This window comes from Mobula birostris, chromosome X (assembly GCF_030028105.1).
Source record: "Mobula birostris isolate sMobBir1 chromosome X, sMobBir1.hap1, whole genome shotgun sequence".
In the NCBI taxonomy this organism is placed as follows: domain Eukaryota; kingdom Metazoa; phylum Chordata; class Chondrichthyes; order Myliobatiformes; family Myliobatidae; genus Mobula; species Mobula birostris.
This window is the reverse complement of record NC_092402.1, coordinates 48,024,684-48,148,588: the sequence shown is the minus strand read 5'-3', so window position 1 is coordinate 48,148,588 and position 123,905 is coordinate 48,024,684. Positions and strand designations below refer to the sequence as shown.

Below are 123,905 nucleotides of genomic sequence, written 5' to 3'. Positions count from 1 at the left end.
GGGGAAATATTGACATCATAGCCATTGAAAACAATGGGTGGTAGAAGAAGGAAGTGGAACCATGAGGGAGCTGGGGGAGGGGGAAGAGTGAAATAGAGATAGAGGAAGGGAGGGGGAGGGAATTACCGGAAGTTGGAGAATTCTATGTTCATACCAAGGAGCTGGAGACTACCTAGGTGGTATATGAGGTGTTACTCCTCCAACCTGAGTTTAGCCTCATCATGGCAGTAGAGGAGGCCACGTATGGACATATCTGAATGGGAGTGGGAAGCAGAGTTGAAGTGGGTGGCCACCGGGAGATCCTGTCTGTTGTGGCAGACGGAGTGGAGGTGCTCGACGAAGCAGTCCCCCAATTTGCATCAGGTTTCACCGATGTAGAGGAGGCTGCACCGGGAGCACCGGATGCAATAGATGACCCCAACAGACTCACAAGTGAAGTGTTGTCTCACCTGGAAGGACTGTTTGGGGCCCTGACTGGTGGCAAGAGATGAGGTGTAGGGACAGGTGTAGCACTTAAGCTTACAGGGGTAAGTACCGGGTGGGAGATCAGTGGGGATGGACGTGCGGATAAGGGAGTGGCGGAGGGACCGATCCCTGCGGAAAGCGGAGAGGGAAAGATGTGCTTAGTGGGTTACATGGTCGGCACAACATTGTGGGCTGAACGGTGCTGTAGATTTCTATGTTTTATGTAATACTGAAGCGTTATAAAGCATTAGTCAGACTGTGTTTGCAGTAGTGTGAGCAGTTTTGGGCCCCTTATCTAAGGAAGGATGTGCTGGCATTGGAGAGGGATCAGAGACAAGAATGATCACAGGAATGAAAGGGTTAACACATGAGGAGTGTTTGATGGCCCTGGGCCTGTACTCACTACGGCTAAGGAGGATGGGGGGGTGGGGGTGGTTTCTCATTGAGACCTATCAAATATTGAAAGGCCTAGATAGTGGACATGGAGAGGAAGTTTCGTAGAGGAAAGAGATTGTGAACTTCTGGAAGGTTCAGAATCCTTAATAGTTAATAATAATATTGTATTATGATATTGTAAATAGCATAATATTATATATTATTATATAATCAATATTATTTTAATTTGCAGTGTTTTCTTTTGCACATTGGTGTTTGTCAGTCTTTATTTACTTCTAGTTTCTTTGTAAAATTCTATTGTATTTCTTTTTTCCTGTAAATGCCTGCAAAAAAATGAATCTCAAGATAATAGATACAGACTTCAATAATAAATTGACTTTTGAACTTCAAACTTCCTTTCATCTCATCTGCTTCAATCACCTGTGCTCCTCTAAAACTTGCAAATTTCCTGAACTGAATTGACTTTATTTCTTACATCCTTCACATACATGAGTAAAAATCTTTATGTTACATCTCTATCCAAATGTGTAAGGTGCAATCATAGTAATATATAATAAATAGAACAGTCAATGTAACATAGAAATACACTCAGATCGGCGTGAGTTAATCAGTCTGACGCCCTGGTGGAAGAAGCTGTCCGGGAGCCTGTTGGTCCTGGCTTTTATGCTGTGGTACCATTTCCTAGATGGTAGCAGATGGAATAGATTGTGGTTGGGGTGACTCGGGTCCCCAGTGATCCTACGGGCCCTTTTTACACACCTGTCTTTGTAAATGTCCTGAATAGTGGGAAGTTCACATCTACAGATGCACTGGGCTGTCCGCACCACTCTCTGCAGAGTCCTGCGATTGAGGGAAGTACAGTCCCCATAGCGGGCAGTGATGCAGCCAGTCAGGATGCTCTCAATTGTGCCCAACACCACCAAAGTCCCGAAAGAGCCAGATTGATGGAGATTTTTTTGTAGTGCGATCACTTGACCTGAATGTGAGGGTTGTCTATTTGTGGGTCTTTAGGTGGCTGCAGCGGCTAACCTTGTCAGGAAATGTAGAGGAGGCTTGACCCAAAAGCAGAGCCATGAAGACTATTCAGCAGTAAATGGTACTTTACTAATAAACTGCAAAATAACAAGCCACAAGGGGCTACAAAACTGGAGAGAACAGATATTTAACATGACAAACAACAAGTTAACCAAAGGCTAGGAGCAACTGGATGAGGCTGGCTTGTTCAATGGTTGAACAAAGGGCTGTGGATGAGAGCTGGGTTTAAAGAGGCTGCAGGTGATGAGTTGGAAATGAGTGGCAGGCAACTCCTATTGGAGACAGGAAAGTGCCTGCCTGTGCAGGCCTGAGAGATCTGGGATCCACATCTTCTGGGATGTTTGGATGGATTCCCTCAAAGGAGAACGCCTGTGTGTGACTTTGTTTAACGTGGAGAGGCTGATGCACAGGAAGCTACCACGTGGTCCTTGACAGATCAGGGTCAGGGTCCAGTGGGATGGAATTCAAGACAAGTGGGGACCCTTCCCTGCTGCAGCTTTCCTCAGTCTTCATTGCCGTTGTGATGTGTCATCATCTTCTGCCAGCTCCACTGTTGAGGTCTTGGTTTGATTGCTGTTTATCTGGAACCTCCCTCTTGATCTTATCGCCACAACTGAACTTACCAGGAGCTAAAGACCAGATGGTGTCGCTCGAGGGATGGCAGGAACTCACAAGCCTCTCTGCCATGAAGATGATCCTAGGAGGAGAAAGCTTTATTGTTCTTCAAATACACAAAGAGAGACCTCAGGAGGAAGTTCCTGTTGAGGTCTGTAAAGGAATGACAAGCAGGTTTCGACCATTCGAATCAATAAGTGAGAAGAAACACTCCAAAGTTGCTACAGATATTTTATTAGAGTATAGTAAGTGAGAACAAAAAAAAGAACCACAGAGATAGATAAAACACTAAGTTTAAAACAATGTGTAAAACAGTTGATAAAAGAACAAGTCCCATACCCTTCTACCAAGTGATGCAAAGGATTAACAAAATAACAAGTCTAAAACAGAGTACAGAATAATTGATACAGTAGCAAATCTCATGCCCTTCTGCTCATCAAGGACTCCGATTAAATGTCCTTGGCACTCATCGCAATTCCAGTCCGAGAACAGAAGTCCGATGAGCTAGCGCATTGTTCATACTTACTCATGTATATAATCGAGAAAGCCTGTGTTTGTTTTCTAACCTCCACATACAGTCATCTACTATTCTAAAACAATTTCTTAATGATAGATAGGGAGGATTTTACATTTCCATTGACCTAGTCTCACTTGTTTCTGAAAATCTAGTCAGTCAAAACTATGCAAACTGAGAAAGGAAACAAGTTGTTATGTTCCTTAATAGTTTACTCTATATACTTCAAGGCCTCATTGACCTCATGAACCAAGACATAATGTCTTATTCATCTGTCTAACTTGCTCATTATAAGTACTGTGAGCAGAAAACTCCATTCCAAGTAAAAAAAAAATCTGTTTTTAACCCTCCCATTGCAAGGTCACAGAAAAATGAAAGGAAGAGGGTGCGTTCTCCAAAGGGAAAATGTCGGGAAAGGACCATGCAGATAGGTGTAAATCACATCACGATTGTTTAGGCAGATAAAATACAGAGAGCAAACAGAGCAGCAAAGAGGGGAAGTATGCTTTTCTGTCTACGGCCATCAATGGCTGAAACTGAAGAGCTTTCCCTATCCATTTGAAATCCATATCCATCCAAAATCTGCTGGGTTATTTCAAATTCCTCGTCCGTCAGCTGAGCTATCAGAGTCTTCTCCGGATCCTCCACAGCTTCCACCGGCAGGCATCCAAATCTAGGCTTCAGGTTCCTTTTGTCATCAATTATTCTGACCTGCAGAACCAATTAGGATCAAAGAGTTATAAAATTCTAACAGTCCAGGGAGCCTTTACCTGAAATTTTATTTCTTTACCTGCTGTATGGATTTTAATTCTTACCAGATCTCGTTGTTTGGATATAATCTTTGCCTCAACACAGTATGCCAACAGAATTAAAGTTTCAGGATCTATTTCTGAAAAGGAAGCAGAAATTAGAGGTGGCACGGTAGTGTGGTAATTAGCATAACGCTTTATAGCACCAGTGATCAGGGTTCAATTCCCACCACTGTCTGTAAGGGGTTTGTGAATTCCCTTGCGACTGCACAGGGCATCCATAAGAGATAGGAGCAGAATTAGACCATTCAGCCCATCGAGTCTGCTCCATCATTCCATCATGGCTGATTTATTATCCCTCTCAACACTCTTTTCCACCTTCTCCCTGCAACCTTTGACAGCCTGACTAATCAAATACATATCAACCTCCACTTTAAATATACCCATGACTTGGCCTCCACAGCCGTCTGTGACAATTAATAGTAGAAACTGTTACACCGAAAGCTCATGAGGTCATGAACGTTCAGCTACGAAAAATATTTATGTATGATTCAGAAACTGGAGTTATCCGTTTGTATTGTCGTGATACGAAAGCTGCTGGAGAATTTGCGAGTGGAAAGAACTGGGATGATATTTGGAAACTTGACTTTTTGAAGCATCATTTGGCAAGTAAATTGCCTTTGGACTGTGTACAAAAGCTCAGGCAACAGAACCCGTCATTACCCGTTACAGGAGTGCTACGCATGTTACGGTTGAGTGCAGATGAGCGAGAGCGAAAATGATCAAACCCAGACGAGATCAAAGTTGAGGTACAAGAATGGTCAGCTTTTGATTTCTCTGCAATTGCAGATTGTGACTTCACATTTGGCAATGAAGAAGTTAATGCCTTATGTCTAAAATATCATGAGTTTCTAGCTGAAAATATTGTAATAGTTAGACAGTTTAATGATTTCAAATTTTCCATGCAAGAAAAAATTAAATCCAAACTGATTTCAAACTTTGCTCAAATGCTGGCATTTGTACTTCAAAATGAACAGTTTTGCGACCTTGCACAGTTGATGGACATTGGGGGAAACTTTCTTGCGTCTAGTGTGGACTGTGAGCGAGGTTTTAGCCTAATGAATCAACTCAAAAACAAGCTGAGAAACCGTTTAGATGAATGTCATTTGGATATGTTAATGAGAATGAAAAGCTATCAATGGGGTGGAAGTTGTATTAGGCAAAATAGAGTTTACGAAAAATGGGTAAATGCCAAAGACAGGAGAGAAACAAAAATAACTGAGTGACTTAAATACGATAAAAATTAAATCTCTCCAAACCGATGGCATGAACATTGACTTCTCTAACCCGTTAATGCCCCTCCTCCCCTTCGTACCCCATCCCTTATTTATTTATTTACTTATTTATTATTATGTTTTTTTTCTTTCCCCTTTGTTTCTCTCTTTTTTTCTCCCTCTGTTCCTCTCACTATAACTCCTTGCCCATCCTCTGGGCTCCCCTCCCCCTTTCTTTCTCCCTAGGCCTCCCGTCCCATGATCCTCTCCCTTCTCCAGCCTCGTATCCCTTTTGCCAATCAACTTTCCAGCTCTTGGCTCCATCCCTCCCCCTCCTGTCTTCTCTTATCATTTCGGATCTCCCCCTCCCCCTCCCACTTTCAAATCTCTTACTATCCCTTCTTTCAGTTAGTCCTGACGAAGGGTCTCAGCCCGAGACGTCGACTGTACCTCTTCTTATAGATGCTGTCTGGCCTGCTGTGTTCACCAGCATTTTGTGTATGTGTGACTTAAATATGTAGTTTTTTTGTTCTTATTCTGTGCAGTTTTATGTCAAATATTTTGTAAACCTACATAAACTGTCCCATGTGTGCATTCAATGTGCACATACTTTTGTCACAGGAAAAAAATTTGCACAACATAAGATTTTTGCGCACACTGAAAACAAAAAATTAGAGGGAACATTGCCTGTGAAGCATTATTTGTCATCAGAACCCCTTTATCCCCACTCTTTGCCTCCTCCCAGTCAGCCAATCTTCTGTCCATGCTAGTACCTTTCCCGTAATACCATGGGCTCTTACCTTGTTAAGCAACATCATGTGTAGCACCTTGTCAAAGGCCTTCTGAAAATCCAAGTAAACAAGTATACAACATCCACTGACTCTCTTTTGTCTCTCCTGCCTGTTATTTCCTCAAAGGATTCCAACAGATTTGTCAGCAACTCCCTGGGTACAGTCAGGGTGACCCCCAAACACACATGCGAATAACTGTCCTTTGTTATTCAAAGAACAAGCCATGGGTGGCAAAGGACATCCTGATCACTAAAAAGAGGGCGTTTAGAGATGGAAATAGGGAGGAGCTGAGGGCAATACAGAGGGACCTGAAAGCCAGGATCAGGGAGGCTAAAGACAGGTACAGGAGGAAGCTTGAGTGGAAACTCCAGCAGATCAACATGAGAGAGGTCTGGAGGGGGATGAGGACCATCACTGGGTTCCGGCAAACTAGCAACAGAGGAGCTGAAGACAGTGTGGACAGGGCCAATGAACTTAACCTGTTCTTTAACAGATTTGACATTGTGGCCCCTGCCCATCCCCCACATGAGCCATCTGTTGTCGGCCCCCAACCAACACATATTCCACTCTCCCCTCCTACCCCTCCTCACAGTCCCCCACCCTGCTCTCATGACTATACACCTTCCCCACACGAAACCACCACGGTGGGCTTCACAGCTGAACAGGTGAGAAGACAGCTGAAATGTCTCAACCCAAGCAAGGCTGCAGGACCGGATGGTGTCAGTACCAGGGTGCTCAAAGCCTGTGCCCCTCAGCTATGTGGAGTACTTTGTCATGTATTCAACCTGAGCCTGAGGCTCCGGAGGGTTCCTGTGCTATGGAAAACATCCTGCCTCGTCCCTGTGCCGAAGACGCCGCGCCCCAGCGGCCTCAATGACTACAGACCGGTGGCATTGACCTCCCACATCATGAAGACCCTGGAGAGACTTGTTCTGGAGCTGCTCTGGCCTATGGTCAGGCCACACTTAGATCCCCTCCAGTTCGCCTACCAGCCCCGACTAGGAGTTGAGGATGCCATCATCTACCTGCTGAACCGTGTCTATGCCCACCTGGACAAGCCAGCGAGCACTGTGAGGGTCATGTTTTTTGACTTCTCCAGTGCGTTCAATGCCATCCGCCCTGCTCTGCTGGGGGAGAAGCTGACAGTGATGCAGGTGGATGCTTCCCTGGTGTCATGGATTCTTGATTACCTGACTGGCAGACCACAGTACGTGTGCTTGCAACACTGTGTGTCCGACAGAGTGATCAGCAGCACTGGGGCTCCACAGGGGACTGTCTTGTCTCCCTTTCTCTTCACCATTTACACCTTGGACTTCAACTACTGCACAGAGTCCTGTCATCTTCAGAAGTTTTCGGATGACTCTGCCATAGTTGGATGCATCAGCAAGGGAGATGAGGCTGAGTACGGGGCTACGGTAGGAAACTTTGTCACATGGTGTGAGCAGAATTATCTGCAGCTTAATGTGAAAAAGACTAAGGAGCTGGTGGTAGACCTGAGGAGAGCTAAGGTACCGGTGACCCCTGTTTCCATCCAGGGGGTCAGCGTGGACATGGTGGAGGATTACAAATACCTGGGGATACGAATTGACAATAAACTGGACTGGTCAAAGAACACTGAGGCTGTCTACAAGAAGGGTCAGAGCTGTCTCTATTTCCTGAGCAGACTGAGGTCCTTTAACACCTGCCGGACGATGCTGAGGATGTTCTACGAGTCTGTGGTGGCCAGTGCTGTCATGTTTGCTGTTGTGTGCTGGGGCAGCAGGCTGAGGGTAGCAGACACCAACAGGATCAACAAACTCATTCATAGGGCCAACAAAGTTGTGGGGATGGAACTGGACTCTCTGACGGTGGTGTCTGAAAAGAGGATGCTGTCCAAGTTGCATGCCATCTTGGTCAATGTCTCCCATCCACTACATAATATACTGGGTGGGCACAGGAGTACATTCAGCCAGAGACTCATTCCACCGAGATGCAACACAGAGCGTCATAGGAAGTCATTCCTGCCTGTGGCCATCAAACTTTACAACTCCTCCCTTGGAGGGTCAGACACCCTGAGCCGATAGGCTGGTCCTGGACTTATTTCATAATTTACTGGCATAATTTACATATTACTATTTAACTATTTATGGTTCTATTACTATTTATTATTTATGGTGCAACTGTAACAAAAACCAAAATCCCCCGGGATCAATAAAGTATGACTATGATTATAACTGTGTAACCCAAGCTAAAATGTAACAATAAGTGAACTTGTACATACCACACGAAAGCATTTAAGCACAAGAACAATAAATAGCACTGGTCATTAGGAATGCTGGGACAGGCTGTCAACAGTCCCACCCCCCCCCCCCCCCATCCGAGTGCACAATATGATCTCTCTTTATGGCTTTTCAGTTGCCTACTGCTGAGTTTTAAAGGTTCGCAATCCTCTAACTTCCCACTAATCTTTTGCTATATAATATGCCCTCTCTTTTCCTGTTTTCCTGTCTTTGACTTCCCTTGTCAGCCATGGTTGCCTCATCCTCCCTTTAGAATACCCTTTCTTCCTTGGGTTGCATCCTTCCTGTCCTTCCAAATTTCCCCCAGAAACTCCAGCCATTGCTGTTCTGCCATCATCCCTGCTTGTGTCTCCTTCCAATCAACTCCCTCTCAAACTGCATGGTGAATCCTATCATATTATGATCACCGTCTCTTAAAGGTTCCTTTACCATAAGCTCCTTAATCAAATCTGGTTCATTGCATAACACCGAATCCAGAGTTGCCTTTCCCCTGGTGGGTTCAACCACAAGCTGCTCTAAAAAGCCATTCATAGACATTCAACAAATTCACTCTCTGGGGATCCGGCACCAACCTGATTTTTGCAATCTACCTGCGTATTGAAATTCACCATGACTATCCTACCATTGTCCTCTTTACATGTCTCTTTTATTTCTTGTTGAAATTCATATCTCAAATCCTGGCTATTGTTCAGAGGCCTGTAAATAACTCTCATCAAGGTCTTTTTAATCTTGCAGTTTCTTAACTCAACTCACAAGGATTCTACATCTTCCAATCCTATGTCACCTCATTCTAATGATTTGATTTCAACTTTTACCAATCGAGCCATCCACTCCCTCTGCCTACCTGCCTGTCCTTTTGATACAATGTACATCCTTTGATCTTCAGCTCCCAGCTATAATCTTCTTTCAGCCACAACGCAGTGATGCCCACGACATCATACCTGCCAATCTCCAGCTGCAATACGAGGTCATCTACCTTATTCCATATACTGCGTGCATTGAAATATGACACCTTCAGTCCTGTATTCATCACTCTTTTCCATTTTGCCCCCATGTTACACTTTAACTCTTCTCGCGAACTGCAATTTTGCTCTATCATTTGCCTGTCCTTCCTCACAGTCTCACTACACATTGCATTGGCTTGTATACCAACTGCACCAGCCTTAGCCCTATCACTCTCATTCCCATTCCCTCTGCCAACTTTGTTTGAACCCTCCCCAACAGCAAACTTTCTCGCTAGGATATTGGTCCCCCTTCGGTTCAGGTGTAACCCATCCTTTCTGTACATGTCATACCTTCCCCAGAAGAGATCCCAAAGATCCAGAAATCTGAAACATTGCCCCGTGCACCACTTCCTCAGCCACTCTATCATCTGTACCATCATCCTATTCCTGTCCTGACTGGCACATGGTACTGGGAGTAATCCAGAGATCACTACCTTGGAAGTCCTGTTCTTCAGCCTCTTCTCTAATTCCCCATATTCACTGTGCAGGACCTCTTCCCCCTTTCTACCCATTTCAGTGGTGCCAATGTGCACCAGGAAATTTGGTTGTTCGCCCTCCCTCTTGAGAATCTTCTGCAGCTGCTCTGAGACATCCTGGACCCTAACACTTCAGAGACATCACACCATCCTGACTTCTCTTTCGTGGCACAGGGGAATAGCCACGGGGGAATCCTGTACTAACTGCTTACTCCCCTTACTTTTCCTGGTAGTTACCCACCTACTACCTGAAGCCTGCACTCTGGGTGTGAGCACCTCAGTAAAAGTCTCATCTGTGAGGCTCTCAGCCTCCCGGATGGTCCTGTGTACGTCCAGCTCCAGTTCCAGCTCCTAGACTTTGTTAGAGGGAGTTAGATATGGCCCTTGTGGCTAAAGGGATCAGGGGGTATGGAGGGAAGGCAGGTACAGGGTTCTGAGTTGGATGATCAGCCATGATCATACTGAATGGCGGTGCAGGCTTGAAGGGCCGAATGGCCTACTCCTGCACCTATTTTCTATGTTTCAATCCTGAGCTGAGGTTAGGTGTACTTCCAACAGATGTGGTCATTAGGGAAACCATTATGTACCCTGCAATCCCACATTTTACAGGAAGAGCATTCCACTTTCCTTCGGGTGCACTGGTTTGCTCCCACATTTCAAAGTTTTACAGGTTAGTTAGTTAATTGATCAAATGGGTGTAATTGGGTTTCAAATGCTCATTGGGGATGGAAGGGCCTGTCACTGTGTTGTACCTCTAAATTTAAAAAAAATTACAATTCAGACTGCCCTACAATGTGCTATCCCTCACCTCTCAAGGAGAATTCCTCAAATTCAGGCCATTCTACCAACACTTTTCTGCACTACAATGGCTTTCACTTAAAGTGTAGTGACCAACATCAGAGGCAACTCTCGAATTAAAATTGAGCTGGTACTTACAGAGATTTACCTTGAATTCCTTACACCAAAAATCACTCTTAACATTTCTACTTTCTGTGTCCAATATTAAAGCTCTGGATCCAATTTCCTTTTTAATCACTTACTCAGTATATCCCATTGGTAAACACACATACACAGTCTTCTGTCAATGGTCAGGAACAGGAAAAGGACTGAAATTCAAAGATTCACAACCATCCAGACAAAGACATTTCTTCTCATATGTCCTGAATGACTAATATTTTATCTGGAGACTGTGACCCTCATGCCAGGGAAAACAATGATCCGGCCAAGCCCCAGAAGAATTTTCTCTGTTTCAAAGAGATGCCCTCCCATTTCCATAAACTCCAGAGTACAGACTCTGTCTGCTTAATCCTATGAACACATCAAACGGATGATATCTTGTCCTGGGTCTGAACAACAGAGTGTTTATTATGCTCTGGCAATGAATCATGTTGCCATTCACTCCAGGTCAGGTGGAGGTCTCCTGGTACAATATGGAAATCCCTCTCTGACATTGCACACTGAGAGGTTTAGGTCTATAATCATGCTGTGACACAACACCACTGCACCACAAGACAAATGAAATAGTGGAGTCAGTAATCTGTCCTTAATTGGAATGGACATCCCATATTTATTCAGTCAATTTTCCAGTTTCCCTGCTATGTCCATTTCCCTGGCTTACTAACATTTGACAAGGGGATTCAAAGAGACAAGAGATTCTGCAGATGCTGGAAATCCAGAGCAACACACACAAATTGTTGGAGGAACTCAGCAGGTCAGGAATAAATAATTGACATTTCTGGCCAAGACCCTTCATCAGGAATTGGCCCCATTTAGGGATATGTATTCAAACACCAATAAGTGTCGACTGTTTTACCAGTCTATACGGAATGATTGTTTCTGCGATGCTGCACTCCCTCGCATCAGATATCAGATACTATGTACCCGTGATACTCCTGCAAGTCAGTTCTTCATTGCACCTGTACAAACGTTTGTACTTATGCATGCGACAATAAACTTGACTTTGGCATTTTTTTGGATACACCACAGGGTAAGAGGCCCTTCCAGGCCAATGAGCCTGTACAGCTCAGTTACACCCATGTGGCCTCTGGTTATGGTGCAAATCAATACAGAGGCAACCGTCAGCTATTTCACAGTGCAACCAGGTGCATTTACATAGCACCTTAATGTGACAGATCCCCCAAGATAATTTACAGGTTTGCTGTCAAAATGTATTGACATTTAGACAATGAGGAAATATTGGGACAAGTGAACATGTTCATGGAAGTGTTAAAGGACACAGAGAATATAGACACAGTAACAGGCCCTTCAGCTTATCTTGTCTATACTGCCCTGATCTGCTGCCTAGTTTAATCCAACTCTAACTGAACTGTATCCCTCCATAAGACCATGAGACATAGGAGCAGATTACACTATTAAGGTCCCCTTGATTCTCACTCATTGCCTCCTGCCAGTTGGCCAATCTTCTCTCCATGCTAGTATGTTTCCTGTAATACCATGGGCTCTTATTCTGCTAAGCAGCCTCATGTGCCGCACCATGTCAAAGACCTTCAAACCCCTCCCATTCAGTTACCTATGCAAACTTATCTTAGAAGTTACATTTGAACCCCCATCTACCACTTCCACTGGCATCACTTGTCTTCAGAGTCCTCGAGGGAGATCAGTGAGGTAGTGAGGGGGACAGGTTGAAGGAGGGACTTTCACAGATCAGTGCTGAGACTGCTGAAGGCAAGGGTTGATACTTTTTGCTGAGTGGGATTAAACTTGACCTCAAAACTTACCACTGAGTGACTGGATGAGAAAGCTTACTGCTTGGATGATACTGTTCTGATCCTGAGTTAAGGTGAGGGGCTGTCCAGGTGGATCAGCCTTCTTAATTCCCAACAGATTCAGCACCTTCTCCACACTGGCTCTGCTCCTTCCCTCCATCGCATCCAGCATTTGAAGATCAGGTTGCAGCCCTTCACGCATCTGGTCAAGCTGCAAACATGTGACAAGGTCAGGACAACAGAATAATTTCCAAGTCTTCTATTCATTACAGAAATGGAATTCATGCTAAGCAGTAGAACATTTTCCCTTTTCTGATCTACCCTCAGTGGCCATTTTATTAGGTACATCTGTACCTCAATGAAAATATCTAATCAGCCAATCATGTCACAGCAACTCAATGCATAAAAGCATGCAGACATGGTCAAGGTGTTGTTCAGACCAAACATCAGAATGGGGAAGAAATGTGATCTAAGTGACTTTGACCGTGGAATGATTGTTGGTGTCACACAGGGTAATTTGAGTGTCTCAGAGATTCTGCATACAAAACACATCGAACCTTGAAGTGGATGGGCTACAACAGCAGATGACCAGAAACGTACGCTCAGTGGCCGTTGTATTAGGTAGTGGAGCTATCTAATAAAGTAGCCACTGAGTGTACAATGCAGGGATCTAGTATATTCTTCTGAGCTGTTCAGTGGCTGAAAGTGAACACAAATTCCCATTCTGCATCAGTGAAGAATTCCACTCTCACCATAGCTGTTCTTGTTAATACACCTCCTCTCTGCTAACAGCAAGAAGTCTATGTGATATTAATTTGGCCTTGTCATTTGTATGTGAGACAATGTGACACAGTTATTACGCACAGACCTTGTGCTGAGCAATGGAACATTTTCCCTCTTCTGAGCTGTTAACAGCAAGGGGTCTTTGTGATATTAATTTGGCTTTAACTTTAAACAAACAACAAAAATTACCTCCTTTAATCTTGCTATAACACCGGGCCAGGTGGATGGAAGAGCAAACCTCCGCTGATGTTAGGGGCCTTCTTTTGAAATTGATTTAGAAGATGAAACACACCCAAAATGCCAGAGGAACTCAGCAGGCCAGGCAGCATCTATAGTTTCTCCAGCATTTTATGTTTCCAAAGATGCTGCCTGGCCTGCTGAGTTGCTCCAGCATTTTGCATGTTGCTTGGATGTCCAGCATCTGCTGGCCACTTTATTAGGTACATCTGCTTGTTAATTCAAATATCTAATCAGCCAATCATGTGGCCACAACTCAATGCATTAAAGTGGTTCAATTATCAAGAGGTTCAGTTGTTGTTCAGACCAAACATCAGAATGAGGAAGAAAATCGGTTGGCAGACAGGAAACAGAGAGTAGGGATGAACGGGTCCCTTTCAGAATGGCAGGCAGTGACTAGTGGGGTACCGCAAGGCTCAGTGCTGGGACCTCAGCTATTTACAATATACATTAATGATTTAGATGAAGGGATTAAAAGTAACTTTAGCAAGTTTGCAGATGACACAAAGCTGGATGGCAGTGTGAAATGTGAGGAGGATGTTATGAGAATGCAGGGTGAATTGGACAGGTTGGGTGAGTGGGCAGATGCAGTTTAATGTGGATAAATGTGAGGTTATCCACTTTGGTGGCAAGAACAGGAAGGCAGATTAGGAGAAGGGAAAGTACATTGAGATCTGAGTGTCCTTGTTCATCAGTCACTGAAGTAAGCTTGCAGGTACAGCAGACAGTGAAGAAAGCTAATGGCATGTTGGCCTTCATAGTAGTCATAGACATAGTCATACTTTATTGATCCTGGGGGAAATTGGTTTTTGTTCCAGTTGCACCATAAATAATAAATAGTAATAGAACCATAAATAGTTAAATAGTAATATGTAAATTATGCCAGTAAATTATGAAATAAGTCCAGGACCAGCCTATCGGCACAGGGTGTCTGACTCTCCAGGGGAGGAGTTGTAAAGTTTGATGACCACAGGCAGGAATGACTTCCTATGACGCTCTGTGTTGCATCTCGGTGGGATGAGTCTCTGGCTGAATGTACTCCTGCGCCCAACCAGTACATTATGTAGTGGATGGGAAACATTGACCAAGATGGCATGCAACTTAGACAGCATCCTCTTTTCAGACGCCACCATGAGAGAGTCCAGTTCCATCCCTACAACATCACTGGCCTTACGAATGAGTTTGTTGATTCTGTTGGTGTCTGCTACCCTCAGCCTGCTGCCCCAGCACACAACAGCAAACATGACAGCACTGGCCACCACAGACTCGTAGAACATCCTCAGCATCGTCCTGCAGATGTTAAAGGACCTCGGTCTCCTCAGGAAATAGAGACGACTCTGACCCTTCTTGTAGACAGCCTCAGTGTTCTTTGACCAGTCCAGTTTATTGTCAATTCGTATCCCCAGGTATTTGTAATCCTCCACCATGTCCACACTGACCCCCTGGTTGGAAACAGGGGTCACCGGTACCTTAGCTCTCCTCAGGTCTACCACCAGCTCCTTAGTCTTTTTCAGATTAAGCTGCAGATAATTCTGCTCACACCATGTGACAAAGTTTCCTTCATAACAAGGGGAGTTGAGTATAGGAGCAAAGACGTCTTTCTGCAGTTGTACAGGGCCTTGGTGAGACCACACCTGGAGTATTGTGTGCAGTTTTGGTCTCCAAATTTGAGGAAGAACACTCTTGCTATTGAGGGAGTGCAGCGTGGGTTCACGAGGTTAATTCCCAGGATGGCGAGACTGTCATATGTTGAAAGACTGGAGCAACTGGGTTTGTATACACTGGAACTTAGAAGGATGAGAGGGGATCTGATTGAAACGTATAAGATTATTAAGGGATTGGACACGCTAGAGGCAGGAAGCATGTTCCCGATGTTGGGGGAGTTCAGAACTAGAGGCCACGGTTTAAGAATAAGGGGTAGACCATTTAGAACGGAGTTGAGGAAAAACTTTTTCACCCAGAGAGTTGTGGATCTGTGGAATGCTCTGCCTCAGAAGGCAGTGGAGGCCAATTCTCTGGATGCTTTCAAGAAAGAGTTAGGTAGAGCTCTTAAAGATAGCAGAGTGAAGACATATGGGGAGAAGGCAGGAACAGGGTACTGATTGTGGATGATCAGCCATGATCACAGTGAATGGCGGTGCTGGCTCGAAGGGTCGAATGGCCTACTCCTGCACCTATTGTCTATGGTTCCAAGTAGCTGTTTGCATGCTACAGTGGCCACACCCCGGTACACCGCTTCAACAGATGGGCTAAACCAGGTGAGGGTAGCTGGTAACCTCATACCCTGGTGAGATAGGGACACACTTGTCTGAGTTTGCAAAAGTCAGCTCCAGTCGACTGGACAGATGAGATCTACAGTGAGATCCGACGGCCAGGAAGGCAGTCCTGCAACGCTCAGTGGGGAGCAAAGGGCAGGACAGGGCACAGAGCATGTCATGGTTATCCACTGCAACCAAGGAAGACCACAGTTTATGACGCTTGTTCGTCCCACTGGACCTGGACTTCTGAGTTCAAGAGAATGGAGCTGCCCAAGTGCAACGGCTTTTACACTTTAAAAACTCTCCCGCACAGGTTTCCTTCCATTGTCGGACACAATGGACAACCACCAATAAAGTGGCCACTGAGTGTACATCACAGTGCTCCTGGGGTCTCTCGACACCAAGGGGCAGCTGGAATTGCAGGATTATTCAAGACCAATGTCACTGAGTTCACAAGGTTAGAAGGAATATTATTGACCAATTTTGCTACTTCCATATTCCACATTATTTCCAAAGCAATGAAGAAGAATTCTTTGAATTCCGTATTAATGGAATTCATTGCCACAGACGGCAGTGGGGGCCAAACCATTGGGTATATTTAAAGTGGAGGTTGATAGATTCTTGATTAGTAAGGGTGCCCATGGTTATTGGGAGAAGGCAGGGAATGAGATGGAGAGGGACAATAAATCAGCCATGATGAAATGGGGGAGCAGACTTGATGGGCCGAATGGCCCAATTTTGCTCTATGTCTTATAGTCTTATGGTCTATTGGAGTACAATAGGGAGAGCAAGCTGTTGCCCATGCAGTAGGCCCCCCTCTCCATGCACCTGATGAATGCAAAGGAATGGAAGAACATAGAACATAGAACGTAGAATAGTACAGCACAGTACAGGCCCTTCGGCCCACAATGTTGTGCCGACCCTCAAACCCTGCCTCCCATATAAGCCCCCACCTTAAATTCCTCCATATACCTGTCTAGTAGTCTCTTAAACTTCACGAGTGTATCTGCCTCCACCACTGACTCAGGCAGTGCATTCCACGCACCAACCACTCTCTGAGTAAAAAACCTTCCGCTAATATCCCCCTTGAACTTTCCACCCCTTACCTTAAAGCCATGTCCTCTTGTATTGAGCAGTGGTGCCCTGGGGAAGAGGCGCTGGCTATCCACTCTATCTATTCCTCTTATTATCTTGTACACCTCTATCATGTCTCCTCTCATCCTCCTTCTCTCCAAAGAGTAAAGCCCTAGCTCCCTTAATCTCTGATCATAATGCATACTTTCTAAACCAGGCAGCATCCTGGTAAATCTCCTCTGCACCCTTTCCAATGCTTCCATATCCTTCCTATAGTGAGGTGACCAGAACTGGACACAATACTCCAAGTGTGGCCTAACCAGAGTTTTATAGAGCTGCATCATTACATCGCGACTCTTAAACTCCATCCCTCGACTTATGAAAGCTAACACCCCATAAGCTTTCTTAACTACCCTATCCACCTGTGAGGCAACTTTCAGGGATTTGTGGAAATGTACCCCGAGATCCCTCTGCTCCTCCACACTACCAAGTATCCTGCCATTTACTTTGTACTCTGCCTTGGAGTTTGTCCTTCCAAAGTGTACCACCTCACACTTCTCCGGGTTGAACTCCATCTGCCACTTCTCAGCCCACTTCTGCATCCTATCAATGTCTCTCTGCAATCTTCGACAATCCTCTACACTATGCACAACACCACCAACCTTTGTGTCGTCTGCAAACTTGCCAACCCACACACCTACCCCCACATCCAGGTCGTTAATAAAAATCACGAAAAGTAGAGGTCCCAGAACAGATCCTTGTGGGACACCACTAGTCACAATCCTCCAATCTGAATGTACTCCCTCCACCACCACCCTCTGCCTTCTGCAGGCAAGCCAATTCTGAATCCACCTGGCCAAACTTCCCTGGATCCCATGCCTTCTATCTTTGTGAATAAGCCTACCGTGTGGAACCTTGTCAAATGCCTTACTAAAATCCATATAGATCACATCCACTGCACTACCTTCATCTATATGCCTGGTCACCTCCTCAAAGAACTCTATCATGCTTGTTAGACATGATCTGCCCTTCACAAAGCCATGCTGACTGTCCCTGATCAGACCATGATTCTCTAAATGCCTAAAGATCCTATCTCTAAGAATCTTTTCCAACAGCTTTCCTACCACAGACGTAAGGCTCACTGGTCTATGATTACCCGGACTATCCCTACTACCTTTTTTGAACAAGGGAACAACATTCGCCTCCCTCCAATCTTCCGGTACCATTCCCGTGGACAACGAGGACATAAAGATCCTAGCCAGAGGCTCAGCAATCTCTTCTCTCTCCTCGTGGAGCAGTCTGGGGAATATTCCATCAGGCCCCGAGGACTTATCTGTCCGAATGTATTTTAATAACTCCAACACCTCCTCTCCCTTAATATCAGCGTGCTCCAGAACATCAACCTCACTCATATTGTCCTCACCATCATCAAGTTCCCTCTCATTGGTGAATACTGAAGAGAAGTATTCATTGAGAACCTCGCTCACTTCCACAGCCTCCAGGTACATCTTCCCACCTTTATCCCTAATCGGTCCTACCTTCACTCCTGTCATCCTTTTGTTCTTCACATAATTGAAGAATGCCTTGGGGTTTTCCTTTACCTTACTCGCCAAGGCCTTCTCATGCCCCCTTCTTGCTCTTCTCAGCCCCTTCTTAAGCTCCTTTCTTTCTTCCCTATATTCTTCAATAGACCCATCTGATCCTTGCTTCCTAAACCTCATGTATGCTGCCTTCTTCCTCCTGACTAGATTTTCCACCTCACTTGTCACCCATGGTTCCTTCACCCTACCATTCTTTATCTTCCTCACCGGGACAAATTTATCCCTAACATCCCACAAGAGATCTCTAAACATCGACCACATGTCCATAGTACATTTCCCTGCAAAAACATCATCCCAATTCACACCCGCAAGTTCTAGCCTTATAGCCTCATAATTTGCCTTTCCCCAATTAAAAATTTTCCTGTCCTCTTTGATTCTATCCTTTTCCATGATAATTATAAAGGCCAGGGAGTGGTGGTCACTGTCCCCCAGATGCTCACCCACTGAGAGATCTGAGACCTGACCTGGTTCATTACCTAGTACTAGATCTAGTATGGTATTCCCCCTGGTCGGCCTGTCCACATACTGTGACAGGAATCCGTCCTGGACACACTTAACAAACTCTGCTCCATCTAAACCTTTGGAACTAATCAGGTGCCAATCAATATCAGAGAAGTTAAAGTCACCCATGATAACAACCCTGTTATTTTTGCACCTTTCCAAAATCTGCCTCCCAATCTGCTCCTCTGTATCTCTGCTGCTACCAGGGGGCCTATAGAATATCCCCAGTAGAGTAACTGCTCCCTTCCTGTTCCTGACTTCCACCCATATTGACTCAAAAGCGGATCCTGCTACATTTCCCACCCTTTCTGTAGCTGTAATAGTATCCCTGACCAGTAATGCCACCCCTCCTCCCCTTTTTCCGTCCTCTCTATCCCTTTTAAAGCACTGAAATCCAGGAATATTGAGAATCCATTCCTGCCCTGGTGCCAGCCAAGTCTCTGTAATGGCCACTACATCATAATTCCATGTATGTATCCAAGCTCTCAGTTCATCACCTTTGTTCTTGATGCTTCTTGCATTGAGGTACACACATTTCAGCCCTTCTACCTTACTGTCTTTACACCATTTATTCTGCTTCTCTTGAAACCCTCTGAAACCCTCTCTGTATGTTAGATCTGGCTTTACTCCATGCACTTCTTTCACTGCTCTATCGCTCCGGGTCCCATTCCCCTTGCAAATTAGTTTAAACCCTCCCGAACCATGCTAGCAAACCTATCTGCAAGGATATTGCTCCCCCTCGAGTTCCGGTGCAACCCATCCAATCTGTACAGGTCCCACCTTCCCCTGAAGAGATCCCAATGATCTAAAAATCTAACACCCTGTTCCCTGCACCAACACCTCAGCCACACATTCAACTGCCATCTCCTCCAATCCTTACCATCTCTGTCACGTAGCACTGGCAGCAATCCTGAGAACATCACCCTTGAGGTCCTGTTCTTCAGCCTTCTGCCTAATTCCCGAAACTCACACTTCAGGACCTCATCCCTCTTCCTACCTATGTCGTTGGTCCCAACATGTATCACGACTTCTGGTTGCTTTCCCTCTCGTACCAGGATGTTGTGCACCCGGTCAGAGACATCCCGGACCCTGGCACCCGGGGGACAACAAACCATGCGGGTGTCCTTCTCGCGTCCACAAAATCTCCTGTCTGCTCCCCTGCCTATAGAGTTTCCAATGACGACAGCTCTCCTCTTCTCTGTCCCACCCTTCTGCACCACAGGGTCAGACTCAGTGCCGGAGGCCCTGCCACCGTGGCTCACACCTGGTTGGTCATCCCCGCCAACAGTATCCAGGACGGTAAACTTATTATTCAGGGGAATGATTACAGGGGTGCTCTGCACTACCTGTCTGCTCACCTTCGCTTTCCCCCCTCTGACTGTCACCCAACGACCTGCTTCCGACAGCCTAGGTGTGACTACCTCCCTGTAGCTCTCATCTATGACTGCCTCATTCTCCCTTATGAGTCGAAGAGACCAATACAGTTTGACACCAGCACAGTCATAGGAGTTACGAGTCAATGTGGAGCTCAACATAGGACTGCCAGCTCTGGATTTACCCCTGCAGCCTTCCCCATGCTTTGCTTTACTCCTATTTCTCCACTCCTTATATTTTTAAGAACCATTCAATAATGTTCCCTAGAAAATTATCTAGTATTGCAATGAATTCCAAGGTTTTGAAAGCCTAGCATAATGCAGAGCTAGGACAATAGTGCTGCAGTCCTACCCAGGATAAATTTCATGCAACTTCTTGTTTGAGATGAGATGCCAAAACACCGTGGCTGCCACCTTGGGCGCTATTTTAGAAATAACAATCTTAGGACTATTGAAACCAGAACTTCACTCCATCCCAAAGTTTCTTTCCCCTGGCAGTTAATCTGATCAACCATTCTAAATACCAACCCCCGCCCCCCCCCCACCGCATCAGTGCACAGTAAACACTTCAAATCTCTTTTTATAATGCTGTTTACATTGTAAATATATGCACATTTTACGCACATTTATGGACATTTTATTCCATATCTATACTTATAACTTTATTTGGTATATAATTATTTATCTTTATTTTTTACAATTGTCAAATATTGCTGTTTTGTGTTGCATGTCGCACTTTGACCAACACACCACAGCAAATTCCTAATACATGTAAATGTGTATGGTGAATAAAGTTGATCCTAATTCTTGATAGGTATAAAAATGCTTTGAGAAATAGTCTTTAAGTGTGGCCTCACTCACACTTGAGGATCTGTAGTGTCTTAAGAGCTTTTGGTATTGGTTTTAACGTCAAACAACAGTGCAAAGATTCAGTAAAGATTTAATACCACATCCTGCATAGTTTCCATGCACAAAGCCAAGATCCCTTGCAATGTAGAGAGAAGGTGCTTGGTACAAACCATTGCATCAAGAACTGGGAGATTTTCACTGCTGCCAAGAATATCGAGGACCATGTTGAGGAGCGACAGCCTCTGCTCTGCAGACAACTTTGTCAGCCCATCTACCGAAGAAGCAATTGTGAATTTCTCATCTGTAACTGACACTGCACCTGAGATGGAAAAGGCAGAATCTTTAATACAATTTTAAGCACTTTATTTTTTGCTAGTAATTTAATCCAAAATCTAATATTCAGAGCAAAAGGAAAGGTAAATAATGTTCTAAGATGTTTCATCAATCAGAGAATCATACAGCACTGAAACAAACCCGTTGGGTTCAGCCCATGTATGACAACTGTAATGATTATCTACACTAACTCTACTTGTCTACATTAGGACTGAATCTCTCAAAATTCAAGATTCAGGATTGTTTATTGTCATTCTTCAGTACACGAGTGTAAAGGAAAATGAAATGATTGTTACTCCTGATCTGATGCAGCATAAAAAAAACCACAATAAGCATTAAAACACAGAAAATAAAAATATAAAATCAATCCTGTAAAACACAATGTACAACTGCTGAGTGTAGATCTAGATACATGAGATTCTCTTCTATACGTACATGAGCTGATTGTATGAACTTCATGTGATGCTAGTTGCAGGAGTATCTGAACATAAGGTGACTCAGAAAGGAAATGATAAATTGGCTGTTGTAGATGTGGTAGTGGTGTTGGGGGCTGAGGTGCTGTGGGTTAGTGGTTGGAGCTATTGATCAGCCTGACAGCTTGGGGGCAGTAATGATTTTTGAGTCTGGTTGTCCTTGTGTGAATGCTACGTAGCCTCTTCCCTAATGGGAGTGGGCAAACAGTCGAAGAGCGGCATGGATGGGATCCTTCATGATAATGCTGGACTTTTTCTGGTACCTTTCTGTATATAGATCCTTGATGGTGGGTAGGTTGCTGCCTGTCCCAATACCTTTGAAACTTGGTAGCAGTGTCTGACTCTTTCATTTGCTCTGTGGCTAGGCACAACTGAAATGCCATCTATAAATTTGCCGATGACACAACTATTGTTGGCGGAACTTCAGATGGTGATGAGGGGTATACAGGAATAAGACAGGTTAGCTGGTTGAGTGGTGTCGCAACAAGAAATTGTCAGTAAGACCAAGGAATTCCTTGTGGACTTCAGGAAGGGGAAGTTGAGGGAACACACATCAGTCCTCATTGAGGGATCAGAAGTGGAAAGGGTGAGCAGCTTCAAATTCCTGGGTGTCAACATATGTGAAGATCTATCTTGGGCCCAAAATATTGATGTAATTACAAAGAAGAAATGACAGCAGCTATATTTCGTTAGGAGTTTGAGGAGATTTTATAGGTCATGAAAGACTCTAGCAAATTTCTACAGATGTACCATGGACAGCATTCGAACTGGTTGCCTCACCGTCTGCTATGGAGGGGCCACTGCACAGGATCAGGAAAAGCTGTAGAGGTTGCAAACTCAGCCAGCTCCATCATGGGCACTGGCACCCCCTGTATCCAGGACATCTTCAAAAGGCAATGCTTCAAAAACTTACACCACACATCTCCTTTGAACTTTCCCCCTCTCATCTTAAATAAATGCCTTCTAAAAGTTGACATTTCAACCCTGGGAAAAAGATACCAGCTGTCTACTATCAGTGTCTCTCATAATTTTATAAACATTTATCAAGTCTCCTCTCTGCCCCTACCACTCCAGTGAAAACAACTAAAGTTTGTTGAACCTATCCATGCCCTCTAATCCTGTAGACCTCTTCTGAACCCTCTCCACATCCTTCCTATAATGGAGTGACCAAAATTGATGCAGCAATACCAGGGTTTTATAAAGCTGCAAAATAACCTCCGGACTTTTAAACTCAATCCCTGACTAATAAAGGCAAACATGATATATGCCTCCTTTAACACTCTGTCAACTTTTGAGGCCATTCTCAGGGAGCTAAAGACTTGGACCCCAAAGATCCCACTATACATCAATGCTATTAAGGGTCCTGCCACTAACTGCTTACTTCCCTTTTATTTTTGATCTCCCAAAGTGCAAAACCTCACACTTGCCTGGACTAAACTCCATCTGCCATTTCTCCACCCATATTTACAACTGATCTATATCCCACTGTATCTTCTGACGATCTTCAGCACTATCCCCAACTATACCAATCTTTTAAAAGGTAAGACAAACACAACATCCAGTTGTAATTAGCACCACCCTGCTTCACTCCGCTGCAATATGCAGGACCTATCCCCAATCATCTAATCTAAATTTCTCCTAAATTAAGGGAACAGGATCACGTGGAGATTTTTGGGAGAACCAATAATCTGCTTTCCAGGATGCACAAACCATGGGAGCCCTGAGGTATCAATCTGACACAGTGAGAAGTTTTAGGTGTCACCAAACTTAAAGTGCGAAAGACGGACACTGAGTGAAATGTAGATACATTAGAGTCATACTGCATGGAAACCGGCCCTTTGGTCCAACTGATCCATGCTGACCAAGATTCCCATCGATGGAAGTCCCACCTGCCCTCCTTTGGCCCATATCTCTCTAAGCATCTCCTAACTGTGTACCTGTCCAAGTGTAATTTTTAACGTTGTTGATGTACCTGCCGTAACCACTTCCTCTGGCAGCTTATTCCAGTATGGAACAGCCTTGTGGATGAAAAATTTGCCTGCATGAACCCTGTTAAACCTCTTCCCTCTCACCTAAACTTGTGTGCATAGATCCTATTTATGCCCAATGTGATTTTAAACACCCCATTAATAAATGCATGTTTAAAGTGAATGAACATGAGAAAGTCTGCAGCTGCTGGAAATCCAAGCAACACACACAAAATGCTGGAGAAACTCAGCAAGCCAGGCAGCATCTACGGAAAAGAGCACAGTCAATGTTTCAGGCCGAGACCCTTTGACAGGACTGGAGAAAAAATAGATGAGGAGTAGAGTTAAAGGTGGGGGGAGGTGAGAGAGAAACATGAGGTGATAGGTGAACCCAGGAGGGGGGAGGGGGGATGTAAAGAGCTGGGAAGTTGATTGGTGAGAGAGACACAGGGCTGGAGAAGGGGGAATCTGATAGCAGAGGACAGAAGGCCATGGAAGAAAGAAAAGTGGGGGGGGTGGAGAGCACCAGAGAGAGGCGATGGGCAAGCAAGGAGATAGGTGAGAGAAAGGGAAAAGGGAATGGGGAATGGTGAAGTGGGGGGAGAGAGGGATTCAAAGGTTACAGGGAGAAGGCAGGAAAATAAGGTTGAGAGGGAAATGGATGGAATGGCAGAGCAGACTCGATGGGCTGAATGGCCTAATTCTGCTCCTGTGTCTTATGGTCTTATAGTTTATACAAAATGACACATTTCACTGTATGCTTCGATGTACATGTGACAAATAATGCTATTCTTGAACTGTATCTTTCAATTCCTCCACCAAGATGTCTTTTTAGATTAAGTAACCTGATTCCCTACGTTGACCACCTAAAGTATGAGACACACTGATTGATTTTAGCTATCCGGGGAATCACGGGATATGGAGCTTTTGTAGGAAAGTGATGCTGAATGAAAGATCAGACATGATCTTATTTAATGTTTGAGAGAATATGAGGGGTGAATGGAAACAGAAATTGTTGGAAACACACAGCAGGTCAGGCAACATCTGTGCAAAGAGACTATAAGACATAGGAGCAGAACTAGGCCAGAATTAGGTTGTTTAAAATGAGAGAAAGTCAACATGATTTGAGAGGAACATATATATTTCAAAAACAAAGGAAAAGAACAAATGTAAAAAATGATTGGATTTCAGTCAGAGGGGTGAATCTATGGAACAGTTGTAGTGAGAATTTAAAAACATGCCTCACACTTAACAAGTTTAAAAAATTATTTAAAAATAATTTAATGAACAAATATAAAATACACGATTTAAAATGAATGGGAGTATTGTAAATAAATGATACTTGGAATTGGATTTTGTGTTAAAGGATTATGAAATGTTTTGATTTGATGTGACGATTGATGCCACATATGTAGTTGTATAAGTAAGAGGGGTAGGCGTAATAAACTGGAGTTTCAGCCTACACCCCTTCAGTCTGTTTTTAAAGAATATCTATGTTTTTGTTGTAATTTTGTCTTATGAAATCATTGTTATGAAATTATTGTTGAAAATGATGTTTTTTGTTATGTTTGTACTGACCGAAATAAAAATTTCATTCATTCATTCATTCAAAAATTAGGCCATTCAGCCCATTGTGTCTTTTCCGCCATTCAATCAAGGCTGATTTATTAACACTCTCAACCCCATTTTCCTGCCTTCTTCCCATAAACTTGGATGCCCTTTCCAATCAAGAACCTATCCACCTCCGTTTTAAATATACCCAATGACAGTCTCCACAGCTGTTTGTGGAGCAAAAACAGAGTTAACATTTCTCAGACAAGCAGGCTTGTTAGTTCTCAAATTCTTAATGCAAGTAGGCTTTTTCCATTGAGGTTGGGTGAGACAGGAACTAGAGGTCATGGGTTAAGGGTGAAAGGTGAAAACATTAAGGGGAACACGAGGGGGAATGTCTTCACTCAGAGCGTGGTGACAGTGTGGAACGAGCTGCCAGCGCAAGTGGTGGATGCGGGATCCATTTGAACATTTCGGAGAAATTCGGATAAGTACATCAATGGGAGGAGAATAGAAGGTTCTGGACCGGGTGTAGGTTGATGTGACCAGGCAGATTAATACATAGTTTGGCATGGACCAGATAGGCCAAAGGGGCGGTTTCTATGATTCTATCACTCTAAGACCCTTTTATCAAAACTCCTTCATCAAAAGGGGCTGAATGGCAAAATCTTATTTCTAGTGCTGGTGTTTAATGAAGGCAATAGTGAAAACTTCCCCTCTGTATAAAGAGTCGTGAAAGCTCTATTCTTTGTGATGATATAGAGAAGTTTCTTCATGCTGAAATCTTGAGCCAATTAATGTAGCAACATTCTCACAATTTGTGTTAATATTAACATTTTAAGAAGATGTTGAGGTATATTGTAACAGTGGGCAAGGATTACCCCTGTGCTTTAAGCCAAGGAACTTGGAGAGAACACTCAGTCTTTCCAACAGTCCCATTTGATTCCTTGGGGCCATGACAGTGTGTTTGGAGTAGAGATAGTTTCAAACTAAGACACAATAAGGAAAGTGAAACAACTTACAAGAACGCAACTCACAATGCCAACCAAATTCTGAAAAAAACCCAGAAAAATTGTGTCACATATTTGGACAGTTGGCGTGTTCTAAGTTATCATTGAAGAAAGTTAAACGGTTTATCAATCAGACTCACATTCAAGTAATCACTTTCTATTATTATCCCTTTACATACCTATGGTGTCATCTGAAGTAATCCTCAGTTTAGAGACCCTGTACGCAATTGTTGTTCCGGCTGGAAAAGTTATCTTCTGCTCTGAATATTTACAGAATCCAGTTTTAACCTAAGGCAACAAAGAAGACTACAATATTTAACTGTGAAAGTCAATCGTACAAAAGTTAATTTTGCAGGGAAGTCAGGAATTACATAGCTGGACTATAACCTAACTTCAGTGATGCAGAGTGATTAAGACAAATTTAATCAAAACTTAAATGGACCCTACAAACCACAGGGATAAAGGAGAAAAAAATAAACCATTGAATACTCTGCCACCACCAAGGTCATGTCACTAGGACAGTGAGCTGTTTACTGTTTCCTGCACTGTTGAGTGTTTGCTGTTTACCTGTATTCCATTATATGAATTATATTTATTAACTTATTTGTCATAATATTTTGTTTTATGTGCTGTGTATGATATACGTTTTGTAGGTGCACCATGTTTCATTTGGTTTTATCTGTGTTCAGTCAGATGACAATAAATTTGAACTTGAACTTGAGAAAATTAAAAGGACAGTGTTACACCATGTTTCACAAATATAATGCCTGAGAGAAGCTGCAAAATTGGATCGGGGAAATCTTGGAAATGCACATTGGGTCAGGCAGCATCTGTGGAGAGAGAAACAAGGTCATGGTTGCGTATCAATAACCTTTCTTCAGAAAGGTTTTGATGGTAAAGCAAAAAAAAGAGTCGATAAACAATCGCCAATGCAACAGACTCTGAATGAATCAAATCTTTAAATTGTTTCTCAGACAAACCTAACTGCAAATGGTTAGAAAACAATAAAGAGACATTACCTCATCCTTACAAAGGGACAGAAAAAGGCCATTCGCTCCACTGGGTGAATGCCAGCTCCCAAGAGAGCAATCCCATTTGCCTCTTTATCCCTCTCCTGATTTCCCTGCACCCTTTTAACTTATTCTTTCAGATAGTTCCATCAAATCCTGATTGGTTCTTTTTCCACTAAGTGATTCAGAAGTCAAATGACCTGGATCTGCGCAACTATGAGACAGCATTGAATACTATGTCGCCAAGGATAAGTGCTGAGATATCTCAGAGAGCTCCAAGGTTCTCATGAGGTCTCGATGCAGAGCATAGCCAGGACATGACCTGGGTACCTCAGTCAGTAAGCTCAGGATTGCCGTATTTGCACGTGAGCCCCAAACATACCCACACTTATCCTGAGAAATATGAAAATGCCAGCAAAAGACAATCCCAGCTTCCGAGCAACACACACAAAATGCTGAAATTCGTTTTCTTTTAATGCCCTCCATGGGTTGGGATCAACCAAGGATGTAGCGTCCTAGCCGGCTACATGATACACAAGCCAGGGCAGTACAACCTGGTGAGCAAGCTGTTGCCATGCAGCAGGTTCCCCGTCTCCACACAGTTGACGAATGCAAAGGAACAGCAGAGACTTACAGTTTGGCACCATTGTCAGTGCAGGAATTGCCAGTCAGTGTTGATCTCAATGTAGGGCTGCCTCAGGGACTTCAGCTCCAGACTTTTCCTTGGAGTTTACTCCCGAAGCCTTCCCCATGAGTGGGTACAGCCGCAAGACAGTGGAGGTTTGAGATCAGAGCTTTCCTTCTCCTAGATGAGTTGCCAACTACAGCTGACGAGCCCCATCTGCCCGAAGCGACTAGTTTTAAGGGGTCAGTAACCCATGCCAGTAAACATATGAGATTCTGTAGGTGCTGGAAACCCAAACTAACACACACCAAACGCTGGTGGAACTTAGCAGGTCAGGCAATGTCTATGGAGAGGAATAAAGAGTCAATGCTTCAGGCTGAGACCCTTCATCAGGATTCGGGTCACGACCCAAAACATCGACTATTTATTCTTCTTCATTGATGCCACCTGACCTGCTGAGTTCTTTGATTTTGTGTGTGAATTCTTGAGCACACACACAAGTCGCTGGATTTCCCTATTTCTTTATGTATCGGTTGCTCAGGTTTTCCAGCATCTGCAGAATCTCTTGTGTCCAGGTTTCTAAGGATCTATTGGCTGACTTGGATCTTTATCACTGTTTCAGTGTTTCAAGATCCAAGATGTTTCTTCAGTACACAGGTGTAAAGGAGAATGAAATGATTGTTATTCCAGATCAGATGCCGCATAAAAAAACACAATAAGGATAAAAATCTGATATAAAAACAATAATTATAAATATAAAAACAAGGATAATGATAATGAAATTTTAAGGATTATGAAATGAATAAGTTTTACTCACCTTCAGAATATGAAAAAATGCACTTAGTCCTGATGCTATATGAGCTGTCCCATTTACAGTACATGTCTTTTCCGTCTCTATCACTTCTGACACTATATAAACATCATCCGACACATTTTGCTTCACAAAGCTGTGTTCTCTGTTCACCTTCCTGAAGAGATAAAACAAACAAAAATGGTACTTATTATTTATAAAAGACTGACTGAGGAAGGAGGAGGTGATGGTGAAATTAGACAACAGTTTATTCAAACTACCTTTCACCTTACTCATGAATCTTTTCAGAGTTTGTTTTCCTTCTCCAAGGTTCACCACCTGTTTGGTGCAGAGACGTGTAAGTTCCTGAAATCTCAAGAATGATGCTGTCTGGAGTTAGGTCATTTGGTGCTTAACTCCTGCTAGGGTCACCCACGTCGGTAAGGTCAGGGGCAGTGGGGGGGGGGGGGTTCCAGACAAAGAGTGATCCAACCAAGACCTCAGCGGTGGAGCTGGCGGGAAATGGTGACACATCACAATGCCAGTGAAGCTGGAGGAAGGCTACAGCAGTGAAGGATGCCCAGTCACTGGACCCTGACCCCGATCTGTCAAGGACTGTGTGATGGCTATCTGTGCATCAGCCTCCCAATGTTAAACAAAGTCACACGCTAGCGTTCTCCGTTAAAGGAATCTCCAACTCCATCTCCATCAGAGTTTTTATCAAAAACAATAATAGGAATTACTCTGTGCAATAATCCAGTGTATTTTAATCTACTGCTGATATAGTTTTGTTGGAAATAAAAGTGTACCATTGGCAAGCCTATTGCATTCTCCATTGACCCACACACTAAATCCGCACTGACCTGCAGTTGATCACTGTGATTGATGCTACATGCAAGACCCTGTGTGATGCGGGACCGTGTGGTTATCAATCCCATATCACATACAAGAGGCTGAAGCAAGTCTCGCCTGGCAAATTTTTGAAAATTACGTGTACAGCCAGTTGGTCAGATATTTTGCCTCAGCCAATTGTCAAGTGTTTCTTATATTTGGAAACATTGAAAATTTATTAAAATACATAATCCAGTACTGTCATAGAGCACTGCAGCACGGAAGCAGGCCCTTCAGCCCTTCTAGTCCATACTGAACTATTATTTTACTTAGTTCCATTGAGCTGCACCGGGACCATAGGCCTCCATAACCCTCTCATTCATGTACCTATCCAAACTTTCCTTAAATGTTGAAATTGAACCCTAATGCACCACTTTCGTTGGCAGCTCGTTCCACACTCTGAGTGAAGAAGTCCCCCTCATATTCCCCTTAAACATTTCACCTTTCACCCTTAACCATGACCTCTAGTTCTAGTCTCACTCTGCTTGCACTTACCCTATCTATACCACTCATAATTTTATATACGCAATCAAATCTCCTCTCATATTCTAGGCTTCAGGGAATAAAGTCCTAGCCAATTCAACATTTCTCTATAATGCAGGTCTTCAAGTCCTGGCAATATCCTTGTAATTTTTTTCTGCATTCTTTCAATCCTATAAATATCGTTCCTGTAGGCAGGTGACCAGAAGTGCACATAATGCTCCAAATTACGCCTCGCCATCATCTTATACAACTTCAACATAGGTTAAAAGTTTGATAATTTTTTTAAAGCAGAGTTGAGTCTGAAAGGATATGCCATTGGTTTTCACACTGTAATACCAAGCGAAGTAGAACAAGCCGGCTAACTCCAGACCACAGTGAAAAATACACTTTGTCAGCTTACAGTCAGTGGCCACTTTATTGGGTAACTCCTATACCTAATAAAGTGGCCACTGCGTGCATATCTGTGGCCTTCTGCTGCTGTAGCCCATCCCCTTCAATGTATGACATGTTGTGCATCCAGAGATGCTCCTCTCCACACAACTGTTGTAACGTGTGTTACTCTTACCTTCCTGTCAGTTTGAACCAATCTGACCATTCTCCTCTGACCTCTCTTTAACATGGTGTTAAAGCCCATAGAACTGCCACTCATTGGATGTTCTTTTTACACCATTCTCTGTAAACTCTAGAGACTGTTGTGCGTGAAAATCCCATGAGATCAGCAGTTTCTGATGTACTCAATCCACCCCATCTGGCACCAATAATCACTCCATGGTCAAAGTCATTTAGATCACATTTCTTCCCCATTCTGAACAACGACTGAACCCCTGCATGCTTTTATGCGTTCAGTTGCTGCCACATGATTGGCTGTTTAGATATTTGCATTATCAAATAGGTATACCGGTGTATCTAATAAAGTAGTCACAATGTGTACCTTGGCTTATTAGCCTAACCTGGTGAGGTATGATTACCTGCTTCCAATAACATCCAGTAATTTACTTATATCTATTTTTCGTTTTCTCATTTCCATGACAGATATGGAATCCGAAGTATTTCCTGACACTCCTATTCCTGGCTCAGTATTACAGACTTTCACATCGGCCTCCCCGCTGACTGAGCTGCTCTGCTTCCCAAGGTAACTGGCAAGGCTCGAGCTGGTCAATCCTAGAGAAAGAAAATAAATCCATTATTAGCTTTTACAGGTTATTTACTGTTGTAACATCAGAGAACAAACTAGTGTTTATTAACGATAAACTAATAACAATGTCCGTTAACCACCAGGAATTTGCTGTCAGTGATAATGGAGACTTCCGAAGAGTGCATTGTTTTAATCTTCACAAACCTCCGTCCTTGGATAATTTATGGTATAAAATATTAAAATACATCTGTAGGCCCATCTCCTCGTAACATAACCTCAAAAACTGCTCAACTTTAATCCCATTTGTGTGCATAAATCTTTACTTTCAGTAAAATGTTGTTAAAAATAATTGATTTTTACATTGTAATTCATTGTCTTTTGCTGGAGAACTCTTCACCATAATTGACTGGCCAACCTTCACGAAGATAACAGAGTTCCTGATTCTCACAGTTCCTTACGGATGGTCTACACTGTAAAGTGTGTCACAGCGGACAAGACTAAAGCCACAGTGCCTTCTACAATTCGGTGAGAAGCTTTCTTTAACTGCCCATCACTTCCCTCTAGTTTTACTCCTCCTTCCCTTTCTTCCATGGTCTACTGTCCACTGTCTTCTTCCTCAGCCCTTTACTTCTTCCACCTATCCCCACCCAGCATCTTACTTTATCCCCACCCTGTCACCCACTGGCCTTCCCACGTGCCTGGCCTCAGTTATCACCTGATAGCTTGTACTCTTTCCTCTCCACCTTATTCTGACTTCTTCCTCCCTTCCTTTCCAGCAAAAAATGAAGGGGCTCGGCCTGAAACATCAACTGTTTATTCCCCGAATAGATGCCACATTGTGTTCCCCCAGCATCTTGTGTGTTTTGCTCTGGATTTCCAGCATCTGCAGGATCTACTGTGTTTTCAGTGGTGACTAAGCCCTTTCATTTTGAACTGGAAGGTCAGGTTGTTAATACATTCACTTGCACTTTCTCTTTGTTTTACTCTCTCTCTATTTTCTAAAATTGAAGACATTGGCTTTCACAATTTTCACATGTGGGCTTTTATAACAAACTGAAGTTTCTCGTACATTTGTACTGATTGCAGCTTTTTATTCTGACTAAATTTAATTACTTGTATTGAAATTCTTCTGTTGTCACAGTGTGACAAGGAAATGGCTGTTATTCTGGGTAATTGCCACTGAGCAAACATCTCCTTTTTACAACATTACTGCACATTTGTAACCACTTAAGATTACAATGTAGATTTGAATTCTCAGAAATTATTTTAAAAATGGCAGATATTACCAAAATCTAAATCTTGGCCATCTTTCAATATATCAGTCAGTGTGATTAATTTGGACTTATATTTGTCTCTCCCGGGAAAGAAGGGTTTCTTTGGCTTGCTGAGGAAATAAAGAGGCTTGAAGTGATCGGAAAAAAATGGGCTTTCCACAGGGATCAATGTCTTGCCACCAGGGTCCATCTCCTCCACAATTTTCTTGGTTGTGTCTCGAAACATGGTTCTAAAAATCAACAAACATTAAATGGAAAATTAATGATGGAAATACTTAGCAAGTTAGGAAGCAACTCTAAAGAGGGAAACAGCTAGTCAGTTATAAACAAGAGAAAATCTGCCGATGCTGGAAATCTTGAGCAACACGCACAAAATGCTGGAGGAATTCAGCAGGTCAGGCAGCATCTGTGGAAAGTTGGGAAGAGGGGAACCAGGCTCGCTGCAAGGTGATAGGTGTAGCCAGGTTGGTGGGAAAGGTCAAGGGATGGAGAAGAAAGAATCTGACTGGAGAGGAGAGTGGACCATAGGAGAAAGGGAAAGAGGAGGGGGCCCAGGTAGGTGAGAAGAAGTGAAAGATCAGAGTGGGGAATAGCGGGGCGGGGGGGTAAATTTGTTCACCGGAAGGAGAGATCGATATTCATGTCATCAGGTTGGAGGCTACCCAGACAGAATATAAGGTGTTGTTCCTCCACCCTGAGGGTGGCCTCCTCTTGGCACAAGAGGAGGCTATAGATCAACATATCGGAACAGGAATGGGAATGGGAATTAAAATGATTGGCTGCTGGGAGGTTCTGCTTTTGGCGGATGGAGTGGAAGTGCTCGACAAAGTGGTCCCCCAATTTATGATGGATCTCACCAGTGTAGAGGAGGCTACATCGGAACACCGGACACAGTAGACAACATCAGCAGATTCACAGGTGAAGTGTTGCCTCACCTGGAAGGACTGTTTGGAGCCCATAGATGCTGCCTGACACACAAAGTTCCTCCAGCGTTTTATCTGTGTTGCTTTGAAACAGAGCATTGAATTGATCACTTTCCACAAACATGTTATAATCAAGAAGTGACTTGCGGAAGAAATCAACAGATCAAACAGCATTTGTGGGAGAACAGCAACTGCTGACATTTTGGTCAAAACCGTGCATCAGGCCCTGAACTGGAGAAACGTTTTGGCTTAAAGATCACATCATTTACACCAGATTCTGAATGTAGGAGCAATGAAAAGTAAGTCAATGTTCATTGAACTAGTCACTTGTGGAAAGTTACCGCAAATAGATGTTTAAAATGATACCACATAATTTTACTCTTAATGTAAAGAGCATAGTGCTAATGAAAGCAACTGAAAATTGCTCATTAAATTTGATTGCATTAGTCATAGTCATACTTTATTGATCCCGGGGGAAAGTGTCCACGGCGGGGGTGATTGATAAGTTCGTAGCCTAAGGTAGAAGGAGATGAGTTATTATCTTCAAACTTCCTGCATAATCACACAAAGAGTTGAACTGCAAGTGCATGTAACAAGAGCTGTATAACTCATCTCCTTCTACCTTAGGCCACGAACTTATCAATCACCCCTGCCGTGGACACTTTCTGGAGGTCGAAGATCCGTATGCTCCAAGACCACTGGACTAAAGCCTGATTTATACTTCTGTTTCAACTGGATGCCATGGATACGGCATCGCAGCAAACCCTACGCAGAGCCTACGCGGATCCCTACGCCATAGCCTGACATGCGCCTCTCCCAAAATGTAACTACGTGTTGTGGCAATGCAGAACGCAACAACTGTGATTGGTCCACTTGGTAGCATCGCATTTCATCCTACGCTGCAATAGCTTCCCATTGGGCGACTGAAGGGCAGGGAAGGAACTCTGGCTGCAATGATTTCCATAAAGCTTTACAGACCTCCGAAATTATGGAGGACACATTTCACTTTTATGAAGAAAGACGCTAGCTTCTTGTTTACCCTGAGAAAGACTACCATGACCATGAAGCCTTGTGCAGGCAGGTGAGTGCGCATGCGTGATGTGCGCGAATTGCAGAGCGGCGCAGACACACCAACGCACAAGTATAAATGCTCACAACCCGCGTAGGTCACTTGCGTAGGTTACCACGTCGAGTTAACGTAGAAGTGTTTAGTGTGTAAATGTAGGAGGGGACTATGGTGAAAAATAAATGTGCTAGGTTTTCTAAAATTGACTCCTTCTACCTTAGGCCATGAACTTATCAATCACGCCTCGTATATGCTGAGTAGTTTTAATTCTATGTGGCATAGTCCTTTACTCAAGATTTAAGATTCTTTCTTTCTTTATTAATCTTCTTATTGATTTAAAAAAAACATAGATACAATCAAATACAATCAAGAGGAGAATTAGTTCAAATACATATATCAGTAACCAAATCAAAATCATAGATATTGTTAAACTAGTATAAAATATATGATTAAAAAAAGAAAATAACAATTCTCCTCTTACCAGTTAAAAGGAGAAAGGAAAAAAAATTAGGTTTTAAATAGAGGGGGAAAAAAACCACTACACTATTAAAAAAAAAGTACAAACAAAACAAAACAAGGGACTGGGCAGTCCATTTTGAGGATACAACCAAAAAAAAAGAGAAAAACTTTCTGATCAAATCGAAATCCTCGAAAAAAAAACTTAAAAGAGTAATAAATCAAATTAAGTGAAAATATTGGATAAAAGGTCGCCATATTTTTTCAAATTTGAAGGATGTATCAAATGTCCAACTTCTTATTTTCTCTAAATTTAAACAGGACATAATGGAGGAGAGCCAGTAAAAGACCGTAGGTGGATTAGAATCCTTCCACTTCAATAAAATGGCTCTCCTAGCCAGTAAGGTCGAAAAGACTATCATATGTTGAGCAGAAACAGGAATATGTCCTGCTTCTGATTGGATAATCCCAAAAATTGCTGTAAACAAGTGAGGTTGGAGATCCAAATCCAAAACTCTTGTTAGTGTTTTAAAAACATCTCTCCAAAAGTTATCTAGCTTTATACAAGACCTATACATATGAGTTAAAGTGGCCAGCTCAGTATTACATCTGTCACAAATAGGATTAATATTGAGAAAATACACGCTAGTTTATCCTTTGACGTATAGGCCCGATGCCCTACCTTGAACTGTATCAAGGAATGACGGGCACAGATAGATGAGTTGTTAACCAAATGAAAAATTTTACTCCGTTGATTATCTGAAAATGATTCTTGAAGTTCCAATTCCCAAGCGCGTTTAATTTTATCGTTAGATATCGTTAGATTGGGAGAAGATGGTGGTGCGATGACAGCGCGCGCGGCCTCTCCGGTGATGATATCTGTTATCTGTCAAGTAGGGGACCGTGCACAATCCTGATTTGATGGAGACAGACGTGAGTGCACAGCGGAACATCTGGAAAACTTCTGAAATGTCTGCTTTGCTACCGCTGCTACTGTATGGTAACCGGAATCTCTGGAGCTGTAGGTCTTGAAATCCTCGGCTTTGTGTGTTTCAGCGGCCGGGGGAGAGGTCGAAGGTGCTCGGCAGAGGATGGCGCTCGGGAGGTTGTATCGGAGAGGCTGCTCGGAAGCTCGGAGTTTTCGGACAGATGGACTTAGGGTCAGCTGCTTCCAAGGTATCGGCAAGTTGACGGTGCCTGGAGGTTTATGGCAGGGAGTTTCTCCCTTTTGCCGCCGCTATCAGGGACTCGGGGACTTTGAGACTTTTTTTTTACTGTGCTTATGGACTGTTCTTCATCAAAATATGGTATTGCTTTGCACTGCTGTAACTATATAGTATAATTATGTGGTTTTGTCAATGTTAGTCTTTGGTCTGTCCTGTTTTCTGTGATATCACTCCGGAGAAACATTGTATCATTTCTTAATGCATGTATGCATTTCTAAATGACAATAAAAGAGGACTGAGTGTTCTAATAATCTAACCTAAACTCAATAACTGTTTATAGATTATAGCTAATAGCCCTTTTTGAAATGGTTTAAACTGAAAGAGAACATCTATCATATTAGGTGGATAAGCAGAAGTGTAATTTGGTAACAAACCACGTAAAAAATTCCTAATTTGACAATATCTTAAAAAGTGTACATTAGATAAATCATATTTATCCACTAACTGAGAAAAAGACATTAAACAGTCCCCTAAAAACAAATCTGAAAAATTTTAATCTGGTTTACCAAATTAAAAAGGCCTTATCCAAGATTGATGGTTTAAAAAAAATTAAGATAAATATTACTAGAAAGAATAAAATTATTAAACTCAAAAAATCTACGAAACTGGAATGAAATTCTTAATGTATGTTTAATAATGGGATTAAATTCTTGTCTGCTAATCTTAGAAAACAATAAGGGAAGAGGAGCTCCCAGCAAAGAGGCCAAAGAGAATCCTTTCACCGAGTTTACCTCTAGATCCAACCATGAAGGACATTCACGTATATTTAAATAGTGAATCCATAAAGTAATATATCGAATATTAATTGCCCAATAGTACATTCTAAAATCAGGCAAAACCATACCACCATCCTTTTTAAATTTCTGCAATAAGGGTTTACTCAATCTAGGTTTTTTATTGTTCCAAATGTAAGATGAAATTATAGAATCTATTCTGTCAAAGAACTTTTTAGGAACAAAAGAGGGAACTGCCTGAAATATATATAAAAATTAACAGTAAAACTATCGTCTTAATAGCATTAATTCGACCTATTAATGAAAATGAATAGGAGACCATTTAGAGAGCATTTGTTTGGTGTAGCCAATTAATGGAAAAAAATTATATGTGTATAGATCCTTAAAAGTTTTAGTAATTTTAATACCAAGATAGGTAAAGTAATTTTTAACAATAGTAAAAGGTACTTGATGATTTGGATCTGAGTAATTATTAATAGGAAATAACTCACTTTTATGTAAATTTTATTTATAGCCAGAAAAACTACTAAATTCAGAAAATACAGATAGCATAGAAGGAATAGATTTCCTAGGATCTGAAATACAAACTAACATGTCATTTGCATATAACGAAACCTTGTGTATTTTATCCCCTCTCTTAATACCCTGAACAGTGTTAGAATCTCTAAGAGCAATAGCAAGGGATTCTAAAGCCAAGTTAAATAATAAAGGGCTAAGAGGACATCCCTGTCGAGTACCTCTGTATAATCTAAAGTAAGGAGACTTTTGATTATTAGTTGTAACAACAGCCATGGGAGCATGGTAGATCAGTTTGATCCAGGAAATAAATCCCGGGCCAAGATTAAATCTTTCCAAAATCTCAAATAAGTAAGACCACTCCACCCTATCGAAAGCTTTCTCTGCATCAAGAGAAACAACACATTCAGATTCTTTAGATGGTGAAGAGTGAATAATATTTAATAATCTTCAAATATTAAAATGTGAATATCTATTTTTAATAAATCCAGTTTGGCCATTGGAAATAACACTAGGTAAGATATTCTCAAGTCTATTAGCCAAAATCTCAGAGAGAATTTTAAAATCCACATTCAACAGAGAAATTGGTCTATAAGAGGCGCATTCAGATAAATCTTTATCTTTTTTCGGAATTAATGATATTGAAGCTTCATAGAAAGTTTTCAGGACAGTCCCAGAGGACCTAGAGTCAGTGAAAATTTGACATAAATAAGGTATATCAGTAAAAGTCTTATAAAATTCCACTGTATATCCATCCGGTCCCAGAGCTTTAACTGATTGAAGAGAGGATATAGCCCTTGCTATTTCCTCTTGTTTAATAGGTGCATGTAATGTATTCATATCTTGAATAGAAATTTTAGGTACATTTACTTTTTGCAAAAAACTATTCATAAAAGTAATGTTATCTGAAAATTCAGACTCATAAAGATTAGAGTAGAAATCCATAAATGTCTTATCAATTTCATGAGGATCTACCGTTGTGGTTCTGTCAGGTCTTCTTGTTTTCAAGATCTGTCTTCTAGCTATACTTGCTTTTAACTGACCAGCTAATAATGAGCCTGGTTTGTCTCCGTGTATATAAAATTGGCTTTTGGATTTAAAAAGTTGCTGTTCAATAGGAAAAGTCAAAAGCAAATCATGCTGTAATGGAGTTCCACCCTTTCCTGAAAGAAATCTTCACTAGGCGTTACTGAATAGATTTAAGATTCAAGATTGTTTAACGACATTTGCGGTACACAAGTGTAAAGGAGAATGAAATAATTGTTACTCCAAACAATTAACAGTGTAAGTGTGCTGTGGAAAAGTTAGTAAGTACGAAGTGAGTGGTGTTTCCAGTGTTCAACATTAAGAAATAATTAAGCCGCACTACATGGCACCCGGACTGGATTTACCACATCTGGAAGGAATTATCTTAATTCACGCAGTGATAAATATTATGAAGAAAATATTAAAATCCCTGTAGTTCAACCAAAGATTCCAAGATGCTTACCTTTTCAAACAGGCAGGCTGGTGTACTGGCAGATGGTGAAAGGTCCCCAGAGACAGGAGGTAACTTCAGTGCTGCAGCTGTCACGAATAGAGAGCAGCAAATACCACAGATCATAAACTGAGCTCCCCTTTTTTCACAATCACACAGTTTAATCATCGCAGACATTGCAAAACAATGAAACAAAGAAGAACTCTAACAAGCAATGACCAATGACAGAAATTAATCATATTTTGTGAGAAGATGGAAGGGGCCATTTGACCTATTGAGTATATACTGGCTGTCAGAGCAATCCCATCAATCAAATTTCCCTAATATTTCCCTGCAAACTCTGCTCTTGCACCAGTCCATCAAATTCCCCTGAATTTCCTGCAACGCACCCACATTGGGGAAAGTTAAAGCAGCTAGTTAACCTACCTCCATGTTTTTGGGACGTGAGAGGACATTAGAACTCCTGTGGTCACAGGAGGAATGTCAAAACTTCACATAAACTGCGCTGATTTCAGGATCAAACCTGGGTGATCCTGAAACCTTGTGTTTATATTTATTCCAGGGAATCAAGCTTCACATTTTATATTTAGTGATCATAAAGACTAGCTTTATTTGTCGCATGTACATTGAAACATTGAAACTGATTCAAAGATTCTAGATTGTTTAATAACATTTCCAGTACACAAGTGTAAAGGAGAATTAAATAATTGTTACTCCGGATCCGATGCAGCACAAAATAAAACCATTAAGACAAAGAACACAATAATATTATTAAAAAATCACAATAAATATAAATACATAAGATGTCCGCAACATTCAACGCAGAGATATGCGGTTCAGAGCATGAAAATATTAGAATAGATTAGATTCAACTTTATTGACATTGTGCCAAGTACAGATACAAAGCCAATGAAATGTAGTTAGCATCTGACCAGAAATGCAAAGAATAGTGTTATTTACAAAATAACTGCGAATAAAAAGTAAGTGCTACAGCACACAAATATAAAAGTACTGAGACAGTCCAATATGGGTGCAATACTGCTTAGCGCTGTGATGTGAGGTTCAGCAGGGTCACAGCCTCAGGGAAGAAGCTCTTCCTGTGCCTGCTGGTGCGGGAGCGGAGGCTCCTGTAGCGCCTACCAGATGGGAGGAGAGTAAAAAGTCCATGGTTAGGGTGAGATGCATCCTTGATAATGCTTTTCGCACTGCCCAGGCAGCGTTTATGGTAGATGCTCTCAATGGTGGGCAATTAGGTGCCGATAATCCGCTGGGCAGTTTTCACCACACGCTGAAGTGCTTTGCTGTCTAATACGGGACAATTGCCATACCACACTGAGATGCAGTTGGTGAGTATGCACTCAAGGGTACAGCGGTAAAAGTCTGTCAGTATCCTGGGACAGAAGTGAGCTTTCTTGATGCTCCGCAGGAAATAAAGATGCTATTGCACCTTTTTGATCAGGATGGAGGAGTTCAGGGACCAAGTGAGATCCTCGGAAATGTGGACACCGAGGAATTTGAAGCTTGATACACGCTCCATTACAGCTCCTTTGATGTAGATGGGGACGTGAGTGTGGCTCCTAGTATGCCTGAAGTCCACAATGATCTCCTTGGTCTTCTGGGTCTTAAGGGCCAGGTTGTTGTTGGCATGCCCCGTGGCCAGGTGCTGGACCCCGTCCCTGTAGGCCGTCTCGTCACCCCCTCTGATCAGGCCAACCACCGTGGTGTCGTCTGCGAACTTGATTATGGAGTTAGAACCATGTACAGGAACACAGTCATAGGTGAAAAGGGAATACAGAAGAGGGCTCAGCACACAGCCTTGAGGCACGCCGGTGTTCAGGGTGAGAGTGGAGGAGGAGAGGTTGTCTCAGTTAACTGTTTGGGGTCTGTTAGTCAGAAAGTCCAAGTTCCAATTGCAGAGGGATGAACTGATACCAAGCTGGTGAAGTTTGGCGATCAGCTTGGAGGGGATCACAGTATTGAATGCCGAACTGAAGTCAATGAACAGCATTCTGATGTAAGAGTTGGGGCTATCCAGGTGGGTCAGGGCAGAGTGAAGTGCCGTGGAGATGGCATCCTCTGTTGACCTGTTGGTGCGATAGGCAAATTGATGGGGTCCAGGGTAGTGGGCAGACAGGATTTCAGATGTGATAGAACCAGTCTCTCAAAGCACTTTGCAATGATGGGGGTGAGTGCAACTGGACAGAAGTCATTCAGGCCCGTGGCAGTGGAATGCTTCGGCACTGACACGATGGTGGCGATCTTGAAGCTTGTGGGGACAACTGCCTGGGACAGGGACAGATTGAAAATGTCTGTGAAGACCCCGGCCAACTGCCCTGCATAGACTCTGAGCACACGGCCAGGTACTTGATCCGGACCAGCTGCCTTCCGTACATTCACCCTGCTCAGGATGGCACAAACATCGGAGGTGGAAAGTGAGAGAGGCGGTTCACCAGGTGGGAGATCCGCTTTGAGGGTGACCACCTTGTTCTCTCGGTCAAAGTGAGCGTAGAAGTAATTGAGCTCATCAGGGAGGGAAGCAGAGCTGGAAGGGGGCACAGTACTAGGAGGTTTGAAGTCTGTAATGACCTGTATGACATGCCACATGTGCTGGGGGTCCGAGGAGTTGAAATGCTCCTCGATCCTCTGTTTGTATATGTGTTTAGTCTGAGAGATTCCCCTCCTCAGGTTGGCCCTGGCTGAGCTGTAAGCCTCCCGGTCTCCAGACCTGAAGACTGAATCTCTGGCTTTGAGCAGAAGGGGAACTTCTCTGTTCATCCATGGTTTCTGATTGGGGAAAATTTTTATTTGTTTTTGTGATGTCACTCTATCTACACACTTGTTGATGTGCTCAAGGACAGAGTTGGTATATAAATCAATGTTAATCTGAGAGTCTGTGGTGGCACGGGCAGCAAACGTGCTCCATTCTGTGTGCTGGAATTGGTGCTGAAGAGCAGAGTCAGCACCCTCCAACCAGATCTTAATAGTCTTCATTGTGGGTTTCACATGTTTAATGACCGAGCTATACTGGGGAAACAGAAACAATGAAAGAAATTCCTCCATTTTTCCAATCCCTTTTCCAACTCACAGTTGTTCTGATTGAGTGCTTCTACTTGTTGTTGGAGTTCTTCACATTTACCCTGGGTTTCAACCATGTTTCTTGTATACATAAAATCTGAGGTTTTTCCTTAAATCCTGATACATATTTCTTAAATTCTTGACCATTTGCGATAAGACTCCTTGCATTCCCTTGTAATATATATATATACTGCCATTAATTTCCCGTCTCCCCTGCCTGTGAACGGTTTGATCCTCCATTCAGCGTTTCTTTGACTACTTTTCACCTAAGCTCTGTAATACCAAGATATTTTTCTGCAGACTTGACTATAATTTTAATTTTATCAGTTGTTTTGTTTGTTTGTGCTGAACAGTTAATTGTATCTACCATAAACAGTACGAAATCCTTTCTACTCATTATTAGTGTATCCTTATTTATCATATTACAGCCCTCACAATTCACCGGTTTATTATTCCCTGTATTTGTTTGCTTGATAGCCTTCTCCTTTCCAGCAAATTCTTTCACTGCCTCTGCGTAATCGATCCCTTGAGTTATTTTCACAATTGTATCTCAGCTGCCTTCTTGCTATAAATGCACCCTCGATAAGCTGCGTTGTGTTCCTCACCACAATTGCAGCATTTCAGCCTAGCTCCCACTTCACATTTCCCATATTCATGTTCTCCAGCGCATCTCCCACATCTTTGTTTTCCTCTGCAGACCGCCGCAATGTGCCCGAATTTCTGACATTTATAGCATCTTAAAGGCAGTGGTATATATATTCTAACCTCATAACACATATACTCTAAATAAACTTTAGTTGGCAATCTCTCTTCATCAAAGTTAATCATAACCGATAAACTGTCACACTTTTTTCCATTTCTTGTAACTTTCAAATGTTTGGCCTCAATAATTTTTGCTCCTTTTACGTTCTGTTTAATCTCATCCATAGCAACTTTTGTTGGTATCCCTGAAATAGCTCCCTTAGTCCACTTTCTGTTGTTGGGTATTGAGCATTGTATTTCTTTGCTGTCTATTTTATTTAATCTTATCACTTTGCCTTGCTGAGCACTATCCGACAAATCACTAATAGCAATCCATTTCATAAAATCTTTGCTGTTTTGACCTCGCCTATAAGTTTGTTGATTATCTTCGTCAAATGAATGGGTTCCAATCACCAAAAGACGTCCCGTCTTCGTTCAGTTTTATAATTGCTTTAATCTCATCTTCTTTCCATTGTTTTGCTGTCCTGTTTTGATCATCCCCTGACTCCTCAGAGCTTGACATCTCATACCTCTGTTTTCTTTTCTTACTCTTTCCACTCCATTCCTCTTTCCCGCCAACCTCCATCTCTAACTCACTTCCACTATCCGGTTCACCTCCGACCAAAACTCTCCGCGCTGCCTTACTCATCTTCATCACACACTTCCCCAAGTCAGCAGTTGGACCTTCCAAATACAGGTGTATTCCCGTGAGTAACGTTGTTGTCCCACTGAAATTCCTCAATCCACCTCGTTATAGTTCCTGCACTTTATTTGTTTACCTGCACTTCACATTCTCTGTAACTACAATCTGTGTTTCTCTTTACTGTTTCAAAGTGCTGACAATCAGTAGCCACTTAATTAGGTACACCTGCTCGTTAATGCAAATATCTAGTCAGCCAATCATGTGGCAGCCACTCAATGCATAAAATCATGCAGACATTGTCAACAGGTTCAGTTGAATTGCGGCCAGGCTGGATTTGGCTGAGGAACTGGAGAGAGGCGGAGTGCTCTGCAGGAACTGCTGGGCCTTGATGCGTGAATGTGGCTTGGAACTTGTTCAGGGAAAGAGAGTGGGGAAGGAACGGGAATTGCTGGGAGGGGGTTTGTGTGGGTCTGGTAATGGCGGACAAGATGCGGGGGGGGTGGGGGTTGAGGGAAAGAAAGTGGAGAAGGAGTGGGATAGGGATTCGGGATCAGAAGTAGGCAGCTGGGGAGAGATGGATTATTGTGAAGGGAGAAATAAAGGGAGTGAGGGGATGAATGAATAAAAACCAAGACAAAGGGAATAAAAGAATAAGAAATAACAGTAGAGAGAGCTCTGAAAGTGAGGAAGATGAACAAGTTCAGAGAGAAGGTGTCATAATTAGCTTTCATGAGAAGGCTCAGGGACAAATGAAGAAAATTAACCCATTTATGCTAACAACAACTCTGGCAAATAAGATAGAGGAAATAGTATTTGGAAAAGTCCTTAATGATGGCTACTTATTGGTAAGATGTGTGAATGAGGAACAACTTGAGAAAGCACTCAAGCTAAAAGAGATAGGAAAATGCAAGGTGGAATACACAGGGAGGGTGGGAGCACAAAATAGTGGTTGTAAAGGAGTGATCACGGGGGTACCAATGAGTATAAATATGGAGGAGTTAAAGAGGAATATCAAAGGAGGGAAAGTAATGAATGTTCAAAGACTGAAAACAAAGGAGGGAGTGAAAAAGGAAAGTGAATCTGTATTGATTGAATTTGCAGAAGAAAGAGTGCCAAGGAGAGTGTTCCTGGGTTTCATGAGTTACCCAGTAAGGGTGTATGTGCCAAAGCCACTGAGGTGCTATACTTGTCAAAGGTTTGGACACGTGGCTAAAAACTGTAAAAGGCAGAGGAGATGTGCTAGATGTGGGGGTGATCATGAATATGGGAAGTGTGGAACAGGAGTGCAGCCAAAATGCTGCAATTGTGGAGGAGCTCATAATATGGCATATAGTGGGTGTGAGGTTACGAGACGGGAGAATAAAATTCAAGAAATAAGAGTGAAAAGAAAGATCACTTATGCAGAAGCTGTAAGAATGTCAAGAGAACAGAATAATGCTCCTAATGAACAGGAAGCAATAGGGATATGAGAGATGCAACAAAGAACAAATGACAGGATTTATGTAGACAAAAAGGCTCTAGTAACATTCATTGCAGGAGTGATTAATAGTACGGCTGAGGTAAAGTCAAAAAGTGACAAAATTCAGCTGGTGGTAAAAGCAGCAGTAAACCATTTAGGGTTAGTAGGACTGACATGGGAGGAAGTGAGGGAGAACCTCAGTAATCAGTCAAGCCAGGAAGTGTCATGTGTTGGTTAATACTAATTATGGTGATTCTTTTACAATGGAATGCAAGGAGCTTACTGGCCAATAGCCAGGAATTCAAGCACTTCATTAAAGAAGTGGTTGTAAAACCGGATGTAGTGTGTATTCAGGAAACTTGGTTGAGACCAACTTTAGACTTTGTATATGGGTATACAATGATAAGGAAAGATAGAAATCTAGGGGGAGGAGGGGGTTATGCTATGTTAATCAAGCAAGGTATACCATATAGGGTACTGGAAAAAGGAGATGATCAGGAATACATAGTGGTGGAAGTGTGGGAGAGAGGGGAGGGAGTGGTTATAATTAACTACTACAGTCCATGTAAAAGTTTGGATTTGGACAGCCTATTAAAGATACAAGGACAAAACAGACATAAAGTAGTGTGGTGTGCAGATTTCAATGCTCATAGCACAATATGGGGGGATCAGATTACAGATCCAAATGGGAAGGTAATTGAAGATTTGATGGAAGAAAGGGATTTGGTGTGTATGAATGATGGTAGCGGCACAAGGATAGATATAACAACAGGAACTGAGTCAGTGTTAGATATTACGTTAGTGTCTAATACCTTGGCTGGCATTAGTAACTGGGGAGTTTGGACTGCTTCAACAGTAGGCAGTGATCACTACCCAGTTTTGTGTTCAGTGGGTGAAAGAGTTGAAGTAAGACCAGGTGGCGGAACCCCAAAGTGGGTGTTTGAAAAAGCTGATTGGGGTAAGTTCCAGAAATTCAGTGAAGAAGGGTTGACAAAGATTGATATTTCTGGAAATGTAGATGAATTAAACAGTCAGGTGACTTCAGCAATTATCATGGCAGCAGAAGGATCTATACCTAGGAGTAAAAATAGGATGAATAGAAAACTGGTACCATGGTGGACAGAGGAATGTTGTCAGGCTGTAAAAAAACAGAAATAGAGCATTCAGGCTTGTTAAAAGAACACATAATATGCAGCATTTGGTTCAATATAAGAAAGCACAGGCAGTGGTGAGAAGAACTATACGTCAAGCTAAAAGGGCAAGTTGGAGGAGTTTTTGTGACAAGGTAGGAAGAACAACACCTGTGGGAGGGATATGGGGAATGATTAAGAGGATGGGAGGAGATAGAAGGGAATGGGAATATCCAGTAATGATATCTGAGGAGGAAACTGCAGTCTCCAGTAGGGATAAGGCTGAGGTCATGGCCAAGTCATTTGTACTGATACACAGTTCAGAAAATTTGTCTGAAGAAGGGAGAAGAAGAAGGGAAAGAATAATGAGCCAACACCCAGGTGTGTTAAGCAGGAGGGAAGGAACAGATGATATAATTGATGATCCATTTACATTAGTAGAAATGGTGAGAGCAATAAAGAGATCGAGACCAACCTCCCCAGGGAAAGATCTGATATGCTCTGTGATGCTAAAGAATCTAGGAGAAGGAGCGCTCTTGAAGTTGCTGCATTTTTATAACAGAGTGTGGGAGGAGCGAAGATTACCAAGTGCATGGAAAGAAGCAGTAGTAATTCCAATAAGGAAGCCTGGCAAGGATCTGTCAAAACCCACTAGCTACAGACCAATTGCATTAACATCAAGTATATGTAAGATAATGGAAAGGATGATAACAGAAAGGTTATCGTATGAGCTTGAGAAAAGGGGAATGCTGGCAAGTTATCAGAGTGGTTTTAGAAAGGGAAGGAATTCCATGGACTCAGTGATTATGTTAGAGACTGAAATAAGGAAGGCCCAGGCAAATAGAGAGTCAGTAGTGGCAGTGTTCTTTGACATTGAAAAAGCCTATGATATGATGTGGAAGGAAGGATTATTAATAAACTGCACAAGATGGGGGTTGGTGGGAGAGTTTTTAATTGGATTAAAGATTTTTTGTTTGGTAGAAAAATTCAAGTTCAGATTGGATCAGAATTATCAAAACAGTACATAGTGGGAAATGGCACACCTCAAGGTAGAGTGATTAGCCCGTTACTTTTCGTCATTATGATCAATGATGTCTTCACAAAGGTACCAGTGGATATAGGTAGGTCACTGTTTGTGGATGATAGGGCCTTGTGGAAAAGAGGCAGGACAATGGAGCATATAATCAGAAAACTACAAGAAGCAATTGTTGAAGTGGTAGAGTGGGGTTATGATTGAGGATATAGATTTTCAGTAGATAAAACTCAAACTGTATTTTTTTACCAGGAAAAGAACTGAGGTAGGAAGAAGTTAAGGATGTATGGGGTTGAATTAGAAAGAGTTGCATCATTTAATTTTCTGGGAGTTATATTTGATTCACGATTAACATGGGCAGACCATATCAGGAAAGTTGAGGAGAAATGTAAAAAAGTAATAAATGTGATGAGATGTTTGACTGGTGGGGAATGGGGAGCAAGTCGTTCAGCGTTGAAGAGAATGTATGTGGCTTTAGTGAGATCTGTGTTGGACTATGGGAATACAGTATATGGATCAGCAGCTAGGTCTCTTATAAGGAAACTGGATGTGATTCAGGCTCAGGCTTTGAGAGTGTGCAGTGGGGCTTTTAAAGCGTCACCAGTGTCAGCCCTACAGGTATAAATGGGAGTAATGCCTTTGGAACTAAGAAGGATGCAACTGATGGCAAACTACTGGGCTAACTTGCAGGGGCACAATGATTCTCACCCTACTAAAGGAGTGTTGCAGGAGTGCTGGGAAAATGGGAGGTTTCAGAGGGATACCTTTAGTCGGGTAGGGAATGATATTGTGAAAGAATGTGGAGTGTTTGATCTGAGGATAAGTCCTTCAGTAGTTTATCCGGTTGTAGCTCCATGGAAGCTCGTATGGCCTGACATAGACTGGCATTTGTTAGAGGTAAAAAGGAAAGAAAGATATAAAACTGATTTGGTAAATGCATTTAACTGTCATGTGATGGAAAAGTATAGTGATTATACTCACATTTATACAGATGGTGCGAAGGAACCTGAAACAGGAGTGACAGGGTTTGGGGTGGTAATACCAGCAAATGAAATTGGAATCAGCAGAAGAACATCTAATAAGTTAGGGGTGTTTACAGTGGAGATGCTGGCAGTGTTGGTTGTGTTGCAATGGGTGCAGAAAGCCAGACAAGTCAAAGCATTGATATGCTCAGATTCATCCTCAGTTCTAGCAAGTTTAAGGTCTTTTCACACAAACAGTCGGCAAGATGTACTTTATGAAGTTCTTCAGTTAGTTGCAAGAATTGCAAATCAGGGAGATCAGGTAAAATTTCTGAGTTCCAGCACATGTAGGGGTGAAGGGGAATGAGAGGGTGGATGAGTTGGCAAAGAGGGCATTAAAGAAAGAAAATGTGGAAATGCACATTAGTATCAGTAAAGCAGAGGTTAAGTGTGTAATCTGGGAAAAAATCAACCAAATGTGGCAAGAAAGATGGGACAGGGAGGGGAAAGGGAGGCATTTATATCAAATACAAAAAAGTGTCGCAGGTACTAGGGTAGATAATGGATACAGAAGAGAGGAAACTGTGTGGACTAGGTTAAAGCTGGGACACTGTGCATTAAACAAAACATTGAAAATGATAGGGAAACACAAGACGATTGTGTGAGGAATGTCAGGAAAAGGAGTCAGTAGAACATGTAGTTCTGAGTTGCAGCAAGTATGGGATACAGAGAGAGATGATGAGAATTAAACTAAGGGAATTGGGGGTGCAGGAATTCACATTAAAAGGGTTGCTGGGCATGGGTGAGAGAGCACAAGTCAGGGTATTTTTAGCTTTCTTAAGGGGTACAGGGGTTTTTTTTATAGGATATGATGGATAAACAGGAATAGGGTACTAGGATGGCCAAAGATGGGAGGATAAAGTGTAGGTTAGTGTGTGTGTGTGTGTGTGTGTGTGTGTGTGTGTGTGTGTGTGTGTGTGTGTGTGTGTGAAGGGGTTTAGAATGTATGTCTAGTGCACGTTCCGGAGCAGAGGGTGGTGATAATGCACCACTAAGCTGTGTGTCAACCGCCGTAAAACAAGATACAGACAGACAGACAGAACAGGTTCAGTTGTTATTCAAACTAAGCATCAGAATGGGGAAGAAATGTGATCTAAGTGACTTTGATCATGGAATGATTTTTGGTGCTAGACAAGGTGGTTTGAGTATCTCAGAAACTGCTGATCTCCTGGGATTTTCGTGCACAACAGTCTCTAGAGTTTTCAGAGAGTGGAGTGAAAAGCAAAAAAGCATCCAGTGAGGGGCAGTTCTGTGGGTGAAAGTGCCTTGTTAATGAGAGAGGTCAGAGGAGAATGGCCAGACCGGTTCAAGCTGACAGGAGGGTGACAGTAACTCAAATTACAACATTACAACAGTGGTGTGCAGAAGAGCACTTCTTAATGCATGACAGTTCGAACCTTGAAGTGGATGGGCTACAGCAGCAGAAGACCACAAACACACACTCAGTGACCACTTTATTAGGTACAACAGGTATCTGATAAAGTGGCCAGTAGCGTATGTATGGAATAACCTAGCTGGCATGCAGACAAAAGCTTTTCACTGTATCTCAGTACACTGATATCAATAAACCAATCAATCAATAGACAGTGGTGTCAGATTAATCACACTTATTTCCTGACTGTTTACTCCCTCCTTTCAAAAATCAGCTCATCAATTAGATTGGAGCTGTTTGTTATTGTTTGGGGTGTGTTTTGAGGGAAGGGTGCAGAATTATGGCTCACTTATGTAGATTAAGGTATTCACATTTGCAAGTGGTCAAAGATCAAAGAATATCGATATAAAACTCTGGGGAAACAGCGAGTAGAACATTTTTGTGTGGGTTTGTCATGTGTGGAACTCTTTCAAACTTGACAAGTTCTGCCTACAAGCTCTTTCAAAACTTACTGAATATTAAAAGGTCTCCCTAGATATAGCAGACATTGAGAGCATGTTTCCAAAAGTGGGGGAAGTCTAGGACCAGAGGGCACTGCCTCAGAATACAAGGACATCCCTTTAAAATAGATTTGAGGAGGAATTTCTTTATCCAGAGAGTTGTTAATCTGTGAAATTCATTGCCATAGACAGCTGTGGGGCCCAAGTGTTTGGGTATATTTAAAGCAGAGGTTAATAGTTTTTTTTTGATTATTAAAGGTGTCAAATGTTATGGGGAGAAGGCAGGAGAATGGGTTGACAGGGATAATAAATCAGCTATGAAAGAATGACAGAGCAGACTGGATAGGCAGAGTGGCCTAATTCTGCTCCTGTATCATACCATTTTCCACCAGTGAATAGTTCAATGAGTCCTGCCTTATTTCTTCTGCATTCCTGGCCTGGTGTACAACTTGCTTACAAAGATATGATCTTCAAGACAAAATGAATTATTAAGATTCCCCAATGACTCTTACCAACTTTTAGAGGCATCATAGAAAGCATCCTATCCAGAGGCATCACAACTTGGCATGGCAGCATCTCTGCCAAAGATCACAAGAAGTTGCAGAAAGTTGTGGACACAGTCCAGTCCATCACGTAAAAAGCAGACTCCCCTCCATTGAGTCCATCTACACTTCCTACTGCCTCAAGGATGAATGGGGTTGAGAGGGGGAAAAACAGCCATGATGGAATGGTAGAGCAGACTTGATGGACTGAATGGCCTAATTCTGCTTTTACCTCTTGTGGTCTTATGATCTTATATGATCCAGATCCCTCCAGATCGTATGCCTGCCTAAATGCCTCATAAATGCCCTTGTTGCGTATACTCCCACCACAGCACGGTCCATGTACCCATTGCTCTCTGTGTAAAAAAAAATCATAACCCACATATCTTCAAGCTTGAAACATTTGAAGATTTTCCAGAAAATTGGCTGTACTTCCTATTAATACCCCACAACTATGTTAATTCCTTTTTCAAAGATGTTTTATGACAGCACAATAAATTTTCAGTGAACCCAGCAAGTTTAGAGGGAGTAAAAGAGAAAATGCAGGAAATACAAAAACATTAACTCAGCTTCTTTTCCACAGATGCATCCTGACCTGCTGCACATTTCCAGAAATTTCTGTTTTTATTTTAGATTTCCAGCCAAGGTAGTTTTTTTTCCTCATTTTCACAACTTTCAAGGAAGTGTAGGAAGCTGGTGGGACCGATGTTGAAACATTGAGTTTTCCAAAAAATCATATGGTGGATTATTGGAGATTTATTGCATTATACTTCAATACTACTATCGTAGCTATGTGGAATTATAGTCTCAGGTCCCAGGGTGACTGTGTCATGGTCCAAGCCAAGCAATAATAAAAGTAATAATTCTTTTTTGGAAAGGTAGTCTATCCAACCTTAGCTCTGTTTGTCTCTTCAGAAATTAATAATTCCATCATTAATTTTATACTTAATGTTTATTGATTTTTAGAGCCATGTTAAAAGTGCAACTAAGAAAATTGTGAAGGAGATTGACCACATTGATTGCTCTGATAGTCACATGTTATTCTCAAGGCTGCAGGCCCCTTTATCTCCTCTGGAAAATGAAGAGAATTATTTTTCCAAAGGAAACAATTATGCTCCAAAAGAATTCATGCTGATTGATATATTGAAATATTTAGATTTTGGCACTAATTTTCCTAAGCAGCCTAGTCTGCTTTGCACTCATTAAGTTGGTTGTAAATGTAATTAGTAACTGGTTTATTATTGCCGCATACAGTGCATTGAAGATCAGTGAAAATCTTTGTTTTGACTACCATCCACACCGATTATCTCATCACATCAGTTCATTGAGGTGGTATAAGGGAAAAACAACACAATGTGGAATGTGGTGTTAGAATTACCAAGAAAGTGCAGTTCCGAGAGACAATACGGTGCATGACATGGCAAGGTAGATTGTGAGGTCACAAATCCATTTATCATACAAGGGATCTACCCAATAGTCTTATAGCACAGGACAGAAGCTGTCCTTGAAACTAGTGGCGCATGCTTTCAGGCCTTGTATCTTTTGTTCAGCGGGATAGGGATTGAAAGTGAATATCTGAGGTGGGAGAGATCTTTGATTATGCTGGCTGTTTTATCAAGAAGCAATGTTGTTAACAGGAGATGCTTTCTTTGTGTTAAGTTACCCCTTCATCAGGACTGGAAAGGAAGCAGGAAGAAGCTAGGATAAGAAGGTGGAGGGGTAGGAAGGACCACGAGCTAAGAAGGTGATTTTCTTTCCAGTCCTGATGGCCTGAAACCTCAACTGTTTATTCCTCTCCATAGATGTTGTCTGACCCTCTGAGTTCCTCCAACATTTTGTGTACATTACTCTGGATTTCCAGCATCTACAGCATCTTTTATGTTTATTCTTTCAGACTCAGCATTGCTTCGTTTCCTCGTAAAATAATATTAAGAAGTTTTAATAGATTGGGTATTATTTATAGGTTTTGATATTCAGCACTTTAGAAATCTTTGACAATTGGCTGAGGCAGAATATCTGGTTATATACTGTATAGTATGTTTCCTTTCAACAGTTTTCTAGTTGGGACTTGTTCCAATCTTCTTCAGGAAATGGGATTGACAACCACAAAATCGCACCGCAGTTCACTCACTATTGGTTTCAAGGCTTTAATTATATCATTTACTTACTTATTGCCTGTTATACCGCTGGCATTTAGAGCAACAATGAAAGTCCTCCACCTCTGTCACACACAGCGATAGAGGGATTCTTCGTGGCTGTTTCTGTAACAATTTTATTTTACCAGTCAAGAGTTGTTAGCCCCGAGATGAACCCCCGAAGCTGGAGGACCAGTGGACCACTCCTAATCTGGTCTCTACCCTTTTTACATGTTTGGCATGGGTGACCCTACCAAGGGTCAAAGCACAAAGCCCTGACTCCAGCCAACATAGCTCTCCGGGTTTTCTAAGCAGACAAGCCTCCAAACCACAACAAGGTTGTGGCTCTCTTGGAACTTAATTGTATCAGTAGCAGATTAAAAGTACATTTAGGTTATTACATACAGAATACTTTTAATTGCTGTTATTTTGATCAGTCCTTGATAAGATTCATGCATAAGGTGCACAGTCGTGTAGCGGTTAATGTAAAGCTTTACAGCCCAGCAATCGTGTTTGGGGTTCAATTCCCACAACTACCTGTAAGGAGTCCATACTTTCTCTCTATGACCTCATGGGTTCCCTACCACATCCCAAAAGAACATACAGTTATGGGTTAGGGTTACTAACTTGTGGGAGCCGGAAGCAATGGTGACACCAGCACATCCTCGGAATGTGTTAGCTATTGGCTCAAACGCCTCATTTTACTGTATGTTTCAATGTACATGTGACAAATAATGCTAATCTTTAATCCTTTTAACTTGAATTGCTTGAACTGTTGTCTAATTTTGCCATCATCCCCATCTTTGTCAATAGGTTTGTAAGACATTTTTCTTCCTTTTATCTTTTCAGGAAGGGGGACAGAGAACACAGCTTTTTGAAGAAGCTGATGGATAATATCATTTATTTGTTATCAGATATCAGATAATATTGTTTATTTGATATCAGAGTGATAGACACAGGAACAGCCACTGGCTGTAAATAAAACATCTAATTGAAATTGGAATCTGGATTGAAAGCACGAGTGAATATTGTGAAGGGGAGTGTAACTTCTACTTGGCTATAAGTAACACATTTGCAATATTAAGCTGTAGGCAACTCACTAACCTTTTTGAATTTATTATCCTTATGCATTGAGAAAAAGATAAAAACATTCCCAATGATTTACCAAGTAAGGAAATAAATCCTCAGGAAGCGTGAGTAAGTTTTGGGGATCACAAGCAAACGCGGGGCGCCTGAATTTACTGGCTCTGTTTTACAAGAACACAAGAAAATAGGAGCTGAGCTGGGCCATTGGTCTTTTCAAACCAGCCCCACCATTTAATATGATTAACGCTTATCCTTGCTGGCCTCAACGCCTTTACCAAATGATGTAGCCACCCCTCGCTATTCCTTAATTTATTAAATATTTCTGCATGGAGTCCTCACTAAAATCCTATAAGAGAACAGGAGCTAGTTGGGATAGCTCACAGTGACACAGTGTTGCATAAACACAAGAGGTTCTGCACATGCAAATGTTGGAGGAATTCAGCAGGTCAGGCTCCATCTGTGGAGGGAAATAAAACAGTTGATGCTTTGGACCGGAAAAGAAGAGGGAAGAAACTGGAATAGGAAGGTGTGGGAAAAGGGAAGGAGTACAAGTTAGCAGGTGATGGGTGAAGCCAAGTGAGGTGGAAGGTGGGTGGGTGGGTGGGGGGGGGGTGAAGTGAGAAGCAGGGAGGGGATTTGCAGAAGAGGTAAAGGGTTGAAGAAGAAGGAATCTGTTAGGAGAGGAAAGTGGACCATCAAAAAAGTGGAAAGACGAGGGAACTAGCGGGAGGTAGTGGGCAGGTTGAGAGAAGAAAAGGGGAAGATGCTATTCCTTTCTCTTAGTTCCTCTGTCTCTTCTGCATCGGTTCTCAGGATGAGGCTTTCCATTCTCGAACATCTGACATGTCCTCTTTTTTTTCAAAGAATGAAGTTTTGCATCCACCAATACTGCCCTCACCTGCATCTCCTTCGTATTCCATACATCTGCCCTTACTCCATCCTCCTGCATTGTAGCAGTGATAGGGTTCTCTTTGTCCTTACCTACCACCCCACAAGCCTCCGTATCTACAACATCATTCCCTGCATCCTCCACCATCTCCAACATGATCCTACCACGAGGCACATCTTGCCCTCCTTCCCCCCTCCACTTTCCGCAGGGATCGTTCTCTACGTGACTCCCTTGTCCACTCATCCCTCCCCATTCATCTCCTTCCTGGCACTTATCCCTGCAAGTGTGGCAAGGATAACACCTGCTCCTATACCTCCCCCCTCACTACCATTCAGTGCCCCAAATAGTCATTCAGGATGAGGCAGCACATCACCTGTGAGTGAGACACAATGTAGATTGAGGGACTGCTTTGCTGAGCACCTTTGCTCTGTCTGCTGCAAAAGGCAGGATCTCCCAGTGGCTACCCATTTTAATTTACTTCCCTTTCCCATTCTGACATGTCAGTCCATGGCCTCTTCTGCCATGAGGAGGCCACACTCTGGTTAGATGAACAACAACTTATATTCCAACTGGCTAGCCTCCAACCTGATGGCATGAACTTTAATTTCTCCAATGTGTGCTAATTTCTCTCCCCCCTCTCTTTTTCCATTCCCATTCTGGTTACTTCTCACCTCTTCACCTACCCATCACCACCTCCAGTCCCCTCTTTCTTCCCTTCTTCCATGGTCCATTGTCCTCTCCTATGAAAGTCCTACAGCCCTTTACCTCTTTCACCTATTGTCTCCAAGATGCTTACTTCATTACCCCACCCCTATTCACCTACTCACCATTCCCCCTTACCTAGTTGCACCTGTCATCTGTCAGCTTGTACTCTTTCCCCTTCCCCACCCCCCACCTTATTCTGGCTTCTGCCCCCTTCATTTCCAGTCCTGACAAAGGGTTTCAGTCCCAAAAAGTCACTCTTTATTCCTCTCCGTAGATGCTGCCTGACCAGCTGAGTTCCTCCAGAACATTGTGTGTGTTGACAGAGTGATGCAGCAATATTTAATGTTGCTGGAAGGATGGAAGGATTCCAATTTGATTCTGACCTTGGTGCTGTCTATGTGGAGCTTGTGTGTTCCCTCTGCATGTGTGTGTGTGTGTGTGTGTGTGTGTGTGTGTGTGTGTGTGTGTGTGTGTGTGTGTGTGAGAGAGAGAGAGAGAGAGAGTGTGTGTCTGTGTGTGTGAGACAGTGAAACAGAGGTGGGAAGGATATTGGAAAGCTGAATGTGTGAACATGGGATGTCCATTTTCAGCGAAAGACACATTATTGACTCTACCCTTTTGGTTGTCTTGTGCTACAGTGGCATTGTGTCACAGTGTCTCACATACAAATGACAGGTGTCACCACGACATCATTATAAATCCAAATCACTCAATGTGCAAGGTCAGGGAGGTATTTCGATATTCTAACAGCAGATCTCCACTTGAACAGATCCTGGAGTGAATTGCGATGATATTTAGGAGAGAAGGATGATAAACACTCATCGGCCTCCTCAGGACAGCGTCAAACCGACTTTGTGATGTGTTCAGAGAATTCTGTAGCCAGGTGTTTAAGCAGACAGAGCACAGCAAACATGAGGGGCAGGAATTATAATCCTGATTCTATTTCTCGTATTCTGATTTCATATGTTCCAACTTCAAAATTCTTCAATCACTGTGAGCAGCTACAGAACTCTAATTCTCTCCTTTCCATTCTTATTCTTTAACAGAGAGTAGATTAAGAAAACAATGAAAAGCAAATACACTCAGTGGTTGCTTTATTAGATATGCAAGAGGAACCTGTTTTGGTATTCTGCTGCTGTAGCCCATCCACTTCAAGGTTCGACAAACTGTGCATTCAGAGATGCTCTTCTGCACATCACTGTTGTAACATGTGGTTATTTGAGTTACTGTCACCTTCCTGTCAGTTTGAACCAGTCTGGCCATTCTCCTCTGATCCCTCTCATTAACAAGGCACTTTCATCCACAGAACTGCTACTCACTGGATTTTTTGTGGGCTTTTCACTCCACTCTCTGAAAACTCTAGAGACTGTTGTGCACAAAAATCCCAGGAGATCAGCAGTTTCTGGGATACTCAAACCACCCTCTGGCACCAACAATCATTCCACGGTCAAAGTCACTTAGATCACATTTCCTCCCCATTCTGATGCTTAGTTTGAATAACAACTGAACCTGTTGACAATGTCTGCATGATTTTATGCATTGAGTGGCTGCCACATGATTGGCTGACTAGATATTTGCATTAACGAGCAGGTGTACCTAATTAAGTGGCTACTGATTGTCAGCACTTTGAAACAGTAAAGAGAAACAGGATTTCAGTGGGACAACAACATTAGTCACGGGAATACACCTGTATTTGTAAGGTCTAACTGCTGACTCGGGGAAGTGTGTGATGAGGATGAGTCAGGCAGCGCGGAGAGTTTTGGTTGGAGGTGAACCGGATAGATAGAATAGATAGATAGAAAAGTACAGCACAGTACAGGCCCTTCGGCCCACATTGTTGTGCCGACCCTCAAACCCTGCCTCCCATAAAACCCCCCCACCTTAAATTCCTCCATATACCTGTCTGGTAGTCTCTTAAACTTCCCTAGTGTATCTGCCTCCACCACTGACTCAGGCAGTGCATTCCACACACCAACCACTCCCTGAGTAAAAAACCTTCCTCTAATATCCCCCTGAACTTCCCACCCCTTACCTTAAAGCCACGTCCCCTTGTATTGAGCAGTGGTGCCCTGGGGAAGAGGCGCTGGCTATCCACTCTATCTATTCCTTTTATTATCTTGTATACCTCTATCATGTCTCCTCTCATCCTCCTTCTCTCCAAAGAGTAAAGCCCTAGCTCCCTTAATCTCTGATCATAATCCATATTCTCTAAACCAGGCAGTATCCTGGTAAATCTCCTCTGTACCCTTCCAATGTTTCCACATCCTTCCTATAGTGAGGTGACCAGAACTGGACACAGTACTCCAAGTGTGGCCTAACCAGAGTTTTATAGAGCTGCATTATTACCTCGCGACTCTTAAACTCTATCCCTCGACTTATGAAAGCTAACACCCCATAAGCTTTCTTAACTACCCTATCTACCTGTGAGGCAACTTTCAGGGATCTGTGAACATGTACCCCCAGATCCCTCTGCTCCTCCACACTACCAAGTATCCTGCCATTTACTTTGTACTCTGCCTTGGAGTTTGTCCTTCCAAGGTGTACCACCTCACACTTCTCCGGGTTGAACTCCATCTGCCACTTCTCAGCCCACTTCTGCAACCTATCAATGTCTCTCTGCAATCTTCAACAATCCTCTACACTATCTACAACACCACCAACCTTTGTGTCGTCTGCAAACTTACCAACCCACCCTTCTACCCCCACATGCAGGTCGTTAATAAAAATCACGAAAAGTAGAGGTCCCAGAAGCGATCCTTGTGGGACACCACTAGTCACAACCCTCCAATCTGAATATACTCCCTCCACCACGACCCTCTGCCTTCTGCAGGCAAGCCAATTCTGAATCCACTGGCCAAACTTCCTTGGATCCCATGCCTTCTGACTTTCTCAATAAGCCTACTGTGTGGAACCTTGTCAAATGCCTTACTAAAATCCATATAGATCACATCCACTACACTACCCTCATCTATATGCTTGGTCACCTCCTCAAAGAACTCTATCATGCTTGTTAGACACAATCTGCCCTTCACAAAGCCATGCTGACTATCCCTGATCAGACCATGATTCTCTAAATGCCTACAGATCCTATCTCTAAGAATCTTTTCCCACAGCTTTCCCACCACAGACGTAAGGCTCACTGGTCTATAATTACCCGGACTATCTCTACTACCTTTTTTGAACAAGGGGACAACATTCGCCTCCCTCCAATCCACCGGTACCATTCCCATGGACAACAAGGACATAAAGATCCTAGCCAGAGGCTCAGCAGTCTCTTCCCTCGCCTTGTGGAGCAGCGTGGGGAATATTCCGTCAGGCTCCAGGGACTAATCCGTCCTAATGTATTTTAACAATTCCAACACCTCCTCTGCCTTAATATCAACATGCTCCAGAACATCAACCTCACTCATATTGTCCTCACCATCATCAAGTTCCCTCTCATTGGTGAATACCGAAGAGAAGCATCCATTGAGGACCTCGCTCACTTCCATAGTCATAGTCATACTTTATTGATCCCAGGGGAAATTGGTTTTCATTACAGTTGCACCATAAATAATTAAATAGTAATATGTAAATTATGCCAGGAAATAAGTCCAGGACCAGCCTATTGGCTCAGGGTGTCTGACCCTCCAAGGGAGGAGTTGTAAAGTTTGATGGCCACAGACAGGAATGAATTCCTATGACGCTCTGTGTTGCATCTCGGTGGAATGAGTCTCTGGCTGAATGTACTCCTGTGCCCACCCAGTACATTATGTAGTGGATGGGAGACATTGTCCAAGATGGCATGCAACTTGGACAGCATCCTCTTTTCAGACACCACCGTCAGAGAGTCCAGTTCCATCCCCACAACATCACTGGCCTTACGAATGAGTTTGTTGCTTCTGTTGGTGTCTGCTACCCTCAGCCTGCTGCCCCAGCACACAACAGCAAACATGATCGCACTGGCCACCACGGACTCGTAGAACATCCTCAGCATCGTCCGGCAGATGTTAAAGGACCTCAGTCTGCTCAGGAAATAGAGACGGCTCTGACCCTTCTTGTAGACAGCCTCAGTGTTCTTTGACCAGTCCAGTTTATTGTCAATTCATATCCCCAGGTATTTGTAATCCTCCACCATGTCCACACTGACCCCCTGGATGGAAACAGGGGTCACCGGTACCTTAGCTCTCCTCAGGTCTACCACCAGCTCCTTAGTCTTTTTCAGATTAAGCTGCAGATAATTCTGCTCACATCATGTGACAAAGTTTCCTACCGTAGCCCTGTACTCAGCCTCATCTCCCTTGCTGATGCATCCAACTATGGCAGAGTCATCAGAAAACTTCTGAAGATGACAAGCCTCTGTGCAGTAGTTGAAGTCCGAGGTGTAAATGGTGAAGAGAAAGGGAGACAAGGCAGTCCCCTGTGGAGCCCCAGTGCTGCTGATCACTCTGTCGGACACACAGTGTTGCAAGCACACGTACTATGGTCTGCCAGTCAGGTAATCAAGAATCCATGACACTAGGAAAGCATCCACTTGCATCGCTGTCAGCTTCTCCCCCAGCAGAGCAGGGCGGATGGCATTGAACGCACTGGAGAAGTCAAAAAACATGACCCTCACAGTGCTCGCTGGCTTGTCCAGGTGGGCGTAGACACGGTTCAGCAGGTAGACGATGGCATCCTCAACTCCTAGTCGGGGCTGGTAGGCAAACTGGAGGGGATCTAAGTGTGGCCTGACCATAGGCCGGAGCAGCTCCAAAACAAGTTTCTCCAGGGTCTTCATGATGTGGGAGGTTAATGCCACTGGTCTGTAGTCATTGAGGCCGCTGGGGCGTGGCGTTTTCAGCACAGGGACAAGGCAGGACGTCTTCCACAGCACAGGAACCCTCCGGAGCTTCAGGCTCAGGTTGAATACATGGCGAAGTACTCCACATAGCTGAGGGGCACAGGCTTTGATCACCCTGGTACTGACACCATCCAGTCCTGCAGCCTTGCTTGGGTTGAGACGTTTCAGCTGTCTTCTCACCTGTTCAGCTGTGAAGCCCACTGTGGTGGTTTCATGTGGGGAAGGTGTATAGTCATGAGAGCAGGGTGGGGGATTGTGAGGAGGGGTAGGAGGGGAGAGTGGAATATGTGTTTGTTGGGGGCCGACAACAGATGACTCATGTCGGCCTCCACAGCCTCCAGGTACATCTTCCCATCTTTATCTCTAATAGGTCCCGCATTCACTCCTGTCATCCTTTTGTTCTTCACATAATTGAAGAATGCCTTGGGGTTTTCCTTTACCCTACTCGCCAAGGCCTTCTCATGTCCCCTTCTTGCTCTTCTCAGCCCCTTCTTAAGCTCCTTTCTTGCTACCCTATACTCCTCAATAGACCCATCTGGTCCTTGCTTCCTAAACCTCATGTACGCTGCCTTCTTCTACCTGACTAGATTTTCCACCTCACTTGTCACCCATGGTTCCTTCGCCCTACCATTCTTTATCTTCCTCACCGGGACAAATTTATCCCTAACATTCTGCAAGAGATCTCTAAACATCGACCACATGTCCATAGTACATTTCCCTGCAAAAACATCATCCCAATTCACACCCGCAAGTTCTAGCCTTATAGCCTCATAATTTGCCCTTCTCCAATTAAAAATTTTCCTGTCCTCTCTGATTCTATCCTTTTCCATGATAATGCTGAAGGCCAGGGAGCGGTGGTTACTGTCCCCCAGATGCTCACCCACTGAGAGATCTGTGACCTGACCCGGTTCGTTACCTAATACTAGATCTAGTATGGCATTCCCTCGAGTCCCCCTGTCAACATACTGTGTCAGGAATCCGTCCTGGACACACTTAACAAATTCAGCCCCGTCTAAACCCTTGGAACTAATCAGGTGCCAATCAATATCAGGGAAGTTAAAGTCACCCATGATAACAACCCTGTTATTTTTGCACCCTTCCAAAATCTGCCTCCCAATCTGCTCCTCGGTATCTCTGCTGCTACCAGGGGGCCTATAAAATACCCCCAATAGAGTAACTGCTCCCTTCCTGTTCCTGACTTCCACCCATACTGACCCAAAAGAGGATCCTGCTACATTACCCACCCTTTCTGTAGCTGTAATAGTATCCCTGACCAGTAATGCCACCCCTCCTCCCCTTTTTCCGCCCTCTCTATCCCTTTTAAAGCACTGAAATCCAGGAATATTGAGAATCCATTCCTGCCCTGGTGCCAGCCAAGTCTCTGTAATGGCCACTACATCATAATTCCATGTATGTATCCAAGCTCTCAGTTCATCACCTTTGTTCTTGATGCTTCTTTCATTGAGGTACACACATTTCAGCCCTTCTACCTTATTGTCTTTACACTGTTTATTCTGCTTCTCTTTCCTCAAAGCCTCTCTATATGTTAGAACTGGCTTTACTCCATGCACTTCTTTCACTGCTCTATCGCTCTGGGTCCCATCCCCCTTGCAAATTAGTTTAAACCCTCCCGAACCATGCTAGCAAACCTACCTGCAAGGATAGTGGAAGTGAGTTACCGATGGAGGTTGGCAGGAAAGAGGAATGGAGTGGAAAGAGTAAGAAAAGAAAACAGAGGTATGGGATGTCAAGCTCCGAGGAGTCAGGGGATGATCAAAACAGGACAGCAAAACAATGGAAAGAAGATGAGATTAAAGCAATTATAAAACTGAACGAAGACGGGACGTCTTTTGGTGATTGGAACCCGATTCATTTGATGAAGATAATCAACAAACTTATAGGCGAGGTCAAAACAGCAAAGATTTCACGAAATGGATTGCTATTAGTGATTTGTCGGGATAGTGCTCAACAAGGCAAAGTGATAAGATTAAATAAAATAGACAGCAAAGAAATACAATGCTCAATACCCAACAACAGAAAGTGGACTAGAGGAGCTATTTCAGGGATACCAACAAAAGTTGCTATTGATGAGATTAAACAGAACGTGAAAGGAGCAAAAATTATTGAGGCCAAACATTTGAAAGTTACAAGAAACGGAAAAAAGTGTGACAGTTTATCGGTTATGATTAACTTTGATGAAGAGAGATTGCCAACTAAAGTTTATTTAGGGTATATGTGTTATGAGGACAGAATATATATACCACCACCTTTAAGATGCTATAAATGTCAGAAATTCGGGCACATTGCGGCGGTCTGCAGAGGAAAACAAAGATGTGGGAGATGCGCTGGAGAACATGAATATGGGAAATGTGAAGTGGGAGCTAGGCTGAAATGCTGCAATTGTGGTGAGGAACACAACGCAGCTTATCGAGGGTGCATTTATAGCAAGAAGGCAGCTGAGATACAATTGTGAAAATAACTCAAGGGATCGATTACGCAGAGGCAGTGAAAGAATTTGCTGAAAAGGAAAAGGCTATCAAGCAAACAAATACAGGGAATAATAAACCGGTGAATTGTGAGGGCTGTAATATGATAAATAAGGATACACTAATAATGAGTAGAAAGGATTTCGTACTGTTTATGGTAGATACAATTAACTGTTCAGCACAAACAAACAAAACAACTGATAAAATTAAAATTATAGTCAAGTCTGCAGAAAAATATCTTGGTATTACAGAGCTTAGGTGAAAAGTAGTCAAAGAAACGCTGAATGGAGGATCAAACAGTTCACAGGCAGGGGAGACGGGAAATTAATGGCAGTATATATATATATTACAAGGGAATGCAAGGAGTCTTATCGCAAATGGTCAAGAATTTAAGAAATATGTATCAGGATTTAAGGAAAAACCTCAGATTTTATGTATACAAGAAACATGGTTGAAACCCAGGGTAAATGTGAAGAACTCCAACAACAAGTAGAAGCACTCAATCAGAACAACTGTGAGTTGGAAAAGGGATTGGAAAAATGGAGGAATTTCTTTCATTGTTTCTGTTTCCCCAGTATAGCTCGGTCATTAAACATGTGAAACCCACAATGAAGACTATTAAGATCTGGTTGGAGGGTGCTGACTCTGCTCTTCAGCACCAATTCCAGCACACAGAATGGAGCGTATTTGCTGCCCATGCCACCACAGACTCTCAGATTAACTTTGATTTATATACCAACTCTGTCCTTGAGCACATCAACAAGTGTGTAGATAGAGTGACATCACAAAAACAAATAAAAATTTTCCCCAATCAGAAACCATGGATGAACAGAGAAGTTCCCCTTCTGCTCAAAGCCAGAGATTCAGTCTTCAGGTCTGGAGACCGGGAGGCTTACAGCTCAGCCAGGGCCAACCTGAGGAGGGGAATCTCTCAGACTAAACACATATACAAACAGAGGATCGAGGAGCATTTCAACTCCTCGGACCCCCAGCACATGTGGCATGTCATACAGGTCATTACAGACTTCAAACCTCCTAGTACTGTGCCCCCTTCCAGCTCTGCTTCCCTCCCTGATGAGCTCAATTACTTCTACGCTCACTTTGACCGAGAGAACAAGGTGGTCACCCTCAAAGCGGATCTCCCACCTGGTGAACCGCCTCTCTCACTTTCCACCTCCGATGTTTGTGCCATCCTGAGCAGGGTGAATGTACGGAAGGCAGCTGGTCCGGATCAAGTACCTGGCCGTGTGCTCAGAGTCTATGCAGGGCAGTTGGCCGGGGTCTTCATGGACACTTTTCATCTGTCCCTGTCCCAGGCAGTTGTCCCCACAAGCTTCAAGATCGCCACCATCGTGCCAGTGCCGAAGCATTCCACTGCCACGGGCCTGAATGACTTTTGCCCAGTTGCACTCACCCCCATCATTGCAAAGTGCTTTGAGAGACTGGTTCTATCACATCTGAAATCCTGTCTGCCCTCTACCCTGGACCCCATCAATTTGCCTATCGCACCAACAGGTCAACAGAGGATGCCATCTCCACGGCACTTCACTCTGCCCTGACCCACCTGGATAGCCCCAACTCTTACATCAGAATGCTGTTCATTGACTTCAGTTCGGCATTCAATACTGTGATCCCCTCCAAGCTGATCGCCAAACTTCACCAGCTTGGTATCAGTTCATCCCTCTGCAATTGGAACTTGGACTTTCTGACTGACAGACCCCAAACAGTTAACTGAGACAACCTCTCCTCCTCCACTCTCACCCTGAACACCGGCGTGCCTCAAGGCTGTGTACTGAGCCCTCTTCTGTATTCCCTTTTCACCTATGACTGTGTTCCTGTACATGGTTCTAACTCCATAATCAAGTTCGCAGACAACACCACGGTGGTTGGCCTGATCAGAGCGGATGACGAGACGGCCTACAGGGACAGGGTCCAGCACCTGGCTGCGTGGTGTGCCGACAACAACCTGGCCTTTAACACCCAGAAGACCAAGGAAATCATTGTAGACTTCAGGCATGCTAGGAGCCACACTCACGTCCCCACCTACATCAACGGAGCTGTAGTGGAGCATGTATCAGGCTTCAAGTTCCTTGGTGTCCACATTTCCAAGGATCTCACCTGGTCCCTGAACTCCTCCATCCTGATCATAAATGCACAACAGCCCCTTTATTTCCTGCGGAGCATCAAGAAAGCTCACCTCTGACCCAGGATACAAACCAATCTACCGTCTTTGGACTCACTTTACACCGCACGCTGTCGGAGCAGTGCTGCCAGGATAATCAAGGACACAACACACCCAGCCAACACACTTTTCGCTGTATTATGGACTTTTACTGCTGTACCATTGAGAGCATACTCACCAACTGCATCTCAGTGTGGTATACAATTGTCCCGTATCGGACTGCAAAGCAGTCCAGCGTGTGGTGAAAACTGCCCAGCGGATTATCGGCACCCAGTTGCCCACCATTGAGAACATCTACCATAAACGCTGCCTGGGCAGTGCGAAAAGCATTATCAAGGATGCATCTCACCCTAACCATGGACTTTTTACTCTCCTCCCATCCGGTGGGCGCTACAGGAGCCTCTGCTCCCGCACCAGCAGGCACAGGAAGAGTTTCTTCCCTGAGGCTGTGACCCTGCTGAACCTCACATCACAGCGCTAAGCAGTATTGCACCCATATTGTACTGTCTCAGTACTTTTATATTTGTGTGCTGTAGCACTTACTTTTTATTCGCAGTTATTTTGTAAATAACACTATTCTTTGCATTTCTGGTTAGATGCTAATTGCATTTCATTGGCTTTGTATCTGTGCTCGGCACAATGACAATTAAATTGAACCTAATCTAATCTAATCTAATCGAAGTTACAAAAGGAAAATGAATTGTTGCAAAGTGAATTATCTACATTCAGATTGTAAAATGAAACCATGGAAACAAATGAAGAAGAACTTCGAGATCTCAGTAAACAACTACAGGTTATGATTCAAGAAAAGGAAAACTTGGAAATAGCAGATAGACTTGAAAAACAGCAATTTTAAAAGTTAAGCATGCGATAATTAATATTCTTAAGCAAGAAGATTTTAGTCTTACAAATGATGCAGATGGAATCAATGTAATTAAGGTAATGGAATTACTTGAAAACCATGTGACAAAAATTAGGGAAGAAAAGCAGTTTGCGACATTGTTATCTCATGGGTGCATACAGCATTCGCAAGAGGAATTGCAATAGAGAGTGATGTAAATAGAGATCTGCAGGCTGAACTAAGTTCTCTAAAGTAGAGTACTGCAGGACATATTTAGTTAAAATTGGAACACCACAAGTCTAGCAGGTGGTGGTAATGCATCTTAAAGCTGGTTTGCCAACGGCCATAAAACAAAAGAAGAAGAAGAAGAAGAGGTAGATTGAGATAACAAGAGTTCAAAAGTTTATCTATCAGCACATGAGTCTAAGAACAGAAACTGTCCTTGAGTCTGATGGTTACGTGCTTTCAATTTTTTGTTCCTTCTGCCCAACAGGAGAGAAGATAGGAGTGAATATCTGACATGGGAAGCATCCTTGATTATGTCGGCTGCTTTCCTGAGGCAGTGGGAAGTGTAAGCAGACTCAGTGGAGGGGAGTCTGCTTTTTACGTGATGGACTGGACTGTGTCCACAACTTTCTGCAACTTCTTGTGATCTCTGGCAGAGCAGTTGCTATGCCAAGTTGTGATGCATTTGGATAGGATGTTTTCTATGGTGCCCCTAAAAATTTATAAAAGTCATCGGGGTATGCTGATTTGTCAATGTTTTGGTTTGAAGATCACATCTTTTTAAGAATACTGCACAGGCCAGGAACACTTAAGAAACTAAAAATAAGTCACTGGTGGAAAATTATATGAATAGATTTGTATTTGGATTTTACCACATAATTTTAGACCATAAGACATAGGAGCAGAATTAGGCCATTCATCTCATCGAGTCTGCTCCACCATTCCATCATGACTGATTTATTATCAACCCCATTCTCCTGCCTTCTCCCCATAGCCTTTGATACCCTTACTAATCAAGAACCCATCAACCTCCACTTTAAATATACCCAATGACTTGGCCTCTGTAGCCGTCTGCGGCAATGAATTCCACAGATTCACCAGCTGCTGGCTAAAGAAATTCCTCCTCATCTCTGCTCTAAAGTGATATCCTTGTATTCTGAGATTGTGCCCTCTGGTCTGAGACTCTGCCACTATTTTTTCCCTACTGCCCTATTCATATGACTCTAATTTTAACAATGTTAAATCACTATAGTTCAAAAAAGATACTTACCTCCTCAGGCAGACAGGCATGAGTAATGAGAGGCGGAGGCAATGTTTAAAAGTAGAGGAAGGGATGCCAACATTGTATCCTCTTTACTTTTTTTCCAATTGCACGGTTTAATTATAATTGGATATTAAGAGTAGTGCGATCATAAGACCATAAGACAAAGGAGCAGAAGTCGGCCATTCGGCCCATCGAGTCTGCTCCGCCATTTTTTCATGAGCTGATCCATTCTCCTGTTTAGTCCCACTCCCCCGCCTTCTCACCATAACCTTTGATGCCTTGGCTACTCAGATACCTATCAATCTCTGCCTTAAATACACCCAATGACTTGGCCTCCACTGCCACCCGTGGCAACAAATTCCATAGATTCACCACCCTCTGGCTAAAAAAATTTCTTCGCATCTCTGTTCTGAATGGGCGCCCTTCAATCCTTAAGTCATGTCCTCTCGTACTAGACTCCCCCACCATGGGAAACAACTTTGCCACATCCACTCTGTCCATGCCTTTCAACATTCGAAATGTTTCTATGAGGTCCCCCCTCATTCTCCTAAACTCCAAGGAATACAGTCCAAGAGCGGACAAACGTTGCTCATATGTTAACCCTCTCATTCCCGGAATCATTCTAGTGAATTTTCTCTGTACCCTCTCCAACGTCAGCACATCCTTTCTTAAATAAGGAGACCAAAGAAATCAGTTGTAGCCTGTCTGAATGATTACCGTCCTGTTGCCCTGACCCCCATAGTGATGAAACGTTTTGAACAGCTTGTCAAGCCTCATATCACAGCCAGCCTCCCCTCATCGCTGGATCCTCTACAGTTTGCTTACTGTCCAAATCGCTCTACGGTTGAGGCAATATCCACCACACTGCACACAGTTCTCTCTCACTTGGACAACAAAGGCTCTTATGCCAGAATCCTGTACATTGATTTCAGTTCAGCGTTCAATACCATCATCCCGCAGAGACTAGTGGAGAAACTGTCGCTGCTTGGCCTTAGCACTGCCATGTGTCGCTGGATTCTGGATTTCTTGACAGAGAGACCACAGTCAGTCCGTGTTGGCAGGAACATCTCTGATTCCATCACGCTGAGCACTGGATCCCCACAAGGCTGTGTGCTTAGCCCATTGCTGTTTACACTGCTAACACATGACTGTGCAGCCAGATTCAAGGAGAACCTGATCATTAAATTTGCTGATGATACCACAGTGGTGGGGGTCATCAGCAAAAATGATGAAACAATGTACAGGGAGGAGGTCAAACACCTAGAAAGCTGGTGCAGTGATAACAACTTGATGCTTAATGTCAACAAAGCCAAGGAGATGATCGTCGATTTCAGACAGTCTCAGTCTGAGCACACACCCCTCAGCATCAGTGGCTCCACAGTGGAGAGAGTGGAAAACATCAAGCTCCTTGGGGTGCAGATCTCGGACAATCTCACCTGGTCCAGGAACACCACTGGGATTGTGAAACGGGCTCAGCAGGGATTGCACTTTCTGAGGAAGCTTAAACAAGCATCACTCCCCACTAACATCTTAACTACATTATTCTACAGAGGCGTGGTTGAGAGTGTGCTGACCTTTTGCATCACAACCTGGTACTCCAGCTGCAGTGCTGTTGACAAAAAAGCCTTGCAGAGGGTGGTTAGGGGAGCAGAGAAGGTTATTGGGGTCTCCCTACCTTCTGTCCAAGACCTCTTTCAGAGTCGATGCCTCCAGAAGACACGGTACATCATTAAAGACCCCTCACACCCTCTCCATGAACTGTTTGTTCTTCTGCCATCAGGCAAACGTTACAGGAACATCAAAACTAAAACCACAAGACTACTAAACAGCTTCCTCCCACAGGCAGTCAGACTGCTAAATAGCTGCTCTACCTGACTCTGCTTTGGACACTTTTAACTTGCACTGAACACTTCCTATTTATTGTTATGTTTATTATTTAGTGTTGCGTTTGTTATGTTATGATTGCACTGCTCCTGGGAAACGCTGTCTCATTCTGCCCTGCAGAGCTGATGTACAGTTAGAATGACAATAAAGTTTTTTGAATCTTGAATCTTGAATCAAAACTGCCCACAGTACTCCAAGTGAGGTCTCACCAGCGCCTTATAGAGCCTCAACATCACATCCCTGCTCCTATACTCTATTCTTCTAGAAATAAATGCCAACATTGCATTCACCTTCTTCACCACCGACTCAACCCGGAGGTTAACCTTAAGGGTATCCTGTACAAGGACTCCCAAGTCCCGTTGCATCTCAGAACTTTGGATTCTCTCCCCATTTAAATAATAGTCTGCCCATTTATTTCTTCTGCCAAAGTGCAGAACCATACACTTTCCAACATTGTATTTCATTTGCCACTTCTTTGCCCATTCTTCCAATCTATCCAAGTCCGTCTGCAGACTCTCTGTTTCCTCAGCACTGCCAGCCCCTCCACCTATCTTTGTATCATCAGCAAACCCAGCCACAAAGCCATCTATTCTATAATACAAATTATTGATGTACAACGTAAAAAGCGGCCCCAACACGGACCCTGTGGAACACCACTGGTAACCGACAGCCAACCAGAATAAGATCCCTTTATTCCCACTCTCTGTTTCCTGCCAATCAGCCAATGCTCTATCCACGTATGTAACTTTCCCATAATTCCATGGGCTCTTATCTTGTTAAGTAGCCTCATGTGTGGCACCTTGTCAAAGGCCTTCTGAAAATCCAAATATACAACATCCACTGCATCTCCCTTGTCTAGCCTACTGGTAATTTCCTCAAAAAATTGTAATAGGTTTGTCAGGCAGGATTTTCCTTTAAGGAATCCATGCTGAGTTCTGCCTATCTTGTCATATGCCTCCAGGTACTCCGTAACCTCATCCTTGTCAATCGACTCCAACATCTTCCCAACCACCGATGTCAAGCTAACAGGTCTATAATTTCCTTTTTGCTTCCTTGCCCCCTTCTTAAATAGCGGAGTGACATTTGCAACCTTCCAGTCCTCCGGAACCATGCCAGAATCTATTGACTTTTGAAAGATCATCGCTAATGCCTCCACAATCTCCACAGCTACTTCCTTCAGAACACGCGGGTGCATTCCATCTGGTCCAGGAGATTTATCGACCTTTAGCCTATTCAGCTTCCTGAGTACTTTCTCTGTCGTAATTGTGACTGCGCACACTTCTCTTCCCTGCCACCCTTGAGTGTCCGGTATACTGCTGATGTCTTCCTCAGTGAAGACTGATGCAAAATACTCGTTCAGTTCCTCTGCAATCTCCTTATCTCCCATTACAATTTCTCCAGCATCATTTTCTATCGGTCCTATATCTACTCTCACCTGTCTTTTATTCTTTATGTACTTGAAAAAGCTTTTTGTATCCTCTTTGATATTATTTGCTAGCTTCCTTTCATAGTTAACCCTTTCCCTCTTAATGACCTTCTTGGTTTCCTTTTGTAAGGTTTGAAAACTTCCCAATCCTCTGTCTTCCCACTAATTTTTGCTTCCTTGTATGCCCTCTCCTTTGCTTTAACTTTGGCTTTGACTTCTCTTGTCAGCCACAGTTGCATCCTTTTTCCATTCGAAAATTTCTTCTTTTTTGGAATATGCCTGTCTTGCACCTTCCTCACTTCTTGCATAAACTCCAGCCACTGCTGCTCTGCTGTCTTTCCCGCCAGTGTCCCTTTCCAGTCAACTTTGGCCAGTTCCTCTCTCATGCCACTGTAATTTCCTTTACTCCACTGAAATATGGACGCATCAGATTTTGGCTTCTCTTCTTCAAATTTCACAGTGAACTCAATCATGTTATGATCACTGTCTCCTAAGGGTTCCTTCACCTCAATCTCTCTAATCACCTCCGGTTCATTACACAATACCCAATCCAGTACAGCCAATCCCCTAGTGGGCTCAACAACAAGTTGTTCTAAAAAGCCATCTCGCAGACATTCTACAAATTCTCTCTCTTGAGATCCAGTGCCGACCTGATTTTCCCAATCCACTCGCATGTTAAAATCCCCCACAATTATCATAACACTGCCCTTCTGACAAGTCTTTTCTATTTTCTGTTGTAATTTGCACTCCACATCACTACAGCTGTTTGGAGGCCTATAAATAACTGCCATCAGGGTCCTTTTACCCCTGCTATTTCTTAGCTCAACCCATAAAGATTCTGCATCTTCCGATCCTCTATCACCTCTTTCTAATGATTTAATATAATTACTTACCAATAAAGTCACGCCTCCCCCTCTGCCTACCTTCCTATCCTTCCGATACACCGTGTATCCTTGGACGTTCAGCTCCCAGAGACATGCATCCTTCAGCCACGTCTCAGTGATGGCCACAATATCATACCTGCCAATCTGTAGCTGTACGACAAGATCATCCACCTTATTCCTTATGCTGCGTGTACTTAAGTACAACACCTTAAGACCAGTATTAGGTACTTTTCGCTTTGATTTCACTGTAACTTTATTGCACTCGAGTCAATTATGATGTTCTCCTAGGGAGTTGTCTATTGGTGGGTCCACAGCTGTTTGTAAAGGGTTTCACTTGTCCAGGATGTCAGGGTGAAGTCCTTTAATGCAGAACGTCTGTGTGCGACTTTGTTTAATGTGGGGAGGCTGATGCATGGGCAGCTACCACGTGGTCCTTGACAGGTTGGAGTCAGGGACCAATTGCATAGAATGCAATACGATCGGGGACCCTTCAATGTTGCAGCCTTCCTCCACTTTCACTGCCACCCTTCCACCAGCTCCATCACTGATGTTTGTCTGGATCGCTCTTTGTCTTCAGCTAAGTGCCAGATGGCTGAACTCCAGATGGAGTTGCTCAGGAACTCACAAGCCTCTCCACCACAACATGATGATGATCCTTGGAGAAGTCTTGGGTTCTCGGTTGAATTCTTTTTGTTCTCGATGTGTACACTTTTCTTGGAACGCAGGCTGTACGTCCAAAGGTCTTAAAACTCTTTAAAGCCACTTTGGATGTCCAGATGTTGTGGAAGATTTTTTGTTTTTTTTAAAGATTACCTTTATTTGTTACATACACATCCAAACTTACAGTGAAATGTGCCGTTTGTACCAAATCAAATCAGCGAGGGTTGTGCTGGGCCAACATTGCATTCCTGACCTGCAGTATTCCCCTAGTAGCTTTGCTGTTGTATATCCACTACTGGTCCAAGTTCAGGCTTCGCATTCTGCCCATGAGAAGACCCCAAGGGCAGAAGACTGCAAAGAGGCTGAATGTCTCCAAGCTGAAAAGCAGCAGGGTTGCAGAAGAACTCGTCGATGACCTTGAAGGCAGACTGCCAGACACACCACAGGATGACGGAACCAGCGTTGAGGAACAGTGGACGGTCTTCAGAGACGCTGTCTACACTACCACGCTCAAACATCTCGGACCAGCAACCCGAAGAAACCAAAACTGGTTCGATAAGAATGATGAAGAAATACAGGCACTACTAACGGAGAAGCATCAACATTACAGAGCGCATCAGAACGACCCCACGTCACTAGCCAAGAAAGATGCCTTTACCAACGCAAAAAGAAAGGTGCAGAAAAAACTTTGCGAGATGCAGGACAGCTGGTTCAGCAAGAAGGCCGATGAAATCCAGGGCTACGCAGACAGCCACGACATAAAGCGCTTCTACGATGTGCTTAAGGCTGTATACGGACCCCAGTCCTCCGGCTCCTCACCCCTCAATGCAGATGAGATGCAGCTGCTGACAGAGAAGAAGCAGATTCTGGATCGGTGGGCTGAGCACTTTAACAACGTCCTTAACCGCCCTGCCGACATCAACGACGAGGCCATTACCCGCCTGCCCCAGGTAGAGATCAACAAGAACCTCGACACCCTGCCCACAGTAGATGAAGTCAGGAAGGCAGTGAAGCAACTCTCCTGTGGCAAAGTGCCAGGACCCGATGCAATCCCTGCTGAGGTATACAAAGCAGGAGGCCCTGTCATGATGCAAAAGCTGACTGTACTCTTCCAGTCCATGTGGAAAAAGGGACAGGTCCCGCAACAGCTGAAAGATGCCAGCATAGTCCACATCTACAAGAGGAAAGGCAACCGCCAGTCTTGCGACAACCACCGAGGCATCTCCCTCTTGTCCATTGTGGGGAAGATTCTGGCCCGCGTCCTGCTCAACCGCCTTCTCCAACATCTTGAGCAAGGTCTGCTCCCAGAAAGCCAGTGCGGCTTCTGTGCTGAACGTGGGACCGCGGACATGATTTTTGCTGCGCGCCAACTCCAGGAAAAATGCCAGGAGCAACACAGTGACCTCTTCGTGACCTTTGTCGATCTAACCAAGGCTTTCGATACGGTCAGCAGAGAAGGCTTGTGGAAGATCATGGAAAAGTTTGGCTGCCCCAGCAAGTTCATCACAATCGTCCGGCAGTTCCACGAGGGTATGATGGTGAAAGATCTGGATGACGGCGACGAGTCGGAGGCCTTCCCAGTGACAAATGGCATCAAACAAGGCTGCATTCTTGCCCTGACTCTGTTCAGTATGGTATTCTCTGCCATGCTGACAGATGCCTTCCGTAACTACGAAGAAGGAATCCACGTCAGGTACAGGACTGACGGCAGGTTGTTCAACCTTAGGCGCCTGCAGGCAGTTACAAAGGTGCGAGAGACTGTCATCAGAGACTTCTTGTTTGCTGATGACTGCGCACTCAACGCCAGCACAGAGCAGGAGATGCAGCGTGAAATGGACTGCTTCTCACAAGCCTGCAACAACTTCGGTCTCACTATCAGCACCAAAAGACCGAAGTTATGTACCAGCCTGCCCCAGGAAAGCCATACCAGGAGCCGCGCATCACGGTGAAGGGCCAGAACCTCCAGGCAGTCGACAACTTCACCTACCTGGGCAGCATACTCTCTCGCGCAGTGAACATAGTCGCCGAGGTCAACAACAGGATTGCCAAAGCCAGCGCCACCTTTGGGAGACTCCATGAGAAGGTCTGAGAGCAGAGAGGACTCAGTTTACCACCAAGCTGAAGGTCTACTGTGCAGTGATCCTTACCACCCTCCTTTACGCCAGCGAGACCTGGACTGTCTACAGCAGACACGCCAAACAGCTCAACCACTTTCACCTGTGCTGTCTCCGCAGACTCCTCCACATCAGGTGGCAGGACAAAGCCCCCGACACGGAAATCCTGGAACGAGCTGGGCTCTGCAGCGTCTACACCCTCCTGCTGAAAGCCCAAGCCAGGTGGGCTGGACATGTGGTCAGAATGCCAGACAGCCGATTGCTTAAGCAGCTGCTGTACGGAGAACTGTGTCAGGGCCAGCGCTCAGTCGGGGGGCAGGAGAAACGTTACAAAGACTCCTGAAAGTGCCCCTCAAAGGCCTGGGTGTCGACATCAACACGTGGGAGACGCTTGCCCTCGACCGTCCAGCTTGGCGCAGCAAGATCACCACAGGAGCCCGTGCAGCTGAAGTCAGGCGCATCATCGAGGTGCAACGAAAGCGTGCTGTGCGCAAGGCCCAAGCAGCATCCACTGCCACGACAGCACCCACCTACTTGTGTCCCACATGTGGGCGAGCCTTCAGGGCCCGAATTGGCCTCATCAGTCACCTCCAGACCCACAGCCACCAATCTCCCATTTGACTTTGATGCCATGGTCATCTTCAACTACGAAGGACGAACAACAACAACAACAACAACAACAACTGGTTTAATACCATCAATTTGAGTTTTCTTATGGACAACCAAGAAAGACTGCAGATGCTGGAATCTGGAGTGAAAAGACAATCTGCTGGAAGAACTCAGCAGGTCAAGCAGCATCCAAATGCAGTCCAGGGTTTAACTTCAGAACAAACTTTCTTTATTACAAGTTAATACCAAGAGGAGAGTCAGTTGCCCTGGCATGAATGTTTCCAAAACCAAAGTTTCCATTATTCTTATAGTATTTCTTACCTACTTTTCTTCCTTTTATATATATGGTGCATGCTCCACATATACACAGAATGAGGTAAGAATTAGAGTTAGAATTTATTTTATTTCTTACATCCATCTCACAACACGAGGGAGTAAAAATCTTTATGTTGTGTCTCTGTCACTACGCACAAGCAGTAAGGAAGGGAAATATGGGAGGATATTACCCAAATACTAAAATTGTATACATAATTATTTTGTATACATGTACGTAGAGTCAGATGTGCAATCAGATCAATGTTTATTGGTAAATCTGATGTCCTGGTGAAAAAAGCAGTCCCATAGCCTGTGTTGGTCCTGCCCTAATGCTGTGGTACTGTTTGCCTGACAGTAGCAGCTGAAATAGTTTGTGGTTGGGGTGGCTGGAGTCCCTGATGATCCTCTGTGCCCTTTTAACGTACCTGCCGCTGTAAGTGTCCTGAATAGAGGAAAATTCACATCCACAGATGTGCTGGGCTGTCCACACCACTCTCTGCAGTGCCCTACGACTGAGGGTAGTACAGTTCCCGTACCAGGCAATGACACAGCCAACCAGGATGCCTTCCATGCTGCCCCTGTAGAAAGTCCTGAGGATTTGGGGACTCATGCCAAACCTCTTCAGCCACCTGAGGGAAAGAGGCACTGCTGTGCCTTTTTCACCACACAGCCACTATGCACAGTCCAGGTGAAATCTTTGGTGATGTGTATACCGTGGAACTTGAAACTACTCAGCCTCTCAACTACAGTCCCATTGATGTCAATAGGGTGTAGTCTGTCTCCATTCCTCCTTTGTTTTTTTTCAACATTGAGGGAGATTTTGTTTTCTTGGCACCACTGTGTCAGGGCATTGACTTTTTTATTGTTGAGTTTCAGCACCTCATGGGCTACAGGAGCCATGCGCAGTTCCATTTTTGCTTTATATGTACAATGGTAATCTCTCTCCTGGAGTTTATGGAATAGTGGTCACTTCGGGAACCAGCCATCCCAGTTCAGTGTAAACTACAAGTTGTGACTGGTCGGTTCAGCTTGAACCAGTCTGACCATTCTCCTTTGACCTCTCTCATTAACAAGGCATTTTTGCCCACAGAACTGTCACTCACTGGATGTTTTTTTGTTTTTCACACCATCCTCTGTAAACTCTAGAGACTGTTGTGCGTGAAAATCCCAGGAGATCAACAGTTTCTGAGAAACTTAACCAACCCTTCCAGCACCAACAATAACTTTGAAAGCCACTTTGATCACATTTCTTCCACACTCTGATGCTTGGTAAGAACAGCAACTGAACCTCTTGACCATGTCAGCATGCTTTTATGCATTGAGTTGCTGCCACATGATTGGCTGATCAGATATTTTCATTGATGAGCAGGTGTACAGGTGTACCCAGTAAAGTGGCCTCTGAGCTAGCAACTTTAAATTCTTTGGCGTTATAATTTCAGAGGATGTGTTCTGGGCCCAGCACATAAGTGCAATTACAAAGAAAGCATGGCAGCATCTCTACTTCCTTAGAAGTTTGCGAAGATTTGACATGTCATCTAAAACTTTTACAAACTTGTATAGATGTGTGGTGGAGACTGGTTGCATCACAGCCTGGTGTGCAAACAGCAATGCCCTTGAAAGGAACATACTACAAAAAGTAGTGGATATGGCCCAGTCCATTATGGGTAAAGCCCTCCCCACCATTGAACACATCTACACAGTGCGTTGTCGCAGAAAAGCAGCATCCATCATCAAGGATTCCCACCACCCAGGTCATGCTCTTTTCTCAGTTACCATCAGCAAGAAGGCACAGAAGCCTTAGGACTCACACCACCAGGTTCAGAAGCAGTTATTACCCTTCAATTGTCATATTCTTGAACCAGAGGGGATAACTTCATTCAACTGCACTCATCTCATCACTGAACGGGTCCCACAACTAATGGACTCACTTTCAAGTGCTCTTCGCCTCATGTTCTCGATATTTATTGCTTATCAATTTTTTATTTTTATTTTTTTCTTTTGTACTTGCACTGTTGTCTTTTGCAGACTGCTTGTCCATCCTGTTGGTTGTGGCCTTTCATTGATTCTATTATGATTATTGGAGTAAGCCCGCAAGAAAACAAAATAGTTCTTTATTGCAGCATCTCCAGGTTTGCGGATAACATGAAGCTGGGCGGCAGTATTAACTGTGAGGAGGATGCTAAGAGGATGCGGGGTGATTTGGATAGGTTAGGTGAGTGGGCAAGTTCATGGCAGATGCAATTTAATGTGGATAAATGTGAGGTTATCCACTTTGGTGACAAAAACAGGAAAACAGATTATTATCTGAATGGTGGCCGATTAGGAAAAGGGTGTCACGGTCCGGATCGGGGTCCCTTTAAATTTACCTTGTTTATGTTACGATCTGGACCGTTGATTCCCTGTTTTCCCGTGTCCCTCGGCTTTGGTGATTCGAGGCAATTTGCTCTTGGTTGAACTGGTAGTTTATAGTCTCCGGCTTTCAGCCGTTCGGCGCGGGAGCGTCTGCAAAGTCATCAAAGGAACGATGTGTCGATGTCATCTGGCCGGAGCAAGCCTAGTCTCTGCCGAAGCGAGTGCCCGTAATTCACCCTTCCTCACCGGAGCAACCCTGTCCAGTTACCTCACCGAAGCGAGCCTGCAAAGTTTCCTCACCGAGGTGGGTCCATCAGTTAACCCGCCGGAGGGAATCAAGAACCACTGTCTACTGTTCCCGGGCTGAGTCGAGAGCTCGCCACTACCCGGAGGCTCCAAGTACCACATCCTGGCTCCAGCAGCATCCAAGTACCACGTCCACGTCCAAGTCCTGGCCCTGGCTGCATCCGAGTACCAAGTCAAGTCCTGGCCCTGGCGGCATCCAAGTACCTAATCAAGTCCTGGCCCTGGCAGTCTGTGATTCCTGTCCTACCCCCTTGTCTGAATCCCTTCTCTGCCCCTCTCACCTCTAGCCCTTGTCTGCAGCCCTCGCCTGCACTTCAGTCTAGTTCTATTGCTGGAGCTAGATAGGTACTGTCTGGTGTTCATTCGTGTTGGTTTTGTCTTGTCTTGTCCTTGCCTCTGTGGGGTAAGTCAGGCCATCTTGCCGTTGCCCCGCGGGGGGTCATGAGTCCCGGCCCTATGTCCTGTACCCAAGGAGGGGTCCCGACTCTGTGTTCTGTGTATGTGTCCATGGTTCCATGTACCTGCTCCCCGAGACCGAGGCTCTGTGTTCCTATGTTCCTCCTCTCCCTAGCCCATGTCATGTCCATGCCTGGTTCTGGGGTCCGAGCCCGAGGCAAGACCCAGGTACTGGGCCCTTGCCCAGTCTCGGGCTCGGAGTCCATACCCTAGCCTCTTCATGTCTCCTCTAGTTCTGGGAGCCGATTCCGAGTCCTAGCCCAGACCCTTGGTCCCAGCCTAGTCGTAGTCCTCAGTCCTTGTCCAGTTTGCTACTCCTGTTCCTGCCTAGCTCTCCTGATATTAAACAATAAACTAAATTTAATTAACCTCACAAGATGTGTCTTGCATTTGGGTCCACCCTTGCTCCCAATGCCCCCACCCTTGTGACAAAGGGGAGGTGCAACGAGACCCTCCTCCGACCCCAGCCCCAACCCTTGCTGTGTCTTCACCATCCCCTCTGACCTTCCCCTTTCTGAGGCAGAACGTTCTGTCCTTAGCAAGGGCCTCAGTTTTGTCCCCCGCCGTCCACACCTCAGTGAGTTCCGTGCCCGCCATGACGCTGATCTCTTCTTCCGTCGCCTACGTCTCCGAGCCTACTTCTTTGGCAAGGATTCCCCTCCCCTACTGATGACCCCTTCTCCCACCTTTAACCCTCCTCCTCCTCCTGGACACCCCGCCCGGGCCTTCTACCTGCACTCGATCTTTTGATCTCCAACTGTCGCCGTGACATCAACCGTCTCAACTTCACCACTCCTCTCTCCTGTTCCAACCTCACTCCCTCTGAACGCACTGCCCTCCACTCTCTCCGTACTAATCCCAACCTCACCATCAAACCCGCTGACAAAGGTGGTGCCATAGTAGTCTGGCGGACGGACCGCTACCTCACTGAGGCCAAATGGCAGCTCTCTGACACCTCCTCTTACTTACCCCTGGAACAGGGCCCCACCAAAAAACGTCAAACCATTGTTTCCCGTAGCATCACTGCCCTTATCAACTCTGGAGACCTTCCATGCTCAGCCACTAAACTCATAATTTCCACACCCTGTACTGCTCGGTTTTACCTCCTCCCCAAGATCCACAAGCCTGACTGTCTCGATAGACCCATAGTTTCTGCCTGCTCCTGTCCCACCGAACTTGTATCTGCCTACCTGGACTCCATTTTGTCACCCATAGTTCAGTCTCTCCCCACCTACATCCGGGATACATCCCATGCCCTCCACCTCTTCAATAACTTCCAGTTCCCCGGTCCCAAGCACTTCATTTTCACTATGGATGTCCAATCCCTATACACCTCCATTCCTCATGAAGAAGGCCTCAAAGCCCTCCGCTACTTTCTGGATAATAGACCTCACCAGTTCCCCATCACCACTACCCTCCTCTGGTTGGCAGAACTGGTTCTCACACTCAATAACTTCTCTTTTGGCTCTTCCCACTTTCTTCAGACCAAGAGTGTAGCTACAGGAACTCGCATGGGCCCTAGCTATGCCTGCCTCTTTGTTGGTTATGTGGAACAGTCTGTGCTCCAAACCTATATTGGCACTGCTCCCAAACTTTTCCTTTGGTACATTGACGACTACATTGGTGCTGCTTCCTGCACCCATGCTGAGCTCATCAATTTCATCGACTTTACTTCAAACTTCCACCCAGCCCTCAAATTCACTTGGTCTATCTCGGACACTTCTCTCCCCTTTCTCGATCTCTTGGTCTCCATCTCGAGAGACAGACTGTCCACTGACATCTTCTACAAGCCCACGGACTCTCATAACTACCTCGACTATACCTCTTCCCACCTCGCCACATGCAAAAATTCCATTCCCTATTTCCAGTTCCTCCGTCTCCACCGCATCTGCTCTGAGGATGAGGTTTTTCGTTCCAGGACATCTCAAATGTCCTCTTTCTTTAAGGATCGTGGTTTCCCTTCTGCTGTCATTAATGATGCTCTCACCCACATCTCCTCCATTTCCCGCACTTCAGCCCTCACCCCATCCTCCCGCCACCACAACAGGGACAGAGTTCCCCTTGTCCTCACCTACCACCCCACCAGCCTCCGGATCCAGCACATTATCCTCCACAGCTTCCGCCACCTTCACCAGGACCCCACCACTAAGCACATCTTTCCCTCTCCACCCTTCTCCGCCTTCCGCAGGGATCGGTCCCTCCCCACGGATCTCCCACCTGGCACTTATCCCTGTAAGCGTAAGTGCTACACCTGTCCCTACACCTCCTCATTTGCCACCATTCAGGACCCCAAACAGTCCTTCCAAGTGAGGCAACATTTCACTTCTGAGTCTGTTGGGGTCATCTATTGCATCCGGTGCTCCCGGTGCAGCCTCCTCTACATCGGTGAAACCCGACGCAGAGTGGGGGACTGCTTCGTCGAGCACCTCCGCTCCGTCCGCCACAACAGACCGGATCTCCCAGTAGCCACCCACCTCAACTCTGCTTCCCACTCCCATTCAGATATGTCCATACATGGCCTCCTCTACTGCCATGATGAGGCTAAACTCAGGTTGGAGGAGCAACACCTCATATACCGTCTAGGTAGTCTCCAGCCCCTTGGTATGAACATAGAATTCTCCAACTTCCAGTAAACAACAGGAATTCTGCAGATGCTGGAAATTCAAGCAACACACATAAAAGTTGCTGGTGAATGCAGCAGGCCAGGCAGCATCTCAAGGAAGAGGTGCAGTCGACGTTTCAGGCCGAGACCCTTCGTCAGGACTAACTGAAGGAAGAGTGAGTAAGGGATTTGAAAGTTGGAGGGGGAGGGGGAGATCCAAAATGATAGGAGAAGACAGGAGGGGGAGGGATGGAGCCAAGAGCTGGACAGGTGATAGGCAAAAGGGATAAGGGAGGATCATGGGACAGGAGGTCCGGGAAGAGAGACAAGGGGGGGGGGGACCCAGAGGATGGGCAAGGGGTATATTCAGAGGCACAGAGGGAGAAAAAGGAGAGTGAGAGAAAGAATGTGTGCATAAAAATAAGTAACAGATGGGGTACGAGGGGGAGGTGGGGCATTAGCGGAAGTTAGAGAAGTCAATGTTCATGCCATCAGGTTGGAGGCTACCCAGACGGAATATAAGGTGTTGTTCCTCCAACCTGAGTGTGGCTTCATCTTTACAGTAGAGGAGGCCGTGGATAGACATGTCAGAATGGGAATGGGATGTGGAATTAAAATGTGTGGCCACTGGGAGATCCTGCTTTCTCTGGCGGACAGAGCGTAGATGTTCAGCAAAGCGGTCTCCCAGTCTGCGTCGGGTCTCGCCAATATATAAAAGGCCACATCGGGAGCACTGGACGCAGTATATCACCCCAGCCGACTCACAGGTGAAGTGTCACCTCACCTGGAAGGACTGTTTGGGGCCCTGAATGGTGGTAAGGGAGGAAGTGTAAGGGCATGTGTAGCACTTGTTCCGCTTACATGGATAAGTGCCAGGAGGGAGATCAGTGGGGAGGGATGGGGGGGACGAATGGACAAGGGAGTTGCGTAGGGAGCGATCCCTGTGGAATGCAGAGAGAAGGGGGGAGGGAAAGATGTGCTTAGTGGTGGGATCCCGTTGGAGGTGGCGGAAGTTACGGAGAATAATATGTTGGACCCGGAGGCTGGTGGGGTGGTAGGTGAGGACCAGGGGAACCCTATTCCTAGTGGGGTGGCAGGAGGATGGAGTGAGAGCAGATGTACGTGAAATGGGGGAGATGCGTTTAAGAGCAGAGTTGATAGTGGAGGAAGGGAAGCCCCTTTCTTTAAAAAAGGAAGACATCTCCCTCGTCCTAGAATGAAAAGCCTCATCCTGAGAGCAGATGCAGCGGAGACGGAGGAATTGCGAGAAGGGGATGGCGTTTTTGCAAGAGACAGGGTGAGAAGAGTCTTGTTTCTATAGACATTCTGGTTATATATGTTTTATATGTGTATGTACTTAAATGACAATAAACTTGACTTGAGTCTTGAGTTGAATTATTAAAATCGTGGGTTCATTTATTGTTAACACTGATACCTAGAGCTCTCTGTGCATGTAGGTATAATTTTCTCATGCAAAATTATTGACTTAACATTGTCAGGCAAGTGCAAGCACGAGCAGTGATTTCTCTGAAACATATCCAGGTCTGTTTGACAGTCTGAATGATTGAGTAGTTTACCTGAAACTGACTGAGTAATATTCTTAGAAAAATAGAGACCCGTATGTGCTGTAGGCTTTCTATGTTTCTAATAGCTTGATGAAAACATCCGATCTTTCATTTCACACACACACACACACACACACACACACACACACACAAATGGTCAAAAAAAAACATAAATTGTGCAAATGGCAACAAAAAAAAAGCAAAGAGCAGAGAACATAAAACACAAAATCGGAAGAGTCCAGGTAAATTCAGTTCAGCTCAGTGTTCATTATCTGCAGGCTGCCCTGATTCAAAATCACCCAATATAGCAACAAAAAAAGGGAGCGACCAGAAACCAGAAACACATCATAACGTGAACAACAGAGTCCAATCCACAAACCATATCGATCAAACTTTGCCCAAGACCCAGAACTCTGGCACCATCCTTGGACTGCATCGAAGGAGAGAGAGAGACCATCTAAAAGAAAGGTCCTGCCTCCTGAAGCAGCAATTGAGAGGGAGAGAGAGACCGTCACACACAGACACCTTCCTTCTACAGCAGTGAGCAAGAGGCTGGTCGAGAGCACAGAACACCCCCTCACCTTGATGATTTCAATCTTCGTCAGCACTTTAGTCGGTGAGATCGGTGAGACATGGGCTCGCACCCCGTCTTCAGAATTCCTGGCCGAGGCCACATGACTCACAGAACACCCTCCGATTTCATGAACCGTCTGGAGGATGTCATCCCTGGTCACGTTGTTACATTTATACATCTGTATCATCGAATAGTTTTGATAACCTCAGGACATCCCTGAGAAAATAAGTGTTACAGTCAATCAAATTCTTTTTATGAATAGTTTCACTTCTAACATTAGAAATCTGGCAGCTAATTTTCACCCAAGAAGCCATAAACAGCGGGCCAATAATGACAACATTATTGTCATTAGAATAGACATCTACTCTTGGCAGATGTTGTTTGAAGAGTGAATATGAATGAGGAAGCCAATCTTTGTTGTACTGTTTAATAAATGGATGTACACATTAAAAACCACATGTTTCATTCCAATAAAACACTGAGGCACTTCATAGGTGTTTAACCAGCACCACGGAAGTGTGGCGGTTAGCATAATGCTATTAGAGCTCGCAGTGTTCTGGAGTCGGGAGATCAATTCTGACACCATCTGTAAAGAGATTTATGCTCTCCCTGTGAATCTTGTGGGTTTCGTCCCACAGTCCAAAGATGTATCAATTAGTAGGTTAATTGGTCATTGTAAATTGTCCCGTGATTAGGTCAGGGTCAAATAGGTGGGGTTGCTGAGTGATGGGCTTGGTTGGACTGGAAGGACCTGGTCCACACTGTATCTCTAAATCAATAGAGAGTAAAAACTGAAGGACAGTAAGGTAGTGTAGTGATTCACATGACGCTTTACAACGCCAGCGATTACTGATCGGGGTTCAATTCCTGCCGCTGGCTATAAGGAGATTGTACAGCTCACAGCGTTCTGCAGTCTGGAGTTCAATTCTGACCGACACTGCCTGTAAGGAATTTAATGTTCTCCCTGTGAACCTCCTGAGCTTCCTCCGGATCCTCCGGTTTTCTCCCACATTCCAAAGACGTACGGAGTGGGGTTAGCAAGTTGTGGTCATGCTGTGCTGAAGTCAGAAGTGTGGTGACACCTGCAGTCTGACCCAACACAAATATGGACAGTGTGGGCATTGACACTGTACGTTTCTATGTGACAAATAAAGCAAATCTTCTCTCTAAAGCAAAGGAGATCATTGGATTGGTCAGTCTGCTGAGTTTTCACTTGAATTACCCCTGGGAAGATGATCGTGGACCACCATAGTCCCTCCGGTGGATGTGTTTCCACGGAGAAGCTGGGAATGACTTTGGGATTTAGACCAACAGATGGTAAAGGAAGAGAGATATTTCCAAGTCCTGCTGTTGTGAGACTTGGCGGGAGACCTGCAAACCCACGTGTTCCTAGGCACCTACCACCCTTATCCATTTTAGTGGTAAAGATAACAGGGTTGAGTGTTGATCCTTGATGAGTAGCTGCAAAGTATTCAGTCAAAGGCACCTCTGGAAGGTTCACCCTTCTGCAATATACCCTGTCTTCATCTGGATTCCCGCCCATCCCATGACAAACTGACATTCACTGCCTCTGCACTTTCTCACTGTAGTATATGAAATTGATGAGTCTGGTTTCCAACATTCCTGCCGCTGGCACCTCTCCCCACCTTGCTCTCCCTATTGTCACCCGCCAGTCAGGGAAGAGCCTCAAAACCAGGCTGGATCTCTGCCAAAGGTTGATTTCACTGGAGAACAAACTAATCTTCTCATTGTTTGCCATTCACCAGAATCTCTTGGCCCTAATAACATCTTTGTGATGATATTGAACATACCTGTTCTGGAGGTTGAAACTTATGTCATGAATCTTCTCAGCTATAAACACATACACTTCAGGCGTCTCACTTCAGGGGATTGCATTGTGTCAACTTATATTTCAAAGACAAATGTACTGAACTACTTTAGTCTCTTTTCTGAAAGGGTTTAACTGCCAATAAACATTATTGTGACTGGTGGGTCCTACCTTCCTACCAAGGAGGAGATACTTTCAAAACAGGTGAAACACGGATATTTTATTTTAATTTGAAATGTTGAGGAATAAATCCTTCTCTACTCGCTCTATACCCATGACTCTGTGGCTAGACATAGCTCAAATGCCATCTATAAATTTACTGACGATACAGTCATTGTTGGCAGAATCTCAGATGGTGAAGAGAGGGTGTACAGGAGCGAGATATACCAGCAACAACATTACACTCAATGTCAGTAAGGCCAAAGAGCAGATTGTAGACTTCAGAAAACGTAGGACAAGGGATCAGAAGTAGAGATAGCAAGCAATTTTGAGCTTCTGGGTATCAAGGTCTCTGAGGATCTGACCTGCTCCCAAAATATTGATGCAGCTATAAAGAAGGCAAGACAGTGGTATATTTCATCAGGAGTTTGAGGAGATTTGGTTTATCACCCAGGACCTAAAATGTCTACAGATTATCGTGGAGAGCATTCTGACAGTCTGCGTCACTGTCTGGTCTGGAGGGGCTACTGCACAGGATCAAAAGAACATGCAGAAAGTTGTAAACTTAGTCAGCTCCATCATGGGTACTAGCCTCCACAGCATCCAAGACATCTAACGGAGCGGTGTCTCAGAAAGGTGGTATCCATCATTAAGGGCCCCCATCACCCAGGACATGCCCTCTTCTCACTGTTACCATCAGGAAGCAGGTACAGAAGCCTGAAGGCACACACTCAGAGATTCAGGAACAGCTTCTTCCCCTCTGCCATATGATTGCTCCATTATGGCTTTTTACTGCACCCCAAGATAGAGAACATTTGCTGGATGGAATTCCAAGATGGTGGCGTGTTCAATCTGTGTCTCCAGGTTTAATAGTTCGTCCATGTCCTATACGTCTTTGTTTTGATGGGAAAACGCTGATGGCTATTAAATATACTGTGCACAGTAATTCCACCTCACGAGTGAACTGTTGGACTGTGGAGGAATTCCACAGCTCGGCTTCATTGCGCACGCCATTGCCTGATTCAGACCTCCGTGAGCGCCACCGTAGGGAGAGCTGCACAAGGACACAGAAAAGGGAGATGAAGCACCTTCAATTACTCCAAAAGACTGCGGTCTGGTAAAATACTGAAAGGCTTTTATTCGCTGTACAATACAACCTCCACAGTGAGTGTCTGCAGCCGGACTGAGGGGGAGGGGCAAGGCGAACACCTTTATACAGGACTCTGTGGGAGGAGCCACAGGGGCAGTCAGCAGAGGGGTGTGTCCAGACAGGTAACCGAGTTACAACATATATACATGGTTTACCACATTCACCCCTCCTTTTTTTAAAAAGAGTCCCGCGGGGTGAAGTGACTGACAATATTTACAAGAAGTATATTTACAGGTTAAGTCTATCAGGCGGTCGAGTCCGTCGCTGTGATCTACGTAGCACCGGCGATGGCGGTTGTGCTGGCTCCGGCCTGACTTCAGGTGCCAGCACGTTAGGTGTCGGTAATCCCTCGTGCGTGTGCGTCGCGCCCGGTATGGGAGTGTCGTGTGGTGTCTGTATAGGGTTTGGGGTGCATGGTGTCTTGTAGGTACATACATTGGTGGGTACGGGGTCAATAGTCACCACGGAGTGTTCAGGGTAGGGGCCCGGAGCTCCTGCAGGCGCCAGGTCGCGGATGGAGACCGTGTCCTCCCGCCTATCAGGTAAAACCACGTAGCCATACTGGGGGTTCGCATGAAGTAAGTGAACCCTCTCGACTATCGGGGAGTATTTATTGCTCCTCGCATGTTTCCGGAGCAGCACTGGCCCTGGGGACGTCAGCCAAGATGGTAGGGTGGTTCCAGTGGTCGATTTTCTGGGAAAAGAAAAGAGCCGCTCATGAGGGGTGGCATTGGTGGACGTGCATAACAGGGAGCGGATGGAGTGGAGTGCCTCGGGAAGGACCTCCTGCCAGCGAGAGACTGGCAGTCCCTTTGACCTGAGGGCTAAGAGTGTGGCTTTCCACACTGTGCCATTCTCCTTCTCTACCTGTCCATTCCCCCGGGGGTTATAGCTCGTGGTCCTACTGGTTGCAATTCCCCTAGCCAGTAGATATTGGCACAGCTCGTCACTCATAAACGAGGACCCTCTGTCACTGTGGATATAGCATGGGTATTCGAACAGAGTGAAGAGCTTGCGCAGGGCTTTTATAACTGACGTGGTAGTGGTGCCGGGGCAGGGGATGGCGAAGGGGAACCGCGAGTACTCGTCAATTACGTTAAGAAAGTACACATTGCGGTCGATGGAGGGAAGGGGGCCCTTAAAGTCAACACTCAGTCGCTCAAAGGGGCGGGTGGCCTTGATTAGTTGTGCCTTTTCTGGTCGGTAGAAGTGCGGTTTGCACTCTGCGCAGGCTTGGCAGTCCCTGGTCATCATCTTGATCTCCTCAAGGGAGTAAGGCAGGTTCCGGGCTTTCACGAAGTGGAAAAGCCGGGTGACTCCCGGGTGGCAAAAGTCTACACGTAGGGTGTATAGCCGGTCGATCTGCGCGCTGGCGCACGTTCCCCGGGATAGGGCATCGGAGGGCTCGTTGAGCTTCCCAGGCCTGTACATGATGTCATAGTTGTAGGTGGAGAGTTCGATTTTCCACCTCAGAATTTTATCATTTTTGATTTTGCTCCGCTGCTGATTATTAAACATGAATGCGACTGAGTGCTGGTCAGTTAGCAGGGTGAACCTTTTGCCGGCAAGATAGTGCCTCCAGTGCCTTATAGCTTCCACTATGGCCTGGGCCTCTTTCTCTACCGCAGAGTGCCGAATTTCAGGGCCTTGAAGGGTACGGGAGAAGAGCGCCACTGGTCTTCCTGCCTGGTTGAGGGTAGCAGCCAGCGTAAAGTTGGAGGTGTCACCCTCTACTTGGAAGGGAATGGCCTCATCCACCGCATGCATTGCTGCTTTGGCAATGTGTCCTTTTATGCGGTTGAAGGCCGTGTGGGCCTTGGCAGAGAGGGGGAATGTGGTGGACTTGACCAGGGGGCAGACCTTGTCTGCATAGTTAGACATCCATTGGGCGTAATATGAAAAGAAGCCCAGGCACCTTTTGAGGGCTCTGAGGATATTGGGAAGAGGGAGTTCCAACAAGGGGCGCATACGGTCGGGGTCAGGGCCAATGACTCCATTCTCCACAACACACCCAAGGATAGCAAGTCGGGTGGTCCCAAATACACACTTGTCCTTGTTATAGGTGAGGTTGAAAGATTTGGCCGCTTGGAGAAATTTTTGGAGGTTGTTGTCGTGATCCTGCTGGTCGTGACCACAGATGGTGATGTTATCCAGATATGGGAACGTGGCCTTCAGTTGGCACTGGTCCACCATCCGGTCCATTGCCCTCTGGAAGACAGATACACCATTCGTGACACCAAAGGGGACGCGCAGGAATTGATAAAGCCTGCCGTCTGCGTCGAAGGCAGTGTAAGGGCGGTCCTCCCGGCGGATGGGGAGCTGATGGTAAGCGGATTTTAGGTCTATGGTCGAGTACACCTTGTACTGTGCTATCTGATTGACCATACCCGCAATGCGGGGTAGAGGGTACGTGTCGAGCTGCGTGAACCTATTGATGGTCTGGCTATAGTCCACGACCATCCTATTCTTCTCCCCGTTCCGAACAACGACCACCTGAGCCCTCCAAGGACTTGTGCTTGCCTCAATGACCCCCTCCCTGAGCAGCCGCTGCACCTCCGACTTAATGAAAGCTCTGTCCCCCGCGCTGTACCTCCTGCTTTTAGTTGCCACAGGTTTACAGTCGGGGGTCAGGTTGGCGAACAGCGGTGGGGGAGGGATCCTGAGGGTGGAGAGGCCGCAAGTGGTGTCGGTAGTGTGGTAGTTAGCATGATGTTGGGTGGGATGCGCGGGTCAGTGTGTGTGGGTGGTCAGTAGCGGGGTATGTGACATATCTCTACAAAACAGGGGATTTATGACAGTAATTGGTGGGAGGGGCCCATCATACTTCATTGTCACGCTTTTCAGGTGGCTCTGGAAGTCCAACCCCAACAGCACAGGGGCACACAGTTGAGGCAAGACCAGTAACTTAAAGTCCCGATATTCTGTGCCCTGCACCACTAGCGTCGCTATACAACCCCCCCGGATGTCTGTTGTATGCGACCCGGAGGCCATGGTGACCCTCTGACTTACCGGCCGTATCATGAGTCCACAATGCTGCACCGTGGCCGGGTGGATAAAACTCTCCGTGCTGCCTGTGTCAAACAGGCAGCTTGTCCTGCGCCCCTCCACCAGGATGTCCATCATTGACCTTGCGAGCTGGTGGGGAGCGCTTTGGTCGAGGGTCACAGAAGCCAGGGTGGGGTCGCTGTCTTGGTCCGGCGTGGTGGGGTGGCCCGTGAGCACCCGTTGGTCGTAGGCGGTGGGAGGTGGCGCCGACCAAGATGGCCGCCCCCATGTCTCGCACATGGTGGCGGTGTGCAGGGAAGATGGCGGCAGGGAAGATGGCGGCCCCCATGTCTCGCACGTGGTGGCAGTATGCAGGGAAGATGGCGACCCCCATGTCTCGCACCCAGCGCTGCTCGATCTCGCTCGCGGTTTTGACTTACAGACCTTGGCGAAGTGGCCCTTCTTTCCGCAGCTGGAACAGGTAGCTTGTTGGGCCGCGCAGCGTTTCTGGGGGTGCTTCTCCAGTCCGCAGAAGAAGCACTTCGCGGACTCGCGACTGGCTGCAGCCGAGGTCGATTCACCGGCGGGTTGCGGGGTCTGCGGCGCCCACGAGGCCATCGGGGAATCGCGTGCTTGGACAGCCTCGGAGTTATGCAGAGCGGCCTCCAGCGTGTCGGCCAGCTCGATCGCCGAACTTAGGGTAAGATCGGCTTTTTCCAGCAGCCGCTGGCGCACGTACACTGACCTGGTCCCCGTGACGAAGGCGTCTCTCACTAGGAGTTCTGCATGCTGTACCGCCGTCAGCTCCTGGCAATTGCAGGCTCGCACGAGTGTCCGTAGGGCCTGGACGAACTCAGCACTCGATTCCCCGGGGCGTTGTTGCCGTGTCGCTAAGCGATGTGCTGAGCATAGACGCTGTTTATCGCCGCAGGTATTGTCTTTTGAGTGCGTTCATCGCGCCGTCGTAGTTCGGCTGGTCTCTGATCAGCGAATAGACCCGTGGACTGACCCTGGAGAGTAGAACTGTACACTTCGCTACGGGGTCGGTCGCTTTAATCTCCTCTAGATACGCTTCGAATCAGGCCAGCCAGAGTTCGAAAGCATTTCCAGCTTCAGGTGTTTGCGGTTCGAGGTCTAATTTGTCTGGTCTCAGGACCTGTTCCATGTTTTAAAATGTACAGCGAATAAAATTGAAGCACCTTCAATTACTCCAAAAGACTGAGGTTTGGTAAAATACTGAAAGGCTCTCATTTGCTGTACAATACGACCTCCACAGTGAATGTCTGCCCCCGGACTGAGGGGTAGGGGCAAGGCGAACACCTTTATACAGGACTCTGTGGGAGGAGCCACAGGGGCAGTCAGCAGAGGGGTGTGTCCAGACAGGTAACCGAGTTACAACATATATACATGGTTTACCACAGGGGAAAATGAGCTGGAATCTGAGAATGACTTGGGTCGAAGTCCTTCAGGCCGGCTCTCCCCTCGTTCTTACTGGCAACCGTCCATTCACTTGAAAATACCTGTAAACTGGACTGAACCAGCCAGAGAGAAACATCTGCACACTCATTCTCACGGAATCATGGCTTCGTGAATCCATCCCAGATGCAGACATCCAGCTGGCGCGTTTCTGGCTGACAGGAAAGCAGCGGTCTCAGGCAAGACCCTCGGTGGCGGTATCTGTATTCACATACATACGAAGTGGTGTATGGACGCTTCAGCCGTGGCGCCCCATTGTTCACTGATGATTGAGTTCATTTCAGTGAAGTGCAGACTGTTTTATGTCCCGAGGATGTTTACCACAATATTGTTGTTTGCTATACATCCCCTTCCCGCCCTGCCCATCCCGTCCCTCTGCGGGTCAGACCAGTTGTAATGGTGGGAAAACCAGGCCTGAGGATGCGGCACTGCTTTGATAATAAATACGAACTGGAGAGTGTTCAGAGAGGCTGCTATCTATGGCTACCATTTAACATCGAGGAATATGTGGATTCTGTGACCAGCTACATAGAGAGATGCACTGAGGATGTTACCATCACGAAACACATCCAGTTGAGGGCAAATCAGAAGCCCTGGCTCTCTGCAGAGTCCGTGCATGGCTGAGGGATCGTGATGCTGCCTTTAGATCGGGAGATGCGACAGCTCTCAGGACAGCAAGAACTGTGCTAAAATAGCCATCGTCCGGTGGCATTAACATCAACCATTACAAAATGCTTTGAGTGGCTGGTTGTGGAGCACATTAAAGCTTTTCTCCCGACTACACTGGACCCTTTTCTGTTCACTTATCACTCAAATCGATCCACTGATGATGCAATAGCCTCTGCCCTCCACTCTGTCCGGTTCCACCTGGAAGGTGGGGTTTCATATGCCAGACTGGTGTTTATAAACGTCAGTACAGTGTTCAACACCTCATACTCCAGAAACTGGTGGGGAAACTGTCCTCGCTGGGTCTCAACACCTCCCTCTGCAACTGGATACTGGACTTCTTAATAGTAAAGCCACAGTCAGTGCTTGTGGGCATCAACGTCTCTAATCCCCAGGGCCGTGCGCTCAGCCCGCTGCTGTTCACACCGCTGACGCACGACTGTATCGCAGGATCCAGCTCAAACCATGTCATCAAGTTTGCAGATGGCACAACAGTGAATGGCCTCATCAAGAACGACGATGAGAAGTGGAGCGGCTGGTGGATTGGTGTGAGAAGAACAGCCTGAGCCTGAACGTGGAGAAGACAAAGGAAATCCTTGCGGACTTCAGGAAGGTGCAGGCAAACCATCCTCCTCTGCGACTACATGTCTCCTCTGTAGAGAGAGGGTTAAGTGCACCAAGTTCCTGGGAGTTCACATCATGGATGACCTCACCTGGTCCCTGAGTATCATCTCCCTGAACAAGCAGGCACAGCAACACCTCCACTTCCTCAGAAGATTGAGGCAAGTCTCCCACCACCCCCCCCCCCCCACCATCTTAACTGCATTTTACAGGAACATCATTGAGAGCATCCTGACAAGTATCATCTGCATCTGGTATGGGAGCAGTCGAGCATTGGGGACATTTATCAGGAACGCTGGGTAAGCCGGACCCTTAGTATCATTCACCATCCCACCCATCCACCCAGCATCCTCTTTGACTTTCTACCATCAGGCAGGAGACTACAAAGCACAAAAACAAGAACGGTCAGGATGACAAACAATTTCTTCCCCCACGCCGTTATATTTCTAAACTCCCGGCCGCATTGTGCTCAAAGTGTCACTGGTTAATCTGTTCCGTATCTTCCATTATTTAAAATTAATGCACTTTAGTTTGTTAATTATACGTGATTCATCTGTAGGTTTTATCCTTACCTTCACAAGTTATCGAGTGTTATGTGTACTACTGTGCTTAGCACTCTGGCTCTAAGAAGTGTCTTGTTTCTATAGACATTCTGGTTATATATGTTTTATATGTGTATGTACTTAAATGACAATAAACTTGACTTGATTCTTGAGTTGAATTATTAAAATCGTGGGTTCATTTATTGTTAACACTGATACCTAGAGCTCTCTGTGCATGTAGGTATAATTTTCTCATGCAAAATTATTGACTTAACATTGTCAGGCAAGTGCAAGCACGAGCAGTGATTTCTCTGAAACATATCCAGGTCTGTTTGACAGTCTGAATGATTGAGTAGTTTACCTGAAACTGACTGAGTAATATTCTTAGAAAAATAGAGACCTGTATGTGCTGTAGGCTTTCTATGTTTCTAATAGCTTGATGAAAACATCCGATCTTTCATTTCACACACACACACACACACACACACACACAAATGGTTGAAAAAAAAATAAATTGTGCAAATGGCAACAAAAAAAAAGCAAAAAGCAGAGAACATAAAACACAAAATCGGAAGAGTCCAGGTAAATTCAGTTCAGCTCAGTGTTCATTATCTGCAGGCTGCCCTGATTCAAAACCACCCAATATAGCAACAAAAAAAGGGAGCGATCAGAAACCAGAAACACATCATAACATGAACAACAGAGTCCAATCCACAAACCATATCGATCAAACTTTGCCCAAGACCCAGAACTCTGGCACCATCCTTGGACTGCATCGAAGGAGAGAGAGAGACCATCTAAAAGAAGGGTCCTGCCTCCTGAAGCAGCAATTGAGAGGGAGAGAGGGACCGTCACACACAGACACCTTCCTTCTACAGCAGTGAGCAAGAGGCTGGTCGAGAGCACAGAACATCCCCTCACCTCGGCGAGATCGGTGAGACATGGGCTCACACCCCATCTTCAGAATTCCTGGCTGCGGCCACATGACTCACAGAACACCCTCCGATTTCATGAACTGTCTGGGGGGTGTTGAGTTCTGGGTCTTGAGCAAAGTTTGATCGACATGGTTTGTGGATTGGACTCTGTTGTTGGAGAAAAGCTTTAATGTGTTCCACGACCAGCCACTCAAAGCATTTTGTAATGGTTGATGTTAATGCCACCGGACGATGGCTATTTAAGCACAGTTCTTGCTGTCCTGAGAGCTGTCGCATCTCCCGATCTAAAGGCAGCATCACGATCCCTCAGCCGCGCACGGACTCTGCAGAGAGCCAGGGCTTCTGATTTGCCCTCAACTGGATGTGTTTCGTGATGGTAACATCCTCAGTGCACCTCTCTATGTAGCTGGTCACAGAATCCACATATTCCTCGATGTTAAATGGTAGCCATAGATAGCAGCCTCTCTGAACACTCTCCAGTTCGTATTTATTATCAAAGCAGTGCCGCATCCTCAGGCCTGGTTTTCCCACCATTACAACTGGTCTGACCCGCAGAGGGACGGGATGGGGCAGGGCGGGAAGGGGACATATAGCAAACAACAATATTGTGGTAAACATCCTCGGGACATAAAACGGTCTGCACTTCACTGAAATGAACTCAATCATCAGTGAACAATGGGGAGCCACGGCTGAAGCGTCCATACACCACTTCGTATGTATGTGAATACAGATACCGCCACCGAGGGTCTTGCCTGAGACCGCTGCTTTCAGTGGCGGTGCCAGAGATTTTTCCTTGCTGGTGCTACGGAGGGGCTGAATTATTCAGTGATGGTGCTGAGGGATGCACTGTGTGGTAATGTGTATTCGCAAGGCCAGACGCGTGGCGTTAAAAAGTCAGTTTCAAGTGTTATGTGCCTACTATAAATGCCTCTGTTGATTCACAAGCAACAGCAATTGATAGATCTAATATAGAAGTGAACTGTGACAGTGTCAACGGCATCGGAGACAACCCGGGCTACACGGAGCATAAACAAAACAAACAAACAGAGCACCCGACCCACAGCGGACAACGCGAATCACGCACCAATCCCGCAATCAGCGTCAAATGCGTGCTTTTCAACTGAAAAACACAAAACGATCCCACTGCTATTCGCATTACATAGACAGCAATGCCAAAAGATACACCGTTATTAAAGTCAAACAAGGCAAACAACAGATGCAAGGCTTTACCAGGAGTTGGACAAATCGTACTCTGACCATGCAATACCTCAATTAATTCGGCTATTGAATTTAAAACTAAAATCAACAGAATCACCGCTTGCAAGAGGAATTCTGCAGATGCTGGAAATTCAAGCAACACACATCAAAGTTGCTGGTGAACGCAGCAGGCCAGGCAGCATCTCTAGGAAGAGGTACAATCGACATTTCGGGCCGAAGCCCTTCGTCAGGACTAACTGAAAGAAGAGATAGTAAGAGATTTGAAAGTGGGAGGGGGGAGGGGTTGGGGAATCACCGCTTGGAAGTCTAAGCAAAACCAGTAGGCTTAATAGCAGTAAATGTAATATTTTAGGATTTGCAGGAAACATCAGGACTATGGGGTATCCACCACAAAATAATAACAATAATCAGCATTAGTCTTGGCCCAAATTTAAAAAAAATCAACTGCACTCACCATTAATGTTTTCAGAGAAGCACAATCTGTCTGTTGTTGTGATTGGTGGCAAAAGCATCAATGATTTTCTAGATGTCAAATGCTTTGGTCCTCCGGCTGCTTATGGCCAACAGAGCCAAGTTGCTGTTCCGAGCATCGCCGCTGCTATTCCTTAGGTAGTTTTTGAGGCATCTGAGGCAAGAGAAACTCCGTTTGCATGAGGCCGATGTCACAGGTAGAGTCAGTGATATGCAGATTAGTTTGTATAAATCTATAAATGCATCGTGGTAGGGTCTCATTGGAGCTAGAAATTCCACCGTGCCATTCACTGTCTGTCCTTGCTTTTGTTTTGTTTCCAGCAGACACTGAACCTGATGTAGCTCTGCAGTCAGCTTCACTTCAGTCACTGCATAGTATTGAGCTATTGGCCAAAGACAATTCTTGTCTAGGAAGAGCTTGTGTTTGGGACTCAATGCTGAGACTCCAGTCAGAACACCCCCAGTCTCAATTGAGAACCGTCTTTTCATTTCAGTCAGAAGTCTGTCTATAACCGGATCAAAACAGTGCTTGCAAAAGTCATCAGAGGATGTGACAGGTGTGCGTTCGGTTTGGGCCTCAACAACAAAATCATGTAGGCGGCGGGGTGGCTGGGCCTGTCTCCTTTCATGTGTTCTGCTCTGTATACCGGCCTTGACGCACAGGTCCCTAGCTCTTGTCTGAATTTCATTCCATGATTCCTCTCCCCGTTTTGCTGAGAGTGCATCGATAACAGACTGAACCAAGACCACAGCGGATGAAAGCTCCAAACAGGGAGATTGTAGCTGGTCTGACATGAATTTGGTGACTCGGAATAAATCCTCAAACAGAGTGAGAAGTAAAGCAAACTGCTCGTTAATCAGTCCATTTACAGCTCTGGCCTTCGTTTCCTTCTGTGCATTTGGTTGACCCATAATATCCTGTAGTGTAGCTAGAATGGCAGGGAGTGATTTCCTTATAGCCCACAAAGCTGTATACTGCCATGCCCAGCGTGCATCTGACAATTTCTTCAACTCCACGGGCTGTGCAGTTGATTCCATTTCTCTCTGTTTCTTCATGAAAAGATCGTGGGCAATAGAGTTTGAAAAGAAGTTGTAAAGCAGTTGCACAGTTTCAAAAAACTCACCTGCTTGTGGTACATTGCTCACAACATCCACTAAAACAAGGTTAAGTCTGTGAGCATGGCAGTGTATATATAATGCCCGTGGGACCTCTTTCCTGAACCTCTCTTGTATCCCGTTATTGCACCCGGACATCACTGCCACCCCGTCATAACACTGACCTATACACGCATTCTTATCAATAACACACTGGGCGAGTGTCTGTTCAATGCTTTTAGGAAGCGACTCCGCATCCAACCCTTCTGCTGGAGTGAAGTACAAGAATTCTTCAAGCACTGTTTTGTTATTCAAATACCGCACCACCACGGATATTTGCTCCTTTTTACTCAAGTCTTTACTTTCACCCACCATGATGGCAAAATGTCCAGCCTCCTTGATCTCTGCACTTATTTGATGTCTGACCATATCTGCCATAATACCCATAATTTCATTTTGGATATCGTGATGGGTGTTTTTTGCATTTCCAGGATTGTCCTCTATTTTTTCAGCGACAGTCTTATCAAACTTCCCAATTACACTGAGTAACTCATCAAAATTTCCCCTATTGCCAGATCCATCATCCTCCCAGTGTCCTCGCTGGGCAATGCCTTGGCTCGCAGTATAGTGTAGAGACTCAACCACAGCTCTCATATACTCACGATTTTCTTGGACAATCTTTGCATGTCCTTTGTCAAGCATGTTTCCCAATCTTGAACCTTCTTGTTTTCTCAATCAGAATTCGGCCCATGCCTCCATAGCAAACTTATGAGCTGCACTTACATGGTGGGTTTTGAAAGCTGTTGTAGCTTTCCACCAGTTGTGGTAACCGGTGACAGTGAAGGTAGACTCAGAATGGAACCCATGTCCCCCACACAGGAAATGCCTGCATACGAAGCAGAATGTAGCATCTTTTGTGATTGAATATTCCAGCCAGGAGTACAGGTCAAACCAACCACGAATAAAACTCCTTTGCTGATTGCCAAACTGTTGCAAAGGGTACTTTTTCAATGCTGGCCGATGGGGTCCTTCCTCAGGCTGCTGGCTAACATCACTAAGGGTATTCCCACTTGCACTAAGAGCAGCTTTATCCATGTTCTCTTCCGAATCCTGCTCCATTTCTTGTACCTCTACCTTGCCCTCACACTCCTTCGATGAACTGCTGTCGTCCTCATCCCTACTTACTTCTCTCTCCATGTCACTTTCAATTAAGACATGCTCAGGCTGAGACACCACTGACTCCTCTGGATGAGGTCGTTTTCTGACTAAAAATCGATCCATTTTTCACGCCCGCCAAAATAATGCACGTGCCAGGTTGACGCCAGCTTGCAAAAGCACAATGTGTGTGTGTGGGGCATCCGTTAGTCTCGCGGGACCATGGATCTGCGCCTGGATCTCTCACGTGAGTGGGAGTGAGTGACATCACCACCTTAAGTGATCTTAGATCAGCTTAACTGATCTGAGGACAGCAACGGCAAGACATTGACAACGAACGAATAAGCATAAGTGTAGAGTGGATCTGACAGAGTTTATAACTTTATTGCTGCGTGGGTGCTATGGTAATTGGGGGTGCTGTTTCACTAGATCAACTGGAGAAACAAGCTGTGTTCAAAACTATACAGAGAAAGCAAAGCAGCTGCAGTTAATTTCTTGGTGGTGCTATGGTGGTGCTATTGCAATTTCTGCTGGGGCTATAGCACCACCTTAGCGCTGCCCCTGGCTGCATTTCTGTCGGCCAGAAACGCACCAGATGGATGTCTGCATCTGGGATGGATTCACGAAGCCATGATTCCGTGAGAATGAGTGTGCAGATGTTTCTCTCTGGCTGGTTCAGTCTCAGGTGCAGGCAGTCCAGTTTACAGGTATTTTCAAGTGAACAGACGGCTGCCAGTAAGAACGAGGGGAGAGCTGGCCTGAAGGACTTCGACCCAAGTCATTCCCAGATTCCAGCTCATTTTCCCCCTTTTCTGTTTCCTTGTGCAGCTCTCCCTACGGTGGCGCTCACGGAGGTCTGAAACAGGCAATGGCGTGCGCAATGAAGCCGAGCTGTGAAACTCCTCCGCAGTCCAACAGTTCACTCGTGAGGTGGAATTACTGTGCACAGTATATTTAATAGCCATCAGCGTTTTCCCATCAAGACAAAGACGTATAGGACATGGACGAACTATTAAACCTGGAGACACAGATTGAACACGCCACCATCTTGGAATTCCATCCAGCAAATGTTCTCTATCTTGGGGTGCAGTAAAAAGCCATAATGGAGCAATCATATGGCAGAGGGGAAGAAGCTGCTCCTGAATCTCTGAGTGTGTGCCTTCAGGCTTCTGTACCTGCTTCCTGATGGTAACAGTGAGAAGAGGGCATGTCCTGGGTGATGGGGGCCCTTAATGATGGATACCACCTTTCTGAGACACCGCTCCGTTAGATGTCTTGGATGCTGTGCAGGCTAGTACCCATGATGGAGCTGACTAAGTTTACAACTTTCTGCAGGTTCTTTTGATCCTGTGCAGTAGCCCCTCCAGACTAGACAGTGACGCAGACTGTCAGAATGCTCTCCACGATAATCTGTAGACATTTTAGGTCCTGGGTGATAAACCAAATCTCCTCAAACTCCTGACGAAATATACCACTGTCTTGCCTTCTTTATAGCTGCATCAATATTTTGGGAGCAGGTCAGATCCTCAGAGACCTTGATACCCAGAAGCTCAAAATTGCTTGCTATCTCTACTTCTGATCCCTCGTCCTACATTTTCTGAAGTCTACAATCTGCTCTTTGGCCTTACTGACATTGAGTGTAATGTTGTTGCTGGTATATCTCGCTCCTGTACACCCTCTCTTCACCATCTGAGATTCTGCCAACAATGACTGTATCGTCAGTATATTTATAGATGGCATTTGAGCTATGTCTAGCCACAGAGTCATGCTACTACCACTACTACTATTTGTCATGGTCCGGTGTGTGAAGTCTGCATTCCGGTTCATGGTCTGGTCCGTGGATTCAGGACTCCGGGTCTTCCAGCTGTGCCTTGTTTTGATTGAGTTAAGCATAGGCACCTGATTCCCATCTTGGGGCTTGGAATATAAGTAGCCTTGGGGTTGAGTGTGAGTGGCTGTCCACGGCTGCTGGTGGGGTTGACTGAAGGAGTTGAGTTGTGACTGGAAAATGGCGGGGAGAGAGGGAGAGGGAGAGCGAGGGAGAGAGAGAGAGAGAGAGAAAAAAAAAAGAAAGAAAGAACATCAAGGAAAGAGCCAAGCTGTTGAAGGAAGTTTTTGGTGAGAGTGGAAGTGAACTAGAGATGGAGGTCGATGGGAAAGAGGAACAGAATGGAAAGAGGAAGAAAAGAAAGCAGAGGTATGGGATATCAAACTCTGAGGAATCAGCAGGACAAAGCAGGACAGCAAAACAATGGAAAGAAGATGAGATTAAAGCAATTATAAAACTAAGTGAAGACGGGGTGTCTTTTGGTGATTGGAACCCGATTCGTTTGACGAAGATGCTCAACAAAATTCTAGGCGAGATTAAAGGAGCAAAGAGTTTGCGAAATGGATGGCTATCAGTGATTTGTCAGGATAGTGCTCAGCAAGGCAAAGTGATAAGATTATGTAAAATAGACAGCAAAGAAGTACAATGCTCAATACCCATCAACAGAAAGTGGACTAGAGGAGCTATTTCAGGGATACCAACAAAAGTTACTATGGATGAGATTAAACAGAACGTAAAAGGAGCAAAAATTATTGAGGCCGAACGTTTGAAAGTTACAAGAAATGGGGAAAAAGTGTGATAGTTTATCAGTAATGATGAACTTTGATGAAGGGAGATTGCCGACTAACGTTTACTTGGGGTATGTGTTATGCGGTTAGAATATATATACCACCGCCTTTAAGATGCTATAAATGTCAGAAATTCGGGCACATTGCGGCGGTCTGCAGAGGAAAACAAAGATGTGGGAGATGCACTGGAGAACATGAATATGGGAAATGTGAAGCGGGAGCTAGGCTGAAATGCTGCAATTGTGGTGAGGAACACAGCGCAGCTTATCGAGGATGCATTTATAGCAAGAAGGCGGCTGAGATACAATATGTAAAAGTAACTCAAGGAATCATTTATGCAGAGGCAGTGAAAGAAGTTGATGAAAAAAAGGCTGTCAAGCAAACAAATACAAGGAATAATAAACTGGTGAATTGTGAGAGCTCTAACATGAAAAATAAGGATACACTATTAATGAGTAGAAAGAAGTTCGTGCTTTTTATGGAAATGCAATTAATTGTTCAGCACAAACAAGCAAGAGAACTGAGAAAATTAAAATTATCATCAAGTCTTGCAGCAAAGTATCTTGGTATTAAAGGAATTAGGTGGGAAGACGTCAAAGAAACCCTGAATGGAGGATCCAACAGTTCACAGGCAGGGGAGATGGAATCTTAATGGAATCTTCACTCAAATCAATCCACTGATGATGCAAAAGCCTCTGCCCTCCACTCTGTCCGGTTCCACCTGGAAGGTGGGGTTTCATATGCCAGACTGGTGCTTATAAACGTCAGTACAGTGTTCAACACCTCATACTCCAGAAACTGGTGGGGAAACTGTCCTCGCTGGGTCTCAACACCTCCCTCTGCAACTGGATACTGGACTTCTTAACAGTCGGGTCACAGTCAGTCTGTGTGGGCAGCAACATCTCTAGTCCCATTACGCTGAGCACTGGTGTTCCCCAGGGCCGTGCGCTCAGCCCGCTGCTGTTCACACCGCTGACGCACGACTGTATCGCAGGATCCAGCTCAAACCGTGTCATCAAGTTTGCAGATGGCACAACAGTGAATGGCCTCATCAAGAACGATGATGAGAAGTGGAGCGGCTGGTGGATTGGTGTGAGAAGAACAGCCTGAGCCTGAACGTGGAGAAGACAAAGGAAATCCTTGCGGACTTCAGGAAGGTGCAGGCAAACCATCCTCCTCTGCGACTACATGTCTCCTCTGTAGGGAGAGGGTTAAGTGCACCAAGTTCCTGGGAGTTCACATCATGGATGACCTCACCTGGTCCCTGAGTATCATCTCCCTGAACAAGCAGGCACAGCAACACCTCCACTTCCTCAGAAGATTGAGGCAAGTCTCCCACCACCCCCCCCCCACCATCTTAACTGCATTTTACAGGAGCATCATTGAGAGCATCCTGACAAGTATCATCTGCATCTGGTATGGGAGCAGTCGAGCATTGGGGACATTTATCAGGAACGCTGGGTAAGCCGGACCCTTAGTATCATTCACCATCCCACCCATCCATCCAGCATCCTCTTTGACTTTCTACCATCAGGCAGGAGACTACAAAGCACAAAAACAAGAACGGTCAGGATGACAAACAATTTCTTCCCCCACGCCGTTATATTTCTAAACTCCCGGCCTCATTGTGCTCAAAGTGTCACTGGTTAATCTGTTCCGTATCTTCCATTATTTAAAATTAATGCACTTTAGTTTGTTAATTATACGTGATTCATCTGTAGGTTTTATCCTTACCTTCACAAGTTATCGAGTGTTATGTGTGTTATGTGTACTACTGTGTTTAGCACTCTGGCTCTAAGAAATGTCTTGTTTCTATAGACATTCTGGTTATATATGTTTTATATGTGTATGTACTTAAATGACAATAAACTTGACTTGAGTCTTGAGTTGAATTATTAAAATCGTGGAACACACTTCAAAGTTGCTGGTGAACGCAGCAGGCCAGGCAGCATCTGTAGGAAGAGGTACAGTCGACGTTTCAGGCCGAGACCCTTCGTCAGGAGTGAGTAAGGGATTTGAAAGTTGGAGGGGGAGGGGGAGATCCAAAAGTGGATTAAAATCGTGGGTTCATTTATTGTTAACACTGATACCTAGAGCTCTCTGCATGTAGGTATAATTTTCTCATGCAAAATTATTGACTTAACATTGTCAGGCAAGTGCAAACACGAGCAGTGATTTCTCTGAAACATATCCAGGTCTGTTTGACAGTCTGAATGATTGAGTAGTTTACCTGAAACTGACTGAGTAATATTATTAGAATTCTAAGAATATTATTCTGGCACCATCCTTGTACTGCATCGAAGGAGAGAGAGAGAGAGACCATCTAAAAGAAAGGTCCTGCCTCCTGAAGCAGCAATTGAGAGGGAGAGAGAGACCGTCACACACAGACACCTTCCTTCTACAGCAGTGAGCAAGAGGCTGGTCGAGAGCACAGAACACCCCCTCACCTCGATGAATTCAATCTTCGTCAGCACTTTAGTCGGCGAGATCGGTGAGACATGGGCTCGCACCCCGTCTTCAGAATTCCTGGCTGAGGCCACATGACTCACAGAACACCCTCCGATTTCATGAGCCGTCTGGGGGGTGTTGAGTTCTGGGCCTTGAGCAAAGTTTGATCGACATGGTTTGTGGATTGGACTCTGTTGTTCACGTTATGATGTGTTTCTGGTTTCTGGTCGCTCCCTTTTTTTGTTGCTATATTGGGTGATTTTGAATCAGGGCAGCCTGCAGATAATGAACACTGAGCTGAACTGAATTTACCTGGACTCTTCCGATTTTGTGTTTTATGTTCTCTGCTTTTTGCTTTTTTTTTGTTGCCATTTGCACAATTTATGTTTTTTTTTGACCATTTTTGTGTGTGTGTGTGTGTGTGTGTGTGTGTGTGTGTAATGAAAGATCGGATGTTTTCATCAAGCTATTAGAAACATAGAAAGCCTACAGCACATACAGGTCTCTATTTTTCTAAGAATATTACTCAGTCAGTTTCAGGTAAACTACTCAATCATTCAGACTGTCAAACAGACCTGGATATGTTTCAGAGAAATCACTGCTCGTGCTTGCACTTGCCTGACAATGTTAAGTCAATAATTTTGCATGAGAAAATTATACCTACATGCACAGAGAGCTCTAGGTATCAGTGTTAACAATAAATGAACCCACGATTTTAATAATTCAACTCAAGAATCAAGTCAAGTTTATTGTCATTTGAGTACATACACATATAAAACATATATAACCAGAATGTCTATAGAAACAAGACACTTCTTAGAGCCAGAGTGCTAAGCACAGTAGTACACATAACACACATAACACTCGATAACTTGTGAAGGTAAGGATAAAACCTACAGATGAATCACGTATAATTAACAAACTAAAGTGCATTAATTTTAAATAATGGAAGATACGGAACAGATTAACCAGTGACACTTTGAGCACAATGAGGCCGGGAGTTTAGAAATATAACGGCGTGGGGGAAGAAATTGTTTGTCATCCTGACCGTTCTTGTTTTTGTGCTTTGTAGTCTCCTGCCTGATGGTAGAAAGTCAAAGAGGATGCTGGATGGATGGGTGGGATGGTGAATGATACTAAGGGTCCGGCTTACCCAGCGTTCCTGATAAATGTCCCCAATGCTCGACTGCTCCCATACCAGATGCAGATGATACTTGTCAGGATGCTCTCAATGATGCTCCTGTAAAATGCAGTTAAGATGGTGGGGGGGGGTGGTGGGAGACTTGCCTCAATCTTCTGAGGAAGTGGAGGTGTTGCTGTGCCTGCTTGTTCAGGGAGATGATACTCAGGGACCAGGTGAGGTCATCCATGATGTGAACTCCCAGGAACTTGGTGCACTTAACCCTCTCCCTACAGAGGAGACATGTAGTCGCAGAGGAGGATGGTTTGCCTGCACCTTCCTGAAGTCCGCAAGGATTTCCTTTGTCATCTCCGCGTTCAGGCTCAGGCTGTTCTTCTCACACCAATCCACCAGCCGCTCCACTTCTCATCATCGTTCTTGATGAGGCCAGTCACTGTTGTGCCATCTGCAAACTTGATGACATGGTTTGAGCTGGATCCTGCGATACAGTCGTGCGTCAGCGGTGTGAACAGCAGCGGGCTGAGCGCACGGCCCTGGGGATTAGAGACGTTGATGCCCACAAGCACTGACTGTGGCTTTACTGTTAAGAAGCCCAGTATCCAGTTGCAGAGGGAGGTGTTGAGACCCAGCGAGGACAGTTTCCCCACCAGTTTCTGGAGTATGAGGTGTTGAACACTGTACTGACGTTTATAAGCACCAGTCTGGCATATGAAACCCCACCTTCCAGGTGGAACCGGACAGAGTGGAGGGCAGAGGCTATTGCATCATCAGTGGATCGATTTGAGTGATAAGTGAACAGAAAAGGGTCCAGTGTAGTCGGGAGAAAAGCTTTAATGTGCTCCACAACCAGCCACTCAAAGCATTTTGTAATGGTTGATGTTAATGCCACCGGACGATGGCTATTTAAGCACAGTTCTTGCTGTTTTGAGAGCTGTCGCATCTCCCGATCTAAAGGCAGCATCACGATCCCTCAGCCGCGCACGGACTCTGCAGAGAGCCAGGGCTTCTGATTTGCCCTCAACTGGATGTGTTTCGTGATGGTAACATCCTCAGTGCACCTCTCTATGTAGCTGGTCACAGAATCCACATATTCCTCGATGTTAAATGGTAGCCATAGATAGCAGCCTCTCAGAACACTCTCCAGTTCGTATTTATTATCAAAGCAGTGCCGCATCCTCAGGCCTGGTTTTCCCACCATTACAACTGGTCTGACCCGCAGAGGGACGGGATGGGCAGGGCGGGAAGGGGACATATAGCAAACAACAATATTGTGGTAAACATCCTCGGGACATAAAACAGTCTGCACTTCACTGAAATGAACTCAATCATCAGTGAACAATGGGGCGCCACGGCTGAAGCGTCCATACACCACTTCGTATGTATGTGAATACAGATACCGCCACCGAGGGTCTTGCCTGAGATCGCTGCTTTCAGTGGCGGTGCCAGAGATTTTTCCTTGCTGGTGCTACAGTGGGGCTGAATTATTCAGTGATGGTGCTGAGGGATGCACTGTGTGGTATGTGTTCGCAAGGCCAGACACGTGGCGTTAAAAAGTCAGTTTCAAGTGTTATGTGCCTACTATAAATGCCTCTGTTGATTCACAAGCAACAGCAATTGATAGATCTAATATAGAAGTGAACTGTGACAGTGTCAACGGCATTGGAGACAACCCGGGCTACACGGAGCATAAACAAAACAAACAAACAGAGCATCCGAGCAACAGCGGACAACGTGAATCACGCACCAATCCCGCAATCAGCGTCAAATGCGTGCTTTTCAACTGAAAAACACAAAACGATCCCACTGCTATTCGCATTACATAGACAGCAATGCCAAAAGATACACCGTTATTAAAGTCAAACAAGGCAAACAACAGATGCAAGGCTTTACCAGGAGTTGGACAAATCGTACTCTGACCATGCAATACCTCAATTAATTCGGCTATTGAATTTAAAACTAAAATCAACAGAATCACCGCTTGCAAGAGGAATTCTGCAGATGCTGGAAATTCAAGCAACACACATCAAAGTTGCTGGTGAACGCAGCAGGCCAGGCAGCATCTCTAGGAAGAGGTACAATCGACATTTCGGGCCGAGGCCCTTCATCAGGACTAACTGAAAGAAGAGATAGTAAGAGATTTGAAAGTGGGAGGGGGGAGGGGTTGGGGAATCACCGCTTGGAAGTCTAAGCAAAACCAGTAGGCTTAATAGCAGTAAATGTAATATTTTAGGATTTGCAGGAAACATCAGGACTATGGGGTATCCACCACAAAATAATAACAATAATCAGCATTAGTCTTGGCCCAAATTTAAAAAAAATCAACTGCACTCACCATTAATGTTTTCAGAGAAGCACAATCTGTCTGTTGTTGTGATTGGTGGCAAAAGCATCAATGATTTTCTAGATGTCAAATGCTTTGGTCCTCCGGCTGTTTATGGCCAACAGAGCCAAGTTGCTGTTCCGAGCATCGCCGCTGCTATTCCTTAGGTAGTTTTTGAGGCATCTCAGGCAAGAGAAACTCCGTTTGCATGAGGCCGATGTCACAGGTAGAGTCAGTGATATGCAGATTAGTTTGTATAAATCTATAAATGCATCGTGGTAGGGTCTCATTGGAGCTAGAAATTCCACCGTGTCATTCACTGTCTGTCCTTGCTTTTGTTTTGTTTCCAGCAGACACTGAACCTGATGTAGCTCTGCAGTCAGCTTCACTTCAGTCACTGCATAGTATTGAGCTATTGGCCAAAGACAATTCTTGTCTAGGAAGAGCTTGTGTTTGGGACTCAATGCTGAGACTCCAGTCAGAACACCCCCAGTCTCAATTGAGAACCGTCTTTTCATTTCAGTCAGAAGTCTGTCTATAACCGGATCAAAACAGTGCTTGCAAAAGTCATCAGAGGATGTGACAGGTGTGCGTTCGGTTTGGGCCTCAACAACAAAATCATGTAGGCGGCGGGGTGGCTGGGCCTGTCTCCTTTCATGTGTTCTGCTCTGTATACCGGCCTTGACGCACAGGTCCCTAGCTCTTGTCTGAATTTCATTCCATGATTCCTCTCCCCGTTTTGCTGAGAGTGCATCAATAACAGACTGAACCAAGACCACAGCGGATGAAAGCTCCAAACAGGGAGATTGTAGCTGGTCTGACATGAATTTGGTGACTCGGAATAAATCCTCAAACAGAGTGAGAAGTAAAGCAAACTGCTCGTCAATCAGTCCATTTACAGCTCTGGCCTTCGTTTCCTTCTGTGCATTTGGTTGACCCATAATATCCTGTAGTGTAGCTAGAATGGCAGGGAGTGATTTCCTTATAGCCCACAAAGCTGTATACTGCCATGCCCAGCATGCATCTGACAATTTCTTCAACTCCACGGGCTGTGCAGTTGATTCCATTTCTCTCTGTTTCTTCATGAAAAGATCGTGGGCAATAGAGTTTGAAAAGAAGTTGTAAAGCAGTTGCACAGTTTCAAAAAACTCACCTGCTTGTGGTACATTGCTCACAACATCCACTAAAACAAGGTTAAGTCTGTGAGCATGGCAGTGTATATATAATGCCCGCGGGACCTCTTTCCTGAACCCCTCTTGTACCCCGTTATTGCACCCGGACATCACTGCCACCCCGTCATAACACTGACCTATACACGCATTCTTATCAATAACACACTGGGCGAGTGTCTGTTCAATGCTTTTAGGAAGCGACTCTGCATCCAACCCTTCTGCTGGAATGAAGTACAAGAATTCTTCAAGCACTGTTTTGTTATTCAAATACCGCACCACCACGGATATTTGCTCCTTTTTACTCAAGTCTTTACTTTCAACCACCATGATGTGAAAATGTCCAGCCTCCTTGATTTCTGCACTTATTTGACATCTGACCATATCTGCCATAATACCCATAATTTCATTTTGGATATCGTGATGGGTGTTTTTTGCATTTCCAGGATTGTCCTCTAGTTTTTCAGTGACAGTCTTATCAAACTTCCCAATTACACTGAGTAACTCATCAAAATTTCCCCTATTGCCAGATCCATCATCCTCCCAGTGTCCTCGCTGGGCAATGCCTTGGCTCGCAGTATAGTGTAGAGACTCAACCACAGCTCTCATATACTCACGATTTTCTTGGACAATCTTTGCATGTCCTTTGTCAAGCATGTTTCCCAATCTTGAACCTTCTTGTTTTCTCAATCAGAATTCGGCCCATGCCTCCATAGCAAACTTATGAGCTGCACTTACATGGTGGGTTTTGAAAGCTGTTGTAGCTTTCCACCAGTTGTGGTAACCGGTGACAGTGAAGGTAGACTCAGAATGGAACCCATGTCCTCCACACAGGAAATGCCTGCATGCGAAGCAGAATGTAGCATCTTTTGTGATTGAATATTCCAGTCAGTCAAACCAACCACGAATAAAACTCCTTTGCTGATTGCCAAACTGTTGCAAAGGGTACTTTTTCAATGCTGGCCGATGGGGTCCTTCCTCAGGCTGCTGGCTAACATCACTAAGGGTATTCCCACTTGCACTAAGAGCAGCTTTATCCATGTTCTCTTCCGAATCCTGCTCCATTTCTTGTTCCTCTACTTTGCCCTCACACTCCTTCGATGAACTGCTGTCGTCCTCATCCCTACTTACTTCTCTCTGCATGTCACTTTCAATTAAGACATGCTCAGGCTGAGACACCACTGACTCCTCTGGATGAGGTCGTTTTCTGACTAAAAATCGATCCATTTTTCACGCCCGCCAAAATAATGCACGTGCCAGGTCGACGCCAGCTTGCAAAAGCACAATGTGTGTGTGTGGGGCATCCGTTAGTCTCGCGGGACCATGGATCTGCGCCTGGATCTCTCACGTGAGTGGGAGTGAGTGACATCACCACCTTAAGTGATCTTAGATCAGCTTAACTGATCTGAGGACAGCAACGGCAAGACATTGACAACGAACGAATAAGCATAAGTGTAGAGTGGATCTGACAGAGTTTATAACTTTATTGCTGCGTGGGTGCTATGGTAATTGGGGGTGCTGTTTCACTAGATCAACTGGAGAAACAAGCTGTGTTCAAAACTATACAGAGAAAGCAAAGCAGCTGCAGTTAATTTCTTGGTGGTGCTATGGTGGTGCTATTGCAATTTCTGCTGGGGCTATAGCACCACCTTAGCGCTGCCCCTGGCTGCATTTCTGTCGGCCAGAAACGCACCAGATGGATGTCTGCATCTGGGATGGATTCACGAAGCCATGATTCCGTGAGAATGAGTGTGCAGATGTTTCTCTCTGGCTGGTTCAGTCTCAGGTGCAGGCAGTCCAGTTTACAGGTATTTTCAAGTGAACAGACGGCTGCCAGTAAGAACGAGGGGAGAGCTGGCCTGAAGGACTTCGACCCAAGTCATTCCCAGATTCCAGCTCATTTTCCCCCTTTTCTGTTTCCTTGTGCAGCTCTCCCTACGGTGGCGCTCACGGAGGTCTGAAACAGGCAATGGCGTGCGCAATGAAGCCGAGCTGTGAAACTCCTCCGCAGTCCAACAGTTCACTCGTGAGGTGGAATTACTGTGCACAGTATATTTAATAGCCATCAGCGTTTTCCCATCAAGACAAAGACGTATAGGACATGGACGAACTATTAAACCTGGAGACACAGATTGAACACGCCACCATCTTGGAATTCCATCCAGCAAATGTTCTCTATCTTGGGGTGCAGTAAAAAGCCATAATGGAGCAATCATATGGCAGAGGGGAAGAAGCTGCTCCTGAATCTCTGAGTGTGTGCCTTCAGGCTTCTGTACCTGCTTCCTGATGGTAACAGTGAGAAGAGGGCATGTCCTGGGTGATGGGGGCCCTTAATGATGGATACCACCTTTCTGAGACACCGCTCCGTTAGATGTCTTGGATGCTGTGCAGGCTAGTACCCATGATGGAGCTGACTAAGTTTACAACTTTCTGCAGGTTCTTTTGATCCTGTGCAGTAGCCCCTCCAGACTAGACAGTGACGCAGACTGTCAGAATGCTCTCCACGATAATCTGTAGACATTTTAGGTCCTGGGTGATAAACCAAATCTCCTCAAACTCCTGACGAAATATACCACTGTCTTGCCTTCTTTATAGCTGCATCAATATTTTGGGAGCAGGTCAGATCCTCAGAGACCTTGATACCCAGAAGCTCAAAATTGCTTGCTATCTCTACTTCTGATCCCTCGTCCTACATTTTCTGAAGTCTACAATCTGCTCTTTGGCCTTACTGACATTGAGTGTAATGTTGTTGCTGGTATATCTCGCTCCTGTACACCCTCTCTTCACCATCTGAGATTCTGCCAACAATGACTGTATCGTCAGTATATTTATAGATGGCATTTGAGCTATGTCTAGCCACAGAGTCATGCTACTACCACTACTACTATTTGTCATGGTCCGGTGTGTGAAGTCTGCATTCCGGTTCATGGTCTGGTCCGTGGATTCAGGACTCCGGGTCTTCCAGCTGTGCCTTGTTTTGATTGAGTTAAGCATAGGCACCTGATTCCCATCTTGGGGCTTGGAATATAAGTAGCCTTGGGGTTGAGTGTGAGTGGCTGTCCACGGCTGCTGGTGGGGTTGACTGAAGGAGTTGAGTTGTGACTGGAAAATGGCGGGGAGAGAGGGAGAGGGAGAGCGAGGGAGAGAGAGAGAGAGAGAGAAAAAAAAAGAAAGAAAGAACATCAAGGAAAGAGCCAAGCTGTTGAAGGAAGTTTTTGGTGAGAGTGGAAGTGAACTAGAGATGGAGGTCGATGGGAAAGAGGAACAGAATGGAAAGAGGAAGAAAAGAAAGCAGAGGTATGGGATATCAAACTCTGAGGAATCAGCAGGACAAAGCAGGACAGCAAAACAATGGAAAGAAGATGAGATTAAAGCAATTATAAAACTAAGTGAAGACGGGGTGTCTTTTGGTGATTGGAACCCGATTCGTTTGACGAAGATGCTCAACAAAATTCTAGGCGAGATTAAAGGAGCAAAGAGTTTGCGAAATGGATGGCTATCAGTGATTTGTCAGGATAGTGCTCAGCAAGGCAAAGTGATAAGATTATGTAAAATAGACAGCAAAGAAGTACAATGCTCAATACCCATCAACAGAAAGTGGACTAGAGGAGCTATTTCAGGGATACCAACAAAAGTTACTATGGATGAGATTAAACAGAACGTAAAAGGAGCAAAAATTATTGAGGCCGAACGTTTGAAAGTTACAAGAAATGGGGAAAAAGTGTGATAGTTTATCAGTAATGATGAACTTTGATGAAGGGAGATTGCCGACTAACGTTTACTTGGGGTATGTGTTATGCGGTTAGAATATATATACCACCGCCTTTAAGATGCTATAAATGTCAGAAATTCGGGCACATTGCGGCGGTCTGCAGAGGAAAACAAAGATGTGGGAGATGCACTGGAGAACATGAATATGGGAAATGTGAAGCGGGAGCTAGGCTGAAATGCTGCAATTGTGGTGAGGAACACAGCGCAGCTTATCGAGGATGCATTTATAGCAAGAAGGCGGCTGAGATACAATATGTAAAAGTAACTCAAGGAATCATTTATGCAGAGGCAGTGAAAGAAGTTGATGAAAAAAAGGCTGTCAAGCAAACAAATACAAGGAATAATAAACTGGTGAATTGTGAGAGCTCTAACATGAAAAATAAGGATACACTATTAATGAGTAGAAAGAAGTTCGTGCTTTTTATGGAAATGCAATTAATTGTTCAGCACAAACAAGCAAGAGAACTGAGAAAATTAAAATTATCATCAAGTCTTGCAGCAAAGTATCTTGGTATTAAAGGAATTAGGTGGGAAGACGTCAAAGAAACCCTGAATGGAGGATCCAACAGTTCACAGGCAGGGGAGATGGAATCTTAATGGAATCTTCACTCAAATCAATCCACTGATGATGCAAAAGCCTCTGCCCTCCACTCTGTCCGGTTCCACCTGGAAGGTGGGGTTTCATATGCCAGACTGGTGCTTATAAACGTCAGTACAGTGTTCAACACCTCATACTCCAGAAACTGGTGGGGAAACTGTCCTCGCTGGGTCTCAACACCTCCCTCTGCAACTGGATACTGGACTTCTTAACAGTCGGGTCACAGTCAGTCTGTGTGGGCAGCAACATCTCTAGTCCCATTACGCTGAGCACTGGTGTTCCCCAGGGCCGTGCGCTCAGCCCGCTGCTGTTCACACCGCTGACGCACGACTGTATCGCAGGATCCAGCTCAAACCGTGTCATCAAGTTTGCAGATGGCACAACAGTGAATGGCCTCATCAAGAACGATGATGAGAAGTGGAGCGGCTGGTGGATTGGTGTGAGAAGAACAGCCTGAGCCTGAACGTGGAGAAGACAAAGGAAATCCTTGCGGACTTCAGGAAGGTGCAGGCAAACCATCCTCCTCTGCGACTACATGTCTCCTCTGTAGGGAGAGGGTTAAGTGCACCAAGTTCCTGGGAGTTCACATCATGGATGACCTCACCTGGTCCCTGAGTATCATCTCCCTGAACAAGCAGGCACAGCAACACCTCCACTTCCTCAGAAGATTGAGGCAAGTCTCCCACCACCCCCCCCCCACCATCTTAACTGCATTTTACAGGAGCATCATTGAGAGCATCCTGACAAGTATCATCTGCATCTGGTATGGGAGCAGTCGAGCATTGGGGACATTTATCAGGAACGCTGGGTAAGCCGGACCCTTAGTATCATTCACCATCCCACCCATCCATCCAGCATCCTCTTTGACTTTCTACCATCAGGCAGGAGACTACAAAGCACAAAAACAAGAACGGTCAGGATGACAAACAATTTCTTCCCCCACGCCGTTATATTTCTAAACTCCCGGCCTCATTGTGCTCAAAGTGTCACTGGTTAATCTGTTCCGTATCTTCCATTATTTAAAATTAATGCACTTTAGTTTGTTAATTATACGTGATTCATCTGTAGGTTTTATCCTTACCTTCACAAGTTATCGAGTGTTATGTGTGTTATGTGTACTACTGTGTTTAGCACTCTGGCTCTAAGAAATGTCTTGTTTCTATAGACATTCTGGTTATATATGTTTTATATGTGTATGTACTTAAATGACAATAAACTTGACTTGAGTCTTGAGTTGAATTATTAAAATCGTGGAACACACTTCAAAGTTGCTGGTGAACGCAGCAGGCCAGGCAGCATCTGTAGGAAGAGGTACAGTCGACGTTTCAGGCCGAGACCCTTCGTCAGGAGTGAGTAAGGGATTTGAAAGTTGGAGGGGGAGGGGGAGATCCAAAAGTGGATTAAAATCGTGGGTTCATTTATTGTTAACACTGATACCTAGAGCTCTCTGCATGTAGGTATAATTTTCTCATGCAAAATTATTGACTTAACATTGTCAGGCAAGTGCAAACACGAGCAGTGATTTCTCTGAAACATATCCAGGTCTGTTTGACAGTCTGAATGATTGAGTAGTTTACCTGAAACTGACTGAGTAATATTATTAGAATTCTAAGAATATTATTCTGGCACCATCCTTGTACTGCATCGAAGGAGAGAGAGAGAGAGACCATCTAAAAGAAAGGTCCTGCCTCCTGAAGCAGCAATTGAGAGGGAGAGAGAGACCGTCACACACAGACACCTTCCTTCTACAGCAGTGAGCAAGAGGCTGGTCGAGAGCACAGAACACCCCCTCACCTCGATGAATTCAATCTTCGTCAGCACTTTAGTCGGCGAGATCGGTGAGACATGGGCTCGCACCCCGTCTTCAGAATTCCTGGCTGAGGCCACATGACTCACAGAACACCCTCCGATTTCATGAGCCGTCTGGGGGGTGTTGAGTTCTGGGCCTTGAGCAAAGTTTGATCGACATGGTTTGTGGATTGGACTCTGTTGTTCACGTTATGATGTGTTTCTGGTTTCTGGTCGCTCCCTTTTTTTGTTGCTATATTGGGTGATTTTGAATCAGGGCAGCCTGCAGATAATGAACACTGAGCTGAACTGAATTTACCTGGACTCTTCCGATTTTGTGTTTTATGTTCTCTGCTTTTTGCTTTTTTTTTGTTGCCATTTGCACAATTTATGTTTTTTTTTGACCATTTTTGTGTGTGTGTGTGTGTGTGTGTGTGTGTGTGTGTGTAATGAAAGATCGGATGTTTTCATCAAGCTATTAGAAACATAGAAAGCCTACAGCACATACAGGTCTCTATTTTTCTAAGAATATTACTCAGTCAGTTTCAGGTAAACTACTCAATCATTCAGACTGTCAAACAGACCTGGATATGTTTCAGAGAAATCACTGCTCGTGCTTGCACTTGCCTGACAATGTTAAGTCAATAATTTTGCATGAGAAAATTATACCTACATGCACAGAGAGCTCTAGGTATCAGTGTTAACAATAAATGAACCCACGATTTTAATAATTCAACTCAAGAATCAAGTCAAGTTTATTGTCATTTGAGTACATACACATATAAAACATATATAACCAGAATGTCTATAGAAACAAGACACTTCTTAGAGCCAGAGTGCTAAGCACAGTAGTACACATAACACACATAACACTCGATAACTTGTGAAGGTAAGGATAAAACCTACAGATGAATCACGTATAATTAACAAACTAAAGTGCATTAATTTTAAATAATGGAAGATACGGAACAGATTAACCAGTGACACTTTGAGCACAATGAGGCCGGGAGTTTAGAAATATAACGGCGTGGGGGAAGAAATTGTTTGTCATCCTGACCGTTCTTGTTTTTGTGCTTTGTAGTCTCCTGCCTGATGGTAGAAAGTCAAAGAGGATGCTGGATGGATGGGTGGGATGGTGAATGATACTAAGGGTCCGGCTTACCCAGCGTTCCTGATAAATGTCCCCAATGCTCGACTGCTCCCATACCAGATGCAGATGATACTTGTCAGGATGCTCTCAATGATGCTCCTGTAAAATGCAGTTAAGATGGTGGGGGGGGGGTGGTGGGAGACTTGCCTCAATCTTCTGAGGAAGTGGAGGTGTTGCTGTGCCTGCTTGTTCAGGGAGATGATACTCAGGGACCAGGTGAGGTCATCCATGATGTGAACTCCCAGGAACTTGGTGCACTTAACCCTCTCCCTACAGAGGAGACATGTAGTCGCAGAGGAGGATGGTTTGCCTGCACCTTCCTGAAGTCCGCAAGGATTTCCTTTGTCATCTCCGCGTTCAGGCTCAGGCTGTTCTTCTCACACCAATCCACCAGCCGCTCCACTTCTCATCATCGTTCTTGATGAGGCCAGTCACTGTTGTGCCATCTGCAAACTTGATGACATGGTTTGAGCTGGATCCTGCGATACAGTCGTGCGTCAGCGGTGTGAACAGCAGCGGGCTGAGCGCACGGCCCTGGGGATTAGAGACGTTGATGCCCACAAGCACTGACTGTGGCTTTACTGTTAAGAAGCCCAGTATCCAGTTGCAGAGGGAGGTGTTGAGACCCAGCGAGGACAGTTTCCCCACCAGTTTCTGGAGTATGAGGTGTTGAACACTGTACTGACGTTTATAAGCACCAGTCTGGCATATGAAACCCCACCTTCCAGGTGGAACCGGACAGAGTGGAGGGCAGAGGCTATTGCATCATCAGTGGATCGATTTGAGTGATAAGTGAACAGAAAAGGGTCCAGTGTAGTCGGGAGAAAAGCTTTAATGTGCTCCACAACCAGCCACTCAAAGCATTTTGTAATGGTTGATGTTAATGCCACCGGACGATGGCTATTTAAGCACAGTTCTTGCTGTTTTGAGAGCTGTCGCATCTGCCGATCTAAAGGCAGCATCACGATCCCTCAGCCGCGCACGGACTCTGCAGAGAGCCAGGGCTTCTGATTTGCCCTCAACTGGATGTGTTTCGTGATGGTAACATCCTCAGTGCACCTCTCTATGTAGCTGGTCACAGAATCCACATATTCCTCGATGTTAAATGGTAGCCATAGATAGCAGCCTCTCTGAACACTCTCCAGTTCGTATTTATTATCAAAGCAGTGCCGCATCCTCAGGCCTGGTTTTCCCACCATTACAACTGGTCTGACCCGCAGAGGGACGGGATGGGCAGGGCGGGAAGGGGACATATAGCAAACAACAATATTGTGGTAAACATCCTCGGGACATAAAACAGTCTGCACTTCACTGAAATGAACTCAATCATCAGTGAACAATGGGGCGCCACGGCTGAAGCGTCCATACACCACTTCGTATGTATGTGAATACAGATACCGCCACCGAGGGTCTTGCCTGAGACCGCTGCTTTCAGTGGCGGTGCCAGAGATTTTTCCTTGCTGGTGCTACAGTGGGGCTGAATTATTCAGTGATGGTGCTGAGGGATGCACTGTGTGGTATGTGTTCGCAAGGCCAGACACGTGGCGTTAAAAAGTCAGTTTCAAGTGTTATGTGCCTACTATAAATGCCTCTGTTGATTCACAAGCAACAGCAATTGATAGATCTAATATAGAAGTGAACTGTGACAGTGTCAACGGCATCGGAGACAACCCGGGCTACACGGAGCATAAACAAAACAAACAAACAGAGCATCCGAGCAACAGCGGACAACGTGAATCACGCACCAATCCCGCAATCAGCGTCAAATGCGTGCTTTTCAACTGAAAAACACAAAACGATCCCACTGCTATTCGCATTACATAGACAGCAATGCCAAAAGATACACCGTTATTAAAGTCAAACAAGGCAAACAACAGATGCAAGGCTTTACCAGGAGTTGGACAAATCGTACTCTGACCATGCAATACCTCAATTAATTCGGCTATTGAATTTAAAACTAAAATCAACAGAATCACCGCTTGCAAGAGGAATTCTGCAGATGCTGGAAATTCAAGCAACACACATCAAAGTTGCTGGTGAACGCAGCAGGCCAGGCAGCATCTCTAGGAAGAGGTACAATCGACATTTCGGGCCGAGGCCCTTCATCAGGACTAACTGAAAGAAGAGATAGTAAGAGATTTGAAAGTGGGAGGGGGGAGGGGTTGGGGAATCACCGCTTGGAAGTCTAAGCAAAACCAGTAGGCTTAATAGCAGTAAAAGTAATATTTTAGGATTTGCAGGAAACATCAGGACTATGGGGTATCCACCACAAAATAATAACAATAATCAGCATTAGTCTTGGCCCAAATTTAAAAAAAATCAACTGCACTCACCATTAATGTTTTCAGAGAAGCACAATCTGTCTGTTGTTGTGATTGGTGGCAAAAGCATCAATGATTTTCTAGATGTCAAATGCTTTGGTCCTCCGGCTGTTTATGGCCAACAGAGCCAAGTTGCTGTTCCGAGCATCGCCGCTGCTATTCCTTAGGTAGCTTTTGAGGCATCTCAGGCAAGAGAAACTCCGTTTGCATGAGGCCGATGTCACAGGTAGAGTCAGTGATATGCAGATTAGTTTGTATAAATCTATAAATGCATCGTGGTAGGGTCTCATTGGAGCTAGAAATTCCACCGTGTCATTCACTGTCTGTCCTTGCTTTTGTTTTGTTTCCAGCAGACACTGAACCTGATGTAGCTCTGCAGTCAGCTTCACTTCAGTCACTGCATAGTATTGAGCTATTGGCCAAAGACAATTCTTGTCTAGGAAGAGCTTGTGTTTGGGACTCAATGCTGAGACTCCAGTCAGAACACCCCCAGTCTCAATTGAGAACCGTCTTTTCATTTCAGTCAGAAGTCTGTCTATAACCGGATCAAAACAGTGCTTGCAAAAGTCATCAGAGGATGTGACAGGTGTGCGTTCGGTTTGGGCCTCAACAACAAAATCATGTAGGCGGCGGGGTGGCTGGGCCTGTCTCCTTTCATGTGTTCTGCTCTGTATACCGGCCTTGACGCACAGGTCCCTAGCTCTTGTCTGAATTTCATTCCATGATTCCTCTCCCCGTTTTGCTGAGAGTGCATCGATAACAGACTGAACCAAGACCACAGCGGATGAAAGCTCCAAACAGGGAGATTGTAGCTGGTCTGACATGAATTTGGTGACTCGGAATAAATCCTCAAACAGAGTGAGAAGTAAAGCAAACTGCTCGTCAATCAGTCCATTTACAGCTCTGGCCTTCGTTTCCTTCTGTGCATTTGGTTGACCCATAATATCCTGTAGTGTAGCTAGAATGGCAGGGAGTGATTTCCTTATAGCCCACAAAGCTGTATACTGCCATGCCCAGCATGCATCTGACAATTTCTTCAACTCCACGGGCTGTGCAGTTGATTCCATTTCTCTCTGTTTCTTCATGAAAAGATCGTGGGCAATAGAGTTTGAAAAGAAGTTGTAAAGCAGTTGCACAGTTTCAAAAAACTCACCTGCTTGTGGTACATTGCTCACAACATCCACTAAAACAAGGTTAAGTCTGTGAGCATGGCAGTGTATATATAATGCCCGCGGGACCTCTTTCCTGAACCCCTCTTGTACCCCGTTATTGCACCCGGACATCACTGCCACCCCGTCATAACACTGACCTATACACGCATTCTTATCAATAACACACTGGGCGAGTGTCTGTTCAATGCTTTTAGGAAGCGACTCTGCATCCAACCCTTCTGCTGGAGTGAAGTACAAGAATTCTTCAAGCACTGTTTTGTTATTCAAATACCGCACCACCACGGATATTTGCTCCTTTTTACTCAAGTCTTTACCTTCACCCACCATGATGGCAAAATGTCCAGCCTCCTTGATCTCTGCACTTATTTGATGTCTGACCATATCTGCCATAATACCCATAATTTCATTTTGGATATCGTGATGGGTGTTTTTTGCATTTCCAGGATTGTCCTCTAGTTTTTCAGTGACAGTCTTATCAAACTTCCCAATTACACTGAGTAACTCATCAAAATTTCCCCTATTGCCAGATCCATCATCCTCCCAGTGTCCTCGCTGGGCAATGCCTTGGCTCGCAGTATAGTGTAGAGACTCAACCACAGCTCTCATATACTCACGATTTTCTTGGACAATCTTTGCATGTCCTTTGTCAAGCATGTTTCCCAATCTTGAACCTTCTTGTTTTCTCAATCAGAATTCGGCCCATGCCTCCATAGCAAACTTATGAGCTGCACTTACATGGTGGGTTTTGAAAGCTGTTGTAGCTTTCCACCAGTTGTGGTAACCGGTGACAGTGAAGGTAGACTCAGAATGGAACCCATGTCCTCTACACAGGAAATGCCTGCATGCGAAGCAGAATGTAGCATCTTTTGTGATTGAATATTCCAGTCAGTCAAACCAACCACGAATAAAACTCCTTTGCTGATTGCCAAACTGTTGCAAAGGGTACTTTTTCAATGCTGGCCGATGGGGTCCTTCCTCAGGCTGCTGGCTAACATCACTAAGGGTATTCCCACTTGCACTAAGAGCAGCTTTATCCATGTTCTCTTCCGAATCCTGCTCCATTTCTTGTACCTCTACCTTGCCCTCACACTCCTTCGATGAACTGCTGTCGTCCTCATCCCTACTTACTTCTCTCTCCATGTCACTTTCAATTAAGACATGCTCAGGCTGAGACACCACTGACTCCTCTGGATGAGGTCGTTTTCTGACTAAAAATCGATCCATTTTTCACGCCCGCCAAAATAATGCACGTGCCAGGTCGACGCCAGCTTGCAAAAGCACAATGTGTGTGTGTGGGGCATCCGTTAGTCTCGCGGGACCATGGATCTGCGCCTGGATCTCTCACGTGAGTGGGAGTGAGTGACATCACCACCTTAAGTGATCTTAGATCAGCTTAACTGATCTGAGGACAGCAACGGCAAGACATTGACAACGAACGAATAAGCATAAGTGTAGAGTGGATCTGACAGAGTTTATAACTTTATTGCTGCGTGGGTGCTATGGTAATTGGGGGTGCTGTTTCACTAGATCAACTGGAGAAACAAGCTGTGTTCAAAACTATACAGAGAAAGCAAAGCAGCTGCAGTTAATTTCTTGGTGGTGCTATGGTGGTGCTATTGCAATTTCTGCTGGGGCTATAGCCCCAGCTAGCACCACCTTAGCGCTGCCCCTGGCTGCATTTCTGTCGGCCAGAAACGCACCAGATGGATGTCTGCATCTGGGATGGATTCACGAAGCCATGATTCCGTGAGAATGAGTGTGCAGATGTTTCTCTCTGGCTGGTTCAGTCTCAGGTGCAGGCAGTCCAGTTTACAGGTATTTTCAAGTGAACAGACGGCTGCCAGTAAGAACGAGGGGAGAGCTGGCCTGAAGGACTTCGACCCAAGTCATTCCCAGATTCCAGCTCATTTTCCCCCTTTTCTGTTTCCTTGTGCAGCTCTCCCTACGGTGGCGCTCACGGAGGTCTGAATCAGGCAATGGCGTGCGCAATGAAGCCGAGCTGTGAAACTCCTCCGCAGTCCAACAGTTCACTCGTGAGGTGGAATTACTGTGCACAGTATATTTAATAGCCATCAGCGTTTTCCCATCAAAACAAAGACGTATAGGACATGGACGAACTATTAAACCTGGAGACACAGATTGAACACGCCACCATCTTGGAATTCCATCCAGCAAATGTTCTCTATCTTGGGGTGCAGTAAAAAGCCATAATGGAGCAATCATATGGCAGAGGGGAAGAAGCTGCTCCTGAATCTCTGAGTGTGTGCCTTCAGGCTTCTGTACCTGCTTCCTGATGGTAACAGTGAGAAGAGGGCATGTCCTGGGTGATGGGGGCCCTTAATGATGGATACCACCTTTCTGAGACACCGCTCCGTTAGATGTCTTGGATGCTGTGCAGGCTAGTACCCATGATGGAGCTGACTAAGTTTACAACTTTCTGCAGGTCCTTTTGATCCTGTGCAGTAGCCCCTCCAGACTAGACAGTGACGCAGACTGTCAGAATGCTCTCCACGATAATCTGTAGACATTTTAGGTCCTGGGTGATAAACCAAATCTCCTCAAACTCCTGACGAAATATACCACTGTCTTGCCTTCTTTATAGCTGCATCAATATTTTGGGAGCAGGTCAGATCCTCAGAGACCTTGATACCCAGAAGCTCAAAATTGCTTGCTATCTCTACTTCTGATCCCTCGTCCTACATTTTCTGAAGTCTACAATCTGCTCTTTGGCCTTACTGACATTGAGTGTAATGTTGTTGCTGGTATATCTCGCTCCTGTACACCCTCTCTTCACCATCTGAGATTCTGCCAACAATGACTGTATCGTCAGTATATTTATAGATGGCATTTGAGCTATGTCTAGCCACAGAGTCATGCTACTACCACTACTACTATTTGTCATGGTCCGGTGTGTGAAGTCTGCATTCCGGTTCATGGTCTGGTCCGTGGATTCAGGACTCCGGGTCTTCCAGCTGTGCCTTGTTTTGATTGAGTTAAGCATAGGCACCTGATTCCCATCTTGGGGCTTGGAATATAAGTAGCCTTGGGGTTGAGTGTGAGTGGCTGTCCACGGCTGCTGGTGGGGTTGACTGAAGGAGTTGAGTTGTGACTGGAAAATGGCGGGGAGAGAGGGAGAGGGAGAGCGAGGGAGAGAGAGAGAGAGAGAGAAAAAAAAAGAAAGAAAGAACATCAAGGAAAGAGCCAAGCTGTTGAAGGAAGTTTTTGGTGAGAGTGGAAGTGAACTAGAGATGGAGGTCGATGGGAAAGAGGAACAGAATGGAAAGAGGAAGAAAAGAAAGCAGAGGTATGGGATATCAAACTCTGAGGAATCAGCAGGACAAAGCAGGACAGCAAAACAATGGAAAGAAGATGAGATTAAAGCAATTATAAAACTAAGTGAAGACGGGGTGTCTTTTGGTGATTGGAACCCGATTCGTTTGACGAAGATGCTCAACAAAATTCTAGGCGAGATTAAAGGAGCAAAGAGTTTGCGAAATGGATGGCTATCAGTGATTTGTCAGGATAGTGCTCAGCAAGGCAAAGTGATAAGATTATGTAAAATAGACAGCAAAGAAGTACAATGCTCAATACCCATCAACAGAAAGTGGACTAGAGGAGCTATTTCAGGGATACCAACAAAAGTTACTATGGATGAGATTAAACAGAACGTAAAAGGAGCAAAAATTATTGAGGCCGAACGTTTGAAAGTTACAAGAAATGGGGAAAAAGTGTGATAGTTTATCAGTAATGATGAACTTTGATGAAGGGAGATTGCCGACTAACGTTTACTTGGGGTATGTGTTATGCGGTTAGAATATATATACCACCGCCTTTAAGATGCTATAAATGTCAGAAATTCGGGCACATTGCGGCGGTCTGCAGAGGAAAACAAAGATGTGGGAGATGCACTGGAGAACATGAATATGGGAAATGTGAAGCGGGAGCTAGGCTGAAATGCTGCAATTGTGGTGAGGAACACAGCGCAGCTTATCGAGGATGCATTTATAGCAAGAAGGCGGCTGAGATACAATATGTAAAAGTAACTCAAGGAATCATTTATGCAGAGGCAGTGAAAGAAGTTGATGAAAAAAAGGCTGTCAAGCAAACAAATACAAGGAATAATAAACTGGTGAATTGTGAGAGCTCTAACATGAAAAATAAGGATACACTATTAATGAGTAGAAAGAAGTTCGTGCTTTTTATGGAAATGCAATTAATTGTTCAGCACAAACAAGCAAGAGAACTGAGAAAATTAAAATTATCATCAAGTCTTGCAGCAAAGTATCTTGGTATTAAAGGAATTAGGTGGGAAGACGTCAAAGAAACCCTGAATGGAGGATCCAACAGTTCACAGGCAGGGGAGATGGAATCTTAATGGAATCTTCACTCAAATCAATCCACTGATGATGCAAAAGCCTCTGCCCTCCACTCTGTCCGGTTCCACCTGGAAGGTGGGGTTTCATATGCCAGACTGGTGCTTATAAACGTCAGTACAGTGTTCAACACCTCATACTCCAGAAACTGGTGGGGAAACTGTCCTCGCTGGGTCTCAACACCTCCCTCTGCAACTGGATACTGGACTTCTTAACAGTCGGGTCACAGTCAGTCTGTGTGGGCAGCAACATCTCTAGTCCCATTACGCTGAGCACTGGTGTTCCCCAGGGCCGTGCGCTCAGCCCGCTGCTGTTCACACCGCTGACGCACGACTGTATCGCAGGATCCAGCTCAAACCGTGTCATCAAGTTTGCAGATGGCACAACAGTGAATGGCCTCATCAAGAACGATGATGAGAAGTGGAGCGGCTGGTGGATTGGTGTGAGAAGAACAGCCTGAGCCTGAACGTGGAGAAGACAAAGGAAATCCTTGCGGACTTCAGGAAGGTGCAGGCAAACCATCCTCCTCTGCGACTACATGTCTCCTCTGTAGGGAGAGGGTTAAGTGCACCAAGTTCCTGGGAGTTCACATCATGGATGACCTCACCTGGTCCCTGAGTATCATCTCCCTGAACAAGCAGGCACAGCAACACCTCCACTTCCTCAGAAGATTGAGGCAAGTCTCCCACCACCCCCCCCCCCCACCATCTTAACTGCATTTTACAGGAGCATCATTGAGAGCATCCTGACAAGTATCATCTGCATCTGGTATGGGAGCAGTCGAGCATTGGGGACATTTATCAGGAACGCTGGGTAAGCCGGACCCTTAGTATCATTCACCATCCCACCCATCCATCCAGCATCCTCTTTGACTTTCTACCATCAGGCAGGAGACTACAAAGCACAAAAACAAGAACGGTCAGGATGACAAACAATTTCTTCCCCCACGCCGTTATATTTCTAAACTCCCGGCCTCATTGTGCTCAAAGTGTCACTGGTTAATCTGTTCCGTATCTTCCATTATTTAAAATTAATGCACTTTAGTTTGTTAATTATACGTGATTCATCTGTAGGTTTTATCCTTACCTTCACAAGTTATCGAGTGTTATGTGTGTTATGTGTACTACTGTGTTTAGCACTCTGGCTCTAAGAAATGTCTTGTTTCTATAGACATTCTGGTTATATATGTTTTATATGTGTATGTACTTAAATGACAATAAACTTGACTTGAGTCTTGAGTTGAATTATTAAAATCGTGGAACACACTTCAAAGTTGCTGGTGAACGCAGCAGGCCAGGCAGCATCTGTAGGAAGAGGTACAGTCGACGTTTCAGGCCGAGACCCTTCGTCAGGAGTGAGTAAGGGATTTGAAAGTTGGAGGGGGAGGGGGAGATCCAAAAGTGGATTAAAATCGTGGGTTCATTTATTGTTAACACTGATACCTAGAGCTCTCTGCATGTAGGTATAATTTTCTCATGCAAAATTATTGACTTAACATTGTCAGGCAAGTGCAAACACGAGCAGTGATTTCTCTGAAACATATCCAGGTCTGTTTGACAGTCTGAATGATTGAGTAGTTTACCTGAAACTGACTGAGTAATATTATTAGAATTCTAAGAATATTATTCTGGCACCATCCTTGTACTGCATCGAAGGAGAGAGAGAGAGAGACCATCTAAAAGAAAGGTCCTGCCTCCTGAAGCAGCAATTGAGAGGGAGAGAGAGACCGTCACACACAGACACCTTCCTTCTACAGCAGTGAGCAAGAGGCTGGTCGAGAGCACAGAACACCCCCTCACCTCGATGAATTCAATCTTCGTCAGCACTTTAGTCGGCGAGATCGGTGAGACATGGGCTCGCACCCCGTCTTCAGAATCCCTGGCTGAGGCCACATGACTCACAGAACACCCTCCGATTTCATGAGCCGTCTGGGGGGTGTTGAGTTCTGGGCCTTGAGCAAAGTTTGATCGACATGGTTTGTGGATTGGACTCTGTTGTTCACGTTATGATGTGTTTCTGGTTTCTGGTCGCTCCCTTTTTTTGTTGCTATATTGGGTGATTTTGAATCAGGGCAGCCTGCAGATAATGAACACTGAGCTGAACTGAATTTACCTGGA

General features: G+C 44.9%; 1 protein-coding gene and 1 long non-coding RNA gene across 7 annotated transcripts; one reads left to right on the top strand and one right to left on the bottom strand.

Moving 5' to 3' along the window:
• Window positions 1–2,728: 2,728 nt before the first annotated feature.
• LOC140191694 (gasdermin-E-like) lies at window positions 2,729–82,657 on the bottom strand. 3 transcript variants are annotated; one of them, XM_072249345.1, is made up of 11 exons: window positions 82,628–82,657; window positions 38,953–39,029; window positions 32,555–32,772; window positions 31,102–31,294; window positions 28,787–28,937; window positions 26,514–26,622; window positions 26,347–26,376; window positions 21,171–21,319; window positions 12,337–12,535; window positions 3,841–3,914; window positions 2,729–3,736 (listed from the first exon to the last, which is right to left on the bottom strand). In XM_072249345.1, the coding sequence occupies exons 3-11, from the start codon at window positions 32,766–32,768 to the stop codon at window positions 3,479–3,481; spliced, it is 1,377 nt and encodes a 458-aa protein (XP_072105446.1). In that variant the 5' UTR covers window positions 32,769–32,772; window positions 38,953–39,029; window positions 82,628–82,657; the 3' UTR covers window positions 2,729–3,478. The 3 variants fall into 3 exon arrangements, with proteins under 3 accessions (XP_072105446.1, XP_072105445.1, XP_072105447.1); XM_072249344.1 differs by lacking the exon at window positions 82,628–82,657 and having other exon boundaries at window positions 38,953–39,081; XM_072249346.1 differs by lacking the exons at window positions 26,347–26,376; window positions 82,628–82,657 and having other exon boundaries at window positions 38,953–39,081.
• On the top strand, window positions 31,170–36,446 carry LOC140191696 (uncharacterized). Of its 4 annotated transcripts, none has more exons than XR_011883880.1 (4): window positions 31,170–31,265; window positions 31,656–31,793; window positions 34,093–34,546; window positions 36,044–36,446. It is a non-coding gene; the product is annotated as an uncharacterized lncRNA (long non-coding RNA). The 4 variants fall into 4 exon arrangements; XR_011883878.1 differs by lacking the exon at window positions 36,044–36,446 and adding an exon at window positions 35,801–36,008; XR_011883879.1 differs by lacking the exon at window positions 34,093–34,546.
• Window positions 82,658–123,905: the final 41,248 nt, after the last annotated feature.

Excerpts from the sequence above, each read along its gene's own strand:
- LOC140191694 (XM_072249345.1), bottom strand. The coding sequence starts at position 32,768 with ATGTTTCGAGACACAACCAAGAAAATTGTGGAGGAGATGGACCCTGGT. Across the intron at positions 26,377-26,513 it reads TACTTCAGATGACACCATAG|AATTTGGTTGGCATTGTGAG; the intron begins GTATGTAAAGGG and ends GGTTTTTTTCAG. Across the intron at positions 3,737-3,840 it reads TATCCAAACAACGAGATCTG|GTCAGAATAATTGATGACAA; the intron begins GTAAGAATTAAA and ends TTGGTTCTGCAG.